At 49.6% G+C, this 115,225-nt stretch overlaps 1 protein-coding gene across 16 annotated transcripts; it reads left to right on the forward strand.

The window, feature by feature from the left end:
• The first annotated feature begins 14,176 nt into the window (after positions 1-14,176).
• On the forward strand, positions 14,177-114,031 carry Sema4d (semaphorin 4D). 16 transcript variants are annotated; one of them, XM_034510213.2, is made up of 21 exons: positions 14,177-14,369; positions 44,016-44,084; positions 70,974-71,037; positions 79,254-79,572; positions 81,136-81,281; positions 82,591-82,653; positions 84,238-84,336; positions 89,312-89,405; positions 90,213-90,326; positions 91,215-91,366; positions 92,443-92,618; positions 92,704-92,860; positions 93,932-94,154; positions 95,269-95,384; positions 98,278-98,450; positions 98,531-98,574; positions 99,873-100,202; positions 102,296-102,499; positions 110,580-110,789; positions 112,563-112,660; positions 113,342-114,031. In XM_034510213.2, the coding sequence occupies exons 4-21, from the start codon at positions 79,467-79,469 to the stop codon at positions 113,366-113,368; spliced, it is 2,532 nt and encodes an 843-aa protein (XP_034366104.1). In that variant the 5' UTR covers positions 14,177-14,369; positions 44,016-44,084; positions 70,974-71,037; positions 79,254-79,466; the 3' UTR covers positions 113,369-114,031. The 16 variants fall into 16 exon arrangements, with proteins under 16 accessions (XP_034366104.1, XP_034366101.1, XP_076795151.1 ...); XM_034510210.2 differs by lacking the exon at positions 99,873-100,202 and having other exon boundaries at positions 14,178-14,369; XM_076939036.1 differs by lacking the exons at positions 112,563-112,660; positions 113,342-114,031 and adding an exon at positions 107,109-107,140 and having other exon boundaries at positions 14,178-14,369; positions 110,580-110,720.
• The last annotated feature ends 1,194 nt before the right edge of the window (positions 114,032-115,225 follow it).

Consider the following 115,225-nt stretch of genomic DNA (forward strand, 5'->3'; position numbering starts at 1 on the left):
ATCTATTGCCCTGCTCTGTATGTGTTAACCTCTTTGTGACCATTAGGTAAAACCTTTGGAGTGGACAAACGACCCTTAGTTCCCAAGGCTGAGAGTGTCTGAGAGTGTCTGAGAGTGTCTGAGATCTATCTATAGAAAACATCTCCTGAGTTGGCTTGAACCTCCTATCTAATGTGCCCACCAAGGTCTGTAAAAAGACTTAAGACTTTTATTGTTATTGTTGTTCTGCTACTATAAAAACTTCGCCAAACTGTTGCCATATTGGAATGTGAAATTTGGGGTAAGCCAAATACGTGCTCTTAGCCCATGTTTAGTCATAGTTGGCTCCATAAAACTCTCGCCTATCCCCCTTGTGGTGACCGTCATGTTTTTATTGACATTGACACGAGTCCAGCACCCCAGCACTGAGCTACACCTCCAGGCCTTCTTCCGTCTTCCTGAAATGCACCCAGAGCGCGTACATTTTCCTACCGCTGTGTAATGTCATCTAATACGGGTCTATTCTGTAATAAAGCACCGAGTAGCTCATGTAACATATGGAATATTGAATCAAAATTCAGAACGATCGCACGGGTACAATTAGTACCATGCAAAAATTAAAACCCCAGGCAGCTGGGTTGAGGATGTAGCTCAGTAGGTAGGGTACTCTTTAGTGTACATAGAGCCAGTGCTCTGTCCCCAGCACCACATAAACCGGCTAGAGTGGGACACACCTGTGATCTCAACAGTCAGGAGATGGAATCAGGAAAATGAGACGTTCAAGGTCAACCTTGGCTTCTAGCCTGGGATGCAGGAGATCTTGTCTCTAAAAAGAAAATCTTGAAGTTGCAGTGTGGCAAGTCAGGCTTGCCTGTGTTCTATGTATGCAGATACTGATGTGTGTATCCTACACATAAGATAGACACAGGGCCTTTCAAAAGATGGGGAGCTCAATGGGCTTTGTTAAGAGTTCTCTTAAACTTGCTGGTTGCAACCAAACCAGCCGGCAGAGTGACGAGGATGTCCTGTCAGTGATCTGGAGTGTCAGTACCTCCTTCCATTTTCTTGCTCTTGTTGCTGGAGGTGTGTCAGGAGTTAGGGAGAGGTCCCTGAGACATCTAGTTAACAGTGATGGCTTCTGCAGTTAAGAACTGCTGGCTTCTCCTCACCTGTGAAAAGGCCAGTATAGTCTTCATTCCACGTGCTCTCAGCAGGCGTCTTGGTAAACCATCTGCCTCAGCATGAGAGTGGGTGTAGTTAGCACTGATTTCCCATCATGGTGTGTAAGGAGACAAATGGGTGCAAAGTGGGTGCGCACAGTTGCTAGCATGTGGTGAGATTTTCGTATTTGTTTACACAAAAGAAATGGAAGTGCTGACATGTTTTAGCACTTCTGCTTCGGGGTTCAGGGGCCCAGCAGGTGCAAGGCCAGGCTACAGCTCATGTATAGTACCTGAGAGGGTTGGAGTGCCCTCCTCCTCAGATCCTGTGACAGATGACAGGCATTCACTGGTACTTCAGTCACTGATGTCAACACCAGTATCACACATTTTTTAAGAGGCAAGAGTTTATAAATTGCTAGGTGGTCTGTAGGGCTGGTTTCCCAGAGCATCTTCCTGCCTGGGTTCCTGCTGTTACAAAGCTAACCTGCTGAGATCTTCAACCAAGCTCCACCTCTTAAAGGTACCACTGCATCTCAAGATGTCCCGGAGAACCAAATTTCGAAACAGAGTGTTTTCTGATGACTGAGTGTAAGAGTCAAACTACTCCATTCATTGGTTCTCTGGGGGGGGGGGGGGGGGGTATTTGGCTGCATGCCAGTCTTTCCCTTGGCGACACGGAGGAAGTCCCTGCCCTCTCACCCTGGTCCTTTCTTTCCCAGGTTTCCCTCCCAGGAACCTTCCCATAGGCAGTAAGGCTGATGGTCTTTTGTAGGTCTCTGGTATCTTGAGGAGTGGCTGTTGCCATGGCGATAGGTCTGCATCAGGGATACACATATGCTCTTGTATGTGTAGGAAGAAAATACTGGATGGAAAGATTTGAAGATAAGCCCTCAAATAAAAAGCATGCATTCAAGCAGGGCCTCCAGCAAGGTGCAATTCCTCAGAAGGCCTCAGTGTTCTAGGTGTAGCTGTAGTAAATTAATCTAGTCTACTTGTCCTGTGGCAGCAGGGCGGGTTTCTCGTTACTGCACCAGTGTTGTGGATTCTCGAATGAAAGACACACACACACACACACACACACGCACACACACACACACACACAGAGAGAGAGAGAGAGAAAGAGAGAGAGAGAGAGAGAGAGAGAGAGAGACTTCTATTTTAATATGCCTTAAACAGCTCAATGGCTGGACCACTTCAATCCTCCATGTTGCTAGCACGAGCTTCCTCTGATGTTCCTGAATTTACTTAGTAAAACCTATATTCCATCCTGGCTGCCCCATACATAGGCCTGCAGCCCTCCTGGGCCACGATCCCCGATGCTTACATGTTGGCAGTCTCTCTGTCCTGCAGCTCTCAAGCCTGATCCTTCTGCTCCCCTACCTCCAAGCCGGCATGGCAGTACTCAGTCCTTGCCTTGCTCGGGGAAATGTAAAGTCCCGCCTCTGTCTTCTGTCTCCCTGCACAGCCATTGGCCGACAGCAACTTTATTTGCCAATCAGAACCAACTGGGGGCAGGGACCCTCAGTGTCCTGCACTCAGACATGTGGGTTCCTGGTAGATTTGGGCGCTTAGAACCAATTTACAACACCAGGTACTCAGGGATCTGAAAGGTCTTTGGGGACAAGATCCAAATCATAACAGAATCCTTCATTCACCCAGTCATTTTATGAACAGAACAGGCTAATGGATGACTAAAGGGTCGGAGACAGGAAGATGAAAAGGACACAGCTGACATAGGTGGCCACAGTCCCACCCCAGCACATGAAAGCACAAGCCCCACAGTAAAAATAGAACTGTAAAGCCCTGAAATAGGGCCAGTGAGGGGCTCAGCAAAAGGGAGCCTGCGGCTAAGGCTGATGATATGAGTTCAATCCCCGGGCCTCAGAGGATGGATGCCTCCTCCCTAAGTTCTAAGTTACACACGGCACGCCTCGTGAGGGGGACCTGTACCTCTTAATCCCATGCGCCAGCATCACAGAAATTCTCTGGATCTTGAGGATGGGAGCCAATGGAAAGGCAGGGTGTGTGGACGGGCCTCTCAGTGAGAGCCAAGAGCGACTGAGCCCATGATGAAGACCCGCTCTGACTTTCCTAGGAAATGCATTTAAGCAAGGGCCTCTCCGCTCCCTCACGACGCTTCATGCGACCCTTCATTCCGGTGAGGCCTTTTGCCGCCTTCTATAGCTGGTGGATGGAGTTACATCTATTAAAAACAAAACAAAAACAGTTTTCGGCCAGGTGTGGCGGCACACACCTGCCATCTCAGCACTCAGGAGGCTCAGCAGGAGAATTGTGAGTTCAAGGCCTGCTCAGACTACATAGTAAGACCCTGCCTCAAAAGCTCCCTGCATTCCCCCATACATATGTAACAAGGTGGAATGACTATCGGCAACAATGAATTTCATATTTCTAAACAGAAAAGAAGAATTTTTAATTCTTTTTTTTTTATTTCTTTATTCTGTGTGTGTCGGGGTGGGGAGGGGGGCGGGGTCTCACATAGGTGCTGCAGGTAACCTAGGAGGGCCGAGGTGTTAGATTTCTCCAGGGCCAGCGTTCCAACTGTGAGCCATAGGATGGGCGTGTTGGGAACTAAATTAAGAACCTCTGCAAAGGCAGTATACGCTCTTAACTACTGAGCCATTTTTTTCACCCGCCCCCCCCCCCAGCAGAAGTTATTTTAATGTTTCTATCACAAAGAAATAATAAATGTTTAGGGTAATGAATATGCTGTGTACCCTGGTTTGACTATTATGCAAATTTCATAAATCAATATGAAACCCTATAAACAGTACCCTATAAATATGTGCAGTTGTATATAAATCGTTCCTCCACTCAAAGCAAACAAAATCAAGATAGATAATATCATATCACATCATATACAGTACATTAACATCCTGGGGCTGGAGAGGTAGCTTAGTCGGTGAGGTGCTTACCTCACGAATATGAATACCTGAGTTGCGATCCCAGATACCTCGTAAAAAGCCAGTGTGTCATGACACACACTTGTGATATCAACATTGGGGATGAGGAGACAGGAGAATCCCTGGGCTTTGCTGGTCAGCAGCATAGCCAAACAACCAAGCAAAACCAATGTGTATAGCACCTGAAACATGGTACCCGAGGTTGATCTCTGGCCTCTACGTGGTCGCACACGCGTGCATACACACACACACACACACACACACACACACACACACACTCAAAGCTTTACCAGGGTCACTTACCCACTGACTTTGCTTCAGTCTCCTGGTTATGTGCCAAGCAGCTGCCTGATTGGCCGCCCCTCAACCCTAATGCTATTAGTACCTGGCTGTGGGCTCTTCAGACCTCTTTCCTTAATGAAGAACTGCAGCTCTCTGCACACAGGATGTGCTCCTAATGGGAGCCACTCTGCTTCCATGGAATGCCCTGAGAATAGAACCTTTTCCTTCCCCTACCGCTGAGTGGGGTTTTGTAGTCTTTCAAACGCAATACAAACACCACCCAGGTCTGATTTTCCTTCTGAACTAAGAGCATTTGCGGTTGAAAAGGAAGGCTGTGGCTAGAGGCCATTTATTAAAGATTGCTGTGCTATGGAGAAAGAACATTTTGAAAGTGTCAGAATTTACCCCGGTGCCCCATGTCTCACCGGTGTTTCTATGTTACCTAGCATGGGCACTGGAGAAAACCAGCATTTTTTCCCCTGGTTTCAGTATTATATAAGAAGATTCCCCTATACAGTTCTGCAGACCTAAACCCTGGCCACTGAGCATGGCTGAAGCCCTGTCCTCGTCTCTTTAGATGAGACAATTTCCTGTGAGCTCTTTCAAGTGATGGATTGGACAGATTGTGGCAACAGATGGGGAAAAAAATAACCATCTGATTGTGACATAAAGCCAAGAAATAGACCTGGTGAACAATAATTAGAAGCCATACTCAGCCAGTGCAGACAATACCAAAACAGCAAGCTCTGAGGCCAGGAAAGGGCTCAGTGAATGACAAAAGTAACTCCAGGCAATGTGCATCTGTAATACCTGCACTGTAAGTCTACAATACCCTGCACTGTCTGGGGAGGGAGTGGCAAGACAGGAGGATCCCTGGGGCTTGCTGGTCGGCCAGTTAGCTGAATCACTCATTCGGGTCCAGTGAGAGGCTCTATGTAAATGAAAAGATCTAGAAGTTTGGAAAGATGGGTGAAGTGCTTGCTGGAGAAACATGAGGACCTGATTTTGGATTCCCAGACCCCACCCCCACAGACACACACAGACATACATACACAGACCCACATACACACATAGACCCTTACACACACATATATACACACAGACCCTCCCATACACACAGACACACACACATATACACACACAGACACATACAGAAACACACACAGATGACACACACACACAGAGATGATGCACACACAGACACATACAGAAACACACACAGATCACACACACACACACACACACACACACACACACACACACACACACGGAATCACAGCAACAGAGCAGTAAGCAGATGATAAATGTCAGGTTATACTGCCATGACAGGGGCAGTCGGGGCAGGCAGAGGCAGGGGCAACAGAGGTGCCTCTCGTGCTGGAAACCTTTGTCCCTCAGAGGTCCTTTGCTCTAGTCACCATCCATTCAGCATGGTGACTTTTAAATAATGAAATATAGTATTTAGCTTGCAGCATGGCCCCTGGTAGGGGCTCACAGGAGATACAGTGAGGTAAGTGTCCAGGTGGCCTGCACATGACTTCTTTTTTTTTTTTTTTTTTTTTTTTTTTGAGACAGGGTTTCTCTGTGTAGTCCTGGCTGTCCTGGAACTCACTCTGTAGACCAGGCTGGCCTCGAACTCAGAAATCCACCTGCCTCTGCCTCCCAAGTGCTGGGATTAAAGGCGTGTGCCACCACCGCCCGGCTGCACATGACTTCTTACAGTTTGGATTCTGACTATTCCCTGAAAGTTCATATCTTAAAGACTTGGTCCCAGTCTACGACGCTACAGGTAGTGGTGGAACCCTTAGGAAGTGAGGTAGTGAGAGGAAGTGATGTCATTAGGTATGCTGATGTGAATGAGAATAGTTCCTATAGGCTCATATAGTTGAATACTTATTCCCCAATCAGTGAACCTGATTTGGAAGGATTAGAAGGTGTGGTCTTAGTGAGGAGGTGTGTCAGTGTATTGTTGGGAGTGGACTTTGAGCCACCGTGTGGTTGCTGGGAATTGAACTCGGGACCTCTGGAAGAGCAGACAGTGCTCTTAACTACTGAGCCATCTCTCCAACCTCAGACTTTGAGGTTTTTAAAAAGCCCACTCCATTCCTAGTCAGGATTTTCTGCTTCTCCCTCCCTCCTACCCCCCACCCCATGTGTGGATGAAGATGCAAGCTTTCAGCTACTGCTCCATGTCACATCTGCCTGCTCGCTGGCATGAACCCCACCATGTTGGCCACGATTCACTCTCTGAACCATAAGCCCCTAATAAACTCCTTCTTCTATAAGCCACCTTGGTCATGTTATCTTATCAGAGAAGCAATAGAAAGAAAGTAAGACACAGGGAATGTGCTCTGAAAACCTCTTTCTCTCTCTCTCTCTCTCTCTCTCTCTCTCTCTCTCTCTCTCTTGGCTTTTGGCTTCCAGTAAACAAACTTCCTGAACCTTCACTTTGACTGCCACTATGAGGTACCGTCCTGCCATAGGGCTGAGCAACCATTGACTAAAGTCTCTGAAACCATGAGCCAAAAATAAACAAAGAGCTAGATGATCAATCGATAATCTAACTATCGATTAGATAGGCTAGCAAACCTTCCATCCTTATAAGCTGACTATCTCAAGTGTTCTTATCACACTAACAGAATGCTCATGAACACCTCCCAAAGGTGAACACTCTCAATGATTCACAGGAAAGCCCTTGGATGAGGTGCTTGTGACCCTAAGAGAGCCAGGGAGAAGGGAGGAGCTGAGATCACCCACTCAGGGACAACCAGAGGCTGCCTCTCCTGGCTTGTCCCAGCTTGGAGCCTGAGCCACATCTTGTTAGAGTATGATTGAGGTTTACAGTCAAATAAACAGACCTCCAGTTTCACCTGGCAGGTACACACCTTTAGTCATTAAGTAGTATTAGGAATGGTTAATGAATATAATTAACACAACAGGAACGAGGTCATCTATGTTATGCCTAAAGAACACATAGAAACCAAGGGAAACAAGCTGAGAAATCCGTATTTTAAAATCTTGGAACTCTGAAGAGATACTTCCATTGATCATTGATAACATGTCATTCAAGTAGCAAGTAAAAGGATCTGACTTCAATCCCCAGAAACTTCCTTTAAAAAACAAAAGAAATCTGGGCACAGTAGTGTATTTCAGTTCCAAGTACTAAAACAGTGGAGACAGGCAGATCCCCAGGACTTGGGAGTCAGCCAGCCAAGCTTGCTTACCCAGTGAGCTCCCGGCCAGTGAGAGACCCTGGCTCAAAAAAAGCCAAGGTACCTGAGAATCAAACCCCTGGGTGACCTGTAGCCTCCAGACACATGCAGACACACACCCTATTCGTTGTTAGTTTTGAAGCTTCTTGGCGAGTCTAACTGTCCCAGTGGTTCCACCAGAACCCAGAAGCAGCCACCATCCTTTTGAGACAGGCTCTCTCACTGACTTGCAACTCAATAGTTAGGCTAGAGTAACTGGCTGTGTACCTCTCATATCTGCCTGTCTCTGACATCCCAGAACTGGGATTATAAACACGTGTCACCTGACTACATCTGGAATTAACTAAAACCTAAGAGGCTGGTTACACCTGTGAGGAGTTTTTCTTTTTCTTATTTTATTTTATTTTATTTTTGTGAGGAGTTTTTCTTAATGAACTCATTGAAGTGGGAAGACCCACCTTTTATCTGGATCTTTTGAGGTGGGAAGATCCACCTTTAATCTGGGTCACAGTTTCTTGTGGTAACCTCTGTAAAGAAAATGAAAGGAGGCAGCTTTTGCTCATTCTTTGTCTGCTTTCCTTTACTGGCAACTCCACTCCGTCACTGACATTAGAGACTACTTCTTTGGGATTCTGGTATATACTGAAAACCAGCTGAGACATCCTGCCTCATTCAGTGAACTACTACTGGACTCTTGGGCTTTCTGTCAGTAGACAGCCACTGTTGGACTACCTGGACCACATCCTGTGAGCCACTCTAATATATATATATATATGTGTGTGTGTGTGTGTGTGTGTGTATGTATACATATATATACACATACATATATATTAGCATATATATGATATACATCTATCTATCTTAGTTAGGGTTTTACTGCTGTGAACAGACACCATGACCAAGGCAACTCTTATAAGGACAACATTTAATTGGGGCTGGCTTACAAGTTCAGAGGTTCAGTCCATCATCATCAAGGTGGAACATGGCAGCATCCAGGCAGGCATGGTGCAGGAGGAGCTGAGAGTTCTACATCTTCATCTGAAGGCTGCTTGCAGAAAACTGGCTCCCAGACAGCTAGGACAAAGGTTTTAAAGCCCATGACCACAAGGCCACAGCTATTCCAACAGAGCCACACCTCCCAGTAGTGCCACTCCCAGGGCCAAGCATATACAAACCATCACAGTATACATAATTTATATATAAATACATATATAATAAATAATTCTTATATAAGTAAATACATATACACACATAAATGCACATATATAACAGATACATATATGATTTATATATACAGTTATACATATTCGTTCTTTCAGTTCTGTTCTGTTCCTCTAATAGGCATGCACCCCCGACTCTTAGCTTTTAACGTGGCTTCTGAAGCTAGGTCCGTATGCTTGCAGCACAAGTGCTTTACGGACCAAGCCATCCCCCACCCCAAGCCTGGCATGTGGTGTTTTCACTGAAAACATGTCGTTTCCTCTGCTGTATCTGATCACACATGTAAAAAGTCTTGATTGAAGAGCGGCTGGCTCTTGGGCACAGAGGGCTGGCAGAGTTTGCAGATTCTGCCAGAAAAGCTCACCCAGCCCCCACATGAGTCACAGATAGAAGAGAAACTACAGGCTGTGTGGAAGACACTGAAGCCTTCCACCTTTCTCTTCAAAGCAATGTCCTCTTCAAATGGCACTGTAAGCACACGAGGCAGCACGACCTTACACACGGTGTTTGTGCTGGACAACTGCAGCCTTTCTACTGCTGGGGCAGAGGTCAGCCTGGAGCAGCATCTTCCAACCAGAAATGTGTGTGTGTGTGTGTGTGTGTGTGTGTGTGTGTGTGTGTGTGTGAAGATGAGAGCTGTCTAGGAGAAACAGGAGGCAAGAGACAGTGGTAGGAGCGGCTGAGATTATATATGAAATTGTCAAAGAGTAAACAGATAGGCTTACAAATTGAATATACTTCCTCTAGCCTGTAACTGAGAGGAAGGCTTTCTTCCTAGAACCCATGCAGACATAAAGTCATAGACGGTCACATCTGTCATATGTTTAATGTTTAATGTTAACCAGTGGAAATCATAGCGGTTTTCATATGTCAGTTGCCACCGGGCTAGAGTAGTGGGTAGTTTATTGTGACCCCAGAACAGTGACTTTCTGGTCCTGTTGCTCTGAAGTAGTGAAGAGACCACTTAGCAACATTTGGGTAACTGGTTTCCCTTGAGCCTTGAGATGTCTGCAGGCTTTAGCGGAGGAGAGAAGCACCAAGCATAGCTCAGAGAAGAGAGGAAAACACCCAGAAGTGATTTTAGTGCAAGCTCCAACTAGTGGTGAGAGATATTGGGGGTGACATGCTAGCTGCTGAGTAGAGTTGGGGGACACTCAGCTCTGCTGGATATGTTGGGAGGAAGTGACAACAGGTATCAGACAATAGACAAAAGTGGGGACAGGGAGGTCCCATGGCTCTGGCAGCTGGTGGCAGCTTCACCTTGAAGGTCAAAAAAGGCGATACTAACTAAGCTGAGGCGGTCTGGGTGAGAGCCTCCTCTCTTGTCCCCGCCTTCACCACAGTCACTGAGTCAGTTCTCCCTTGATTGCACTGGAGCAAGGCATAGCCTCTTTGGAAGATGATGAAGAACAGCTCTGTGACCGTGTGCTTGGGGGGTGGGAAGTACTACAGTGAGATCGTGCTGAGGGCTAGATTACAGGCCTGAAGCCGATGTAGTTAGTACTCTGGCTTGACAGCTGAGATGCAGGGAGTGGGAAACAACGGTACCATCAACACGAGCAGCTCAGCAGGCCCTCCTTACACTCCGTTGCCGGGGCAGCTCTAAGATTCCCAGGGTACACTTTAGGGAAAGAGTCCTTCATGGCTTGGGGGAACGAAGAGGGACACAGAAAAAGCACCAGGGGCATCCAGAGGTCTCAGAGGGTGCCCAGGGATGATGGATACTTTGGGGAGGCTCTTCAGAGAAGGTGGATCCTGAGGTTGTGTGGGGGAAGAGACATGGACAAGAGAGGGGCGGCAGCTATCTTGGAGGTAAAATAATTTACGTACTGTCTCATGCTGAGTGTCACATGATGCTGGAACACATCTCCCGGGGACCAGGGAGACACAGTACTTATGTTACAAGCAGAGAAATAAATATGCACCCATATCCACATGACTCCTCCCAACATAGACATCTCATATTTCCTGAGGCAGACGTCAACCACTGCAGGGGGGTAGGCATGTCTCTGTTCAGTGAAACAACCCTGATAACCATGCTGACTTGCTCTCCTGGGATGGGAATGCTCCACTTGGATGACTGGATACAGCCTCCAGCCAGCCTTGGGCATCCCCTACTTCACACAGTGGTGCAGAATCCTGGAAGCCCATGGCTCTGCATATCTGCTCAGGGGATAGTCCAAAGGCAAGCCCCGTATGTGCCACTGACGTTATCACCCTTGAAAGTCTTTCTCATGTGAGATTCAAATCTTATCTCTGGATTTAGCTTGCTTAGCGGGACAGAGAGGATGCCAGTGTTCTCACAGAAAAATGTAGAAAAATATTATATACATCTCTAAGAACTCAGCATTTCTGGGCAAATAATATGCTTGAAGTTAGTTAGAGGGAAGGGTAAGCTGGTCAGAGTGGAGGCAACCTTGGGTTCATTTTGTGATCATAAACATATACTCAAGACAATGACACGACATCGGCTGGAGAGATGGCTCAGTGGATAACCACTTGCTGTTCTTGCAAAGGGTTTGGTTCCCAGTCTCCATGGAGAACATTCACAAGCACTTGTAAAACTCCAGCTCCAGGAAACCTAACAGTCTCTGTTAGTCTCTGCAGACACTACATGCATGTGGTGGACATATATACATGCAGGCAAAACATGCATGTGCATAAAATAAAATCTTAAAAACAAAACCAAACCCCAAAATGCTAACAGCAATAAAAAGACAGACTAGAATTGGGGTCCCAGGCTTATCAAAAGGGGCTATAGACCTTACTACCTACCGTAGGCTGGACTTGCTGAAGAAGAGAGTTCCTTTTTTTCTGGCCCATTCCCTTTCAGTTGAATCTAGAACTGTGGGCCCCCGGACAGCCATGCCATGGTCTCTGCTGAACTCTGGACTGCCCTCTCTCATGGGCCTAAAAAGCCAGGGGAGGTCTCTCCCTTATTGATGACCCTTCAGCTGCAGTTCCCTCCAGCGCATTCTCTCCTGCCCAGACAGTGTGTCTGAGGTTAAGCTCCCATGGGGGCAGTTAGCTCAGAGATCACTCAGAATCTCTCTCAGTGGGAACAGGCCACTTTCATGTTTCATTTGCACCTTTATGTCCGGTTCTGCTGTTCATGCTCTAAGCAATTTGCAGTTACGTGCATCCCACTGCTGTATTCAGGGATTTTTCTGACCTGGAGGCTTCTAGTGTCTCTACTGCCTCCACCCTTCCCCTCAGGATGCTGTGGGCTGCCCAATATTCTAGATGTGCACCTCTGTGAAGAGTAAATGAGAGTCTCTTTCATCTCTGTAACACTTGCATTATTGTGCCTATATCCTAGGTGTATCTTCCTTCCTGGGATACAGGGTGCTGTTAAATAAGCCCAGGACTGACCTGTTCCTGTGGCACTGTAGTCCCCACGGGACAAAGACAGCGATGGATCAACACTCAGAATTGGAAAAGAGGCTGGAGACTCATCCTCTCTTTTTCTTTATAATGGTTACCATCACTGAACTGGGGCGCAGAGCTCAACAAGATTTACCCACTGTTCTCTGCCCACGGAAGCTTCTGCAGGATAGATCTACCTGTCAGTGCTGGCTCAGGGAACAGAATCGGCCAAGGCTGCTCACCTGTTTCTCTCATGGAGCTCTCTCATCAGAGAGCTGAGGCCCAAGGTCAACTTGGAAGCAGCAAGCCTCAAGCGGAGTTTTGACGGGTTCTAGGTTCAATGCATTCAGGAGCCACCCCCCAGAGCAGCGGTTCTCAACCTTCCTAATGCTGTGACCCTGTGATACAGGTCCTCATGTTGTGGTGGCTCCCCAACCATCAAATTATTTTTGTTGCTACTTCGGAACTGTAATTTTGCTACTGTTATGAATTGTAATGTAAATATCTGTGTTCTCCAATTGTCTTAGCTGACCACTGTGAAAGAGTTTTTTTGAATTCCAACCCCCTGCCCACGAAGGGTTCTCGACCCACAGGTTGAAAAATACTGCCCTAGAGCTAAAACAACCGACCCTCCTCTGTTTGATTCGACTGTCTTGGCCTTTAGGCAGCCTATTCTGCTCTCTGAGCAGCATTGGCAGGCAGACCTAACCTGCAGAAGCTTTCTGACTTTCTAGGACCTTCTATCCGTTAGGAGAGGCTTGCTCAGTTTAACTGCTGTCAGCTGCCAGCCTTCCCAACAGCCTCAACCCTGCTGGAAGCCCTTAAGGGCCTTCTGTAATTCAGGAAGCCATGGCTCTGCCTGGAGACTGGTCTTGATCCATTTGTGGGTACCTCTGGCAGGTTTATTTAGGAACTGGGTTTCCTTTTAGGGGGCACTGTGTCTCTGGGCAGCACTTTCCACCTGGCCAGTTACTGTGTGAACAGAAGGTTACTTCTCCCTTCAAGGGCAGAACAGGATATGACCTGTGGCTTTAGTGTGTGCAGTGTGTCATGTGTCATGATGTCAACCCAGGTGTTGTCCACTTAGTTTTAGGAGATGGGGTCCTTTACTGAAATCCGAGACTGACTTTGGTTAATTGAGGCAGGCTGGCTGGCCAGTGAACCCCATCCAGGGATCCACAAATATTCTCTACCTCAATACTGGGGTTACAAGAACGCGCCACTCTTTGGGGCTTTTTATTGTAGGTTCTGGGGCACCAATCTCAGAAAACATGTTAAGGACCTGGCTATGTCCCTACCCTCTGTACCAACTTTGGAAGGCTCAGAATTAGTTAGAAATGTATCCCAGAGGGAGCTACATACAGGAACCTTCGGTCCATAGGAAGCTGAGAAACCTTTAGCAAAGTCAGTGTACCACAGGAGCACTCACCATGCATTGAAAACCCCGAAGGATCTATCATAGATCACAAAGCTAAGAGCCCAGCATCTCTGGTGTCAACACTGGTGGCCTCAGAGCCTGAGGTGCAGGGGACTCTGGGGACCTGGAGGGGCAGGTTGGATCATTAGGAGACTGAAAGGAAGGAAGGCTCCTTTTGCTGAGACTCTCCTCTTTTTTCAAGAGACCAGGCTTGGGTAGTAAAGAGCCCCTGGGTCAAGACCTCTGGGCCTGGGGTGGGGCAGTGTGAGGGGTGGAAGGAAGAGAGAGAGGGAGGGAGGGAGAGAGAGAGAGAGAGAAAGAGAGAGAGGAAAGAAGGACGAGGGAACTGGGGAAAAGAGGAAGAGGCAGTGGAAGGTGGATGGGGAAGGAGAGGAAGGGAGGGAGAGAGGGAACAGGAGGGGAACAGGAGAAAAAGACTGGGGTAGGTGAAGACAGGGGCGGGGCGCAGGAGGGCAAGGAAGAAGGGAGAGAGGTTGGGGGTGAGAGGAGGGAGGAGGAGGAAGGGGGAGGGGCGAAGGGAGGGAAGAGACGGGAGGGGGAGGGGAGGAGGCGGGAAGGGAGGGAGAAGGGGTGGGGCCTGCGCGCTCGCCCCGCGCCCTCCTTCCCCACGCCGGCCTCCGCGCCCTCTCGCGCCGCAGCATCTCCGCGTCTCCCGACCTCCCCGGCTCAAGCTCCTGGCGCCGTCCGCCTCTGTCGTCGCTGCCACCAACGCCGCCGCCATTCTTGGCGCGGAGCTGGCTGGGCCGGCCCCCGCCAAGAGCCGCCGCGGGTCAGACGCGCGTTCCAGGTAAGCGACTGGGCCGGCGCGGGAGGAGCGCGCGCGGGGCTGGGCAGGTGCGCGGAGCGCGGCGAGCCCCCGCGGCAAACCTAGGAACCCTTTTGGAGCTTCTCTAGCGACCTCCTCGGGGTTCCTCTCCGAGCTTCCTCCCCAGATCCTCCTACACCGCTAGGACCTGGTCTGCATTTCCACCTGGATGCCCCCGGGCTCCCTCTGCGTTAGCACCGGGATCCTTCGGGTCCCCTCTGAGTCCCATCCGGATGCCTCAGCTCCCCTCTCCGTTTCCACCGCGTTTTCCGGACCCTCTCTGCAGTTCCACCCCAGCCCAGATCCCTCCCCTGCATCCCCTCCCTAGCTCCCGCCGGGGCCTGGCAGGCAGGTGGCTGGAGCAGGGACTCGGGACGCGCTGCCGATCGCGACTTGCACGGCCAGGCCCTGTGCGCTGAGACCCCCGGGTGTTGGCTCCTTGGGCTGCGCCTGCCAGGTCAGACCCGGTGCCCTTAGCCGGGCTCCCAGCCTCGGCCTAACCGGCTTCTATTTCGGTCTCCCAGGCCTTGGCTCGGGTGCACCGGATGTGGCGCGGTGCACTCAGACAGGTGCGGCTTGAGGGGTGGCCGTGGTAAGGTCGCCACCGCCGGACAGTGGGCGCCGCAAGGCCAGGGCTTCCCGGAAGATTCGGGCTGCGTTATTCTAGAACCGCCCGGAACCACAAGCTTTAGCTCGAGCTGCACCTGTTGCTGGCGCCTGATGATTTGCAGGGGGCTGGTTCTGTTGGGGCTCAGCCAGTTATGGCTTGGGGAAAGAAAAAAAAAAAAAAAAAACCCAAAACAAAACAGAGCTGAGCACGTAGCTCTCCTCTTTATCTATTCGGTGTAGCCTCTAGTCTCTCTGTGGTGCTAGGGAGTCTTGCTTCGAATGAAGCATGTGGTGAAAGGCCTGCCCCTAACATTCTGGGGCATTTACCACATGAACTTGCCCTGCTTTTGTTTTGAAAACCCTCACTGTTGAGCACAGCCCAGGCCCGTGGGTGGCCAACCTCTCACTGGACTCAGGGCCTGTAGCCAGCCATCTGACCCTGCTGTAGGTCTACCAGGCACTACCAAACGGAAGTTTTCCTTCCCAGGAGGGTGAAGTGACACCAGTGGCCTGTCACTTCATATGTGCCCCTGGCGTCCGACTTGTCTCTAGACTGCCCAGGCAGGGTTATTTGGGAATGTTTACAGTGTCCCAGAAGCAGGCAGCCTTGGGCAGTGGTGGGGGTAGATGCCGGTAGCGACCATAATGGCCTGATTGTCATTTTGAGCGTTGTGGCTGTCAGTGTGCATCACGTCAGAGCGATCATCTGTTGAGAAGCAGCATGGATAGGATGGTGAGTGGGGATGTTGGTGTGCTCAAGGTTTGTCTTTCCTGACCTTAAGACTCAGGTGTCTGGATGGTCCGCTCAGCAAGTAAACCAAAGAAATAAAAACATGTCGCCTCTACCAATTGTGGCTCTGCCATTCTCGCATGCTGTGCAGCTTGGAGCCAGGGCAAGAGTCAGAGGCTGCCTTCCTGTGATGGGCTTGTTTAAGTCTGTCTGTACTCTGCAGTGGAGCCACGAAGTCCCTCTGTCTGCAGACTCCAATGACTTGTGTCTAATAGTCTGCCTTACAGAGACTCCTCTCCGGTGGCTGGAGTTTGGGCAGGTGGTTGCCTGCCCTGGATTGAGGGTTGAGGTGTATGGTATGGACCATGCTGCCCCAGGGATCCAGTGGGTCTGGGGCCAGGGCAGTGTGTCTGGTGACATCATCCACTTGTGGACAGTTGCTTCTCTAGGTTGTCCTTTATGGATAGCGTCCAAAGAAGCCTTCCCCACCCCGAGCATGGTGTGTGGTGGGCCAGTGCTAGGGGATACGTGTTAATGGACAGCACGATCAATAATGCATCTCAAAGATCAATGGTTTTCTTCAGCCATTTGAGGTGCTTCTGGAGGGAGCCTGCCCTGGGAGAGCTAGGAAGGCTGAGGAGGGGGACAGTTTCCTTTAGCTTGATTCAGTTATATTTGGGGTGAGCCTAGAGTCAGAGACCCTGGGCTTGAGCTGGGACCTTTGTTACCCCCTCCAGGACGCGCGCGTGCGCACACACACACACACACACACACACGTCTGCAATATCCTAGAAGAGAATCTACAGTTTCCTCATTGTTACTATTTAAAGCAAACTGTTTAGAATTTGCTGGGTTCAGAGGACTTGGAAAAGGTCCCCCTCTGATTCCCTCAGGCTCTCTGTTCCCTTAGCTTCCAAGGAGCCATAGCGTGAGCATGGTGGTCATGCCAATGTGGTCTTGGGAAAAAGCACTTGCTAGCAGTTGCCAGCAGGGGGCAGATCCCCCTCCCTTGCTTTCTTCTTTTCTACCTCCCTCCCTACTTAAGATAGGGTCTCCATATGTAGCCCAGGTTGCTCTCTGACCGCCTATATCAGCCTCCTGAATGCTGGGATTACAGGTGTGGGCCAGCATATCCAATTTACTTCTCTCCAATGGTGATGATCCCAGAAGGACCACTAGATGGTGAGAGGTATTGGCTAGAGGTACCCATGAGATTTACCCAGGCTGAGGGGGAGGGTCCTTTTTGTTCTCTTGGCTAAGAGCCATCCCAGGCTTGGCAGCTGTAATATGGGCAGCCCATCTCTGCAATCTCAGTTGAAGACGTGGCTGTCCCTGGGTGACTCAGGGTGCGGCCCAGAGCTAGGCTGGTCAGGCAAGGTCTCATGCACGTGGCAGGAGAGGTTTGCTGGACCTCAGTGCAGTTCTTTTGCCCGGAGGACATGCAGAACGAAGTGGCATGGGTTTAACCTGGTCTGTCAAGGGGTGAGTTGCTGGGTTTCCCCCAGAACAGACACCAAGGAAGGGGAGTTGGGGGAAGAGCTAGGTGTGGCTATTTTGTTCTTGGGCACCTGGGATGCCACATCGTGGCACATCTGTTGCTGACCCTGGCCTGAACAGCAGCCCCACTTTTCTTCTTGCTGGGGGCTTGTAATTTGGTTTAAACTCTCACATACTGCCCGGGTTGCATATTTTCTCTGAATGGCTTCTAGGAGGCATTTAGAGATTGCAAACATCCCAAAGCCTCTAACAGGAGTTCCTGTCAGAGCTAGGCCGTGAGACAGCCATTTGCTATTTCAACAGTGGTATGAGGGCCTTCTTTATGACCACAGTGTGGTCATAAAGTGTGGCTGTTGTTACCATGGGTGCCCAGGACACTAAAGGGTGCTTGGGATCTGCGTTGGATCAGGGAGGGGCCTGGGTGAGCGTCCCTGGGCTCATTACTCTTTCCTGGCTTCTGTTGTGTACCTCTGAAAGTACTCCATAATTAAAAGTTAATAGTCGAGGGCTGTGTCGATTGCTTACATGAAGCAGCTGTGTAAGGGTTTACTCGACACTTCAACCTTTGGTGCAGTGCGTTGAATCATCCGGTTTACATAAGTGGGCACTTATGCACGGAAGTGGTCTCCTATGTGTATACAGACTGCACCGTTGTGTCTTTGAGGAGGCCCCCCATATGTTGGTAATGGTGGTAGGGGGGCATCTCATGGACCAGGGTCAGGCACTACCCTCAACTAGGGGACAAGGCCTAAGAGTAAGCAGTACACTGAAGTTAGTGGGAATGTGGGCACGGGGCCTGACTATCTGCTTGTATGTACCAATGTGTGTGAGTAAGTAACGGAGTCAGTGTGGAAGTCTGTGATAGTTGTGTGAGGATATCAGATGGACAGGGTAAAAGTGGAAGCCTCTGAATGGTGTGTGTGTGTGTTAGTGGAAGTATGAGCATGTGTTTAAACTTGTAGTGCAACCCGTGGTATGGAAGCATCTTCCATGTTTTCTTTGGCCACTTTTGCGTTGCCAGCATCACTGCTGTGGTGTTTGGGCCATTTTTAACTAAAGTAGGGGGTAGCCAGCTGGACAGTCCTGTGCTGAGGAGTTGATCTGGTAACTGATGACTGTTAGGTAACCAGCAGGCAAGTGGGGTACGCTGTGTGGCTACTCTGGAGAAAAGGAAAGCTGACAGCGCCGGCGGGGTGGAGTTGTGTGTAATTTAAACGTTATGAATTATTTATTTCTGGAATTTTCTATTCAGTGTTTTTGGACTGTAATTGACTGGAGACCGAAGCTTCAGAAAGCAAATGGCGCAGGACGTGCCTCTCTGTTGATCTCTCGTACGTCTCCGCTTTACCTCTGCACTGTGGCTCCAGAGGCTTATGTGATTCTTGGGTGTCAATGCGTGGAGCTTTTTAACGCTGAAGGTGCTTTACGGGCTGGCCTGTATGGTTGGTTTGCTCATCTCTTAGTGGATGTTTGGATTGTTTCCTGTTAAAGGGTGAGGGGTGAAAACTTTACAACAGAAGGGCAGATAGCCTGCAAAGAGAAGCACATGGACAGACAGCCAGTGTCATTAGTCACTGGAAGATACAAGCCAAGACCACCGTGGGACCCACCTCCCACTGGATTAGACTGGCTTTGATAAAGAGGGGTTGGGAGATAGCACCTGTTGGTAAGAACTTGGAGAAAGTGGAATGCTGGGACATGGACGGGGCAGGTAAGATGGTCTTTGGGGAAAAGGTATGGAACTTTCTTGGAAAGTTAAACAGATCCAAATTCCTTGTGATCCAACAATTCCACTTTTATGCCCATACCTAAAAGTAGGGACTAAACAAAGGCTTCACACAGGTTATAGCACCATTCACAAGGCAGTGGAAACAGCCCAGCTGTCTGAAGTGGGTAAGCCAGATGTGGTAGGTGCACCCATGGAATATCTTGAAACACTGGGCTAAGTAAAAGTAGCCACAGCTAAGACAATGTGACTCAAGATTCTTGTTTACAAAATGTCAGTACAGGCCAAGCCATAGGGCCAGAAACATCATCAGTCACCTGGGGTCAGGAGAGGGATGAGACGTGACTGCTTGATTTCCCAGGGCTTCTAGTTTTCTTTTGTTTTTAGTGCTGTGGATTTATGCCCTCCCCCGCCCCCACCTCCACCCCCATTTTGTATGCTAGGTGATAAAACATAATAACTGATGATGGTTGTGTAATAGTATGATTGCATCACAAGATGCTTTTAAAGGATAACGTGTGTGTGGTGCATGGTGCACGCCCCTCTGCATGCTTCTGTGGAAGCCAGGATAGGATATTTTCCTTTGTCTCTCTTTGCATTCTTGTCTTGAGACTGACTCTGTCACTAAACCAGAAGCCCACCATTTTGATTAGCTGGCTGGCCAGCAAGTTCTCAGGATTCCCATTTCCCATTTCAAAGTCCAGTCCTAAGATTTGTAGAACAAGCACTCTTACCTGCTAAGCTACCTCTCCAGCTCCCTGTGTGTATTTGGTCACAGTAAATAATACACAGAAGTGTCCCGTGCATTCTTAGACAAATCCTACTGTGGTTGTATGTTGTCTCCTATAGTCTGGGTCACTTTCTAGGGGAGGAATCTCAGGGTTTTTGTGGCGTCTGTTTGTGTGTGCTTGAGTGTGGCCTTTTGAAGAATCCGGTAGCATTTTTAATGACAGTTGTGTGGTTTTTCATCCCTCCATGCAGGAGATTCAGCAATTCATATGTGCTCAGTTGGCTTGTTAACACTTACTGCTGTCAATCTAACTATAAGTTATTCTAGTGGGATGTTGCAGTGAGGGATGGGGGAGACTCTAGTTCTGAGTCTCCCCTTAGTACCGGTGTTTGCTTCCTTTGAAGCGTGTCTGCTCAGGCTCATCGCTCACTTTGTTTGTTTGTTTTGTTTTTTTGAGGCCCACTTTCTCTGTGTTGCCCTGGCTGTCCTGGAATTCGCTCTGTAAACCAGGCTGGCCTCGAACACACGGAGATCTGAGTACTAGGATTAGAGGTGTGCACCACTGCCTGGCTTTGTTGTTCACGTTTAAACTGGATCATTTGTCTCATTTGAGTCGTAAGAGTTCTAGTTCCAAATTAGAATCTGTCAAGTATTTGTATTGTAAATATGTTTCCGTCTTTGTGTTTTTATCTTATTAGTGATATCTTTCAGAGGGCAGACTGCCCAACTCACAATTCTTTTTTTCTTATTAAGGAAGGCTCTCATGAAGCCCAAGCTGGCTTTGAACTCACTTATTGCTGAGGTTGGCTGTGAGCTCCTGACCCTGCTGTCTTGATCTCCCGAAAGCCAGGATTATAGGCTTGCACCTCTATGCCTGGCTTCAATGTATTGTTTTTGGATGTGGTGTTAATATGTGTTTTTCCTTTGCTTGGTCCCTCAGGGGCCAAAGGAGAGCATTGGAACTCCTAGAACTGCAGTTACAGGTGGTTGTGAGCTGCCTGGGAATCCAGGCCCTCTGCAAGAGCAGCAAGTGTCCTTAACCACTGGCCATTCCCTCTCCACCCCTGCCCCTTGTACCTTCTATGTTGCTGCCTGGAACCTTCAGGGAAGGCTCAGGTGGACATTTAATTTGTTGTTAAATATGATGTTAGTGAGATATTTTAGGCTGAGCTGCTCTAGTTGTCTTATGTTGGTGTCACATGGCCAGCAGTGTCTTAGGGGAAGGCAGGGCTTCTTTGGTTTCTGTTTCCAGGTTACAGTCTTTTGGAGGAAAAGTCAGAGCAGGAACTGAAGCAGGTGCCACAGAGAAATTCTGCTTGCTGGCTGGTGTCCTCAGCTAATTTTCCTCAGCCCAGGACCACCTACACAGGGAATGGTGCTGCCCACAGTGGGCTAGAATGATCTAGCCAAATCCTTACAGCCATGCCCCTGGGCCCATCTGTCCTGGGCAATCCCACAAGTGAGACTTTCTTTCCAGGAGACCCCAGACTATGTCAGGTTAAAGCTAACTCAAAAAAGTGTCTTTGGTGACGTTGTGAAAGTTTCCTCCATTGCTGCAAGGTTTTACCATAAATAGACGATGGAATTTCATCTGTGCTTTCTCTGTGTCTATGGAGCTGGCTGCGGTTCTGCTTACTTTGTAAATTTTTATATTAAAAAGCTTAGAGTGTTGAGTCAGCCTTGTATTTTTGTTTTCAGACATGCACTCCGCTCACTCCTGATGTATTCTAGTTACTGTTTTTCCTTTCAGTGTTGGGTTTGAACCTAGGACCTTCTACCTGCTTGGCAGGTACTGTAACACCACACTAGTGTCTGGCATCCTTTCTAGTCATTTGGAGACAAGGTCTTCCTAAGTTACTTGAACTGTGTTGCTCTTGAGCCTTTGACCCTGCCAAGTAGCTGGAGTTACAGGCCTGGTATTTGTATTACCTATTCTTTTTATATATTGTAATATCTCTCATAAATAGTGATGAATTTTAGTATTTCATGAGTGTCTGGAATTACCATGATACATATCTCTAAGTCTACTTTTTATGTACATGCCTATGAAGAAGTTTTTCTACATTAGACACAGTTAGAGATTAACAAAATTAAAAATAAAATCTACCCATTTCAGCACCTCATTGTATTGGCAGTTATCAGAATGTGGTCCTTGTCTTTCTCAAGGTTGCTTATTGTACTTGCATGTAGAAGGAACGCTCTCAGCTGGATGCTGACCACACCTGTAACCTCAGCATCCAAGAAACTGAGGCAGGGAGATGGCTGTGAATTTTGGCACATCACTGCCAGTGAGGATCATTCCTGAGTAAAGACACAGGGGCAGCTGTAGTAGTTAGTCAATAGCTGAAGCAACTGCAAAGTGGCTAACGGGAGGATACTGTATACAGTGTGGATACACTGCACAAAGGAATTCGGCCCCTGCTCCAAGAGCAGCCTACAGTATAAAGTTAGTGAGCCATTTATTCTGTAATTTTCCATGTCGTATTTCTAGGCTCTGGTTGAAGGTGGGTAATGGAAACCGTGGGAACCAGAACCACAGTTAAGAGAGAGTTTAAGATTTGTAGCACTCTTTGTGGGGCAAATGTTCTTGTGGGCTCAATATCATTTTTTTTCTCTTCAAAGTATGGATGTATTAGTGAAGCCACCAGAGTCTGAGGTTTTTCTTCTTGGTGAGGCTTTTAATAATGAAATTGATTTCTTGTTCTTAAGATGGTCTGTTTCTGCAAGGTTGGGTTCTGATAATTTAGATGATTTATTGTGGTAAAACGTGAAGACAGTCCCTTGTACCCTGGGAAAGATCCACTCTGGGAGTTTCAGTAAATGCCTGTCAGTGTGGAGTCATCACCTGATTCCCAGAATTCCATGTTTTCTTGGGCATGTTTGAAGTCAGTGCTGGCAGCCAGAAGTGGTTTTCTGTTCTTACAGAGGTTTCCAGGGTGTCAGGTGAACACAGCTGACAGTTTGTGGCACGGAGTCTGGCGCCTGCCACACTTATACTTACCTTAGCTGTAACCGAGGTGAGCCGTGGGTAGAAAAGGCCAGCAGGATATCTCAGTGGTAAAAGCCCTTGCCATGCAGGCGTGATGACCCGAGTTCCTCCCTGGAACCCAAGGTGGATAGAGAGTTGACTCCTGACATCTCCTGACCTCCACATGGTCATTGTGGGACACAACACACACACACATACACATACATACACACACACACACACACAGAGAGAGAGAGAGAGAGAGAGAGAGAGAGAGAGAGAGAGAGAAATAATTTCTTTTTAAAAAGACTTCATTTCTGAGCACTGACTTGTAGGGTGGGGTCAGAAGTGGGCATCAGGAACAGGTAAGAACAATCCTGTGGTTCATGGTGGCTTTTGTTTGTGACATGCCCAGGGCTTTCCCACCGTACCCCTCAACCTGGCCCAGCTCTTCCCTTTACAGCTGAAGACCTTGACAACTGACAGCATAGGAAACTTATTCTTGGGGTCTCTCAGCCAGGAAGTAGAGAGACGGAGGTTTTCACCAGGCCACTAAGCATGCCAGCCACGTGTCGGTGTCATTCCTCAGTTGCCAAACCCCTTGTTTTTTGAGACAGGGTCTCTCCCTGGCCAGGGGGCTTGCCAGAGTAAACCAGATTGACTGGCCAGCAAGCCTGAGGGATCCATCTGGGTCCACCTCCCCAGTGCTAGGTTTACAAGCACAAGCCACTGTACCCCGGTTTTTGTGACACGGGGTTCTGGGGGTGGCACTTAGGTCCTTGTGTTTACAAAGCAAGCACTTTCCCAATCGTCTCCACAGGCCCCCCCATTGCATTTTACTTTTAAAAAAAAAAAAGTTTTTATCCTGTGTTGAAAAACACTGCCTCAGTGTGGCGGGTAGACAGGTTCTGCATAGAGTTAGCATGCTTTGTCTGGGTACAAGTTTCTGATTTCTATGGTATCTCACTATGACCAAGCTCCTTCACCCGGTTTCCTCCACATCTGGCTTATCCTTAGGCCATCAGGTACCTCAGACACCCAGAGCCTCCAGCAGAATTCAAGCTATTGCAGACTGGTGCTTGAATCATGCTCCAGAAAGTGGGTCACAGCAGAGCTCTGAGCAGGCAGAATTGGATCTCTGCTTGTGTTTGAAGGCAGAGGGCAGCCAGCGGCTTAGGTTTCAAGTGTGGAATCTGGAGAAATCACCAGCTCCCTCCTCCCGCTTCTGTGAGCTTTGTCTATCATGTCTGGCAAGGAAAAGATCATCCATCCCCAGGGCACTGTCAGGATGGCTTGCTCTCCCCACAGCTGGGCCCAACCAGGGAGGTGGTCAGAGCCAGTCTTTAAAGTAGATACCCATCTCTGAAGAGCCTGTCGGGGGTTACAGATTCCCATTTATATACAAAGTAACATCCTGTGACTCCGTGAGCCTGCGGACTGTGGATTTTATTTCAGCAGTAAAAAGCTGTTGTGTGAAATGAGCAGAGTCATTTCTGCAGAGCGCTTGGAAGGCACAGCCCAGACATCTCACTGTGGACATGGTGCGGGACTCAGGCTGGGGAGGTGCTCAGTGTGAGCTGGAAGACTTGAGTTTGCTCCCTAGAACCACATAAAAAAAGGTCCCCTGGAGGAGCGATGGATGCAGGTGGCCCCAGAGCTCACTGGCCAGCCAGCCTAGCCTAATAGATGACTCTCAGGTCCCAGTGAGATACTTTGTCTCAAAACACAGTTTGAACAATCTGGCCAGTTGCAATGGCTTAGCTAATAAAGGTACTTACTACCAGGCCCAATGACCTGAGTTCCTTCCCGGGACCCACATGGTGGAAGGAGAGAACTGACTTCGGAACCATATCCTCTGCCGTCTACACACTAATAGATAAACAAAATGTAGAATTAATTAATTAATTAATTAATTAAAAGATGGTAGAAACTTAGGAATGACACCTAAGTTGACTTTTTTTTTTTTTTGGTTTTTTGAGACAGGGTTTCTCTGTATAGCCCTGGCTGTCCTGGAACTCACTCTGTAGACCAGGCTGGCCTCGAACTCAGAAATCCGCCTGCCTCTGCCTCCCAAGTACTGGGATTAAAGGCGTGCGCCACCACCGCCCGGCCCTAAATTGACCTTTAAATCCCGTCTCTCTCCAGTACACATACATGTATGTGCACACACACATACATACACACATGCACAAATACATACATACTTGGGGGGGCTTGAAATAATGGGGCACAGAGGGCTTGGGTGTGTGCTGTCCTCTATTTCAGGGGACAACCTGCAGAGACCTTATCTCCAGAGTACATGCTAGTGTCACTAGGGTGTTTCTGCCTAGATTATTTGGGTCCGGACTATTCTGGAGCATTTTCTCACGCTTATGTTGTAGCTGCTAACGATGGAAAGAGTCTTTCCATTCTCCAGCCTGAGTGCTGTACTCACTGGTGTCAGCCTCCCCTTTGCAATGAGCTGAGGACCTCTTTGTTGCTTCAGGACACAGAGCTCAGCTCTGTGTCACACAAGTCATTTGTAGTGGCTTCTCCCCTGGGTACTAAGTGGAAGGGGTACATCCTCACAGGGGTGAGCTGCAGTGCTGGGGACCATGTCTTCCAGGTGCAGTGGGAGGTCACAGGCATTTGCAGCTGCATCTGGCTTTTCACACGGGTGCTGGGGCACCTGGACTAGGCTCTCATGCTCGAGCTTCAAGTAGTTTACCAACCGAGCCGTCTCTCCAGCCCACTGCTTGTTCAGAGCTGACATGAAGGGCAGATTTCATGGTCAAGACTTTGTCCTTATGGTTGTCCTCTACCTGAAGAGTGACTGGATGTAGCTGGTCCTCAGAGTCTCCTCTGTAAACCTGTCCCAGGGGAACAGTAAGTACCAGGCAGGCACACGTGACCTGCAAACTGCGGTGCTTGCTGATCACTGACTGTCGTAAGCTCATGAGAGGCATGGTCCCTGACCTGGAAGGGCCATGCTGTCCTCCTCAAGCATAACGAGCAGCCATTCAGCCCATAGCCTCCCATGGCTTTACGGTGAGTCCCCTGGCCCTTCCTCAAAGTCTCCGGACCCTTCATCAAAGTGCTGTTGTCCGGTATTGGACTCTACAGATAGCTCAGCAGGAAAGAGCACTTTCTGCTCTTGCCAAGGACCAGAGTTCTGTTCGTTGCACCACAGGTTTGGTGGCTCACAACCAACTATGTGATGGTTTATACATGCTGGGCCCAGGGAGTGGCACTATTAGGAGGTGTGGCCTTGCTGGAGTAGGTGTGGTCTTGTTGGAGTAGGTGTGTCACTGTGGGCGTGGGCTTAAAGACCCTCCCCCTAGCTGCCTAGAAGTCAGTCTTCCACTAGCCACCTTCAGATGAAGATGCAGAACTCTCAGCTCTGCCTGCATCATGCCTGCCTGGCTGCTGCTATGCTTCCATCTTGATGGTAACGGACTGAACCTCTGAACCTGTAAGCCAGCCCCAATCAAATGTTGTCCCTTGTAAGATTTGCCTTGGTCATTGTGTCTAGTCACAGCAGTAAAATCCTAAGACAACCTATAACTCCAGCTCCAGGATATATGACACTTCTTCTAACCTTGAAATGTACCCACACATATGTGTACACACCCATACATACACATAATTGATTTAAAACTAAACATAAAATCTAAATAAGGGGCGAGGGGCAGAACAGCAATAGGTTGTGGAAATCCTGCTGCTGACATCTGCTCATCCCTTGCCTTCATCTCCCCGTCTTCTCTCTCCGCCCAGATATTTGTAGACTTACCCTTAGAGTGCAGCTGGTGTCACAGCCAAATATTGCCATGCATAAACACAGCCCAGTGCGAGGTACCCTGATTCAAGGTGAGCATTGGGGGTCACATGGGCTGACCTCACTACCTACAGTCCTGGAGGTTGGGTCTTTCTGTGTAACCAAAACTAGCCCGGAGTGCACAATCTCCTGCCCTGCCTGCGCAGTGCTGGGATTGCATGTGTGTGTGCCCCGCTATATATTTCAAATCCTGTGGCATGACCCTGATGTGTCTATGGGGCATCTGCCTGCCTGTGTCACTTTGCTGAGTACACAGAGAGCTTTTGCTCACTTTGCTGTCTCTTGCAAGTTGGGATCCCTAACAAAAATCTCTGAAATACCCCAACTTCTGAAACTTCGAAGTGTCTGCATGACAGCACAAACAGAACCCACAGCAGAGAACCCAGATGTGTGTTTAAAGTTCATTTTATATTCAGGTGTGGTCCCATCCACAAGATAATCTCATGAAGGTTATGTGGTGGTCCACAGTAGAAAGACTATCTGAAACTGAAGCAAGCCCCAAGCATGTGAGTATGCACATGCATGTGTGTGCGTGTGGAAACAGGAGACAGCCTCATTTCTCGGGTGCCATCCACTGTGACTTTGAGCTTCTCGAGTCTTCTTAGCTTCCCCAGGGAGAGACTGTTTCAGTTTGGTGAGGATAACTTCCCATCATAGCTCCGGCCACTCTCATCCATCTCTCCTAGCCTTGCTTGGTGATGGTGTCTTAGTTTCTCTTTCTGTTGTGTTCAAATACTTCAACAAAAGCAACTCGAGGGAGCTGGAGAGATGGCTCAGCGGTTAAGAGCACTGACTGCTCTTCCAGAGGTCCTGAGTTCAATTCCCAGCAACCACATGGTGGCTCACAACCATCTGTAATGGGATCCAGTGCCCTCTTTTGCTGCATCTGAAGACAACTACAGTGTACTCATGTAAATAAAATAAATCTTAAAACAACAACAACTTGAAAGAGAATGGGTTTGTTTTACCTTAACTTTCAAGGTAATAGTTGATTATAGTGAAAAATTTGGGGTAAGAGGCACTTCAAACAACTGGTCACATCCTAGCCACAATCAGAACAGATTGTCTCAGATCACTGTCTCCATTTTATACAGTTCAGGGAATGCACGCCCTACCCCCATTAAGATGGTCATGCCAATTCAATTAATGTAATCAAGATAAGTCCCCCACAGTACATAGAGGTCTGTCTCCTCTGCTTGGTCAAGTGGACCACACTAACCATCTCACATGGGGACTCTTGGGTTCTGAAGCAGAAATGAGCAGTTTGTGAGTGTAGTGACATGTGGGATGTCACTTGCCTTCGTGACTGAGACCAGAGTAGAGGCAGCATCTCTATGTGGTGAAGGAGAGGGAGGTGCTGTGGTGCAGATACTGGGTAGGAGGTGTGAGGCGTGAGCTCACAGGAGACCCTCCGTAGGCTGCAGGGAAGAAGGCTCATTTTGCATCATGCTGCATGTGGACACTGACCTCAAAGACAGTGTCCCTTTCCTTTAAGAGTCTCCCGTGACCACTGTGACAGAGCACTCCAACTGAAGGGTCAGGTGATTTGTCATTGCTGTTGTAGTTCTGCAGGCAAGGGTAACGTGTGAGCAGGGCTGCGAACTGTCTCGTCTGCCATCATCACGTGACCTCAGGTATTGCTGGTTGACTAAACCACTGCCATCTCTGCCTTGTCACATGGCCACCTCATATGTCTCTTTTTTGTATATAATAATGATAGTTGTCTGGCCTTAAGACCCATCCAGATGTCCCACTTTGAGATCTTTCACCAAGTCACATCTGCAAAAACCCTTTCAGAAAGGTCTTTTGGTAAGGTCACACTCACTCATGATCATGGGCCTTTTGGGGCTGGGCTTCAGATGGGTGACCTGGGAAGTGGGAACAGGGCCTAGCTCAGGCCATGGTGGGTAGTCACCCACCCTGGGATTCTTTCCAGTGGAGTTTTATCTGCAGGAAAATGGAAACCTCAGCTCCTCTTGCCGGAGTGGGAAGCTGTGGAAACAAAAAAAAAAAATAAAAAAATAAAGAAATAAAAACCGAGGTCAGCGTTTCTCCCCGTTGATGGGGTCTCTTTTTGCAAAGTTCTCGTGGAATCTGGTGTGAACAGGAAGCAAGAGGCACTGAGTCACTTCTCCTTTATTTTTTTATGGTGTTTTTTTTTATTGTTTTAGGAAAAGGAGAAAGAAAGCAAAGAGCTTCCTCTCTGATCTGGGTCCTTGCCATTAACAGCTTGCTTTTCTGACATTTCCCCCCCTTTGCTACCGTTTTCAGACGTGTGTCTGCTCCTGATTGATGCACGTGCACACACACATGTCCCCAGATTCCTGCTCCCACTGTAGTGCTTTCTGCCACTCCTTCTCTTTGCTTACCGCTCTGCCATAGACACGTAGGTTCTGTGTCATGCTGGGCAGCAGTGCCTGGCCTTCAGGGGGCGTGTTGCACGCACCCCAACTCTGTTGGCTCATAGTGGGTGTCCTCCCAATCTGCTGCTTCCCTGGCTGTTTTTCTTGGGTGCATTTTGCTCTTCAGGCATTGCTAAGTGAGGTTGGCTGTCTCCGTGACATGGGGTGGCTTCCTGGGAATGGTAGAGCCTCCTAAAGTGGCTTCTGTGGTAGGGTGGCTAGTCCTGTGCCTGTGTGTTTGTGAGCATATATGTGTGTGTATATGCTGTGCATCGGTCAGCGTGTATGTGTGGGGACACATGTGTGCATGTTTGTGTAGCAGTGTGAGCGTGTACATGCAAACGTGCATGCCTGTGAGCACCTATTTGCACACATGCACATGTATATTTATTTACAGACTCTGTATATTTGGCAGACTCTGTTCATTAGGAGGCTCAGTCCACTCATTTTGTAGAAGTCTGTTCTTGACCCAGAGCCAAAAATCCACCCTTGCTGTTCTCTGGTGACGCTAGCCTATCTGAAGAGGATGCAGGGGCATTCAGCCTGATACCACAGATTGTGTCTGAGTTTCTCTGGGAGTCAGCTGTTCAGCTGTCTGGTCATGACCCAGCCAGATTCTGTATATGTTCCCAGATAGTTTCCACCCATTTCCTTTCCTGGGGGACTGTGTTCTCTGCTCATGGGAACTTCCTGCATAGTCATGTTCTGCTCCAAAGGGATCCAGAGTCGTGGTGGCCTGGGCAGACTTTAAGGTCCAGGTAGATGTCCTGCCTAGCTCATGTAGGAGGTTTGAGCAAAGAGGACAAGAACAGGGAGTTGGCCTGCTCTGGAAGCCTGTCCCAGGAGCAGGCAGAGCTCCATATTCATACCCATAAGTCACCGGGCCAGCAAGGCATGGATGCAGGTTGCTAGCTGACCGCTTGGCATGGTCACCCACTGGGGCTCTTGTAGGGTGAGCCTCACTCACACTTTGCCGGACTGTTCACGTCACTGGACAGTGCTTCGTGGCCGTCTCGCAGCTGGTGTTCCGTTCAGGGGCCAATAACTGCCTCTGGTCATGAGTAACTCCTTCGCTGTCGCTTCAAGTGAATCCTTTTATCCTTCTCCAGACATGGCTTCATTTTTCTGACCAGAGCGCCAGGGCTGTGCACACCAGGGGCATTCAGCAGAGAGCCACTCACTGAGCTTGGCTATTCTGTTTCCTTTTTCTGGGGTAAATGTTTATGTAAGTTGCAGTCTTTCCTCCTGTTGAGAGCTGCTGAAGCCAGCCTCCTGCTCCCTGGCGTGCTCTTATCTGACCTTTATACTGGATGGTTCATCCAACCATAAATAATCCCCTTGAAACACAGAGAGCCTGGTGTGCTGGCATCTGCAGAGGCTGGGAGAGGAGCTGCCAGGGGAACAGAGGGCTGAGTGGAGGGAGGTGGGGAGAGGGTGCCAGGACTGATGGAGGAGGGGCTTCTTCCGCCTCCTTTCCCATTGGGCCTGAGTTGGGGGAAGAGTAATTAGATGATAATGAATGAACCAGTGAGTGGGAGGAGCTGGTCGTGAGGACTGGCAGGGAGGACTCAGTGTTACCAGAGTGAAGAGGGGGAGGTTTGGGCCTCTGTACCAGGACTGTGAACAGGTGGCTCTCAACATCAGGCTTTTGCCTATAGACTGGAGTCAGCCTGTGTTCTGTGTCCTTCCCGAGTCAGGCTCACAGACAATGCCACAGAACTTTGGGGTCTGGAAGGCCTGTCCTAACCCATAGGCATCTTAGGGTGCAGGCCTCAGGGTTCCCTGTTTCCCTGTCTCTAGGGCTTCCTGCCAAGCCTTAACTTAGCTGTTTCTCAGGAAGCCAGGTCTTTCTGGGTAGTCTGGGGTTGGTTGAGGTTTGTGGCTAGCCCATCTTCTGCCTGAAGGTTCTGAGAAGCTGGCAGGGCCACTGGAGATTTAGAACCACTCACTGTCCATAGTGTCTCACCCTCAGGTCCTGAAGCAAGAGCCTCTGTTCTTGGAGTTACTTTCTGGTACTTTCAAAGGCAGGATACCCACCTCTGACTTAAAACCAGAATCGATGGCTTTAGCGATTGGCTTCTCACTGAAGGAAGGTTTACCTATAAGCATGTGGCAGTTAGGGGACAAGCTCATCTCACCAATTCCTGTTCTTCAAGGGTCAGGAGAGGCCTGAGGGCTATGGCTTTATCACACACATGCCTGAACCTTTGCCCTGGACTAGGATGCTCTGGGAATTGTCCAACTTTGAAGGTACAAAAGTGTAGCCACTTAAGAAGGCCATGCATGGTGTCTGAAGCTCCTTGGTTTCCATGGACAGCTTCAGTGTGTCTGATCTTGAAAAAAAGAACAGCAGCTTGAGACGAGATTTATGGAACTGACTTACCAGATTCTTGTATTGCTGTATACAGAGAAAGATGGCTGGCGACCAGGAGTGGGGAGGAGCAGATCTGTTTATGTTTATGTGTCCTGTGTAATCTTGCAGATGCTCTTATTTGTATTAAAATGCAAGTGATTTCTTAACCTACCCTCAGACACGCAGCGGAAGCGAAGGTTCCTCAGTGCTGACGTGCCGGAACACTGATGCTGCGGGCTGAGTTTATCCCCAGGGTTTATTGACACCAGGTGTCTAGAAGCTGTGGTTTCATCTGGACATCATTGGAGTGAGGTTTCTTGGAAACCAGCGAGGCACAGTGTGGCATGGAGGAGGGGACACTTGTGTACAGAACCTGGTACCCATGTGACACCAGTATGGCTGGAGGAGCCATTGGGACAGAGGCCATTTTCTCATCCCCGTGGAACCCTAAGTAATTCTATGGATGTGAGTATGAACCCCCATTATTTATTTACTTATTTACCTATCTATTTACTTACTTCTTTTCTGGGCGGTACCCAGGAAGTCCATGAGTAAGAGGATCTGACTCTGTATGTGTGTTGTATATGTGTGTTGTATGTGTGTACACATATGTATATGTGTTTTCATGTATGTGCATGTGTGGTATGTGGATGTAGAGGCCTGAGTTTGCTTCAGGAATCATTCTAGAATTATCTTTCACCTTCCTTGTTGAAGCAGGGTGTCTCAACCAAACTCAGAGTGTCTGGGGGTCTCATCTGTGCCTTCTGAAGCAAGAATTACAAGTGGGCTGCAGTGTCCTCAGCATTTACATGAACTCTGGGGATCCGATCTTCAGACCTCGTGCATATGAAACAAACTTTAAGGCCCCTCATTGGCCCTTAGGTCCATCATTTGTAACTGAAAGATGGGCCTTTAGACTCCACATTCATTTCTTTTTGAGGCCATGGTCAGCAGCACCTCAAGATACAGTGCTAGTATCTCCACTTACAGTGGGGGTATGGCTGAAGATTCACTGATGTACCGAGCTGTGTACCCAACAGCTGTTTGTTAGCAGTGCACATGTACCCACAACAGACTTTAAGTGTAACTCAGCCACAGTAAGAGTTTAATAACAAGCTCGTCTGTGCTGCACACTCGCAATTCCAATGACTAGGGTATGTGAGATGGGAGGATGGGTGGAGGATGGATGGATGATGAGATGGGAGGATGGATGGAGGATGAGATGGGAGGATGGATGAAAGGATGAGATGGGAGGATGGATAGAGGATGAGATGGGAGGATGGATGGAGGATGAGATGGGAGGATGGATGGAGGATGAGATGGGAGGATGGATGGAGGATGAGATGGGAGGATGGATGAAAGGATGAGATGGGAGGATGAGATGGGAGAATTACAATTTCAGGGCCTGCCTAGGCTACTTAGGATGATCTCTCTCTCTCTCTCTCTCTCTCTCTCTCTCTCTCTCTCTCTCTAACTGTACAGTAGATCTGAGAAATCTTAGCATATCTTATGTCTTCCTGTAGGTTGAAAGTACACACCCTTTCTCTTAAAAGAAGCATTTCCCGGGGCTTATCTTTGGAGATCCAAATTCCCACAACCCACTCTCCTATGCTGTAGAGTCATTACTAAATACAATAGGAGTTACTGGGACGCCTCTGAGGCTCAGGCAGTCAGGCTGACAAGTGAGACAGTGTCGAGTGGATAACACACATGGTGGATACAGTGGGCAAGAGGATGCAGAGCCAATCAGGATGGGGCAAGGCGATGAAGCGTTGTGTGTGCATGTGTGAGTGTGTTCTACAAAGAACATCGAACAGTGACAAACCTAGAACAAGTCCTGTGGGTATTTTTGGACTGTGATTGATGGTAGGTAAGTGAAACTGTAAGATTAGGTGTCGGGTGACAGGGCTATTGTGTGACCAAGAATGTGAGCTGCACACCCAGCGCCCGCCCGGGATGTGTTATATTACACTCCGGTTGCCTTTCTCTCTGGAGGGTGAAAGGCATGATTCCTTGAAATTCCAGAGGAGTAGATGGATGGTCTGAGGTCTCCGTTTTCCCAGTAATTGCAGGATTCAGGCGCTCTGCCTTGCCTTTGGACCTCAGTCATGTATGGAGCAAACATAGACTCTGAATGCTGTGTAAACACTCTGGTCTGCAGCCCGTGATATCTACAGGGCTGTCAGGAACCGCTTCAAAATTTTTGACTCTTTTGAACTCCTTTTACTGCTTCTTTATTAATTTTTTTTACTTGAGAAACTCTTTTAGTTGTTTTTACACTTTATTTTTTAATCTACATACAATTTTGTAAATTTTTTCCTTTTGGTATAGCATGCTTACACACACACCCATGTATGCATGCTTATATGTGTGCAGACTTGTGTGTGTTAGGGTACATGTGCAGATATGGAGGCCTGGGTATGTGGGTTTTTTTTTTTAATGTACATATTGAAGCCCAATCTCTCACAGGACCTAAAGCTTGCTGTTTTGGCTGCATGAGCATGTGGCCCTGAGTTTGGATCCTCGAATCCCAAGAGCCAGGTGTGCAGCATACACCCGTGACCCTAGCTCTGGTTGTGGAGATGAGAAGATTTGAGGGCTGCCTCACTGGCTAATTTGCCCAGGCAATTGGTGAGAGACCCCGTCTGAAAACAGACAGCAGCAAAACAAAAGCAAATGGGTAAATACATATGGATGCCAGCAAGATGGCTCGGTGGGTAAAAGCGTGGGCCATGCAAGTCTGATGAGCTGAGTTCATTCTGAGAACCCACACATCTGTAATCCCAGCACTCCTATGGCAGGACAGACAGTGGAGGCAGGAGGATTGCCCACACATCTGTAATCCCAGCTCTCCTATGGCAGGACAGACAGTGGAGGCAGGAGGATTGGTGGTTGGATGCTTGGAGTACATAGTGGGAGAGAAACAACCAGAGAGGCTCCTCCCCAAAAGGTAAAGAGATGAAAGGATGGGAGCCGTGATAGATGCTCCCCCCCCCCATAATAAATAACATTATGTAAAGCCATGATGCTGGCCTATGTTCTCACGCGTGTACCTGTGGGCATGAGTACATACCTATACAGGTGCGCGCGCACACACACACACATTTTTTTAATTAGAGAAGATCCATTTTCGATATAAGCTCTTATCACAGTTTATCTATACAAATTTATTTCCAAGGGTGCCATATTGTTTTGTTCTGGTGACATTCACAGCCCCCAGAATAAAATTTTAAGATATATTGGTCAAATTGGTGGAATCATTTCATTCTTTTTCATCATCTCCCTTTGTTTCTGAGATTAACACACTGGAGATGATTGCTGTGCTGTCTGGGTAACGTCATCCTCGTTGTTCCCCCCCCCCCCCCCATTGCTGAGTACAGACTATATACAGTCATCGTTAGTTACTTCTTCCTATAGTATGGGATAGGCTTTTCCAATCAAATTGCCGGTGACCTTAAGATGTCTTTTTCTGGGGGTTTTCATTACGTCTTCAATTTCCTTAGTGTTTACAGTATTGTTGAGGCTGCCTGTCATCTTGGGTGAGTTTGGGTTGTTTTCAGTTACTAAAGAATTGGGTGTTTTCTTCCAAACCAGGCATTGCATGTTTATGGTTGTTTACAGGCTTTTTCTGTTAGTGTCTGTGGGGTCTGTGATGGTGACTCCTCTTTTTTTGCCGATGGTAGGAGTTGGACATTTGTTCACATATTATGGATTTTGGGACTAGTGTAGTTATCTCTTGCCTCATGCCCAGGGGGGCATCTCCACTGTCTCCTCTTCGGGGAATAGCCAGTGGGGTGTGTTAGCGTGAACACCAAGGCTCTGCAGCCCAGGTGGCAGGTGGTGCCAGAACTAGCCAATTAACACACAAACACTCTAGTGACCTTCGAATCTATCTGCAATGTCTCCAGAAGGGCCAGCTTGCTACCTGGGAGCAGTCCCAGAGGATAACTGAGTTGGCTTAATTCCACAGGGAGAGGAAATTTGTAGACGAGAGACTGGATGAGCTTGTCACTCCTCTGCGAGGGCTCTCTGGGTGACTGTTCCGAGGAAGAAATTCACTGGTGTTCATAAAAGCTGCTTGTTGGCTTGAAAAGCCCAGACAAGCCTGCCAAATGGAGCGAGGCAGGAGAGGAAGACAAGAATCATAGGCCCTTGGAAGGAAGGCTTATTCTCCAGAATCTGGCTGGGAGTTAGAAGCTGGATCAAGACAGAAAAAAACAAAAAAAACAAAAACAGTGTTGCCTACAGAAATAGTGCTTGTCTTTTTGATGGCATCCCAAACAAGGATGTTAAAAAACAGCTAGCTAAGAGGGCTGAGAGGGTGGCTCAGTAGGTAGAGAGCTTGCCTAACAGGCACAGGCGCAGGGTTTAATCCTCCAGCGCCGTGTGAATCAAGTGTGGTGCCACACACCTGCAATCCCAGCACTCCGGAGGGGAAGACATGAGGACCAGGGAGTTCACAATTACCTTCAACATAGAGTGAGTGTGAGCACAGTCTGTCTTAGAAAACAAGCCAGCTGTGCCTACGCAGGCCAGAATGCTTGCATTTGCCCATGGCAGCATGCCTCTTCCATCCCTGCACGTGAGTGGTGCACCTGACAGTTCCATTCACAAAAGAGCATCCTTAAAGTTTTTTAAATAAGTAAACCAGCTCATTCATATATAGATACAGATATATATGTTTTTTGTTTTGTTTTGTTTTGTTTTGTTTTTTTGTTTTTTGAGACAGGGTTTCTCTGTGTAGCCCTGGCTGTCCTGGAACTCACTCTGTAGACCAGGCTGGCCTCGAACTCAGAAATCCGCCTGCCTCTGCCTACCCAGTGCTGGGATTAAAGGCGTGCGCCACCACCGCCCGGCACAGCTCATATATTTTAAGTTTAACACTTAGCTTAGGGGATGGGGAAGAGGCTCAGCAGTTAGGAGTACTGTGGCTGTTCTTTCAGGGGACCCAGATTCTATTCCCACCACCTACCTGTTGGCTCACAACCCTCTAATTCAGGTTCCAGGGGATCTAGTACCCTCCTCTGGCCTCCTTAGGTACCAGGCATGCACATGGCACACAGACACTGGCAGACACCCACACACAAAAAATAATAAAATAATTTTTTAAAAACTTAGCTTAAACTTTAAATCATTTTGTAAATTAGATTCTTAGCCACAAAGTTTGTACATATATATGTACATAGACCATATGTAAATATAAATATTGTGTGGGGGGGGGGTTGTCTGTAACCATTGCAAAGAAATCTAAGTGTGGCTTTCTAAGTAGCAGCCCTAAATGAACTGTGCCTCATCTCTGGTTAATGAACGTGTTGACTTTGTTAAGAGGCACGACTCACCCTGAAATTCTTTTCCTTCAGTGTTAGTCCAGGAGGTCCTGAGAGTGAGACTCCTCAGGCTGCGGTTGGCATCCCTGTCCTTTGCTTTTGCTAAGAGGGGTTGGAAATGATCGACTGTGTCCTTCTGTAGGGCACACTGTCATTGTCCCCATTTGCTCTGCTTGGAATGGAAGATGTAGATTTTGGTTCCTGCCCTGAAACATTGGAGCATCTTAGGTGAAGGAAAAACACCTCCCCCCTTTCTTTTTCGTAACTCCTCAGGCAAGTAATTTTGTTTCATTTGATTAAAAAAATCTGTGTCATGCTGGGCTTTCACACAGAATGACTTTTAAGGAAGAAAAAGAAGGTTGGGTCTGGAGAGATGGCTCCGTGCACTGAGTGCTCTTGTAGAGGACTGGACTTTGGTTCCCAACATCCAAATGATAGCCTGTGATTCCGGTTCCAGCAGATCTGATGCTTCTTCTAACCTCTCTGGGTTGTTCTTGCATGAGCATGGTGCATATACATAGATATAAAGTATCTTTGGAATGGTGGGGGCAGGGGAATTTTTGCAAATGCAGAGGATTTGGAAAGTCCCATCACGGAGGGAAGCAGGGACCGTGGAGAAGCCAGGCTGCAGTCGAGCACCAACTTGAAGTAACAATGAGTTGTGGAACCAGCAGGCAGAACACAGTGATTGTCCTGGCCTATGTTGTCCTAAGAATGGTCTCAGTGCCCGCTGTCCCTTACTGTCGAGCCTTGGGCTGCCTTCAGCCTTCTGCAGCTGTCTGCTGCCTCTTTGTATCAGTGTGGCTGTGGCTGTGGCAGTGTGTGACATGGTATCAGCAGTCTGCCTAGGCTGTGGACACGGCAGAGGACTTGAACTATGGCTCTGTCCCAGGTGCTTGACAGCTCTTGGTAGCTGGAAGGCCATGTTCTAGAGCCTAACCACTGTGGTCATGTGCAGACAAGGGTTTCTAAGAACCATGTCTTTCCTCCTCTCATAAAGTAATTCATTGCTTTTGTTTGTGGAGACAGAGTCTCAATAGTTCAGACTGATCTCAGAATATAGTTAAATATATTGTATCCAGACACTTTGTGTTAAAATAACAGTGCTGGAAACACTGAAGAGGTGGCTGAGTTGGTGGCCAAGGTTCTTGCTAGGCAAGTGTGAGGGTCTGGGTTTGGGACCCCAGGATGTAAATTCCCAATGAAATGGAGACTTGCCTGTAGTTTGCCTCATGGAAGGTGGAGACATGGGATCGCTAAAAGCAAGCTGGTTAGGGAGAGTGCTGCATTGATGCGTTCTGGGCTTGATTGAGAGACCTTGCCTCAGTGAGAGTGATTGAGGATGATTCTTGACATAATCTTGGGCCTCCACATGAGCAAACATCCACTTGCATTGTGTGTGTGTGTGTGTGTGTGTGTGTGTGTGTGTGTGTGCCTTGAGACAGAAACTGAAGGAGTAAAAATAGGACATAAAAATCAACTCCTCCATCAGGTGACTTGGTGTGAGTTTGTGCAGTTGTCCATCTGTGTCTAAGGGGATAGGATGGGTTCTAGAACCCTCCACAGATGCCAGAATTCACAGATACAAGGGTTTTTCATAAGGGTGTGGTGCTTGTACACAGCTGTGAGCATCCTTGTGTACATCAGCCATCTTTAGATGCCTCACAGTTCCAAGATGATACATGTGTCATGTCCGTGCATGTAAGGAATAGGGACAGTAACAAAGGACAAAGAGTGCATATGCACAGAGATATAGTCATCTTCTGAGTGTATGTGGAACCCATGTGTTCAGAGGTCCACATGAGTCTGAATTGTGGGCACAGAGGGACCAGGAGCTCCAGGGATGCTGAGCCATCTAGTAGCTTTCAGATACTGTGTTTTATCTTTCTGGACTCTGTGGGGGCATGTGCTCAGGTTCATACTTGGTACCAGGAAGAGTCAGAGATGGTGCTGTTCCAGGAGAGGGCTGCAGGGGCGGGGGTGGGGGTTCTGCTTATGGAAACTCCAGCCCCAGCAAACAGGAGAACTGCAGCTAACCTTGAGAGCTGGGGAGTTAATTCATTTTCCCTGGGGGGATGGGGGTTGGTGACATTTCAGTTTCTGCTCTGGTGGCTTGTGAAAGAGTAACAAAAGCCCTTCTAGGGTCTGCCCCCTGGAGCTTTGGACCTCTGGTTATATAGTAACAGGAATGCTAGGAAGGGAGCAGCATCCTCGGAGAAGGTTCTGCAACTGCTTCTGCTTCACATTTGGGCTCAGGAGGCACAGGTGGGTGCTCAGCCCTCATCCTCACCATATTTACAGGCATTGCATGCTGGGTACCGACTACAGAGGATGGCAGTGGGAAAGGGCTTGAGGAGGTGCCTGCTGACAAGACACACTCTCGAGCAGGGCCGGTGCTACCAGGTTGATTGACACCTTACTATCACACAGCACGTGTTCTGAGCAGTGGTGATCCTCACTGAGGTACTGAGTGGGCTCCTGGGTACTTGCACACCTGTATGAGCAACTGTGCACGAGCTCATGGGATCTTTGCGTTTTGGCGTGTCTGAGCATGTGCACACAGCTAGCTGATGCTGTTGTGGGTGTAATGCCAGGCCAACACACTGGGTCTTCCTGCTGCCTTGTTGGTAGCTCAGGGAAAGAAAGGCCCTGGGGAGCTCCAGGCTATTTCCCTATCCTGGGCTTGTTGAAGTGTTTTATCAGCCCTGAAGAGAATTTAGATCGACAGAAATGAAAATGAACTCACATTGCAGTGAGGTGAATTCAGGTGATTTTCCTAAGCTTTTTTCTTTGTTTGTTTGAAGTAGAACGTGTGTGTGTGCGCGTGTGTGTGTGTGTGTTATGTGTATTTTCACTTGCATGTTTGTGTACAGGCACACGTGGGCGCATTTGTGTACATGAAGGCCACATCATAGCCTTGACTTATTCTTCAGCTGCCTCCTAGTTTATTTTTGTAAAGATCTCCACTGGCCTGAAATTTGCTGATTCAGCCGTGAGTCTCCTGACTCTCCAGACCTGGGATTAAAAGCACACATCACATTTCCAGCTTTTTACGTAGGTTCCGGGGGCTTAGGCTCAGGTCGTCACGTTTGCAAGGCAAGTGCCTTATCAACTGAGCCATCTCCTCAGCCCGAGTCAGGAAATGGTTTTGAACTTCCTGTTCTTTTTAGATAGATGCCTGGCCCATCTGTGCGTGTCCCTGACACTGTGACACAGGCTGATGAGCCTCAGGGCCATATGGTCCACTCTTAAGAGTCAGACTCGGACCGAGAGAGCCTTGACTCTGCTGAGATTCTTGGGTCTTGTCATGGGCCTGGTTAGTGCCTCACTCTTCTTTCTCCTGTCCTACCCCCACTCCAGAAATTCAGGGCTACTCCCAACTCTCCTTCCATTCATGGCTTCTCCCAAGTCATCCCCTGTGTCCTAACCTTAGTATTGTGTCCCCTCCTTTCTTCTAGTCTCAGACTTTGGAATAAGTAACCTTTAAGTTGGTGTGCAATTGAGGGGCTCCTGACTGTGCCAATCCATAAGTCACACACCACTGACATCAACACTGACTGTCTTCTGTGGATGTACAAATGGCTCCAGGGCGTAAAGGTAACCCATGGCCTCCCATGGGAAGAGCCAATCTGTGTCCGTTGGAAATCCATCCCAATGCCCCTTGACTTCCTATCGCTTTTTGTTACTGAGAAGAAGTTCACATAGCATAATGGGGATGATGAGGACATTCTGGCACTGTGTTCTGCAGCTTGGGAATTATTGAAGGCCCCCAGAACTTCCCTTCCTCACCAAATCAGTTTAATGAGTTGCTAGGAGCAGTTACTACATACAGCCTTCTGGAGTTTGTCCAGTTATTACCTTGTCATTCAGAAAATCCTTTGGCTGCAGGACTCTAGTGTCTTGCGTTACTTACGATGTCTAGGTCATCCCAGTTTCCACCAATGTGTCACTCTTCCAAGAGTGGATAAAACCTATTAGGGATTTATTCTTGCAGTCTGCTGTGGCGATGTGCTACCCTCAGAATGCTGGCTCATTCTTGCTTCTACTTAGTTGTATGTCGCTATATAACACCTTTGGGGGCTCAAGGTTTTTTTTTTTTTTATTTTTTTTTTTTATTTGTACAAGTTCAAATAAAAAGCAAAGTTCTGAGTGTTCAGCTTGGTTGCAGAGGGTTTGCTTAGCATGCTCAAGAGGCTGTACATCATCTTCCCCAACAAAAATATAAACCAAGTGGGGTGTTAGTAAGAATCTTTGGTCAGGGGATGTAAAGGCCAGTCCACCCTTTGGCCATGAGGACCTGGTCTCCCCAGGGTTACACCAGTGGGAGAGTGGGGGGTCCTGAATGGCATGGATTGCAGGGAAAGGCTGGGTGAGGTATAGGAATGAATGAAGCTACCAGGAGTAGCTTGGGAATTATGGGATCTAAGGATGGAGGGAAGCCCAAGGTTTGGTCCCCAGGGTCTGTTTGAGTGACAGCTTACCTGGGGGTACCAAGCCAGATCTGGAGGCCTCTGTGCTTGGCCTTTGTCTGGGTAGATTGGCATCATGCAGCTTGGTGTTGGGAAGGGGCTTCTTTGCAGTGGCCTTTCTGAAACCCAGTATGGGTCCCACCTGTCATTGTTCTCTCAGGGATTATGTGAAGCCAGTGCAGTCACCATTGTCATTTGCAGTCCTTCAGAGTGGGGTGCAGTGTTGAAAGCTTGCTGGCCTGGCCTGTCCATTCACCCAGATGGGCCTGACCACTTTGTCTTCCTACTGAGGGACACCATCCCTGCTTCCAGTGGTGTCTTCTGAGCTGGCCAGTAACCAAGAGAATCCTACCAGAGGGAGAGTACTTCAAGCCACAGGAGGCTTGAGATGGAGCACCCAAGGGTACCAGGGCCTCTTGGGGTTGTTAGTAACAGGACTCTTCCATTGATGTTCTTGAGTTTCTAACAGAGCATCCCTCCTGGAATTACACCTTCTTTTGTAAGAAACACAAAGTGCTCTTTAGCAGAGTCACTGAACTTTACACTGGATGCTTCTCCCTGGAAGCACAGCGCCTCAGGAATGACCCCAGAGGCCCCTGCAGCATTGACCTGGAATCCATTAGGAATGTACTTTTCTGGGCTCCCCTCAGCTCTGTAGGACCAGGGTTTCCACTGGGGCCCAAGGATCTGGTTTTTATTCACCCGTGGCAGTTTCTCTATATGGAAACCACTGGCTGAGGCTCTCGGAGTCTCCAGGAAGTAGCAGTGGCTACTCACTCATACCTCAGAATACATTATCTCAGAGCTGGTGGCTGAGTGGTAGGGCTTCTGGGAGAAGAGCTTCTTACAATGTCTATGGGTGTGTGCACATGTATCTATATCTAGGCATGAGTGTATGTGTTGTCTTCTGACTCCCAGTCCTAACCCGCGCTGTGAGAGCCTGTGGCTGCTTACCTGACTGTCTCCTGGCACTCATTCACACACTCCAGTCAGGCATTCCTGAAGCTGGAGCCATTGTCCCAGTGTATCCATCTGTGTCCATCCCTGTTCTGTCTTGGGCAGATCCACTTCCACACAGGATGAGGTGACTGCCTTCTTCCTTACAGCTGTTTTGAACACAGACATTTGGATAAACTATCGCTCACTCTGGCCACCTGTTGATGGTCCTGGAGGCTGTTTCCATGGCTTTGGTACAATGCAGAGAATGTCCTGTGACATCGCCGAGTGGGAAGCTATCTTGGTCCTTTTTATGTTGCGTTAACTGGGTAATTTATGAAGAAGGGTGCTTTATTCGGCTTACAGTTTGAAGTTAGGATGTCCAGGGGTGGGGTGCTAGCATCTGTTGGGCATCTTTTGATGTTTGGGTATCATGGCAAGGGCATCACACGGTGAGACAGACCGAGCATGTGGAGCATGGGTCTTATCCTCCTCTTTTAAGATACTAATGTCAACATGGAGGCCAAATCCTCATGACCTCATCTAATTACCTTGCAAAAGCCCCACCTCCAATACCAGGAACACGGGAATAATAGAGATTGAATGTCACCCTCTTAATACTGGAACAATGAGGCTGCCAGATTTCCACACAAGGATCTGGGAGGAACTCCTCCAACAGTAGCAGGATGTATGGCAGGAGCCTCCCAGTGTCAGGCCAGTCTGTCTCCCAACTGCGTTGGGAGGTCCTTGGGCCATCCCTGGCCCTGGTGATAGGTCACTTCAGATCCCAGCCCACCTAGAAGAGGCAATGACACCTTGTTTATTCTTTGTGTAGTTAATGACACGGAACTGTCACCATCTCTGGTTTGCCCTCTGCCGTTTTATGCTCTGGTTGGGGGCCTCTGGGAGGTTCCGGGAGACCTTAGGAGAAGTGGCCCTAGCATTTTCTGCCTACTGTTTTTATATCTCTTTTTGTGTGTAAAACCTTTTTCTCTTTGATTTTTTTTTTTTTAACCCACAAGTTCAAGTACTCTTGGTTCCATCCTTCCCTGTCTTCTGCTTAAAGTGGTTGACTGTGTGCTAGCACTGGCATTTCTTAGGATGTGGTTCTAGTTCAGGGGCTGCATTCTTTTTTAAAGCTTTTTAAATGTTTGCTTGTTTGCGTTTAAGTGTGCACTGCGGCACTCGTGGGAAGTCAGAGGGCAGCTTGTGAGAGTGAGTTTTCTCTTCCCGTCTGTGGGTCCCAGGAGCCAAACTCAAGAATGTCGTGTCTGAGGGGCAAACACTTTACTCACCCAGCCATCTCCTTGGCCCGAACATGACATTTTGTATTTATTTATTTATTCACTTATTTATTTAATGTATATGAGTACACTGTCACTGTCTTTAGACACGCCAGAAGAGGGCATCGGACCCCATTATAGATGGTTGTGAGCCACCATGTGGTTGCTGGGAATTGAACTCAGGACCTCTGGAAGAGCAATCAGTGCTTTTTTTTTTTTCCTTTTGGTTTTTCAAGACAGGGTTTCTCTGTGTAGCCCTGGCTGTCCTGGAACTCACTCTGTAGACCAGGCTGGCCTCTATCTCAGAAATCCGCCTGCCTCTGCCTCCCAAGTGCTGGGATTAAAGGTGTGCGCCACCACCGCCTGGCTGCAGTCAGTACTCTTATTTGCTGAACCATCTCTCTAGACTCAAAATGCCATCTTTTTTTTTTTTTTTTTTTTTTTGAGGACTGGATTATCTTTCACAGCCTATGATCTCCTGCCCCACTCCTCACACCTCACACCCGTTTCTCTTAGTCTGTGCTGGGGCCGCTCTGCTGCTCTGATTCCTGGCTAGCCCCGAGAAAATAAGTCAGGGTGGGGCAGACACCACCACCACCCTTCCTGTTGCTGGTGGGGGTTGTCCTGTATGGTTCACCTGGCAGATGTGCTGACGTGCCACACACTTCGTGGCCGACTGCTCTCTTGGGCAGTACTCACGGGGAGTCTTGTGTGCATGTTAGTGTGTGTGCGTGTCTCACTCACTTTGGTTCTGTTCATTCCCCCTTTGCAATTCTTGTTTCAGACCCTGGTAATATCACAGAAGCACAGCCAAGTTCTGAATACCGACATGTCTGACAATACTGATCCCTAGGTGAGTAACCAAATCCATCGCCAGGGAAGATTCCCGTGAGAGGAGGCCCCATGAGTCAGCAGTTTGTTCTGTTCTATACCTGGCCCCATGGTGCAATTAGACAACCAAGAAAAGTTTGTCCGTGCAAACCTAGGCATGCCTGTCACAGAGCTCTGTCTGGGCCAGGGATGGGGCATTGGAGGCTCCCTGTGGATGGGGGGAGAATGGCTGCCAGCAAGGGGCTTCTGGGTAAAGCCCATTCAGATGGTGAGTTCCTCACTTTTCTGTTGTGGTATAATTCCCAATAATAGCAACTTAAGAAAGGAAGGAAGGGTTCATTCTGGCTCAGTTTAAGGATAAAGCCTGTCATGGCAGGTGGGCAGCAGCGGATCTAGTCCCTTCTGTAGTCAGGAAGCTGAGGGAAACAATGTTGTTCTTCAGCTTGCCTTCTCTTTATTCAGCCTGGAACCCCACCCCATGCGATAGAACCAACCCATATTCCGGACTGGTCTTTCATCCTCAGTTGAATCTCTTTGGGAATACTCTCACAGACACACCCACCATGTATCCTTCCGTCTGACTCTAAATCCCGTCTGTTGACAATGAAGAAGATTTACCATCAAAACCCCTGAGTCAGCACCAACTTCTGACTTCCCGCAAGACAGGAGGGAGCTGGGGTTGAGTCCTAGTATGAGTTACCCTTACTGCTCCCACTAAAAAAATCCCCTGAGGGGGAGCGTGCACTGGGTCTTTGAAGGTATCCTGTCTTCCTCCCTAAAGAACTTCCTTGCTTCTCTCCTGTGCTCCCAGCTACTGCTTGACCCTGGAATAGGGAAGTCTGTGGAGGTGGCAGCTCAGGTAGGGGCTGGAGGGTGACATACAGCCCTTCATGGTCACTACACTCATGTGTTCAGGGTGGTGGACAGCACAGGCCCTCTGGGTTTGTCTAGGCCTCAGGAGGGCTGTTGTACATGGGCCCTGTTGGGAATGCATTAGCTATGCCACCCTGTCTCAGTAGCTCCAGGAGGGTATTGACACCATACGGTGAAGGCAATAGAAAAGAAAATGGCCCAGCCATTTTCTCAGGGCCATCTCCAGCTTTGTCTGTGACCTCTCCTCCCAACCACTGCGACATCCATCTCCCATCACTGCTTGTCCTTATGGGGCCAACCTCATCCCAGGCCCCCAAGTGTCCTTGCTGATCAAGTCATGGACACGGAACAGCCAGTCAAACCCCACACCTTCCACATCGAGGCCCAGAGCTCTGACTGAAGGTTTGTAGGGAACACACCTGCATTCAGTGGACTTTCTCAACGTGGCTTTTGTCTCCATGCCCGTCATAACTCAAGTGTCTGAGTCTTTTCTAGAAGCCCCCCATTCGTTGGGTTGGCTGGCTGTTAGCACAGCACTCTAGCTGGTGGCTCTGAGGTTGCCCAAGCCTCGGCTTTGACATCATGGATCCAGTCATACCCTTACCTGCTGTTCTACTCTGTGCATGATTGTTCCCTGAAATCTACAAGGAGAAAGAACACAGCACAGTGGAGCGTTTGCGAGCAGGAGGAGAGAGGGCTCTCACACTTGCACAGCTCTCTGCTCAGTCCCGTCGCTAACTGTTCTTGCAATCTCAGTGTGTCTAACTTAGAAAGGAATTTGCCCTAGGTTTCTGTGTGCTTGAAAAAACATGGTACACCCTCCACGCTGTCTGTCACCTCACAGAGGTCTTGGAGGGCAGCCCCCGAGGATAAGGGGGGGCTGCCGTGGTTTGCATATAAAAGGCTATCTAGAAAGGAAATACTTAGGAATGAATATTAAGCTGTATTTTGTTGGGTTTGCATCGAGGTAGAAACTAAAATAAAATTTCGGGCTCTTTCCCAGCGGGAAGTGGCCCATACGAGCAGCTTTGCCTTTAGTGGGTCCTCAGAGTGGGGACAAAGCAGGCATTGTCCTTACTGTTGCCCCTGGGGGCCCGTCTCTATGACGCCATGGTAGAAATCTAGCCAAGAATCCAAGAGTGGCCTCTGGGAGAAGCTGGTGTGTCCAGGCAGGGAAGGCAGCAGCCAGAAGGTTCTGGGAGGCCTGACTAAGAAGGATGGTTTGGGGGTGCTTGGGTGTTCTTTGGGTCTGTTGGGAATACTGAGCATATGACAGGGCAGATGTGAGGATTAGGGACAGGCCTTGCTTGGTGGCAAGTTACAAAGCTCTACCTCACCTGAGTTTCTGTTCTTAGAACCATGCTCTTGCTTGTGTACGTGCTAAGGGGTCACATTGAGTATGGGAGGTACAGTTTTAAAATTCTGTCTTTTCTGTGCGCTGGTTGGTTCCCCACAGTTCTGCAGCTCTCCTGTGTTTTGTTTGTTTTATTATGTTTTTAAGACAAGGTCTCACTATGTAGTTCTGGCTGTCCTGGAACTCACTATGTAGACCAGGCTGGCCTTAGAACTTACAGATCTGCCTGCCTCTCTGCCTCTCAAGTGCTGGGCTTAAAGATGTGTGTCACTATGCTTGGCTTCATCTTTTCTTGTTTTTTTAAGATGTGCTTGTTTATTCTCCGTGTCTCTGTTTGTATGTGTGTGTGCTACATGTGCGCAGGTGTCCAAGGAGGTCAGAAGAGGGTATTGGATCCCCCGGACCCGGATGTACAGGTGGCTGTGGACAGCCTGCTGTGGGTGCTGGGAACTGGATTCCAGTTCGACGCAAGAACAAGAAGAATTCATAACCTCTGAGCCAGCTGGAATCTCTGAGCCCCAGCCATGAGGCCTTACCAAGCCCAGTGTGTGGCTGCAGCAGCACTGCCCAAGGGTGCCCAGCCCTAGAGTAGGCTTAGCTGAGTATACCTATCTCCTAAGTGTGCCCACCTGGTACTCAACTGTGGTGCCCTCGAGTGTGCTCAACTGCCTTGGGACTGACAACTTTTATATAGGAGGGGGACCTTATTTTTAGTAAGTGTCTAAAATATAAGCTTTGAGCAGGGCCACTGTAGATTTAATTAGACAGCAGTAAAATGAGACATAAAGTACTTCCATGTGTTTCATAGAAGGGCCTCTCTGATCCTGTGGGTTCAGTCCTGTGAGGCTGTGACCTGGAATAATGCCAGGCTCTTCCCCCTTGGGCATCCAGGGACAGATGCAGAGCCAAAAGCTCTGTGACCCATTAGTATACAAAACTCTCACCTCTGTAACATCAGCCAGTTACTAGGACCACAGTGTAGATCACCAGCAGGTATCGCATGAGAAATGCCCAAGACGGAGGGTCCTCCAGTGTCTCTGAAGTGACAAGGAGATAAGCAATTTAGCACTGCCCAGCCTCTTCAAGTGCACAGGGGCCAGCCCTGACCTGGACTTGGCTTTGGCCACAGCAGATCCATTTATAGTGACTGGAAACATCCACACCCTCAGCACACTTGGAGCTAGACATTGATGTTAGCAGCCCCATATGGGACATATTGCTCTCCCGTGCTTTGTACCCATATCGTGCAGTTCCACAAACGAGTACTATGCCTAGCCCAGGTGCCGGAGTGTGGTTGTTCAAAGCCAAAGCCTGCTTTGAAGATTCAGCACCCAGAAGGCTTTGCACAGTAGCCCTTTCTGAAGCGTGTTGAGTACATGTTAGAAGGGTGTATTGTACATGTTTGTGTGTTGGATTGGATGATGAGAAAGGATTTACTCTGCTGTCCTGGCCATCCATGCAATCAATGGTGTGTACCGTCTACTGTGTGTGTCAAACAGTGTGGATCTGGAGCGCTGTGGCAGCCTTGGGTTTGGGTTTACTCCCATCCTGCTGGGGTTGGGCAAGAGGGTAAGTACTGTCCTTCCTGGGTTTCTAAGGACAGCTCCTAAGCAGCCTTCTGTGGGGTGCTCGAGAGGATTGCCACGCAGACCATTTTTTCTCTTGAGGCACCAGCCCTGCCCTGCCTGAGGTGAAACCTCACCCTGAAGGCCCAGCATTGTGCAGGCTTACTTTGTCTTTGTGTTCTGTTGGGGTAAAGAAACAGTGTTCTTAGGCTGGTGAGATGGCTCAACTGGTTAAGAACACTGGCTACACTTCCAGAGGTCTTCAGTTCAATTCCCAGCAACTGCATGGTGGCTCAATTCTGGCATGTAGGTGGCATGTAGGTGGCGTGCAGACATAAATATATTAAAAAATAAATAAATAGATTTTTAAAAAGATACAGTGCACTTGTTTGTAGCCAGTCTTCCACATCACAGTTGCGTCCTGAATGCGGTGGCTTGCTCAGCCTGTGTGTTGTGTTTGTGTGAGCCCATGCCTTTGTGGAAGAACTACCTCATGAATACATGCCCCCCCATACCATGTGACTTGTTTTGAATAGCCTGAGTGGAGGGGCTGATGCCCGTGCAGCTGTGGGGACCCCGCACAGCTCTAGGAAAAGACCTCAGGCACTCCCACATCTGGCCAGGCTATTAATATCCCACAGAGGGCTCCTTTTCCCCTGTGGACAGCCTGCATGCAGTGGTGCCGTCATGCACATGAGTGGAGCCCGTGAAACGAGCCTCGCGGTGAGTGGCTTTCTAGATGCACCATTGAGTTCCCAGCTGCAAGCCTGGGCCTCACAGATTTCTGCCTGCCATCCGGCAGCATGTGGATGCTGGTTCCCAGAGGGCAGGGGGAACTGTGGGTCCCCAGGTGGTCTGCTGCAGAGAGGCTGGCCTTTCTCAGCTGTTTGTATTCACACAACTGTAGAAGAGTTCTCTGGAGCCTGCTGCACCCTGGCAAGAGCGTGAACAGCAACTGTTACACTGCTGGGGAAGACAGAGCCCAGGTGGGATCGCTAAGGTCAAATGGGAGACGGTGTGGGTGTGCGGAGAGATCTGACGTCATATTTAAAAGGGAGGACTGTTAGGCATGTGTCTCATCTCTTGTGGTCTTCATATACAGAGCTGGTCCCACAGGGATACCCCCTAGCTGAGCCCTTCTAAGTGTCCTCTGAGCTGGACGTACGGGTTGGGACTTGGGTGAGGAGCCCACCCCAGAAAACCTGTATCTGCTGTCCTCCTGCTCCCACGGTTGCCTCATGTTTGGAAGTCATGGCCATCGTGATCCTAGACAGTGCATGCTTGACTGACCCAGGGGGACTGCTCGTTTGTGCAGACAACACAGACCCCTGAGAACACTGTAGACTAATATCCTCTCTTCCCTCTGAGAACCTGGGAGGTCTGAGTGTGTTAATCATGCAAGTGGGGTGATGCCGACAACGGTACATGTGGGAGGCACACTCGGTTCTGAAACCCACACTCAGCGGTTGTGTGTTTCTTTGCTCTTAGGGCTTTCTGCAGATTATGTAACTCCCCTAGGGATGTCAGGTGCTGACCCTTGTTAATGCGGTCTTGTGTGAAGAGCTCCCGTGAGTGTGCACAGATTAAAGGTATTTTAACGGAGAGCTCATTTGGGCTTATCTGGGAGTACCTAAATGTAGCAACAGATACCCTGCTAGGGGAGAGAGAGACAGATACACACAGAGAGACAAACAGAAACAGACAGACAGAGACAGACAGACAGACAGACAGACAGGAGTCAAGATGCTGAGAGAATGAGCTGGACTCTATAGCAGTGGACTGCCAGAATGGCTTTTATCCCAACATGCCTGGGCCCTGTGGTACAGATATTGCTCTGAATGTCTGGAAGGTATTCTGACTTTTACCCCCTTAATGTGTGTATGTGTGTGCGTGCTCATGCGAACACGCAAGGACATGATTGTACCATATGTTCTTGTGGAGGTCAGGGGACTCAGAGTAGCTCAGAGACTTTGGCTTCCACCTTAATGAAAACAGGTCTCATTAACGTATTTGTTTCCTTTGTGTGTGCCAGACTCATTAACCTATGATCTTCTGGGGCTTCTTTTGTATCCACCTCCCATCTCCCTGGAGGGGAATTGGGGTTACAGATAGATGCTACTGTATTTGGCTTTATTTAGGTTCTGGGGTCCCATGGTGGTGCAGTGAGCACTTTACCCACTGAGCCATCTCCCCAGCCCTCCATGGGGCTCTGATGAGATGTAAGGACAAGACAGAAGGCCTTTCCTTGGTGGTCCTTAGTAGGAAGAAAATGCCTACAGGTTAGTTGAGATCTAAGAGGTCTCCAGTTGCAGATTATAGATCGAAGCCATCTTAGTCTCAGGGGCCAGGTCAGTTCTGCTCTTGAAAGAACCTGGGGTACAAAGAGCCCCGCAAGCTAGGACCCTTTGTAGCCACTGCACCCAGGGAGAGCCTGGTTGTAGTTCTTGGGGGTCTGTGGAGGGAGTGGGGATCTAACAGTGTCCCTGACTTTGGCCCAGTGCTACTGACTACTAGACTTTTATCCTCTAGAGATACTGGAGAGTCAGTTCCTGTTGTTTCAAGCCTCTGGGCTTTAGTAATTGGTGTGAGCTGCCACAGGCAAACAGGAAGTCGGGATAAGCAGCACTTGTACAGATACCTTCTGCTGCATCAGAACTGTCATTCAGAGGCCTTGACCTCAGGGTGGGGCACACTGTTGGGTCACAGGGTGTGTGGCTCTTGGCTTTGGTAGAACTTGCTGGCCTAGTTTCAGAAAGGATCTCGGTAGTGAATCCCATTCCCAGTTCCCTCCCTCCGCAGTTGCAAGTGTCTGCTGGAGGTCGATGCTGTGGTCACACTGCCGGTCCCTGAGCCCTGGTGAGCGGTTCCTATGACTTGGGTCCTGTGATTCTTCTGCTGTGCTCTCTGCTGCCGTGTTGCCTGCCCCTTTTGCTCATCAGCAGGGGCTGAGCGTTCCACATCTTTCTGCTTTAAAACACTGGTTCCCAATTCTTTTTTTTTTTTTTTTTCATTTATTTATTCTGTGTGTAGAGGTGGGGAGCAAGGATACACACCCCAAGGCACATCTGTGGAGATCAGAGGACAGCTGGAGACAGTCTGTTCCCTCCAACATGTGGACTCGTTCTGGAGATGGAACTCCATTCTGACACCTTTCCTGGCTGAGCCTCTAGCTGCTCCCCAATTTTGTCTTTTGCTGGCTGCTTTTAATGGAGTCTCATTTGTCAGCCAGGTGAAACCTGTTCGTACGTGCTCAGGTCTTTTTCTTTGCTCTTAAGGTTTATGGTGTTGGTGTTAAGATATAATGGCTGTGAGGGAGTTTTAATCTGCGAGTTTGAGTTGCCTTGCATTAAGGGAAGGCTTCAAGAATGAGAGCTTTTTCTTTTTTATATTAGTGTGTGTGTGTGTGTGTGTGTGTGTGTATACACATGTGTACTGTGGCTTAAGTGGAAGTCAAAAGGACAACTTGCTGGGCTCAGTTCCCTGCGTCTGCCTTGTGGGATTGAACTCAGGTTTTCAGGTGTGCTGAAAACGGTGTGCTGGCACTAGGCGACAACCATTCATGTTTGGTTTTGATCCACGATTTGAATGTCAGCTCAGTGGTCCTGTGTGTTCTTCATCAGAGGACATTCAACTGCTCCCTGGTGGCCTGGTGGCTTTTTCGAATCCTGAGTCACTTGGGTGACAGTTCTATGGAGTGTGCTGACAGCAGTGAAGGAGTCCCTACTCTGTGCCCTGCACATGCTATCATAGCACAGTGAGGAGAGGAGATCCCTCTAATGTGTGTGGGATGCCACATGCTCCCTCTGTAGAGGGTCCACAGTAGCTATGCTGAAGGGCTCTGCAAGGAAGACCAGGGAGAAAGGGAAAGCACACATGTTTACTCTCTGTGTTACCGGTGAATTCTAGAAGCCTGTAAGACTAGAACTAAGGATGTAGCTCAGTTAGAGAATGCTTACCTAGAATGTGGGAAGCCCTGGGCTTGATCTCCATCCAGCACTGAATAAAACTAGGCATGATGGGACACAGCTGTAATCTCCGGAGGCTCGGTAGTTCAGAGTCAGTTTTGGCTACACATTGGTTTGAGGCCAGGCTGGGCTCAATGTGATCCTGTTTCAAAAACAAACAGGAACAACAAAAACCCAGCTATGAACTTAGTAAAGTCAGAGTGTAAGGCAATGGGCATAGAAGAGAGCATCTATGTTGGGGACTTGCTCTCCTCCTGGGTTTCCTTGTCAGTGGTCTGGAGGCACGTGACAGTTGTTCTGTGCCCAAATCCATGTGTTAGGATGCATATCACCATGTACCAGGTTTGTGTGCCTAACCTTGAACTTCCAGGCCTAGGTCTTTCTGAGTATTGTCCCTAGACACTGCCTGCCGCTCTGGTGGCTATGCCCCATGGCTTCTGAAAAAATTCTCTGTGTTGCTGAGCTTGCCAGGCCCCACCCCTGCTGGGAGCATGATGAGGTCAGGCCTGCATTTCCCTGTATGTGACCCAGCCGCACCCGAGCTGTGGGTGGAGGTATGGAGTGTTGCAGGTGACCCCACACAGGACTAACAGCCCGCCCCCTCACCCCCATCTCCAAGGTAGGTGTGGGATGAGGTTGGCCACAGTGTCACTGGGCTGGGTCTGTCTAACCATTTGCTGGTCCTGGGCAGGCGGGTTTTTCTCAGTCAGCAGCTGCTGGCCAGGCTGCTTCACAGTGGCAGTGATGTTGCTGGACCCTGGCTCCCCTATGCAGGGATGAACACCATCTTCCTGACACCCAGCATTCTGCAGGAACAGCAGCTGTGGCATTGCTTTAAGGTCAGCGAGAAAGGGGGACACACTTAGGTCTAAGGAGCTGGTAGACAGAGGGTCAGGGCTTGGGAACAGATGGATGAAGGAATGGGCCTTGAGGGGTGCAGATGGCCAGAGTGTCTGGATGTGCCAGCAAGTCTCCATGGGTCCAGTGGGTGTCAGGACATCCCTGCTCACTCGTTTCTTTCAGCTCCTCCACAGCCTGGAGCACAGACTCACATCTCTTTCCAGTGCTTCTCAATTTGTAGTCTTTGCCCTGGGGCAGGAGTGGGGTCATGCTCCAGCTGTTACCTGGCAGGTCTCACCAGGAAGTGGTGGGGAGCCTCCCAGGGGGCCCAGCGGGCTGTAGGTGGGCCTTCTAGACTGTGAGTCTTGGTCTGGGGAGAAGCACCTTCCTGGGGGTTGAGGAAGTGACTGGATGGTGATGTGTAGGGCTTCCTGCCTGCTCTTCCGCCTCTGTGTCTTGGGTTTTGTGGAGTTACACTGTCCCCTGCTTGGTGGCAGTCTGTTAGAAGACTGCCTTTTCAAGCTTCCACTGAACAGCAGATGAGTAAGTCTAGACTCTTTATTTCTTTAATGACTTTCTGATCCCCTCCTGCTCAGTATCTCAGCTCTGTGTCGCTTTGCTGTCCCATGGTTTCCTCATTCTTTTTGTGCCCTTGTGACATAAGGGACCGGCTCCACACCGTGCTTGCAGAGGTGCTTGAATTGAGTCAGGCAGGAAAGCCATCGAGGCTGGGCTCCGGTGCTGCAGCCCCTCCCTTGCTTGGCCTTCATGGTTGTCCAAGCCCCTCCTGTTGCTCTGCTCGCTGGCCTTGATGCTGGCAATTGGACAACAAAAGTTTCTTGGGTCTGAGAATGTGGCCTGACGCCTGGAAAGAGAGGGCACTGTGTGTCATGGTTGGGAGGGACACACTACAGCCTCCCTCGCTGACTTGCTGGGTGTTGATCCACAGACATGCTGTGTGGGATGCTGGTGTGGTCAGTACATAATGGCTCCTGGAGAGGCCTTTAGAGGTGGCTGGGGGCGGGGCTGAGAGGGGCCTTCGGTTCTGTTATAAGCATCCCCGTGCCTCTGCTGCTGCTGCGACTGGTCTCATCTGAGGTCGCTGTAGAGAAGAAGGGACACATATCCCTTCCTCCAGTAGCCTGCCTGTCCTCCACAGCGACTGCCAACTGACTGCTCCCGCTCCTTTTCATCTGAGGCTGACGTTTAATAGATCAGAAGTAGAGCGATTGAGCTGCTGTTGGGAGAAGAAATGAGAGGCGATCGGCTGAGCGGCCAGGCACCAGGCAGCCCCAGTCTTAAAAGGAGCCAGTGTTGTCCAGTGCTCTGCTGGGGCAGGGTAGGAGTGGGGGTTGGAGCCCTTGGAGAAGCTGCCAGGCAGGGGGATGGGTCCTCTGTCTTCTCTTTCCTGTTCTTGGGAACATCTGATATGTCACTTGGATATGACTTGTCATACACCTCAGCCTAGCGCCTGGCCTTTACAGTCATCTGTCATGCCTAGAGGCCAGGCCCTGCAGAGCCATCACCAATGTCGTCTGCTGTGCAGAATTGCAGCTTGCCCGCTAGCATGAAGGAGAATACTCCCTACTGAGTCCTGCATGTGTGGAGGGAGAGGGGCCTGTCCACTGATAGGCTCATTGGGTTTAAGGCATTTCTTCCAGCATGGTGGCATGTGGGGGTGGCATGTGGGGCGGTTAGCCCACAGGCACGAGGTAAGGGTTGCGGCTTACAGTCGGATGCTAAGGAAGCAGTCTGCCATGGGAGGCGGCTGTCGTTCTTAGAAGGCTGTACTGTTGTGAGTGGCCAGGAGAGCAAGTTGCTGATCAGGTGAGGCAACTTTTGGGAGCTTGCACACAGCAAGCAAGTCTCCACACCACTTTGTCATTGGGGGAAGCAGTACTAGAATAGAGTCACAGAATAACTGTGGGCTGGCTGACCCCTGCTGGCTCAGGTCTCAGCTCAGGGTCAACTCTAGGCCTCTGCCCAAGCCAGCTCACCTCCAGCATCCAAACAGGACTGACTACCTCCTGTTACATCCAGACACACATCTTAACACACGCCCCCAAGACATGTTTCCATGTCTCACCCCCTGCTCGATTCCATGCTCTGGTCTCCCTGCTGGCATTAGGTGTATTGCCCGACAGTAGCAGGTACCAGGGTATATGTGCAGGTGGGTGTGAGCAGGTTCTATAGGTGATACTGGGGAGCTGACATGGAAGACTCCTTTTATTTTTTCAGATCGTTTTTCCAGACGGCCTGGTGACTTTACAGGCAGAAGGCCAGACTGAGAGAGTTGAGGTGGAGAGAAACAAACAGGTGTGTGTATTTCTGCATACAAGTGGGTGTGCATGCGTGTCATATATGTAGAGGCCAGAGTACAGCCTTGTGTTGGGTCTCACCTTTCAGCGGAGACAGATCAGGCAGCCAGCTGTGCTGTTGTAAGGTACAGAGCTGAGGTTTTAATCTGAAGGTAGCTGTTGATGTTCTGTTCTTTATCTTTGTATTACATGTGTTTGTGTGTGTGCGCGCGCCTGTGCTCATATGGAAGCTAAAGGCTGGTTTGGGCTAGACTTGCTGGCTAGTGAATACCTGAGATCCACCTGTCTCTGTCCCCCAAGCTCTGGGGTTATATGCATATGTCACCTGCTTGACTCTTTTATGTTGGTGCTGGGGACCCCAACTTGGGTCTTCTGTTTGTGCAATAAAGTCTTCTACCAAATGAGCCATCTCCTGAGTTCCTGATGGTGTTGGTCAGAGCTGGATTTTAGAGACAGTTACACATATACTGAGGAAGAATGGAGAGAGAGCTATGGAGAGACTTGCACAGGGGGATAATAGAGGAGGCTTCCTGTCAGCTGTCTGAGCACCTCATGTTCTTCTCAGAAATTCTGAGCAGTTGATGGATCAACAGCCCCAGTACCTCAAGTGTTGGAGCCTATGTATGGGCAGACTCAGGTGCGGATTTCTGGGTCTGAGAACGAGAAGCTTTTTGCTCTTGCCTCTGGTGACCAGAGGTGTATGGTAGAAGGTGTTCAAGCTGTAAGCACATTCCTCTAGGCTTCAGCTGCCAGTGCTGGCACTGGGCAGATAGTGTAACTCTCGGCTCTTAGCAGCAGTGCATGGCAACAGCAGTCATTGCAAGCTAGTGTTACAGTCCCTGTGCCTTGGGTGTTGGGACCTGTGGCTCCTACCAGCAGCCGGTGTCATAACTCTGAATGAAGCCTAGGGTGTCTCTAGCTCTTGCAACTCTGTGACCAAGGCCTACTATCCTTCATCTTTGGCTCTCTGCATCTCTCTCCAGGCTGGGTCTGCTGGCACACACCTTTATCCTACCATACACTCAGGAGTTAACGGCAGGTGATCTCTGTGAGTTTGAGGCCAGCCTGGTCTACATAGAGTTCCGTGTTAGGCAGAAATAAGCAGTAAGACCCTGTCTCTCTGGCCACTAACCCTGCAGCCAGAAGAGAGAGAGGGGGGCGGGGAGAGTTTTTCAGATTCTCAGTCTGGTGTGTGTATTCATTTGTACAACTAGGCATGTGTGCATGCCATGTCATGTATGTAGAGGCCTGGGTATGGCCTTGTGTCGTGTCTCACCTTTCACCTTGTTTGAGACAGGGTCACTATTGTTTGCTTCTGTGTACCGGAGGCTAACTGGTCAGTGATTTCTAAGGGTTAACCCATCTCTGCCTCCCATCTCACCGTAGGAGTTCTGGGATTACAGACACACATTGCTGTACTGTGTTGTGTGTGGGTTCTGAGGATATGAATGCAAGCCCTCATATTATGTCACCGAGCCATCTCCTACCCCTTCGGCCACCATCTTGGTGCTATGGCATCATCGCCACCGCCACAGCTGCTGCGGCTCCCAGCTCAGCCCCCTTGGCCTATCATCAGAATCTGAACTAGGCAAAGACCACTGGAGGGAGGCTTTCCCTGGGGCTAAAGTTATGACACCAGAGAATGGCACAGCACAGGAAGGAGTCTCCTGACTAACTTGAGAAGTGAGCCAATCAGCCTGGTCACGTGGCAAGGAGGGGCCATGTAACCCTTACCCCCATGTGTGGTAAGGGTGTTTGTGCCAATTTTGACACAACCCCTCATACACATGAAAGATTGTATTGCTCCAACAGTAGGCCTTCTGGGCAGGTGTGCCCTCTCTGGTCCAAGGGAAAACATCTGCTTGAGAAGCTGGGCATTGCTCAGGCTTATGATGCTTTGGATGGAGCACTGTATTCCCAGGCTGGTTGGAGACTCTGTCTGGAATGGTGATGAGTAAAACATGCTATGTTTTCGGCCGTGGTTACGGTGGTCCTCTGCAGCTGCTGGAGTGTCTCCAGGGTGACTTAGAAGTGTCCAGAATAGCCTGACTGACATGAAGGCAACCTAGCTGTTTCTTGGGTCCATGGTTCCCTGCTCAATGCCTGTCAAGTGCCGACTCCTAGCAGTTTTAATCAATTCCAGAGCATCGGAAGGATGTTTACAGTCATGGCTTCGGGAGAGCCCAACACAGAACTCAAAGTTCTAGTAGTATTTCATGGTACTTCATAGTGTATCCAGTTATGGAGGATGGTGCTTCACTTGTCTCCCCCAGTTCATCGGGAAGAGAGATGAGTCCTCTGACCTGGGATGAGAAACCAGCATAACCATAGGCTTGTCCTTGGTGGGTGTGAATAGAGGTCCCACAGCCTGATAGCTCCCAGGGCATGGTGGGTTCTGAGGGAGGATGCTGAGCTGCTTGTTAATTATGTGTGGGTCGTTCTGGCTGAGCCACAGACTCTGCCTGGTCTCAAGTGTCTAGGCCTGCCAGCTAGCTAGTGGCAACATCTGTGTCTCTGATGAGGGTGACCTAGGGAGCCACACACTGATGTGTGGCACGCTTTTTGGACTAAAGAGGGTAAGTTCATGCTTATGAGTGGCGCCGAAATGTGGTGAGCTTGGTGGCGGGCCAGCCAGTTTTCATTTGGCTGCAGCTCCTACGGTAAATTCCTCGCTAGCCTTTTTTTCTTTTTTTTCTTTTTAGGTTTTGTTTTGTTCTAAGGAAAACACGCGTAGTTTTGAAAATAGACACTCACTCTTGCTTTTTACTGTAAACAGATTGATGCATGGCATTGTGGGGTCTGGGTTGGCTGCCAGCCCTTTGCCGTTTGCTGAGCTAGCACCTCCGAGACAGTCTGAGTTCTGCATCTTCGGGGATTAGGGTGGTACTTACAGGTATTGGGAACCATGGGCTTCTGTGCTGGTAAGGAAAAGCCTTCAAGGTTTGATTTTTTTTTAATTCATTTATTTAATATTAAGTCACTAATCTCAGAAGAAATATTTTGCTCTGTGGATGAGCTGAACGTCACTGAACGTCACTGCTGAGGTCTGGCCCAGGGTCTTACAGGGCCATGTAAAGAAAACATGTCTGTTTCTATGGAACAGCCCCACACTCCAATGGCTACGGGTCAGGAAAGCTTTGAGGCTTCAGGTGATTGATAAAACTATGTCCCCTGGGTCAAGAGGGTGGCCCTTAGCTGTGCCTGGTGGGCAGTGGCCTGCATAGTGGGCAGGGTGGTCTCCTCTCCTCAGGTTAACCCCCCAGCCTCTAAGGCAGCCTTTTTCTTTGCTTAGCTTGCCCCACGTTCCTGAATCAGCCCATATAGGAAAACAATCAGGCCCACATTGTAGAACAGCCCCGCTATTAACAGGGCAGAGAATGGGGACAGGCTTGTCCCACGACCTGCAGAGAAGGCTCACCACAGGGCCTTGTCTCCCTGTTGAAGGGTGCCTTGTTGTAGCAAGAGTGGACCCAGCCCCCTGCAGCACGTCCCCCTTCATCTCATCCCAGACTGTACCCTCAACTCACGACAAAGACCCAATGGTCAAGACAGACATCTCGGCTGTGCAGAGGCCCTACTTGAAGGTAGAGTGGACCAGAAAAGTCCTGAGGGCCGAGTGAGGTGCAAGCGAGCGAGCCAGGAACACGGTGGCCAGAGCAGGGCTGGGAGCCCAGCTGCAGGAAGGTATGCAGGGCTGGTAATGGGGCCAGGTGTTCTCTCTTGCCTTTGCAGTTGGCTCAGGGCTAAGTGGATGTTCTGAAAGTGCGGCTTCCAGGAGTGCAGATGGCTGGATCCCAGGAATGGAGGAAAAGGCACTTAGAGGTAGAGGGGGAGGGTTGGTTTGAACATGTGGCTGTCCTGTACCTTGAAGGCAGCGGGCATGGCCCAGCTACAGAGCCAGTCCCTTTCTCACTGGTTGGTCCATGCTACCTGGCCTAGGGTTACCCCGGGTCCTTCTTGTAGGTATCTGGCTGGCATCCACACGCTGATGCTGGCCAGGGTCACACTCTTCTTAGTTGTTTGGACTCATTTATCTCAGGTTTCTGTCTCACAGACACTCTGTGGGGAGGGAGTGGTGGCCTAGAGCGACTGGCTTGCTGCCTGTGGGTGTGGTCCTGGCAGGGACTTGCCTGGCCTCACAGCCCAGGGAAGGAAGGCCCTGGTTTTTGCTTCAGCAGAACCACAGATATGGCTGCTGTGGTGTAGGATAGTACAGCTGGGGTGGCCTCATGTTGCTGGAGTCTGTAAATCAGAGGGCTCTGATGGCCCATGTGTATGCGGAAGTCAAAGGCCTGGGGAGGATGCTGTCTAGGATGGTGACAGAGAGGGGCTTTAAATTACAAGCCAGGACCAAATTGGCCGTGTCTGTCCTGGAGCTCCCAGAGACTTCCGAAGAATGGAGGTTCCTGGTGTGTGTGTGTGGGGTGGGGGGGGGTGGGGTAGTGACACTTCCACAGTCAGAGACTTTTGGTCCAACTGTGTTTTCCTGTGACTTCTCAGGTTCTCTAGGGCCCTGAGGCTCTTACTCAGCCCACAGTTGCTCACACTCCTAGACCTGTCCCCTTTCTCTACTTGACTTTAGTGGGGTTCCTACCTCCCGCGTGCTATGGCAGGTGTGCTGAGAGGTGTCCTCCAGCGACCCTGTTGAACACAAGCTGGCTCAGGCAGAGGTACTGTAGACTTCCCCTTATTAAAATACCAACCACTCACTTCCCAACAGGAACAAGCTTCACCTGAAACAGCGCAAACAAACACCTTGCATGGGTATCTTCCCAAAGGCTGGCAGCTGCCCTCAAAACAGGACCTCAAGCTTACCTTAACTGCCCCTGTCCTATTCTCCCACCCTGGGCCACAGGGACTCTGTGGATATGTGGATGGACACTGGGAGCTGAAATCCATAGATAGCTTCATTAACCCCGAATTCCAAAGGAAATCAGAAGATAGACACTGACAGAGGAAAAAGGATTAATTTACGGTTTAATTAGTCTAATTGGAGAGAGCAAGAAGCTATGGCCAGATTATAATGTCTAGAAACCAGGAGACAAAACTCAGGAGACCTGCAGACTCAGCCATGAGAGAGCTTGAGGGGTTTTCCTACAGTGGGGTCAGGGGCAGCTCATGTGGCTCAGTTCCACAAGCAAACCACTGCCCCTGTCTCAGCCGGCGGGGCTGATCACAAGTTAGGCTGTTAAAAGACACCTTTATTTACTTATTTGTCTTCTTAATGAGTTTATAAAGTTACACATTCCCTTATGATATTGTAACCTTAGGTTTGGCTGATTCTCTGCATACCTTACTCCTTCTGCCTCCTCATGTACCCCAGCCTCCCAGTATTCCCCCTTCCGCTTCCAAATCACATGTGTTCTGTTCCCCTCCCCTCCCTTCTCCCTTGAAGTCTTTTTTTCCCCATCTCATGGGTCCTCTTCTTCCTGGCCTCTCCCCATTCTCACTCCCAGTTAAATGTATGTATTTAACAATTAGCCGCTAGGCTCTGCATGCAAGAGAAATACAGAGGTTTTTTGTTTTTGTTTTTGTTTTTTTTTTTTTAAAGTTTGGCCCAGGAAACAGGGTTGGCATTCTGTCTCAGTGATTCCCATTTATGAAGGAAAAGAGGTTCCATAAGTTTTATGGGATGGCAAGTGGAAAACCCCTACCCATCTGGGCCCCGCAGGCAGAGTTCCTTCCTGGGTCCATTCCTTTGATGGATGTTGGATGCAGGTTTTTCAGCTTCAAGCCAGCTCCTGCTGGACTGTCATACTAATTTTACAACTAGAGAAAAAGGTGGGGAATAAGCGGCCCCTCTGTCACTGGGACTCCAGCCCCTTCTCTCAGTTTTGGACTTTAATGACAGATGCGCTATTCTGGGGATCTGCAGGGAGCTGAATAAATGTCCCTGGAGACATCCATATCAGAGCATGTGACTGTTAAGTGTCGTGGTGAAGGGCCTAGCAGAAGCTATCATGATCTGGTGTCTGGCCTTGAGGTGGGGAGACTGTCCCTGATAATTCAGGTGACCCAGAATGTAATCATCAAGGTAATGGCAAGGCAGAGGGTCATTGCTGCTGGGGAGCGGGTAAGGGAGAGCCCTCCGATTTCCAGGCTTTGTTCCCTGAAGCCTGTGAAGTAAACTGATAAGAGACCATTCAAGAGGAGACAAGCTGGCCGACTTTAATATTTTCATGTGTATTTGGCACCCGACCGAAGAGAAGCCAGACCCGGAAGAAGCAAACACAGGCTTCAGATCCATTTACATAAGTGGTGATAAATCACTGAGAAGAGACAAAGAAGGGTGGGGTGGAGGGGTGACTAGTGTAACAGTGACCTAGAAATGTGGCAGAGGAGGGTTAGTCAGAGCAGCCTCGTCTCCTGTTCTTCTGGTGTGGGATAGACCGTACCTGGACAAATGAAAATTGATGTCAGAGCCTGCAGCCCCAACAAGCCGGACACAGCTGCCTGTCCTCAGTAAGCCAATTAAACAATGGTGAAAAGCAGAAAAGGGAGATTTATTCAATGGGACCACCCTGAGAACAACAAAAGGAGCATTGGGTCATCTCCACCCATACACACTAGGACCATACACACTAGGGCCATGCGCACCAGGGCCACCATTGGTTCACACCCCCCACATACACACCAGGGTCATCTTCACGGTCCCCAGGGTCCACATAACTAAGCAGTCCAGGTCACATGTGGTCCCAGCCATTGATGGCCAAGCATTATTTCAGCTTTAGTCTCTTCAGCAAGGTCTTCTGACAAGTTATGCAACTGTATGAGAACTGTGTAGGCTCTGGCATGTCTTTCTCTCAGCATGAGATTCCTGGGGTCCATTGTTTCAGTAGCCCGATAGCCTGAGGCACAGTTGTCTTTACAATATCTTCATTCCTGCCAGAACTAGGCAAAGTCCTCACCTGCCTTCAGATCTCAGCCATCCTAATGACAGAGCCCTTCTTGGCCTGGGACACGGGCATCCCACTTGCTGGCTGTGGCAGTGGAGGAAGCTCCATCATGAGGGAAGACTCCAGACCTGGGAGAAGGCTGATGGTACCTTCAAGAGCCTGGGCAGCCAGAGCTTTCAGGTAGCCCTCTGCGTGCCTGCCCTCTGCAACTGCTCTGTAATATATCCATGTTGTTTCAAACCAGTCAGTTTGGATCGGTTTCAGCAGCAGCCAGGGAGACGGCGGTGCTCCCTAAGATGATGCAGTCCTCAGGGGGAGCACCTGTGCCATTGAGAGACAGGCGAGGTCTGTGATGGCCCCGCTGGGCAGGGATGCAGGAACTCTGCCCCTGCCAGTGTTGGTGAAGGAGCAGCAAGGTGAAGGAGTATGATGGGCATTACCAAGCCTTGATATTCCCAAAGGGAAGTTCCTGTGAGGGATGGTCTACTGGCTGCTTTTGTGTGTCAACTTGACACAAGCTGGAGTTATCACAGAGAAAGGAGCCTCCCTTGAGGAAATGCCTCCATGAGATCCAGCTGTAAGGCATTTTCTCAGCTAGTGATTAAGGGGGAAGGACCCAGCCCATTGTGGGTGGGGCCATCCCTAGGCTGGTGGTCCTGAGTTCTATAAGGAAGCAAGCTGAGCAAGCCAGGGGAAGCAAGCCAGTAAGTGACATCCCTCTATGGCCTCTGCATCAGCTCCTGCTTCCTGGACCTGCTTGAATTCCAGTCCTGACTTCCTTTGGTGATGAACAGCAATGTGGAAGTGTAAGCTGAATAAACCCTTTCCTCCCTGACTTGCTTCTGGGTCATGATGTTTGTGCAGGAGTAAAAACCTTGACTAAGACAGATGGGCACTAACAGATGTGGCTAGGCTGGAAGGTGTGTCAGAATCTCAGATGCTCAAGGAGCCAAGGCAGGAGAATGGATCATTTGAGCCCAGTAGTTCAGGGCTGTCTTGAGCAACAGAGCAAGACTTCCCTCCACCACTCCCCAGACCCCCAACCCATCTCAAACAAGACAAGACAAAACAAACCAAAAAGATAGGCCATATTGGTTAGCCACACAATAGGCTCGTCATTGTTAAGCACTACCTCAAGCCCAGGGACCTGTCTGGGGTGTGTACTCTTTGTGTGAGTCTACTATGAGTTTAGAACTAGGCAAGCAGCCACAGGCTCTGGGCCGGCAGAACAGAGAGGTCAGCACGAATAGAGCTTAAAACTAAACATTTTTCTGTTGCTTCTATTGGGTGCGTCCAGGAAATGGAACCAGCCAGTAAGGAGAGGTTACAATAAAGCTTACTGGCCTGGCTGTGTTTTCTGGGTGGCAGCAGTTTCATTTACAGGGTGCTTAAGGTGCTATAGATGCCGGGGACAGGCAGGAATGTGATTCCCTGGTCCTCTTCTCAGAGTGTCTTCGCCGCACAGGCTCACACACTGGTCTGGCAAGCATGGATCCTGTGAATTAGTCCCAAGCCCAAAGTGATGCTGTTGCTGGCCGCTCTTTACCCAGGCCTCTCTGTGTCAGTTCTCTGTCTACCCACTGGCTCTGGAAATCTCTCTCCAGTGCTTGAAGAAGGCTTCTGCCTTAGTTACTGCTGTGCTGCTGTGAAGAGAGGGTTAGAGCTAGTGACTGTTATGGCAGAAAGCACAGCAGCAGGTAGCACTAGCTGACAGCTTACGTCTTGCCCAAAAGATCGAGTCGGAGAGAGCAAGATTGGGTGGAGTGGGATTTTGAAACCTCAAAGCCCACCCCGGTGACACACCCCCTCCAACAAGGCCATGCTTCATAATCCTTTCCAAAACAGTTTCACCAGTTAGGGACCAGACCAAGCATTCAAATATACGAGCCTGTGGGAGCCATTCTGATGTAAGCCATCACAGCTGGGCTGCCACCCTTGGAGGATCATGTCAGCTTAGATGTTTGCCAGAGTTTGAGCATCGAGGGCTCTGTGAACTTCAGTGTGTACCAGGCTCCAGAGTTTGAGGGCACAGATCTTGGATGGGCTGAATCTCTACGGGTGTCAGGAATGCCTTATGGGAATACCGAGGCGGGGCACATCAGAAGAGAGTGGGAAGCAGCTGTGGCTGGAAACGACGCTCTTGGTTCTAAGGTCAGCATTGACAGGAGACCCCAGCCACCTACGTAAAAGACCCAGAAGAGTGCAAAGAGGATGCTTAAAGTATCTTTAAAATCCCACCTTCCAGGGTTGAATGCAGGTCATTCCACTAACGTGCAAGTAACCACACCCAGATCAGCCTAGGGGCTCCCTGTGTGAGACCCACATGTGCCTGGAAAGCAGGAGCTGCTGCCTACCCCTCCAGGTGTGGGTCTGTGTGGAGCTGCCTGGCCCAGCCTCCTGGCATCACCCTCGGGACTGTGATTACAGCAGAGTAGCCCTGCATTTAAGGTCTATCCCATTGTTTTGCGTTTAATACTGTATTGTTTGTCTATACTTGCTGAGAGCTGCTGGCATGCCTGGCTTAATGCTGCTTGCGTTGCCAGCCCTGCTGCTGCTATTTGCTTAACCCTTCCTGATGGGTGAGCGTATGCTAGGAGATCATTTTTGCTTTGAAGCCGCCTTAGAGATAAATATCTCCAAGCTGACATCTCCTTGAACTTGAAAGATTGCATGGCATCGCTGTCATAGCCCCCAGATTCCTGTTCTCTTCTGGAGTCCTCTGCACAGGGGACTCTGTCCAGCTGGGTCCAGAGGGTACATGGGCTCCTTTGCTTGTTGGTGGAGGTAAGATGAGGCTGGCTACAGCTAATGGATGGGCTGGGCAGGGCTTGCCGGTTAGGGCAATATTGCTACAAAACTTCCTCTCCTTACGAAATTTTGTGATGCACTCAGCCCTGTGCTGAAATCCCCTTCCCATGACTGAACTATTCCCTGAACCTGTGTCACTTGAGTTTCCTGGGTCCTCTCACTCCCTGGCCCCTCCCCAAAGGCTGTCAACTTGAGGCTTTCCCACCTTTTATTTGTGGAGATCAGTTCTAGTTGCCCTTGAGACAGGGAAGCCCACCATGATCAAGCTACTTACGGAGAATACAGCATCTGTGAGGAACCCTCACACCCCCACCCAGGTGGGTTGTTGATGCAGCATACACCCCGTCCGTAGTGGAAGATGTGAGGATAAGTGTGTGCACGTTCAGCCCAGACCCAGCCGTTTTCTTCGTGTGTCTTTGTGCGAGTTCATGATCACACGTGTGTGGGCACACTTACGTGTGCAAGTACGGAATCCGAGAGCCCCTGTGAGGGTCTGCTGTTGCACCACCACATGTAGGCTTTCATGTGGCCTCTGTGGATTGAACGTAAGTCCTCAGGTTTGGAAGGCAAGTACTTAACCCACTGATCTACCTCCCCAAGCTCTGACTTTCTGTGCCTTTAAACACACAGATGTCTAACAGTCCTGACACCATGGGAGCCCCTGTTCCAAGAATGGAGTCTCTTCCTCTTGCATAGCTGCCCCTAGTCTGCGTTATTTGGGGACTTAAGTCTGTTGCTTACCCTTCTCTGCCTGTGGACACAGGGAGAAGATGGAATGGGTCTGGCGGATACATGTGAGGTGTCTTCTTTGACTAGGACACCTTATCACATTCATCAGCGTGGAAGGACCTGGAGTGTCCCAGGCCTCTGGAGTGAGCACTGAGCTCAGTTGAGGACAAACAGTTGTCTTGAGGCAGGGATGAGGCTGCAGGACCACCTGTTCGTTTGTATATGCAGCCTGGATTATCTTAGTGAAAGAATGTTCTCTTGGCTTTTCCAGGTGACTCAGATTCCTGGGAATTCTAAGGTTTGATGCTCTAGGCTTGGCGTGAGGCAGTTTTGAATGTCCGCCCAGCATTCTTTCCCTGTCCTTAGGGGTGAGTCCATCTCCTTCCCGTAGCCCCAAGAGATGCAGCAGTGGCCATGTCCCCCTGCAGGTGCATTACTGTCTTGTGACAATGATTCACAAGCTCTCTCGTGTCTGACCCACCATGCTTCACAATCTGAATCATCTAGGAATTGACACGGCACAGAACAGGAGACCTCTCACCCACTCTGGTATGCCTGGCTGCTGGCAGGACAGTTCTCTTGTAAGGCTCACCAGACTCAGAGGTACTCAGGGTCAGGGTCTTTAAGTCACCCCAGAGCTGTAGGCCCTGGTGCCCTATCCATGGAGATCTAGGATGCCAGGAGCAGAGTGGCTCTCATTAGCTGGCCAGTGCGGCTCCAGTGGCTCCTTCCCTTCTTGGAGTATGCAGAACAATCTGATTTCTTGGATCTCCTTAGACTAATGGTAGTGAGTTCTCCCTGGTTCCATTTCCTACTGGAAGATCAGTTCTTGGGTCCTGGACACAGTGGATGCAGTTCTGATGGGAGCCATCTTTCTGGCTCATCTCCTGCCTCGAGTGACTTCAGGTATGTACAACACATGCGAGGGCCACTCCAGGTCATGGACTCATCCAAAGTTGTTTCCGGATGCTAGGGTCACGCTAGAGCAGCGGTTTCTCAACCTGTGGGTCTCGACCCCTTTGGGGGTCAGATATACTGTGTCTCAGATAGTTGCAGTTACGAAATAGCAACAAAACAATTTTATGGTCAGGGGCCACCACAACATGAGGAACTGTATTAAAGGGTCACAGCATTAGGAAGGTTGAAAACCACTGCCCTAGAGGAAGTCAAGAAGAAATAGCTTCTGTGAGTGACTTGAGAGACTGGGTAAAGTAAGTTTGGGGATAGTTTATAATTTATGGATTACAGCAAACCAGCCTCTAGAGTGTTCTTCTGTGTGTATGCACTACTGTGTGCACACGTGTACAAGCCTATGCACCACGGCACTCATGTCAGAGGACTTGACAACAGGCACCCATTCTTGCTGAGTCATCTCAATAGCCTGTTACATCTTTCCCAAGGGCCATTTTGGTATTTGGAGACTAGAAGTTCATAGAGATTCTGGCTGTCAAACAAAACAAAACATGGCAACAGTTGCACCATAAGAGTCTTGGGGCAAACGAAACTCCAGCACCCTCACAGAGCCTGCCTCTTCCTCTCATAGCCATGTGTGAGGTAACCATCTCATCTCATGGTCTTCCGTCCACCCATCCACAGTGACTACATGCTGAGCACCAATTAAAAACATTGGCTGCTTCAGTTCCACTGTGGTTAAGAAGCCGAGACACTGAGCTGGCCATGGGTGGAGTGGGTCTTTAATTCCAGCAGTCAGGAAGCAGAGGCAGGTGGATCTCTGAGGCTAGCCTGGTCTACAAAGTGAGTTCTAGGCCAGCCAGGGCTCTACAGAGAAACCCTGTCTTGAAGAAAACAAATTCGAAACAAAACAAAAGAAGCAGAGATATGGTTTATCCTGAGGCTGAGGCAGGGATAGTTTATGTTTAGGAGTTAGAGGCCAGGCCTGGTGACACAGTAACATCTACCTTAAAAAAAAAAAAAAAAAAAAAAGTGAGCAAGAAGGGAAAAGAAGGTAATTGAGCCTTTAGATTCAGTGAAGTTGCTGAAGTATGGTTTGGGGATTTCTGGAGGAAGGCAGGGATCTGTTAGTAGGCAGGGTGACCCACGCAGTGTGATAATTGACAGTTGACAGTTGGCAGTTAGACAGACTGGAAACCCTGATGAGGCAAACTTGGGCAGCTTGGACTTGCCGGGCGGTATGGAGAGCAGGCAGCCCCTCCCCTGGGTGTACCACATCCTCGGAAGGGAATGAAGAGATAACCTCCCGCTGACCCGGGCCCTGTCTGGTGCATCTTGATTATGGCCCTTGTGCTGGCCCGGCCTTGTAATTTTGCTGTGCAATTCTGAGGAATTGCTAGAGATGAAAGGAATCTGCTAGGGTAGCATTTTGTGGTCTGGGGACTTAGAAAACAAATCCCAGTTGGCCATGGCCCTGCCCTCTCTGGCTGTGTGTGTTCATCCATCACCTATGGGTGAACTGGGTTTGAGAGCTGCAGGGCAGAAGGACCTCAGTCCACAGGCAGAGCTGTTGCTTTGCTCTTCTGGTCCCTTCCCTGAGGAGGCTGGGCAGGGAGGGTGGGCTTCTGCTACGTTCCACCATCCCATGACTTCCTGTGCTCTGTCCAACCCATGCTTGCCACTGAACGTGTTAGATGCGCTGGAGTTCAATACAGGCCTATGGTCATTGCAGGACTTCGTGGTTCAAAATCCTTGTTGCGTATAGCGACGAGCTGTTGAGCCAGGGTCTCATGTAGTCCAGGCTGCCCTTGATTGCTGTGTAGCTGAGGATAACCTTGAACTCTACCCTGCTTGCTGTAGCCTCCACAGCTAGGATTATGAGCCTGCAGCCATCACCAAAACGAGTTTTAAACAGTGTGGGTGTCTCATCTTAGACTTCACGCATGCTAGTCAGCCATTCCAGCCCCTGAGCTGCACACAGCCTGAGCCTCGGCCGGACCCTTGAAGTGCTTCAGGCTAGCTTAAAGCAAATACAGCTGTACTGTGCTCTTTTTGTGCTTTGTGCTTGGCTGAGCCATCTCAGGGAGGCTTTGTGACAGGCTACGATTCACCAGTAGCAAGATTGCCACCCAGTTGACACTCACTAGCTAGCTCTTCATCAGGCGCCACGCTCAGGAGTAGGCTCTTCACACAGATCGGCCTCAGATCTCAAACCTCGAGGTGAGGCCGTGAGATTTCTCGGCTTCCATTTTCTGAAGGAAGAAAATGGCCCAGAGAGGCCCAGCAACTTCCTTAAGACCACCCAGCTTGGAGGCGCCAGACTTTGAGCTGGTAGTTTTTGACCATGGGGCTCTTTGATCCAGTTATTGCTGTGGAAATGTGGGGCCACCAGAGCGGCTGTCCTAGAGGTGAGAGGACGGGAGGCTTCTGGCTTCTGAAAATGGAAAGCTAGCTTTCTTCTTATGAGTGTCTTCTTCCTTTTGTAAGCCATGGCAGGTACTTTGTTAAGCAGGAGGTTAAGGTGCCATCCTAAACCCACCCAGGGGGAGTCCATGGGTCGAGTGGCCAGGGTGAGAAACTAATTATAACTTGTGTGGTTTTGTGTTGAGGAAGCAGAAGAAAACGGTCTGAGTAAGCGGTGTACACAAGCTGAAGACTGAGGTTCTGGGTGGTGGCTGCAGCCACAAGCAGGTTGTGACTTGAATTTGGAGCTGATTGGGGTCAGAGACTGGACAAGGACATTGGAGCCTTGATGGGCAGGAAGTGGGTACAGACAGTGAGTCCAAGTGTCAGAGCCAGTCGGTATCACGGGGACACAGAAACCCAGACCACACTGTCAGCTCTGGCTGATCCTTCATTCATGAAGTGACAAGCATGTAGAATGGCTTCCCAAAGGGAGTCTCCATTTCATAGTTCTGGGCCTTCCTTCACGTTGCTGTCTAAACCTTTCTCCGCTGTGTCAGTCCTTTCCTTTATCCCGCTAAACTTTCTATTCTAGCCCCAGGAGAGATGCTACCCCTGTGACAGAAGAGACCCTTTTGAGTGAGTCACCTTATTTCATTTGCATATTCCCATTGGAGATGGCATTCGATTTAGCATGCTGGGGAGACATGGGGCAGACCTCAGTCTGGCCTGCTCCTGAAGCTTCTCCCTCCAACTCTTAGCCTCCAGCTAAGAGCAAAGGTTATCCCTCTGCCCCTGATGGCATGGGGTCACTGGTCTCAGGAAGTCTGTTTGGACCACTCTGCCCCAGATTCTGATGGATGGTTCTGTCCCAGATTCTCCACAGTGGGTACTTGTTTCTGTTTAGCTTTAAAACTACCATGGGAGATAAGAGAGGGGCTGAGGTATAGCTCAGAGGTGGACTGCTGACCCAGTGTGAACCAGCCTCTGCGTTTTGTCTCAGAACTATCTAAAATCAAGTAAGACACAGGGCGAGCCATGTAATCCTTGTGAATATGTTGTCTGTGGATTTTCCTTGGTTTCCTTGGGAAGATGAAAGGGACACAGTTCTGAAATTAGGACTGACGAACTGGCTCAGCCAGTAAAAGGGGCTTGCTGCCCATCTCAGTGCTGTGAGTTGGATCCCCAGGTCCCACAAGGTAGGAGAGGACAAAGTTATCCTTGGACTTCCACACAATGCTGTGGTGTGAATGCACCTACACACACACACACACACACAGGCACGCACGCACGCACGCACGCACGCAATAAATAACGTCTTAAAATTTGAGTTTTTAAAAATCTGAAAAGAGTAACACAGCTAGGTTATAGTTGGTTTTGTTTTTGAGGCTGGTTCTCTTGTAGTCCGGGCTGGCATTGAGTTCACTCTGCAGCCACAGATGATCTTGAATTCCCCATGGAGTGCTGGGATTCCAGGCTCACACCACCGCGCCTAGTTTTTGTAGTGCCGGGGATAGATCCCAGGGCCTTGGCATGCCTGGCAGGCAAGCTTTCTAACTGAGCCTGGTGATATTTTCTGTAATGTATGGGCGCTGTACTCTGCGATGGGACAGTATGCATGGGTGTGATCAAAAGTGGCTGTGGCGGCTGGATGTCGTGACCCACACCTGAAATCTCAGCACTGGGGAGGCTGGGACGGGAGGATATCGAGTTTGAAGCTAGTATGGGCTCCATAGCAACAGCCTGACCAAAATTGTTTGTTTGTTTGTTTGAATGTGAATTGGCGTTTTTTGCCTGTGTATGTGTCTATGTGTGGTTGTCAGATCTCCTAGAACTTGAGCCACAGACAATTGTGAGCCACCATGTGGGTGCTGGGAATTGAACTCAGGTCCTCTGGAGGAACAGCCAGTAGCCAGTGCTCTAAACCTCTCCGAGCTACCTCACGAGCCTGATTTGTTTTTTTATAAGGAGAAGGAAAAAGAAAGAAAAGAGAAGTGGTTGTTTGTGGTGTCTGTGTTGAAGTGAGCACAATCTGACCCAGGCTGGGCTTCCCCTTTGCTGCCTCCCCGGCACCTCACTTCCTTTGCAGTATACAAGCCCCGCAGGAACTGGATAAAAAGCTCATCTCCCTGGGGCCTTAAGTTTGAGAAGGTGGAAGGGATTTGTATTTAGTGTCTGTCTGAAAGCCAAGCTTGGTGTGAGGATGGAGGACCCAGGGGCTTGATTCTTGGTCTCTCATTACTTTCAGAGATGTCTTCCTGAAGCGTCCATTCTAGAGGTACCAGGAACAACTCCAGAGACTCACGGCACAGGTAAATCATTTCGCATAAAATTTGTATGTCCAGGTTGGCAAGTGATACCTTCCAGAAGCCTCCATTGAATCTGATGGACTGTGGGGTATCTTGTTCCTGTGTGTTCATTGGAGGCAGGACTGCTATCCCTCAGAGCAGCGTCAGGCTTTGATGCTCCACAGTGAGCTTCCCGGATGGCCTTCACTTCCCTGTCTCCATGTTCTCTTCCAACTCCCATCCCTCCTGAGTGATGACTGCTAGTGGCATGGTGGCCCCATGTGTGCTTGCTCTTCTCTTTAGGGTTGTAGGAAATCCATGTGTCCATGTCCCTGTGTGTGTGTATCCCTGGGTGCTCATGGTTCCACATCTGTGTGATGAGTTTGTCTAGGTGCCTGTGTCTCCTGCATGACCATGCTTGGCTGTGTGTGTGTGTGATTGTGTGTCCTGTGTCCCTTAGCACTTCCTCTCACGAACTTGTTTTGGGCCATAGCAGCCAGCCGTACTGCACCTTCCTGCCATGAGGCATGGCACTTGAGAGATGGCTCTCTACCCAGGACTTGGGATGCATTTTAATTGGACAGAGCTAAGAGAAATAACCAGAATATCGTATAAAACCCATCTTCCCTCATTCTCCTCTTCCTGGGTGCGCAGTGATACAAGTAGCAGCTCTGCTTCCTCTCACAGAGACAGCCTGGCAAGGCTGTGGTAAGGAGGAAGGGCCTACTGGGAGTGTGTGAGCTGGTTATACACATTCGGTTTTCGCAGCTGTCTGGGTGCAGTTTGGGCAGGGGGCTTATATGTTTGAGTCCAGGCATGTGCATGCCATGGCTTACCTGTGGTGATCAGAGGATAACTTTCAGAGTTGGTTCTCTCTCTCCACGGTGGGTACCAAGGATTGTGTCCCAAGTGCTCAGGCTTGCAAGGCAGAGTGGCCTGAGTCATCTCAGTGGCCTGAGGCCGAGACCTCATTCTTCCTGAGGAAGTCTGTAGTTGGTGCTGGGGCTCTGAACAGCAGCTTGTTTCTTCTTTTTTTTTTTCCTGATTCCCCTTTGAATTTTGTTGGTCTATCAGTTGTTTCTCAGGTTCCTTAGATTTGAGGAATTTGAAAGTACAGGCAGTTTCGAGTACCCAGAGCCACACTAAATAGTAAGATCCCTGCCCACCTGAATACCACCCCCACCCCCAGGAGAGTCTCTGTTTGTCTCTGTGTAGATCAACACTTGCTCTCCACAGTGTGGCCCATAGCTCTCATGCTCTGCTTCCTTCGAGTGCTGTGGAGGTATGTGACAGGCACAAGGTGGCCCAAGCACACCCACCCTGGTTGCTGACTGTGCCAGTGCACCTGCTGGCCAGCTCTAGCTCAGGAATCAGTGGTAAATACTGTGGGGAGTCCTTGTCCTCACAATTCACAGGGCTGTGGCCCAAAGCCACCAGGGAGCCATGGAAAAGCTCTGTGGCTTGATTTCTGTTGTCCCTTCCCCCCAAAATCCTTTGTCCTCCAACAGCACTGGTACTGACTGGTGCTGGTGGAGACTGAGGATTCTAAGCTGTGTTTGATTTTACATTTCTTTAGAGTAGTTAGGCACCACCCAGGGAGCCAATTTTGCAGCTAGGAAACATTTTATAATAAAAGAACCTTAAGAATTCAAATGAGGTGCACGGTTGCATTTGTAACGGAAATTTCCATACTCTCTCAGCTCTAAAGCTCCACCTCCTGGGACCTCCTGGGTAAGTACCGGCTCCTAGTGTATATGGTACTGGCTTCCTGGACTGGGTTTCAGTATTAATTGGCTCTCTGGTTATAAGCCGTACATCTGTCTCTGTTCTGCAGGTCGCAGCTTAGGACTGAGCCATGGCAGATTCAGTATCTGGGGAAGATTCACTCCTGGCTGTCCTTGGTGCTTTTATTGTGCCCTGTCTTGTGGGAAAGGAAAGGGAGAGAGTTCTATGGAGCAGCTTTAGGAGGGCTGCCCTCATAATCTCATAACCTTGAAAAGGCCCACCCACCTCCTATCACCGTCACTCTGGGGGTCAGGACTCCGCACAGAAATTTAGAATGTCCTAGTAATTCTCACGGTAGCAGCTGAAGGTTACCCAGGGTCAGAGGGCTATCATCATAACCCTGGCCAGCCACTCTCAGTACAGGTCTGCATGGTCCCTGGGATCCAGGACCAATACTCAAGAGTCCTGGAGGATAGTAAGAACTAGTTGGGGGGCCAGGGTTTTTGTGGGGCCGGAGGAGGAGAGAATGACACCCTCATACCACAAACCTATAGAAAGAGATGGTGTTGTCAGGCTTTAAGCTACATCATACCCCTGGCATGCCTTTGCCCAGGTCTCTGCAAGTGGCCGGCCACTAGTCCTCCTCGATTCATACCCGGCTCTCCCCACCTCCTTAGTACACGCCCTGTTTTCACTGCTGTTCAATTGGCACTGTGGCTGTCACTCCCCTGTGCCTTGCCACCCAGCCTGGTACCCACCCAGTGCTCAGGTTTAGGGCATGAGCTGAGATAAGCCCATCTGAGGCACCATCTGAGTGTCGCCTGCCTCTGTGAGGCAGCTAGAGATTTACTGTTGACCTAGGTGGTGATGCCCCGCTGCTCCTGCTAGCTGTGCTTTGCTGGTGTTAGCTACAGTAAAGCATGTCTCTGCCAACCAGAAACCTTGGCTCTGGGGTTGTGCTCTGAGGCCTGGGGACACCAAAGCTGGGACAACAGCTTTGTTAGGCAGCCACTCAGGAGCTCCTGGACCCCTCCTGGGACTCTGGGGGGCGCGGGGGGGGGGGGGGGAAGACAGGTCCTTTGTAATTCAGTGGTCAGGCTGGTGACAGCATTACCTAGGCCAGCATTGTAAAGGTGGGATACCCAGCTAGTGGCTGGCAGGGAGTGGTTAGAAAGCCACGCCCAGCCGGGAGGGAAGGTGTAGCTGGACTGTTTTCCATCCTGTAGCAGCCAGAGTTTCACCTCCTGTCTGAGCAAACGAGCAAGCTAGGAAGTAGATGCAGCAGGCTCCTGTGGCCTGTGTCTTCATCTGCCTTACCACAGTCCCTCAAGATCCCTGGTTATGTTTGCTGCGGTGCTCAGGAGGGTGCTGGAAAGTCTTTATAGCATCTTGTTCACACTGGAGCACCTAATGGTATTCCCTCTGCGATCTGTCCCCACTATCAGATCCCAGGGAGGAGGAGCCTTAAGTCTAAGACATAGCACACACACGGGGGTGGGGGGTGTGGGGTGGGGGGTGGGGGGGTGGAGAGAGAGAAAGAGAGAGAGAGAGAGAGAGAGAGAGAGAGAGAGAGAGAGAGATGCAAACACATAGACCTACATGTTTGGACACACCTGCACATATATAGGTATGTGTGCACATGTGTATACATGCACTATGCTGTTACATGTCATGTTACATACAGAGATAACATTTAACTCAGCACTTGCAGGTGTGCCTATGTACATAGACATACAGACATGCATGGCATCTGTGCACACACTTGTGCATGGGTGTGAGCATAGGTACACACATGTGTCCACACGGGCTCATGCTAACTGGCCTCAAGGCCATTAGCATTCTCAGGCCTGAGCTGGGTGCATACAGCTCTCTGACCATGCCCTGGCTGGGTCGTTCCTGTTCTCAGTTGCAGCCACTGCTGAGATTTCCAGGGTTTGCTGGAGGTAAAGAGAGCTGCCCTCTGAAAGCCTGGGCAGGCTGGAGGGAGGGGCTACAGCTCTTTCTCCAGGGTTTAGAGTAGGCTCTCTTCCCTCTTGGTGTGGTAATGGGGCCTTCATGACCCTGCCTCTAATTGGATGTCAGGCCCTCTTCTGGAGGGCCTCAGCTGGGGGGGTGGGGACACCTCGGCTTCCCCTGGGGGAAGGGTGATGCATCCCTTTGTTTAAATTTAAACACTGAGAGCAAGGTCCTGAACTTGGCCTTGGAGGATGGTGGAGCCATTCCTGGAAGGCGCTGTGGCAGCCTGTCTGTGTGGGTGTGGCAGGCTCATTGTTTAAAGTGAGTTTTAAATTACACCAGTGAGTGGTGTAGAGAAAAAAAGAAAAAGAAGAAAAGTCAAGCCCCACAGCCTTCACCCCCCTTTCCCTCTACTTCTCTGCTCCCTCCCCCTCCAGGCCTTTAGCTGTTCCCACGGGGTCTAGGCAAGGCTGGTGCCCTCTAGAGTCTGCTCATGAAATAACTATGCTCTGCATTATGGGGTTGGGTCTGCAGGGCAGGAGCCTGCAGCTGTAGTAAGCACAGCCTGGCTGAACTTGCTCTGTGCTTCTGTAGGTACCCAGGGCCCCCGTGAACCCCACAGTTCCTACTTTTAGTCAAGACTGGCAGAGGAGTTTGCTGGCTGCCACTGGAGGCCAGAAGGTGGCATTGGATCCCCCTGGAATTGGGGTTCCAGATGGTTGTGAGCTGCCGTGTGGGTGCTTTGAGTGGAAGCCAGGTTCTTGATCTGTAAGAGCAACAACTGCTCTTAACCTCTGAGCCATCTCTCCAGCCCCAACTGGTGCATTTTATACCGAGTACATCCAAAAGCGGCCCCAGCCAGACCACCCTAGGGCAGTAAAGAGTTTGTGTTATTTCAGCCACTTTAAAAAAAAAAAATGTTCCCCTTAAAATTCGTGTTAGCCTTGTGTCTTGCCTTTTCACTCCAGACAGGAGCTGAGGCTCTTGCTCTCTTGCACCTCCACCCCTCCCCCACCCTCCTAAGAAATGTACTCCGCATCCCCCATCCCCTTTGGTGACTGAGGCTGCACACTGGGCCATGGTGGCGCATTTCCACGATGGACCATTCTCTCTTCCCCCGGGGCTCTAATTGCCCCATTTTGAGTGTGTTTGGTAATTCATTCTTAGCCTGAGGAAGAAAGCAGGTGCAGTTGTCTTTGCCCTCATTGCCAGGGTCCAGGCTCTGAGACTTTCCACTTTGCAGTTGATAGAATGAAAGCCTTATTTCATGTTCACAGAATGGTTGTTAGACCTCCAGACATCTAGTCTGAGTTTCAGGTGGCAACATCAAGATGAGCTTAGGGTCAAAGTGCTAGTGTTTTTATTATTATTGTTAGCCCGTTTCGTGGAATTGTTTCTTGTACGTTCCACTTAGATTTCTTTGGCTAGAAGCAGGGTAACTTACAAATGTGTTGAGCTGGGCATTCTGCCCACTGCAGAAAGCTCAGGATCTTGTTACCTATCAGGAAGCCACCGGAAGCAGGAGGGGACCAGGCTGGGAGGGAAGGGAGGAGAGAGCTACCGAGTGTGGGTAGGGGTAGTTGGGTGAGGAAGGAGGTGCATCCAAGACAAGTTTGCAGATTGGGTGTCCTTACTTGCCATGGATCCAGCCAGGGGATGGGGCAGCAGATGGGTGAGCATGCTTCTAGTGGGGCAGCAGATGGGTGAGCATGCTTCTAGTGGCCATTGCCTTCCTTGGTTTCCCATCCACATGGTTGGCTAAGATGAGGGGAGCTGAGGGAGTATGTAGAGTTTCATCCTGGGTCTCGGGGATGCGTGTGTCTTGTGACACTCACAGCCCTGAAAAGGAAGAGGTTAAGTTTCTCAAGTCCTGTGATGATGATGATGAGGATACTGATACTGATGATGCTGAGGATGAGGGTGAGGATGCTGAGGATGAACTTTAGGGGCAGCCCTTCTGCACCCTGCTCGGCATGTACATTCATGTGTTTCTCAGCAAGATAGGTCTTCCTTCTCGAAGTGTCTGTGAACCACCTCCTGCCCTCTCATGTTGTCGTGGAACATTCTGTGAATCTGTCAGCTTACGGGTTCAGGGCACCGAGTTGGGTCTGGTGTTGGCCAAAGCCCTCCTGGTCTGTTAGCCCCTGGTTCTGGACTCTCTTGGTGTCCTGCTTGGCCACACCCCACTTCTTTTTCAGGACATAATTAATTAGCTTGTTAATTAATTTTAGTTAATTAACAAAATAATTAAATTTTGAGCCAGGACCTCACTGTGTAACTGCGGCAGGCCTGGGACTCACTGCGTAGACAGGGACCTGCCTGCCTCTTCCCCAAGAGTGCTGGGATTAAACTGTGCACCACCACATCCGTTACACTTACTTGTTTGTTTTTCTATTTGAGACTTGGTTTCACTTGTAGCCCTGGCTGGCCTGGACTCATATGGAGACTAAGCTAGCAGTGAACTCAGAGAGCCCCCTCTGCCTTCTCATTAAAGGCCTGTGCTGCCACCTGTTAATTTTGGAAGAATTGCCTTTCTTCTTTGTGTTTTATATCTTTAAATTTTATTTCAGTCAAAGTCTTCTGTAGCCCAGTCTGGCCTCAAACCACATAGCTAAGGATAGCCCAGAACTTCTCTTTATTCTGCTTCCACCTGGTGGTACATCACCATGCCTGAGTTTATGAAGTGCCTGGGATTGAACTCGGGGCTTTGTGCAAGGGAAGCAAACATTCTACCAATGGAGATAAACACCCAGCCCTGAAGGAATGTTTTCTTATAAAAATGTTCAAGTAGGCTGCACAGTGGAATGTGACCCCCCCCCCCAACACACACCTGTACGACCTTGGCTGGTGACCTTGGCTGGCATCCAGCCTTCTCTGTTCTCTCCATCATCTGCTTCCATCAAGGGGGATCTGAAGAGGGAAGAAGCATCTGTCCCGTGCTACCTGACCCTCACAGCTGGAACTGTGTGCCACAAATTGGAAAGCCCAGGGTCTTCTGGGCTTAGACCAGTGCCACCTGTGGCTCTGTACCCAGAGGGTGCTTGAGGTCAGGGTGGCATTGCTGCCCTGGTTTTTCTTAGCACTGTGGATGCTCGGTGTTGAAGGGAGCTGGTGACCATAGCTTTCAGAGGATTCCCATGGTTTGGACCCTAGCAACCCACTTTGGCAGGAGAGTGGGCTCTTCTGTGGCAGGACGCACTGTGAACTTGCTCTGTGAAACGAAAAGTTTATAATTATCTGGGTCGCCATTGTCTGTTTCCCAGTCACTGTCTCAGTTCTTGGCTTCCTGCTTTCTGGTTGGATCACGATAGGAGTCACCCCTTATGCTTGGTTGTGAATTTCTAGGGTAGGACAGGGGCTGGATTGACTACTGTTCTGTAGAACCACTGCCTGTTACTGGAGTCACCTCTTTTCATGTCACCTGTATCTGCTTTTGAGCTATAGCAATAGTTAAGGAAACCGGTCAGCTGCACTGGCCTAGAATATTCCACTCCTTGGAGGATGGAGGGCTTTGGAAGCTTCTAAATCCATCGGGATAGTGACCAGACAGCCAGTCAGGGCTGCACTAGATGACAGGAACAGGATAGAGGGCTGAATAGAGAGATGCAGGAACAGCTGGCCCCGCCCTCTGTGGGAGTAAGGGTGGGGCAGGGGAGGCCTGGCAGGTGGGTAGATGCTGTGCCAGCATTGGGTCTACATCTGGAGACTGCTGTGCTCTGTCAGCTCCTAGTAGCCACACCCAAAGGTGAGGCCTATTTGTGCATCAGAGCAGCTGGTGTGACTCAGCGCTGAGCTCTGCATCCTGGGATCTGGTGTGTGCTGAGCCTCAGGCTTGGCTGGGCCAGATGAGGACAGGGGACCGAGGCTCAAGAGACCCGTGGCCACAATTCCATCAAAGAGCAAAGCCTGGTCTTCTGTTTCTTGTTTGGACAGATCAGAGTTAATTGCTAGTGTTTCCATGGTAATTAACGGCTTCCTTGTGAGGCAGGAAGAGCTCGGGTTGCCTCTTAGGCTAGCTGTGTCCTTTGTTGTGGCCAGATGAGGCCCTGAGGGCGTGTTTTCATGGGTATGAAGGTTAGTGTGTGCTTTCATACTGTGTGTATGGATGTGAGCACATGTGTGCATTTTTTATGTACATTCGTGTACGGCTACATCTACTTTGTGTGTCTACCCATGCATGTGCACTTCTATGTATTCTCAGGCGTGTGCCCTGTCACTACAACCCTCTGATGTCTGGTAATATCCCTGGGTTAGCATGTCAGAAATTGGGAAGTGAGCCTCCAGGGAAACTGTTCCTTTCATTAGTGGCATGTCACCAAGCACCTGGCTGTCCCTCTAGCTAGTTATTTCCACCTTAGTGGGTCCGTCCATCTTGGTGTCTTTTAGCCTTGTTGTCTCTCTGCAGGATCTGTCTGTCTGGCAGCCCCCACAAACCCTGGATGCCTTCCATGTCCCTCAGCAGGCAGGTTCAGACAGAAGAGGCAGTCGGAAAGGATGGAGGGGACTGAACCATCTGGAGCTGCTGTGACCTATAGTCTCGTCCTTTCCTCCTTTTGCAGGTCAGAAGGAAGCACCAGTAGCCTTTGGCGTGAGGTTGTGAAAGTGGCCATTGCTAACCTGACATGTGGGGACTCAAGAACCCCACTACTTATGGGCTCCAGTCTGTGCCGCTGGTCCCAGCTCTGGGGCTCTGAGAGGTCCTTGCTGTTACGCCACAGCAGCCTGCTGCCATCCATGTGTGCCTGTTGCTGAAGGCCTCGGTGGCCCCACCCATGAGGATGTGTGCCCCCGGTAGGGGGCTGTTCCTGGCCCTGGTGGTAGTGTTGAGGACCGTGGTGGCATTTGCACCTGTGCCTCGGATCACCTGGGAACATGGAGGTGAGTGTGAAAGCCGTGACCGCCAGCAGCTCCAGAGAGTGTGGGGTCCCTGCTTTGGATGCTCTGTGGGGTTTGTCAGGGCAGGTTTAAGCTGCTGGAATGTCGGAAGGATGCTGTGTGAGCAGGAGGCCCTGGTGGGCTGCTCCAGGCCCACAGCAGGTACCAAGCTTTAGTTAGACTGTGTATGTGACCTCAGCGGCTCACCTCGTACTTAATGTTGACCACGTGCCAGACACTTGAGCTGCACTGCTGAGGTTAGCTCAGCCTCAGAGGGGTCTCCAGGTCAGACTTCCAGGATGGGGACACACTGGCTGTCCCACATTCCAGGGAGGGAACAGTGTGAAGACAGAGCCAGGAAGCAAAAGTGCAGTAAGAAGGCCCAGCCCTGAAGCCACCTGGACACTCGGGATGCTTACTTGTAGGCAAGTTCAGAACTCACTGATGCCAGCGGATGATGCTGAGCTCAGCATCACATCGGGGAACCTGCACACTCAGGAAGTGGAGTCAGGAGGCTCATGAGTTCCAGGACAGCCTGGGCCACATAGCGAGACCCTGTCTAAGACAACCAGTATTGTGTATGTCCTTCCTATGTTACCATGTGTTTTAACTGGTGCAGGTGCAGAAAAGTGTCACTTGTCTCTGGAAATCATTAGTAATGACTGGAAATTGTTTTGGAAAGAGGTGTGTCCCCACATCTTGACTATTTTCTAAAATGGCGCACGGGGGAAAGAACATAGACCCTGCACATGCTAGGCAAATGCTGTACCACTGAGCTACAGCCTCGGGCCCTAGTATTGGATTTTTGGTGTTGAGGGTTTCAAAGTAAGGCATTTATTTTGTGAGTGAGAAAGTTCTAACTCATTACATTTTTCTAAACCTAGAGTGGATGGTTAAAGACACATTAAAGAGGTAGAGTGTAGACCAGGTGTCTTAGATAGGGTTTCCATTGCTGTGAACAGACACCATGACCAAGGCAACTCTTATAAAGGACAATTTTTAATCAGGGCTGGCCTATAAGTTCAGAGATTCAGTCCATTATTATCAGGGCACGAAGCATGGCAGCATCCAGGCAGGCATGGTGCAGGAGGAGCTGAGAGTTCTACATCTTGATCTGAAGGCAAACCGGAGAAGACTGATTTCTAGGGAGCTAGGAAGAAGGTCTCAGAGCCTACCCACGCGGTGACACACTTCCTCCAACAAGGCCACACCTCCTAATAGTGCCACTGTCGTGGGCCAAGCATATTCAAACCACAGAGTGTCTGCGATGTGCTGGAAGCCCCCAGCATGAGGGGTTTGGAACTCACAGGACCTGGGAGACAGAAAAGGAGGTGAGGGGTATAGTGCAGGGATGCCAGCCTCGCGTGTCCAGCCATGGACCAGCTCCTCTCTTGACCTTGGTGGATGCATTGAGGTTACCTGGGGGTCCTGAGTTCTGCTCCACTCTGGAGCATCATGACACAGTTGGTCCCTATGACGAGTCTGGTTCTGACAGTGAGGTGGGACAGGGTGCAGGCAGGCTCAGCAGTGACTCCTGGGCTCTTCCTTCCCCCCTCTGTGACACAGAGGTAGGTCTGGTGCAGTTTCACGAGCCAGGCATCTTCAACTACTCGGCCTTGCTGATGAGTGAGGACAAAGACACTCTGTATGTGGGCGCCCGGGAAGCTGTCTTTGCAGTGAATGCGCTAGACATCTCTGAGAAGCAACATGAGGTAGGTCCCGTGGCTTCCCAGCCATGCCCCTGTAGACGGGGCTGCCTCCGCTGCCTCCCCATGCCCATTCTGCACAGGTCTGGCTCAGGACTCCACCAGGAAGCTCAGCTAAGCTGTTTGTATGTCTGATCTGTGTTGAGTAGTACTCATCTGGTCACCTTTAAAAGGAAGAGAGAGGAAGAACAGAGGCTGAAAGCGACTGAAATTCATTCTATGAATGTGTCAAACTGTCAAAGGAGAAAAATTAGGTAGAGAAGGGTCTGAAGAGATAGCTCAGCAGGTAAAGGCACACGTTGCCAAGCCTGATGATCTGAGTTCAATGCCCAGCCCGCCAACACACACACACACACACACACACACACACACACACACACACACACACACGGTATAGAAAGAGAACCAACTCCCACAAGTTGTCCTTGGACCTCCACTTACACACCATCACATTCACATCTAATAAAAATGTGCAATAGAAAGCTTGCAGGCTAATATGGAAGAACAGACAAAAAACCCCACTGTTGGATAGAATTTAATTGGTTATACTTTCAGTATGTGGGGCAGGGGTCATAGGACGGCAGCTTTGGGTATCTTTCCTTGAGTGCTGGCCATTTTTTTTTTTTTTTTTAAAGATTTACTTATTTTATGTAAGTACACTATTGATGTCTTCAGACACACCAGAAGAGGGCATCAGACCCCGTTACAGATGGTTGTGAGCCACCATGTGGTTGCTGGGAATTGAACTCAGGACCTCTGGAAGAGCAGTCAGTGAGTGTTCTTAACCACTGAGCCATCTCTCCAGCCCGGTGCTGGCCATTTTTAAAACTTTTTTTTTTTTTTTTTGTGAGACGTGGTCTCTTGACTGGCCTGGAGCTTGTCAAGTAGGCCAACAGCCAGCAAGCCACACGGACCCTCCTGTCTCTGCCTCCTCAGTGCACAGTGCCACGTGGCCTTTTCACATGAATTCTGGGGATCAAATTCAGGTCCTTGTGCTTACTGGCAAGCACCCACTGAGTCTCCCCAGCCCTCTGCTGCTTCGTTGCAAGCCCAAGGCTGTATTATCCCTGCTGGTTTGGGGATGCTGGTCACAGAACGTGAGGAAGCCCTAGGGATGACTCTGTGGTCTCAGCCCCCGCCTGCTCCCTGAACCTCTTCCTAGTCGAACTTTATTCAGGCAGCGACCCAGTGTGCTCTGACCTGTTGTGTGCCTCCTGCTGGTGTCTGTTTTATCCAGCAGTTCCTTTTGGTATGTGGCAGGAGGGGAGGGGCAGGGACTGCAGTAAACCGGCTCTGACACGTTCCTCCCTCACAGGTATATTGGAAGGTCTCTGAAGACAAAAAGTCCAAGTGCGCAGAGAAGGGGAAATCCAAGCAGGTAATTGACAGCAAGTACAAAGATCCTGAGCACACACTTCACGCTTACCTGCCTCCTTTCCAGTACCGGGACTTCTTGCTGCATGCCTGCCTGGCATCACGTGATTCTGGTGGGCTCAGTCCCGCTGTCCCAACACCTGTGGCCCCTCTCCCCGGTCCCTGGCGTCAGGATTGATGCTCTCAGGCAGGTGCCCTGCATCCTCAGCACTGGAGACACTTGATCAAATGGCCCGGCATTTTGTCTACAGGATGTAGTCTCTGCCGCCCTCTAGTACCTCCCTCTGTGTGTACACCAGCTGAGGCCTAAGAGGTTTCAGGGGTTTGATGGGATTTGTGTTTTGTTTTTAGGTATCAGTGTGGCCACTCAGGGAGACTGCACCTTGTATCCCTTTTCTCAGGAGCTCTGGGTATCCCCACATATGTGGGTATCTGGCCGGGAGCCTCACAAATGTCCCAGATGGTTTTAGACCACAGAAGCCAGGTTGTCCCTGATATTGGTCGTGATGGTTCAACAATGGCAGGGTTTATCAGTTGTTAGCAGATTTAAAAAACAAAGATTAAAACAATTACTCACAGGTTTTGTTTTTTTTTTTTTTTCTTTAAGGTTAAACTTTCTTGGCTAAATGCTAACTGAACACTTTACCAGTCCTACTGGTCTCTAACTATGGTGTTAACTGGGGAACCGAGGCAGGCAGGCGTTACAATGGGCTCACTGCTTCAGGCAGTCTGTAGCTGAGTGAGCTGACGCCTGTACCACCGCATGTGGGACCCACAGTGACCTTGGTAGGGAGTCCTCCTGTGAATGATATCCTGTCCATTTGAAAAGAGTAGTTGAAAAAAAAAAAAAGCAACAACAACAAAAAAAAACCCTTTCCCATTTTGATATAATTTCAGGCTATAAAAACCCTTTCCCATTTTGATATAATTTCAGGCTATAAAAACCCTTTCCCATTTTGATATAATTTCAGGCTATAGCCTATATACTCTAAGCACTGTTCTCTTGGAATAGCGCACAGGTTCCGAATTGCCATCTTTGTTTTCCCACTGGGCCCTCAGGGATGTTCACTTGGCTGCACCCTTGGGTTCAGCCTCTCTCTCTCAGACTCTGCGAGTCACTATTTCTAGTTCTGTGATGGCAGCAGGAGTATAGGGTGGGGTTCCCAGGAAGGCAGAAGGAGCCTGCACAATGTCTGTTTTGGCGATTATGGGCACCAAAAATGAACGGTGTGTGTTCAGCAAGGGTAAATACATTGCCATCTGTAGTGGGTTCCCCAGTACAATTTGAGGCTTCAGCTCTGGTTTGGTCTTGGCTTTGTTTGGTCACCAGATACAGGCTGACCATCTATTAGGGACAGAGCCAAAGTCATGCCTGGCACCTGCACTGCCTGTGGACCACAGAGATATAAAAGTTAACATTTGAGAGGCTGGGTCACGGTGCAGTGTGCCCCTCTATGGGCGTAGACAGACCAGCCTGAGCAGAGGAGAGAACAGGGCAGTGGATGACTGGCCTTTACCATGTGGACTTGAGGGTTCTTTGGTGGATGCCTGCTCATGGTGTGTGTGTGTGTGTGTGTTTCCCTTGCAGACGGAATGCCTTAACTACATACGAGTGCTGCAGCCGCTCACCAGCACCTCCCTCTATGTGTGTGGGACCAATGCATTCCAGCCCACCTGTGACCACCTGGTAAGGCTACAGCATATTCCTGTATAAAGTGTACCATTTACTCCTGGTACGTACCACCCTGGCTGGTGACTAACAAAGAGCCAGCCTCTCCCCTTCTTTCTGCAAACCGTAAGGACTAAGAACTATACAGTCGGACTTCTCTCACAGCAGCGATAGTCTGGTTCCTCCTGACCAGTATTCTGTGAGGTCCATAGGATGATCTGCCATAACCATACTTTTTTAAAAAAAGAATAAATACCAAGAGACAAACAGGTACCAAAACACCAAATTGAGTGCTCAAAACATCTGGCAGAAATCAAGGAAGCCTCATTAAGGAAGCTGGTTGGGGTTCCCAGCAGAGGCCTGGTCAGAGCAGAGCATCCACTCAGGTGAGGCTTTTAAATGAAAGAACAAACAACAGCAGAGAGAGATCATCACCTCAGGAGCATCAAGCCTCCATCAGGAATGAAGTGGGGAGGTTGAGGCAGTCGGTGGAGCCATCTCTCCGTAGCTGAGCTTCCATGGCTGACCTTTTGCTCCCCCCACCCCCACTATAGACACTTTTCTATCGTGAGATAAACAACAGTAAGCTCTTTTGCAGGTGATTCACCTCCTAGGCGATCTCAAGGGCACCGTGTTTTTACTCCTGGGTTGTTTGCTGTTCTCCCTGTCACAGAGTCAAGGGCTTTGGAAGACACTCTGAAAACATGCTTGGGTCTGGAATGGAGGAGGGGCAACCCTGCTTCCAGAGCCATTTTCTCAATAGGCTCAAACAGCACCAGAAAGTTTACCAATATGATGTATATTACAAGTCACTTACTTTGCCCTTGCTGTGGCCAAATACTTGATAAAAAGCAACTTAAGGGGAAAAGAGTATAGATGGCACCTCAGCAAAACAGAAGGCCGTGTGGGGAGACGTAGAGCTGGCCTATAAACACCCAGGCACACCCCCAGAAACCCACTTTCTCGGTAGGCCCCACTTCTACAACCACCACCAGGAGACAAACCCTTGAGCCCATGGATGACATTTTACAAATAAACCATAACAAATATGAAACATTATACGGGTTTCCTCTCTTCTCTACTGGGCATAAATCCAAATTTTCCACCAAATGCCAAAACCTTGGCTCTTAACAAGCCTTCTGTCGTACACCTGATGGCCATGAGGCTGAGCATTCAAGGAAAGGTAGCTTGCACTGTGTTGGTCTGCTGAGCCCGGGGTGAGTGATGCCAGAGCAAGGCAGGGAGGCAGGAGAGTAGTTCATTGCTCTGCTGCAGTTGCCTGTAGATGACTGGAATCCCCGGTGGAAGAGACTCCTGAAAAGAAGAGCCTCATTCACCTAAACCCTCAGCCAGCTGAAGTTTAAAGCTCGCTCCCAGTTATAGTTCAGTTAGAGCTGTCTTAGTTAGGGCTTTACTGCTGTGACCAGACACCATGACGAAGGCAAGTCTTAAAAAGGACAACATTTAATTGGGGCTGGCTTTACAGGTTCAGAGGTTCAGTCCATCATCATCAAGGCAGGAGCATGGCTGCATCCAGGCAGGCCTGATACAGGCAGAGCTGAGAGTTCTACATCTTCATCTGAAGGCTACTAGCAGAATACTGACTTCCATCCCAGCACTTGGGAGGCAGAGGCAGGTGGATTTCTGAGTTCGAGGCTAGCCTGGTCTACATAGTGAGTTCCAGTACAGTCAGGACTACACAGAGAAACCCTGTCTCGAAAAACCACCAAAAAAAAAAAAAAAAAAAAAAAAAAAAAAATACTGACTTCCAGGCAGCTAGGATGAGGGTCTTAAAGCCCACACCCACAGTAACACACCTACTCCAACAGGGCCACACCTTCTAATCATGCCACTCCCTGGGCTGAGCATATAGAAACCATCACAAGAGGCTTGCCTAGGTTGTAAGAGATGTAGGGTTTCGATCCCCAGTACCACACATACACTCACCACATGCCTATATACATACACACACACACACACACACACACACACACACACACACACACACACACACACACCCTCCCCTGAGTTGGGGATCTAACTAGACAAAACAGACTCATTAGAAGTTCACTTAGGCAGCTAGGTATCCAGGCCAGCAGGAACCCCCACTTTGGGAAGGCTCCTGAGTATGAGGTCAGCCTAGGTTGCAAAATACAGCTCTAAAGAAAAAAGAAGTCAAGAGAGAATTTAAAAACTGAGTATTCGTATAGACATCTGGGGAGGGAGGCCACTGCACAGGTTTTACCTGGCTAAACTAACTGTTCTGGGATGCAACCAAAACTGCTGGTGTGTGTGCGTGCATGCATGCATGCATGCATGCGTGTATTGAGAGAAGCATCGTGAGTGAAAAATGAAGAAAAATGAGCAGAGAAGGGAAGGAAGAGGGTGGTTATGGGAGAGACCTTTCTGCATCAACACCTCTTGCCTAAACCACAGTCTGTCTACTTGAGAGCTTCTGGACTGTTGTAGACATTTACACTACAGAGCAGAGCCTGCGTATGAGGGGAGGAGACAGAATGCTTGGTTTACACTAGGAAATTCTGACACTTTTAATTTAAAAAAAAAAAAAACAACAACAACAACAAAAAAAAACAAACCTCAAACCTACGAGAGAGTCCCTTTTTGTGTATGTTTGTGCACCTGGACTGCATGGTGGATTCTATGTATCATTTGTGCATGTGTACAGGTGTATGTATTTGTAATTTTGTGTGTCTGTGTGTCTGTGCAGCCTGTGGTTCCCATAGACCTTTACAAGCATCTCTCCTAAGAATGGGGACATTTTCTGGCACAGTTGATTTCATCATTGCAGCTAAGAAAACACAGTGATTACCAGTATCCCCCATCCCTTCTCCCCGTCCAGTAGCTTAGAGTGGAGCACAGCCCCAGGAGCCTCCAGGCATCCCTGGGAGGTGTGACGACAGATGGGTCTTATCAACTGGTCCACACTGTCACTGGGAGCTCACACTTCCTAACCTGACTGGTGACCTTTATTGTTTTAACTGGTCCGTTGGTCATTGCAGACATGTGAGGCCCTGTGTGCTTGCTGGCCTGTGGCTTCCAGCCAGCAGTCTCTGGCAGAGCCGAAAGCTCCTGACTGGTAGACAGCCCTGCTCCCCGGCCTCTCCAGTATGTGAAGTGTATAGTGACGGCTTACTTGGATTGGCTTGCAATCCTGGTGTTCTGATGGGCTGTCCCGTGGGTGGCTTCTGTCCCTTTAACATCTTGCATCTGCTGTATTCTTCTGTATGTGTCAGAACGCCTCGTGTAAATCCAGAAGTGGAAATTATTCACCATCGTTTTGTGGACACTTCCCCCCCCCCCCCCCCGCCACCCATACACACAGTTTGTCACTTGCTGTTGAGCTGTGTCTCATTTTTCCCCACATGAGAACGTTCTGATTCATTATGTATTAATGTTTGGGTGGATCTGTTTCTCCTTGTATGGTGTCGGTTTCTTGTTCTGTTTTATTTTTGTTAGCTTGACAGAAGCTGGACTTCTCTGAGAAGAGGGAACCAGAGTTGAGAGAATACCTCCATAAGATAGGTCTGTAGGCAAGTCTCTAGGGCATTTCGTATTAGTGGTTGATGTGGGAGGGGCCAGCCCACTGTGTGGTATATAAGAAAGTAGTAGGCTGACCAAGTCATGAGGATAGACCCAGTAAGCAGCACTCCTCCCCCACCTCTGCTTCCGTTCCTGACTCTAGACTCTTGCCTTGAGTTCCTGGCCTGGCTTCCCTGATTGGTGGACTGTAAACTGTGAGCTGAAGTTAACTGTTTCCAAAGCCAGGCACTTTTGGTCAAGGCGTTTATCACAGCGTAGAAAGCTGAGATGTGAAGTAGGTTTCCTAGGTGAAAAGAGGTTATCCCAAGATTGTGTTACCTGCTGACTGTCATGAGCACACTGCCAGAAACGCGGACACCAAACAGGTTTGTGTCTTCCCCAGTGCCAGAATTTATTCAATAACAATACATTCATAAGGCTTGGCGGTTTTAGTAACATCAGTTGATGATTTAATCCTGCCTACCTTGGTGATCTGGCCGAGGCTAATGCAGATTCTTTTATTCTAATCTTTTATTTGTTTGATACCGGATTTCTCTGTGTAGCCCTGGCTGTATTGATTTCAAACCAGACCAGTGCTGGGAAGGAGCTTCTGCAGTCAGGTGTTAGAGAGCTGGAAGCCTCCGAGAAGCTGGAAGGTAGAGCCTTCCAAGGCAGAAGGATGTCCCTGGTGTACAAACCAGGTATCAGCTGAGAGTTTCCCGTGGGGCTGTCCATCACAGTGTTGGGTGTCCATCACTTTAAAGAGACCAGGTGAAGAAGTTACACCCAGGTCTGTTCATTCTTGGGCCTGGTTTCCCAGGCATTTTTAATACAACCGTGTAGCCCAAAACTCTCAAATTGGATGAATTCATAGGATGGCTCCTCTTTCTGTTCCCAGGAATAAATCGTTTATCCATCTGTTTCGGGTGGGATGGTACATGGCAGATGGTGTGGTTTGCAGGTCCACCCAGGGCCTACTACTCATCCTTTTCCCCAGAGTGGAATCAAAAGTTGACTGAAAACGGAGTCTCCTAAGGCAAGGCACAGCCTGGAGACCACTGTGTTATACAGTATCGGGCAGCTTAGAGCTGGGCACGGCCTGATCCCAACACGGCCTATGTTGTAGTGAACTTGCTTTAGTAGTCAGAATGGATCCTCAGGAGCTGCTGCTGGTGGACAGATGGAGGTGAGGATTCTATGGGTTGTTTTTGTCTGGTTTATGTCGCCTCTTTTGTGAGTAGTGTGGTTGAGCAAGCTGACACTATGATCCTGTGTATCCCAGGCTCTGTCACACACATGAGTTGTACTTCAGGTGTCAATGATCCCAGGGTGGGACCCACATGGGTCAGGGCCCACTTGCTCCACACTCTGGTCTTTGGAAACAAAGGGATCTGTACCTTTAAATGGTCTTTAGCACGGAGAGGTCAGATGTTTTCTTTTTATTCTGTTGTAGAACTTGACATCCTTCAAGTTTCTGGGGAAGAGTGAAGATGGCAAAGGAAGATGCCCCTTCGACCCCGCCCATAGCTACACATCAGTCATGGTTGGTGAGTCCTGCGCCTGAGGCTCCTTCACTCTCTGAGTTTATGGTGGCATGTGACGTTGCCACCTGGAACACTCAGCTCTTCCCTCCTCAGTCCTGCCTTCCTCAGCTTCATTTTGACACTAGCTCCCTTCTGGATGCCCCCGTGGCTGCAAGCCTCCTGCTGTGTCCTGCATATCTGAGGCTAGGGGCACATGCTGTCATACAGATAGTTCACATTGGGATCTTTGAGCCAGTGTGAAGGTTCAAGCTTCACTGTCAATGTACAATATCCAGTGAACTTTGAGATACTCAATACTATATTAAAATTTAGGCATCATGTGTGACACTTATGCACAGTCAAAATCTGAAGTATAGGTTCTGAGTGTATTAAAGTAGGTGAGGCTGGGCCATGCTGCCCGGCAGTGTAGGTGCCTACACATCTATTTTGATTTACAGTGCTTTTTATTTAGGATGGCTTTCCAGGGTGTCAAACACTGAGGAGTGTCTGCCTTCACTATACTGGCTATGGGAAATTTCTCCTTTGTGATTAGCTATTACCCTTTAATCTGGAAAAACACAGTTAAATTGGGTGATTGTGATTATTCTGATGAAAGATGCTGGGGTAGGAAGCGGAAAAGCATGCCACAGAAGATGAGGACCCCCCCCCCTTCCTCAGGGAATTAATGAGGGTATAAATAATTATGGTAGCCTGGTATAGCTGTGATAGCCTGGCAGAGGTGGAAGCATGAGGCTTACTTATAGGCCAGCCTGGGCTAATGTCAGAAGCTCTGACTGGATCCCCTTTTCTCCTCCCTTTTCACCACCGCAGGGGGTGAGCTCTACTCCGGGACATCATATAATTTCTTGGGCAGTGAACCCATCATCTCACGAAATTCTTCCCACAGTCCCTTGAGGACGGAGTATGCCATCCCGTGGTTAAATGGTAAGAAGTGTGTGCTGCCAGCTTCATGGGTCTATCATTTTATCATTTTTATCATTCCTCTGGCTGTCCCCAAACCATGGGGGGTGGGGGCTTATGTTGGATCCCAGGCAGTGGGAACTCTTTGGAACTGCTCAAGGCCCACACCACCGTAGCTCTCTTGCTCACTGCTCACGGCATTGTTTAAATCTGCTTCCGTCATACCCCAGCCTACCCTATCCTCAACCCTCCCCCCCCCCCCCAAAAAAAAAGAACAGTTTGGGAAACCTTAATAAAACAAAGCTCTGACGGGAAGTTGAGAATGTAGATACTGAGTTTGGGGCATGGTCTCAAATGCGGAGCCCCTGGGGTCTGGCCAGGTGGTGTTGAAATGTTTCCTTGGGGCCAAACAAGCATATCTTCAGTCTGACTTGAGGGTGTGGATGATGGGGGCCTTTCATGGGTATCTTTTTGTGGAGATGCTGACTAGTGATGCTGGGTTTTTTCGAAACCCCTTGATCCGGAGTCAGACAGTGGGGACTAAGATATGAGACAGCAAATTTCTCCTTGGGCCTCTCAGAGTCTTGGAATTTTTCCAAGGCTGACACCGGCCGATTTGGCCCTTGTTTAAATCAGCAGATACTCTGCCTTTCCAGACCACCCACCAGCAGGGAGGCCTCACCTGGCTTCCTCTGTGGCCACCTTGGTGAAGCTAAGGAGGATGGCAGGCATCATCCGGGCCTGGAGTTCACAAGTGTGATATGCACACTACAGATGTCCTAGAAGGGAAGCCTCCAGGCTCTAAGGCTGCACTTGCCAGCCTGTGGCACCATGGGGAGCCAGGTAGAGAGGTGGCATGGTGGCTCCGTGTACAGAAACCCACAGAAATGATCCTGTGATGCTACTCCACAGAGCCTAGTTTTGTCTTTGCTGACGTGATCCAAAAACGCCCAGATGGTACAGAGAGTGAAGATGACAAGGTCTACTTCTTCTTTACGGAGGTGTCTGTGGAGTACGAGTTCGTTTTCAAGTTGATGATCCCACGAGTTGCCAGGGTGTGCAAGGTGGGTGCTGCCTCTCCCGTTCCCAGCCACAGTCCTGGTGCAGATGAGTAGAGACCCCCGTGTAAAGTTTAATGTGCAGTTGGAGCATGGTAAGAGACTAAACAATGACTAGTGATAAAAGTTACAGAGGTGAGACCCAAAATAGGACCGGGAAGATGTTAGTGGTTAAAATACCTGCTGAGGAAGCAAAAGGACCAGAGTTCACATCTCCTATAGATGATGAGAGGACCCGCTGTAGTTCTGATGTAGGAAAGTGGAGATCGGAGCTTGCTGGAGCAAGCCTGCTAGTGGGACTGTTCTCATCAGCAAGCTCTGAGTTTGATTATGAGACCTCACCTCAAAGAATAAGATGGATGGTACCTGACATCAACTCTGGCCTTCAAATGCACCCACACATGAACACACATATAGAAGTGCACCATGCACACACACATACACATATATACACATACATGAAAGAAAGGAAACTCAAAGAGAAAAAAAGAGTCCAAGTAGCACTTGTGATATTTTCAGTGTGTGACTTATCACGGGTAACTGAAACCGCAGAAAAGGAGACCACTCATACGGGAGCCGGCTTCTTTCTCTCCAGCCCAGAGTCGTGTGCAGTTCATAACTGTCCCGGTTGTCTCAGTTGTTGGCTCACTGAAAATGACTAGGGGGCCCTAGAGCTTTGTCTAGAATCGAGGAGCAGAGAGGACACAAAAGGAGCTCTTAGTGAACGCTCACATGTTTGCCCTGGGATGGTCTGCAGGGCTGGGGTCTGAGTTGGGAAGGAGGTCACCCATTGCTTGCTTAACTCCTGTGTGCTCCTTCCTGGGTCCCACCTGGGAAGGCTGTAGGAGCCAAGGCCAGTGGCACACTGGGGTGACACAGATGTGGTCGTTTTGGTTGTCATTGAGTGTGCTTGGCTCTTTTCATATTCTGTGATCCTGGCCCACATAGAGAGGTATTGCTTTGGTTATATAACCTGTCTGCAGCAGTCTTGGGCTAGGCCAGTGGCTGGGGACATATGGACCTCTGCTTCTGTGGTTGGCCATCTGTGCTGCCTTTACCATGTGCTGTCTCTGGAATTCCAGGGTGACCAGGGTGGCCTGCGGACTTTGCAAAAAAAGTGGACCTCCTTCCTAAAGGCCAGGCTGATCTGCTCCAGACCAGACAGTGGCCTAGTCTTCAATATACTCCAGGATGTGTTTGTGCTGAGGGCCCCGGACCTCAAGGAGCCTGTGTTCTATGCGGTCTTCACCCCACAGCTGTGAGTTAGCTTCCTTGGCAGTTGGGACCTGGTCACCCCGATGACCCCCTGCCCTCCTGACACTCTCACGGATTCCCCTTCACAGGAACAATGTGGGTCTGTCAGCTGTCTGTGCCTACACGCTGGCCACAGTGGAGGCCGTCTTCTCCCGTGGAAAATACATGCAGAGTGCCACAGTGGAGCAGTCTCACACTAAGTGGGTGCGCTACAACGGCCCAGTGCCCACTCCCCGGCCTGGAGCGGTAAGCAGGGTCTTGGGCTCTGGGGAGGGAAGGCTCATCTTCTCTTTGGATCTCAAGGCCCCAAGCATGAGACCACACAGATCCCAGAGCCTCCCTGCAGCAGGTTGCATGGCAACAGGAATCTGGGCACTAGGCTGAGTGATGTCTGGGCCTGGGGTGAATAGTGAAGCTGCTATTTTCTGACCTCTTCTGCGTTGGGTAACAGCTCTCACTCCATGCTGCCCGGACCAGAGAGTGTACCACCTGGCTCTTTTGAGAAATGGACATTGCACAATGTCAGACTTGCTCCACTTTCCGTTTCCTGCAAACAAAACTTGTTTGTCAGCATAGCCTAGACTGTCTCCTGAGGCAGCCTGTCCACTAGATAACAGGAATCATATTCTTTCCTCCTAGATACAGTAAACTAGTAAAGAAAATTCTAGGATTGCCTGCATATTGTTGCCAGGTGGTGAATGGGCGTGTGGGGGGAGTGGCTTTTGGATAGCGCCTTACCTGGCTCTTGAAGCTCTCCCAGGACAGACTTCTCTGTGGGTGTGTGACCTCGACACCTGGTTATTCTCATGTGTGTGCTGTGTTCAGTTTAACATGGCTAGGGAGGGAGCTGGGGCAAAAAAAAAAAAAAATCTTTCCAACTTTTTTTTTCTTTTGTGCTACCTATCTCTCTCTCTCTCTCTCTCTCTCTCTCTCTCTCTCTCTCTCTCTCTTTCTCTCTCTCTCTCTGTGTGTGTGTGTGTGTGTGTGTGTGTGTGTGTGTGTGTGTGTGTGTGATATTTAACAAGCTGCCTTTGGCATAGTTTCTTCTCATAGAAAAGCTTTGAAATAAGTGTTTTCTAATCTGAGAAGTTTGCTAAGTGTTTTCATTGACTACTAATTCCGTCTCTGGATCCTAAGACAATTACGCCCTATGACTATGCTTTCTATGCTTTCAAAGCACAGCTTTGTTTCTGGAGAGGCCACCTTAGCCCCTGTTACTCTCTGGAGAAGTGTGACTGTGGCCCTGTGCCCAGGGCCGCTCTTCTGTGCTCTGTTGAAGCCAAGTGGGCACGTGACCACGGTGCTTTTACCCTGCAGTGTATCGACAGTGAGGCCCGGGCAGCCAACTACACCAGCTCCTTGAATCTCCCAGACAAAACGTTGCAGTTTGTAAAAGACCACCCTTTGATGGATGACTCTGTGACCCCGATAGACAACAGGCCCAAGCTGGTCAAAAAAGATGTAAACTACACCCAGATAGTTGTAGACAGGACCCAAGCCCTGGATGGCACCTTCTATGATGTCATGTTCATCAGCACAGGTGGGTTCCTGGGTAAGATTGGGAAGTTTACTTTAGTCATTTGTGGATAGCTCTGGTATCTCCAGGTGCCAGGAAGGTTTGTGACAATAGAAGAGGATTTCTGAGGTATCAATCGCAGCACCTGAGATTCTGAGTCTCTGAGTATCAGGCACCTGGGACACTGGTTACTAATGCAAGTCCCAACCCGTACCTGGGCTAGAGTGGGGTTAAATAGTCCCTGTTGTCATGAGACCAGTTGGACTGGCCTGGTAGTTCCTAGTTGGTAGTGGGAGACTCCGCCCCCTTCTACAAGACAGGTTCAGTCCTGCCCTGAGCTGCCTTTGGAGGGACAACTCTCTCTCAGACAAGTCTTCTGGGACTGGGATGGACAGTTGGAGCTTGGCATCCGCTTGAGCCCCAGGGGCTCCCCTTAGAGCTTCCCAGATGACTTGAACATTTTGCCCTCACCTGCCTATCTGGGCCCCTGACCTCCCCTGGAGGACCAGTGGAGTACAACAACCACCTTACACCAAATGTGGCTCAGGTGTCAGGGTGTGACCTTGTTGGTGAAGGTCGTTGGAATCCACCATGGGACAGAGGTGCCCTCTTCTGAGCGCCCCATTGAGGGGATGACTTGATTGTCCACAAGTATGTGCGACTGCCGTCAAGGCTGGAATCTCTCCTAGTTTCATTTCTGTTGCTGTGCTAAAACACCCAGACAAAAGCAACCTAGGAGAAGAGGTTATCGTCCATCATTTCAGGGAAGTCAGGGCAGAAACTTAGGCAGCTAGTTAATTATATTTATAGTCAAGAGCAGAGAGAAATAAACACACCCATGTTGCCTGCTTACTGTGTCACTCGCTGGTTTGCCTATGCCTAGCTAGCTAGCTTTCTTCATTTATCATTGTCCAGGGGATGGTGCCTTCCACAGTGGGTTAGGGTTAGGTCTTCCTACATCAGTCAACCATCAGGACTACTCCACAGACATTTCAGCAGGTCAAACACAGTTCCCTCAGTTGAGGCTCTTTCCAGGCGATTCCAGGTCACACTAAATTGACACTTAAAACTAACCAGGGTGGCACCGTCAGCATTTCCCTCTAGGGCCTCCTTGCTCACCTGTGTTTTGACCTTGCAGACCGGGGAGCTCTGCATAAAGCCGTCATCCTTGCAAAAGAGGTCCACGTTGTTGAGGAGACCCAGCTCTTCCAGGACTCTGAACCGGTCCTAACTCTGCTGCTATCGTCAAAGAAGGTAATGTGGTGTGGGATGGAGGGGGGCAGGACTATTTCCTTGTCTCCCTTGGTAGCTTCTCTGTGGCTAAGACTGGCTAGGATGGTCCTTTGGACTCTCACAGCATTCTTCTGTGGGATCTGAGGCTTAGGAGGAGGCATGGCAGAGCCAGAGAGGTTGAAGCCACTGGAGCTTTTGGGAGGTTACTAACCTGCGAAAATGTCTTTGTGCCTAGAAGCCCGAAAGAATGCAGACTCTGCTGGCAGGACACAACACTTTTGCTAATTTTAAGGAGAACTAACAGGTCACCCTCTAGAGCTCCCGCCACACTGTCCTGCACCTCAGGCAGGCTTTTACAGAGGTCTCAGTCACCGATGCTCAGCTCTGCACTGTGGCTCCCACAAGCCATGGAAACATAGATGACCAAACCTGCCTTTGATGCCACCCTGTGTGGTGCCTAAAGTTTTTATAGAAATCTCCAGCCAGGTGGTAGTAGTGCATGCCTTTGATCCTGGCACTCGGGAGGCAGAGGCAGGTAGATCTTTGTGAGTTCAAGGCCAGCCTGGTCTACATAGTGTGTTCCAGGCCAGACAGAACTATGTAGGGAGACCCTGTCTCAAAAATAAATAAACAAATTAATTAATTAAATATTTTTTAAGCACCTGAGTGGGGTGCAATGGTTCATACCTATAGTTCTACACCTTAGAACTCAGAGGCAGGAGGACCAGAAGTTCAAGGGTAGTCTTAGCCACATAGCAAAGTCAAGGCCAGCCTTGAACTACAAGTGAAACCTCATTGCAAAAAATAAAATGAGGCATTAGGTCCTTTAGGTGGTAGAGTGTACAGAAATGGCCTGGGTGCTTGGTCTACCGGCTGGAACTTGTTCTTTGTCCACTGGCCTTGGTAAGATGTGGACACCACATTTTATGTCTAGGATAGAACAGTGAGGTTCAGAATGTGGGCTGTTTCCAAATCCCGACTCTACTGCATGCTGCCATGTGACCCTGGGCATCATTGGATTATCCTCATAAGGTGGTCTCTCTGTGTGTAAGCTTTTCAATAATGTGACTGCTTTGAGCGCATGTGAGCCTCCTAAGTGCTGAGGACTGGTTTGGAACAGCACTGAACCCAGGGAAAGCTAGGAGCAGGATCAGCTGCTTCATGCCCGCTGGCCACAGGTGCTTCCCTCTCCTTGCTAGGACTCTGCTATAACCCACTGAGCAGATGAGTCCAGGGTCACGATTTTGGCTTCAAGTGCCAGTCCTAGCCGCTTGCCCTTGTCTATAAAGTCTGGCTCTGGGATCCTGCTGAACTCTGTGGCCTGGTGTTACCTTTCCCTGTGAACTGCACATCTGTGGGCCCCATGTTTGTGATTCAGTTCTCTTTAGGTACTGGCCACTACAGATGCCAAGGGTCCATCAGTCACACTTACCCATGTGCTGGGCTCCTGCCAGCACCAGGTGTGATGCTAGCCATGGCCTGCAGCCAGTAACGTGGCATGCTCCTGTCCTGGAAGTCAGGGCCTTGCAGGTGCTAAGCTCTGTGTGGTTACATGGGGGCACCGTGGCCGCTCTTCACTCACAAATGCAGGCAAGCAGAAAGCACATGGCAGCGTCTCTTGCTGGGTTAAGTTTGATGGCCTTCCGTTTGTTCTTTGCGAGATGTTGATGTGCGTGGTCACATTGGCATGCTGGATTCAGAGATGAATGATAAGGACATGTCCTTATCACAGGTACCTACTGTCTGGCACAAGACAAGCCTGGCATTTAAAGGCTGTGCCCTCTGGCTTCTAGCTGCAGTGAGTGCTGTGTCACCTACAGAGAGTCCAGGAGAGCAGTAGGGGTGTCAGATTAGGAGTGAGAAGCAGCTGGAGAGGGCTGTTAAGTGGGTTTTCTCAAGATACAAATGAAAAGTCTCTTCACCCCAGATTGGGCACCAAGGACAGACCAGTCAGTGAGCCAGTGAAGTTTGGGAGCCTTAGCTAGAGGGGACTATTTACAAGATAGAGGAGGGATGATTTACAAGCCTGTGGGTGACTCAGAGGCAGCTGCATAGATGGAGCTCCCTGCACAGCTAGGAGGCTGCTCAGTGGGGCAGAGTCTCCTCTCTGCAATTGTGTATATTTATATAACCTCGGGGGATAGGAGCTTGTGAATCTTAGAACTTGTCAGTCTCCCTCAGTTTCCTTTCTTTGAGTCTTGGGAGCTACTCTCCACCTTCCAGGAGGCTGCGTTTCAATTGGGCAGAAACAGGACAGAATTATCTTTTCTCAGACATAGATCCAGCCCCAAATACAGAAGGGTGGCATCAGATCCCAGGCCCTGTGTTTCCTTGGGTGGCGTTTGAATCCTCCTGGGACACGGGACACCTTGTATATTCATACAAGATTTCTGTCTTAGTGTGCTTTTCCGTCACTGTGATAAACCACTCTGACCAAAAGCAGCTTGGGGAGGAAAACGTTTATTTCGGTCGTAGTTGTTGAGGGAAACCAGGGCAGGAACTGAAGCAGGGACCATGAAGAAGTGGCTTATTGGCCTGCCCTCTGGCTTCTGCTTAGCTACTACCTTATAAAGTCCAGGACTATCGGGGGTGACATTACCCACAGTGGGCTGAACCCACTCTAATTAATTAGCAAATAAGAAAACACCCCCATGGACATGTTCAAGCCGATTTTGGTAATTCCTCAGCTGTAGTCCCCCCCCCCCCCCCATACCCTCCTGAAAGTGTGTCAAGGTGACAATGAAAATTCATCAGGACACTGTCATTTAGGTCTTGGCGGTCAGGCCTTGTGGCCTATTCTGAGTCAAGGAGCCTTTTCCTCCGTGCAGTTCTTTCCAGGAGCTGGTGGAGAAGCTAGCAGCCCCTCCCAGTGCCTGAGTCCACCTTACACCTGCCGTCTGTCTCTCATGCACAGGGGAGGAAGTTTGTCTATGCTGGCTCCAACTCAGGAGTGGTCCAAGCTCCGCTGGCCTTCTGCGGAAAGCACAGTAGCTGTGAAGACTGTGTGCTAGCACGGGACCCATACTGTGCCTGGAGCCCGGCCATCAAGGCCTGCGCTACCTTGCACCAGGCAGAGGGCTCCAGCAGGTATGAGTATAGATAGATGGGACTGTTAGCCTATGTCTGGTGTACAAGCCAGAGAGTAATGTACGCCTGCTGTCTTTTAGGGGCTGGATTCAGGACATGAGTGGCGACACATCCTCGTGCATGGGTGAGTGGATCTCCTTTGCTTCCGCCCTTGGGTCGGCAAGGTTCCTGGGGCGTCAGTTCCGTGGTGTTCCTGTGTGATCTGTCTTCCTTTCTCCTCTTCAAACAGAAGTCAAGTGTCATGCGGCAGACCTGTGATCTTTCTCTGTCCTTTTGGTTACAGAAAGAGGGCTCAAAGCCACACAGGGTGTATCAGTTCACTGGGAAGCATGCCCTGGTCCACACCAATCTCCTCTCTTCTGCTTAGCTGGGCCCTGTAGACAAAACCTGAGCATGCTGGGAATGAGAAGGAAGGAGCCCTTGGGTATGGCCAGATAGCCCTAATCTAAAAACAGTACTTAGGAACATTGTAGAACAGTGTCATGCTTCAAGGAGAAAAATCTTACCCTAGAAAGAAGTGTCTTAATGCTAGGGAGATGGCTCAGTTGGTAGGATCTGAGTTCGATCCCCAGAACCCATGTAACGGGCATGGAGGTTCGTGCTTGTGATCCCGGCCCTAAGGAGGGGGAGGCAGGTGGATCCCTGGAGCTTTCTGGCCTCATACAACCTAGCCAACTTGGCAAGTACCAGACACATGAAGAGACCCCGTCACAGAAAAAGACAAAGCGGAGTAACTGCTACCTGAGGATGACACTCGGTAGATTTCTGGCCTCTTTCTATATAAACACACACTCACACACAGAAAATGGCATCAGATTGCCTTCAGGCTATAAAGTGTCACAAATGACAAAGAATTTCATGTTTAGACTTCAGTCCCCTTCCAGAGATAGTTGTCTCATTTTATATATGCAAATATGCCATCTCCTGTATTTCAGACAAAAGACACAGTTGTGATTAGTTCTGGTGCCCTCTTGGGGACCCCCACTGCTAATGGCTAGCCACTGAGAAATGGCTGTGACCAGGATTCTAGTCTGCCTTCCCAGCACTTCCCAGCCCTGTGCCACATCAGAGTAAGAGACGTGTGAGAAGAGGGTCCCTGATTGCTAGCTGGCCTGCTTCAGCCCTTAGCAGAAGTGTTCGTCAGCTGACTGGATGCCACTGTAGGTGAGGGAGCTGAGCGCTACCCAGCCCCTCAGCCTGCTGAGTTTTCTCCAGGGCCAGGGTGAGAACAGAATTTCTCAGAGCTGCCACCAGTTCATTCACTGTAGGGTCACAGACATCTTTATCTTGGTCCTGAAGATTTCATCTGGCTCCAGTGGGTGGAAGCCTCATGCGGCCCTGTGGGTATTAACCTGTTTTTGAAAGCAGTCGAGCAATCAGCCTGAGTTGTTGACGGTGAGCACATTTATTTTGATGTTCCAGATAAGAGTAAAGAAAGTTTCCATCAGCATTTTTTCAAGCATGGCGGCACTGCAGAACTCAAATGTTTCCAAAAGTCCAACCTGGCCCGGGTGGTGTGGAAGTTCCAGAATGGCGAGTTGAAGGCTGTGAGTCCCAAGTATGGCTTCGTGGGTGGGAAGCACCTGCTCATCTTCAACCTGTCAGACGGAGACAGCGGTGTGTACCAGTGCCTGTCAGAGGAAAGGGTGAGGAATAAAACGGTCTCCCAGCTGCTCGCCAAGCACATCCTGGAAGTGAAGATGGTACCTCGGATCCCCCCGTCACCTACCTCACAGGCTGCTCAGACAGAAGGTAGTAGGATCACATCCAAAATGGCATCTACCCAGGGGTCCTCTCCCCCTACCCCGGCTCTGTGGGCAACCTCCCCCAGGGCCGCCACTCTACCTCCCAAGTCCTCCTCCATCGGCACACCCTGTGAACCAAAGATGGTCATCCCCCAGCTCCACTCCGAGAAGACGGTGTATCTCAAGTCCAGTGACAACCGCCTGCTCATGTCTCTCCTCCTCTTCATCTTTGTCCTCTTCCTCTGCCTCTTTTCCTACAACTGCTACAAGGGCTACCTGCCCGGACAGTGCTTAAAATTCCGTTCAGCCCTGCTGCTTGGAAAGAAAAAACCCAAGTCAGATTTCTCTGACCTGGAGCAGAGTGTGAAGGAGACGCTGGTCGAGCCTGGGAGCTTCTCACAGCAGAACGGCGACCAGCCCAAGCCAGCCCTGGATACTGGCTATGAAACGGAGCAGGACACCATCACCAGCAAAGTCCCCACGGATCGAGAGGACTCGCAACGGATCGACGAACTCTCTGCCCGGGACAAACCGTTTGATGTCAAGTGTGAACTGAAGTTTGCAGATTCGGATGCTGACGGGGACTGAGGCCAGCATGTCCCAACCCGTGCCCCTCCGTCGTCGTGGAGAGTGTTGTGTTGAACCTATTCAGTAGCCACGTCTTGTCACTGTGTGCCAGCCTCAGTTCTTTGTCCCTTTCTCTCTTGGGTTGAGCCTGTGACTCGTCCCCTTTGTCCTTTTGGGAAGCAAGTATCTATTCCAGTCTCAAGTCCTGCAGTTGTTGGAGCGCTTATGCACCTGAGCCCTTTGTGTCCTGGGGGAGAGACGGCCACCTCCATGGGCTGAGAAGAACCACCCCTTCCTCTTCGCTTTTCCCAGCAGCCACTGAAAGATAATTTAATTCCAGATTGGAAATGACCTTTTAGTTTATCAGATTGGTAACTTATCTCCTGCTGTCCAGACAGCACGGACATTTTTCTTTCACTTAATTGTTATTTTAGGATTTTCGTTCCTATTGTGTTGACGTCTTAGGTCATTTTTTTTTTTAAGTTACCGGAGGAGATGTTTTAATATTCATGAGAAGACGAACATTTTCTAGATTTTTTTTTTGTTATATATTGAGATAAAATATGGCTATGTTGCTTAAGATTCTCAGGGATAGACTTATTTTTGCTAAATTCATTCTTTCCTGCTGTTAGGAACGTAGGCCTAAAACGGTCCCTTGAGCTCGCTCACCCTTTCGTTTTGGTGGGGTTTTTGTTTTTAGTTTTTAATTTTACTCATTTTGAAGGATTTTCTTTCTGAACTTTTTTTTTATTTTTATTTTTCCTGCCATACATCTACAAGGTGGGTTTGGAGTGAGGGCAGGTGGCCCAGTGGCTGTGGGTGGCGATTAAGCTGTTCCCATGAGGGGAGGAGGGTTTATACCCCATGGCCCTGCTGCTGCTTGGCACCTCCTGCCCTGACGGATGGCGTCTTCATGAGGAACACATCCTGCCTCTCCTTGCTTCTGTCTCTCACCACTGCCCTTGGACTTGCGCCTTGACTGTCCACGAAAGACAGAAATGGGTTGGGTAGTTGGGCTCCCAGCCTCGGACGGTGACCTCAACGTCCCGTGTGGGCAGCCGCTGCTGCAGCCTGACTCCTGCCGGCGTCTTTCAGGATGTTAATGGGTGGTATGATTCTGACATTTGTTTCTCACTTACTGTGTGTGGAGCACACTCATTCCATGTAGAGGGTGACGGACTCTGGATTCCCCGTGCCGTGTAGACACTCATCTTCAGCATGACATGATCTACCATTCGGTGTAAACATTTGTGTTTATAAGATTTACTTTGTTTTTATTTTTCTACTTGGAACTGTACACATTGAAAAGTACCCAAATAAACCAGAAGCTTTATCATTGACTGGGCCAGCCTTTGCCTTAGTGGAGGCTGTGTGGGCCTCCTGTCCCTCTGTGATGGCCCTGGGTTGGGGTGGTCTCGGGTTCTTGTCTTTTCCCATCTCATGTGTCTGGTTTCTTGCTTTACCTTCTCCGTCATGGGAATGGTTCTGATGACTTCTTCCTCAGTGCCTTCTTTTCTGTCCTCTGTCTCACAGCCTCATCTCCTAAGTCCTTCCCTTCTCCTGGCTCTTCTCTGTCCTGTCTGGGCCCTGACTCATCTTCTCCCAGAAGCCCTTGGCCGGCCTTGGCCTCAGGGCCCAACAGCCGTAAGCAGGTCACCTTGCTGCCACCCTTCCTGAGTGACCAGGCACAGCAAGTGCAGGCGCTGGGGACCTTCTACCTCTTCTGCCAGGCCACAGGTGAGTTGAGAGCCCGAATGTCCATGGCTGTCCCTTGGCTCTGCCCTTGCAGCTCACTGCTTCCCTAAACTGTGCCTGGGGTTCAGTTGTCTGTGCCTTCAGCCCCATTGATCCCGGGATAAACCGTCAACAGTGTGAGGCTGTTGCTAGGGCTACCGCAGGGATCGTCCAGCATCTTACTGCAGAGGTACAGGTGTGAGATATTCTGAGCTTGTAGCCTGCTGTACCATAGAAGCAGCCACAGCCATAGGTGTAGCGCAGACACCGTTGTATGTCAGAAAACTGGTCCTACAGGATGACCGAGAGCCAGATGAGGCTATGACTTGCTAGCCTGGGTTATGGAGGGAATTCAAGGCCAGTCTGGGCAACTTAGCAAGACCCTGTCTCGGAATTTTAAAATAGGAATCAGGACACATCCAGTGGTAGAATGCGTGGCTAGCATGTATAAGGTCCCAGTCATGGCATGAATAAATACATAAGGCATAAAACCTGTAAGGTGGAGGCTTTCTCCCTATGCTGAAGAATGCTACATAAGGACATACCCTCGGGCTGGAGAGATGGTTCAGTGGTTAAGAGCACTGACTGCTCTTCCAAAGGTCCTGAGTTCAATTCCCAGTAACCATATGGTGACTCACAATCATCTGTCATGGGATCTAATGCTCTCTTCTGGTGTGTCTGAAGACAGCAACAGTGTACTCATAAATAAATTTAAAAAAAAAAAAAAGGACATACCCTCTTGAAAGACAGTAGTTTACCAAAGCCATTCTTTGGCTCAGAAATGCCTGGAGCCCCTCATCTCTATTTGAGGGCTTTGGCCTTTGCATGGAGGTGAGGAATAGAGTTAATTTTGAAGGAAAAGCAAATCTGGTTCATCTTAAAATTGCTTTTCTAATTATCAAAGCTATGGAAAACTTGAAAGTGCTATGTGTTTTGTTAAATTAGCTCTAGGATCCTGGGGGCCTGTGTTGTCTGCTGTGAATGCAACACGCCATCGGTAACTGGTGACCCCATGGAGGGTGGACAGGTTACTCTGGACCTGTGTACCGTGACATGGCATCAGTGGGTACGTGCTGCTGATTGCTTTTTTGAGTTGAGGTCTTACTCTGTGGCTGCCCAGGCTGCTGCCTCAGGACACCTGAACTTCAGCCTCTCTCCCCAAGTTTCTGTGTCTCCTGGTGTGTGTCACTGTGCCTAGTGGCCCCAATCTTATGCTTAGCACTGTGGACCAAGCCTTCATGTAGACACCTGCTTGTTCTTCATTTAGGTATTTTAAGATGGATCATTTATTTATGTGTGTATGCATGGATGTGAGTACATAAAAAGGCAGAAGAGATGCCCTGAAGCCAGAGTCACACATGGTTGTACATCACTGGTGTAGATGCGAGGACTGAACTTGGGTCCTCTGCAAGAGAAGCAGGTGCTCTCAACTGCTGAGCCATCTCTCCAGCCCTTTCTCAAGTCTCTTAGCCTCGGCAGCCGATGGGAAATCCCATCATCTCTGAGGGGCAAGCCATCACATTTGGGGGAGTGTTCTCGGGACCCCCGTACATTAGCAAGCCTTTCACAGGCTCAGGCCCTCCGGTGTGGGAGTTAGTGAATGACTGGGGCCTTCCTTAAGGAAGATAAGACTTCATTGTTAAATGCACAGAGACTATGACATCAGGCATTTCAACACGGGGGAGTTTGAAGCAGAGACTTGCCAAGGTGAATAGGGAGTCTAGGAGTGGCACAGGAAGGTGGGTTTCTCCAAAGACAACTACAGGAGAGCTGCCAACATGGGTGGTAGCGAACTAAAACCTAACTCGCTCTTGCCAGGCCTGTGAGGCTGGGCTTGCACGACCTGCGTCTACCCTTGCCGGCAACGCCCCTACTCCTCAGGGCTACCACAAGAGGCAGGAGATGTCTTCGAACTTCTTAGTGACCTAAGGGAACACTAGAAGCCAGGGACTGGGGAACCATGGCTGGGGACTGTGGGGGATCAGAAGTGTGCAGAGCACGAGTGGGAACCGGAATGGAAGAGGAAGTCCCTTTCCCAGCCCCTCAGAGTGGATCGAGCACAGGCTGGGGAGACAGCTCAGTGATTACAGTACTTGCTGTGGGAGCGTAAGGACTGGGGTTCTCATCCTCACCTAAGTGCTTGGTAGGCTTGGTGACCCACCTGTAATTCCAACCTCAGAAAGTAGAGATGGGATCCCCAGAGCATGCTGGCTAGCAAGACCAGCCATTCAGTAGTGCTCTGAGTTTGATTGACAAACTATCTCTATGATTCCTGATAGCCTCAGGCCTTTGCATCTATCTACACACAAGTGCACTCATTCATACATGCACACACACACACACATACACACACACACACACGTGTACATGCAACGTGTCTGTGTCTTGAGCAGACGTGGGACCAAATCCCCTTTCTTACCCTCTTTCTCCTGTCATTTTTCCCACAAACATTTGACCACATCTGGGGCCTTTCTTTTCTGCCCTGTTCTCCAGGGAGGCAAGGCAGCTTAGGGAAAGCCACAGGCTTGGTGACGTGCATTGCTGGTTATGGCTGGGAGGGTTTGGTGGGGCCTCTGCTATCTCGGAGCAGGTGGCAGGTTGGGTCTGAGTCTGCAGGCAGTCTTATCTGAAGCAGAGGCCTTGTGGCTTTGAACTAAACTTGTAACTTTTCTACAAAAAGCAGTGTATGTTCTGCCTCTGAGGTCTGCTGAGGAGGCAAAGGCAGCTGTCCCAGGTGAGACCACAGTTGGCTCTCCTAGACCAACCACAACTTATCCTTCATGCCCAGGGCGGGGCGGGGCGGGGCCGGGCAAGTTGGGAGTCTTGACCTGGGTTTTCCTCTTTCCTAAAACAGCTGTTTGTATGATGGCTGTAAATGGCGTGGGGCTGATTAGAGGTCTAGCAAGCCGTTTTTAGAACATGAGATTTAAAGAGAGGGTGAACGGGGGCTCTTCAGTTCCTTGGTGTGTGTCCTGGTGCCCACTCTGGCTCTGCTGGTGACTCTGAGCTATCTTGGGGAGCCTCACCCCTCCAGAGGGTTAGGTCAGAGGTCAGAGAGACAGCTAGGCTTCTACTCAGGACTAGTCTGCCCACTCCTGCTCCCACCCAGGACCTCCATGTCATCTGGGTTGGATGAGTGTTTTCCCAGGGTATGAGGCAGTTCAGACACCCTGTTCTGCATACCCAAGTGAGACGACCAGGGCAGGTAGCATCAGGAGACACGAGAGCGGGTCCCAAGCATGGCTGTGGGGTAGGTCAGGCTGCCTACAGCCTAGAGCTTGCAGGAACTCTCTTTTAGTTCCAGGAAAGGCAGCAGGATCGGGCACTGCCTCCCTTGAGTCTTTGTGCCCGAGTCTGCAGCCCAGCATTAAGGTCCTGGCATACCCAGCCAGGTGTGTGGGGGACTGGAGCTGCTGTTGACATATGTACAGCACATACCACAGCACATACAACACCATAGCACACACACCACATATAACAGGCACCACACATAAACCCCACCACATACTCTCCACTGCACGTACACACCACATACACATCACACATATATACAACTACCCACTGCACACAACATGGATACCACACACCACACATAACCCCCAGCACCACGTGCCACACACATCACATCCTACATGCATACATCTTACATGCCACACCCCACATACACCACGCCACACCATACACCACATCTACCGCATCATACTGTACATGCTTCCTGTGTATACCACATGTCCCATATCACACATATACACACACTCCACACAACATACTATGCTATACATACATGTACACCCTACGTACTCAGTCCGTAAACACTACGTACACACATAAACCACATAGCACACAGCCATACTACCACCACATCTCACCTATGCCAGATACCTACACAAGTCACCCGCGCTACAAACCTAAGACACTCCAGGTGCTTTACTGACAGCATAAGCAAATTGCTTTTACCAAGCGGTGTTCCAAGTCAAGCACCTGTATGTCGTTAGTGACCAAATACCTGACAAAGGCAATTTAAGGGGAGGTTTTAATTATGGTTCACAGTCTGAGCCCATGAGGAACGCAGCAGGAGCATACACCTATAGTCAGGAAGCGGTAATGTTGGTACTCAGCTTGTGCTTTGACGCCACCCCTGGGCCGGGGACGGGGGGTGGGGGGGGACTGGGAGGACATCACTGTGTAGCCTTGGCTGGCCTGGAACTATGTAGACCACAATGTCTTCCAATTCCCAGAAATCCTCCTGAGTCTGCTTCCTGAATGCTGGGATTAAAGTTGTGTGTCACCATGGCCAGCTTCACAGGCATGCCTAGAGGCATATCTCCTAGGTGATTTTAGATCCTGTCAAGCTGACAATATTTACCGTCACATGAAGGTATTTGAGTCAGATGGTACAAGACAGAAACAGCTGTTAGCTTCAGTGATCCCCTAACTGGGACATGAGTGAAAGAATTCTGAGAACCATGTAGGTGGGACATGCCTGGGCAACCGTGACACATAGGTCCAGTTCTGGGTCCACTACCCAGTGCCAGATGGCACAGGACTGAGAGGGTGGCACTGCCCACTGCTTTTAACGCTCCTTCTCCCTCTCTTTGATTTCTGCACTCAGAAGGAACTGGATAGTTAAAGACCCAGCAGCGAGTAAGTACCTCTTCATCTTTCTCATGTCTGACAGTTACGCCACATTTAAGTTTATAGGTGCCGTGGTGTGAGGTTTGTGGCCAGTGTGGCCTACATGGTTCTACCTCCCACCACAAACTTGATCTTTCAGGAACTTTGCAGTTGCAGATTCCTTGTTCATGGGATTTGGAGATTCGCTCTAGCTTAAACTATCTGGATTCTCTGCCAGAGGGTTTGGTGTTCACGGAGTCTTCTGTGTTCACGATTGGAGTTAGCATCTCACATTCATTCCTTGGTTGTAATATCCCAAGAATTAGTTCTTCCACTTGGATTGTAGACTGATGTAGACTGCAGAGGAATGGCTAAGACAATATGGTCATGAAAGGCATTGAGTTTTATGCAAAGGAAGTGCTTGGCCCAGTGCAGGTAACACCCAGGATCCTACCAGATATGAGCAGATATGAGTCCAAATCCAGAGCCGCACCTGTCCTGGATCTACACAGGCTCCGTTGTGCTGCAGTTTCACAACTGTTTAGGGAACAAGTGTCTGCATAGTATTAGGTGTTCTAAGAAATATAGAAAGGATTCAAAGTCTCTAGGGGGAGGTACATGGAGGTCTTCTGCAAACATGTCTTTTGATGTCCTCAGGGCTCTAGAACTGACTGATGCCCTGCAGTTATTAAAGGATGACTCCAGTTGTTCTTCCCAATCGATGGACATCTGTGTACAGATGTGTATGCATATGCATGTAGATGCATTCATAAATCCATGGAGTTGTCAGTGGCTAGACTTGAAAACACTTGAGTAGAAAGCAAATTATAGAATGTTTTATGTCTGCAGGGCTTGTCCACTAGTCTGCAGCCGGATGGGTAGCCACAGATGCTTCTGAAACACCGTTGGAATGTCCCTCAGAGACTAGCACATTCCTGGTCTTATGTATGCATTCGCTCTTTAATTTTTCAGTTAATTTATTTAAGAGACAGCACCTTAGCATGGATTCCTGGCTAGCCTGGAATTATGGAACTTGCTATATCGCTCAGGTTGGCCTTGAACTTATGGTTACCCCTCTGTCTCTGCCTCCTGTGTACTGGGATTACAGGTGCTCAGCATCACACCCAGCTCAATTCTGTCTCGGTGGCTTTTTACATTATAAAATAACATATTTGTTATTCATAAGCTTTTGGAAATATATTTTAAAAATTCAAGGGCTGAAGAGATGCATCAGTGACTAGGAGCACTTGTTCTTAGAATGGACATGGGTTTGAATCCCAGCATCTGCGTGGTCGCTCACGCTACCTGCAGCTCTGGTTCCAGTGCATGCAATGTTGCCTCCTCAGGCACTGCATGTTTGTGGTACATCGATAACATGCCAGCAAAACACACGTACACATAAAACCGATCCCCAGGCTGGGGAGGTATTTCAGTGGTCAAACCACTTGATGTGTGGCATGGGGACCAGACATTTGGTCCCCAGCATGTACCTAATGTCTGGCAGGCTGTTCCAATAGCCCACCTATAATCCCAGTGCTCCAGAGATGGGAAAGCCAGTCTAGCTGATTCAACAAGTTTATGATTTAGTTGAGACTCTGCTTCAGTCTATACAGTGACAAGCAACAGTGGAAGACACTTGATTGACATCAACCTCCAACCCCCACATGTCTGAGCACACACATGTATACACCCTAACACACTATGTTCTATTAACCCTCTGGAGCCCCGCCAAACACCATGTGTACTACATGGTTTTCATTTTGCTTTTTTTTTGGAAATCAGTTTTTCTGAGAGTGTCCTCCTGACTGTCACTGTAGTGGCTTCCTACCACTTGTGTGTCCCACCCCCAGGACATTTCCTAATTGGTACTAACAGAAACATCCTGTGGGCACCCAGGAGTTGAGTAATAAATAGGCACAATGCCAGGTGATTCTTAAGAGTTCCCAGGTTCTACCTTGGTTGTTGGGTTTGTTTGTTTTTTTCTTGCTCAGTGTTTTGAGCCCCAGGTGGAAATAGCTATTTCCTTTCTCCTCTGGTTGCGTGTCCCCCATCAAGCCAGTCTTCCATTCCTGGCTGGACTAGCTAGCATCAAGGGAACCTGAAGGCCCATCCTCATGAGATGTTCTGGTTAAGCAGGGGCTGCCCTTGGGGGTGTGATACGCTTTGCCACATTAGTTCAAGTGACCCCAGCCCATCAGGAGCAGGGAAGCTGAAGGAAATGTAGGCACTGGCAAGAACCAGGACCCCCAGCAAGAGGGTACCCTTGTTCATGCTGGTGGGGTGCTTAGCTGGACCCAGGCAGACAGACCTACCTGTGGGGTGTGTGTGTTGACAAGAACATGGCAAGACCTGGCTGGAAGGTTCTGGCCTGTCCAGCTCAGCTTGGTACATCACATACGGCAATGGTAGCAGACACCACTGGGCTGGTTTAAACCATTGGGCCATCTTCAGCCAAGTTCAGGGTAGGACCAGGGAGTGAACCATGTACGAGTGTAGCTGGTTTGTTTTGCCTTCTCCTTGGGTGGAGTGCAGCCTGTCCTAGCATGGCCTGAAGCTCTGGGGCTCTAGGATGAAGTCTGAGACCCAGACTATTCATACCCATAAGTCAGGGCTAACTGGGAGGTGACCTGTTGCCATCACAACTGGTTTTGACACTGTCACCAGAACTCAGCCTTTCTTTAGGTTCCCTAGAAATGACAACCCGCAGACAGCCTATAAGGAATTGAGGGAATTCAGCCTCTGCCTGCTTGTGAGGAGGGTCTTTTGTTTTGGGTCACAGAACCTCTTTCTTCTACTGGGTGTCCCTGCCTTACCCACTTGCCAGGACCCTGTCTGTCAGACAAATTGAAGTTATCCACAGTGCCCCCTTGAATGGGTGTGTGGTGAAAACAGGTGGCCTTAGTCTTGATTTTTTTTTTTTTTTAAAGACAGAGTCTACGTAGAGAGACCTTTCTCTTGAACTCACAGAAATCCACCTGCCTCTGCCTCCTGAGTGTTGTGGGATTAAAGGTGTGTGCCATCATACTTGACTATAGTCTCTATCTTTTCAATAATTACTGTTAAAAAAAAAAAAAAAACCCTAAGAACCAGGTATGGTGTGGTGATATACACATGTAATCCTGGCATTTGGAAGGTGGAACCAGACATATCAGGAGTTCCAAGTAATGTGAAACCAGGGCTCAGAAATACCCACAGAAAGGGTACCACACCTCCTGATACTAACAGGGTACTTCACTGGGGAAGGGGTGCATAGTACAACACTGAGCCAGAGGTTGAGGCCATGCAAGTGTGCTAGAGGTCTAATGGGGAGGTGAGGTCTAAAAGGGGGTGACTTTGTGGCTTAGCTCTTCCAGGAGAGACCTGGTACGCTATCCCAAGTCACTGTCTATTTGGGACCAAGATGGCCCTACATCTGCGCAGCTCCCTTGAGTCTTAAGTGGAGATGTGGAGACAGTCCTTGTCTCCTCAGGTCCAGCAGATGTCCGCTTCATCTGGGAGAAGAATGGGCATGTCCTGGAGACGTGTGTACCTATGCAGACCCATGCACTGCCCGATGGCAGGGCCCATGCCCTCAGCTGGCTTCGGGACACCATTCAAGAAACCACCGAGTACAGCTGCTCTGTCCTCTCCTCGGCAGGGAACCAGACCTCAAAGGTTCACATCACTGTGATGAGACGAGGTAGGTGTGGCCCACTGCGGCAGCAACACTTCCAGGGGCCAGTTATCACTATGTAGCCTGTCTGAAGACACTGACGTGGGGCTTCAGTTTAAGGACTAACCTATTCGCCTTGTGCTGGGGAAGATAATTAAACTTTTCACTGTTATAAGGTGAACTGATGTATACGTGCACACAAGCACTACAAATAGCCACACACAGGTGTACATATGCTGCCGTGTACACATATGCCTGCATATACACACACATGCCATACATGCCATGTGGTTACATGTATAGACTACTTACACAGCACACATGATAGATAGATGATAGATAGATAGATAGAGAGCGAGCTTGTCTCCCACTTTTCAATATGGGGATCTGACCTTACGTTACTAGAAAGACAGCTGAGGCTGGGGAGATGAGGCTGTTGATTAATGTTTGTTGGACTGGATGCGTTTGATCCCCAGAGTCCAAGGAAAAAATTGAGTGAGCGTGGGGTTGGTGAAGCTCAGGTGAGTGAGAGAGCTTGCTGGGTGAGCGACCTAGTTTGATCCCCGAGACTCACATAGTAGGAACAGAGAACTGACACCAAGTTCTTTGATTTCCACACACAGGTAAACATGGGTGTGTGCTCTCAATAGAAGAATGTAATAGTAAAATATCTGGGTGTGATGCTGTGCGTTTGTGATCCCAGTGCTAAGGAGGCAGAAGCAGGCAGCTCCCCGGGGCTCACTGGCCTAACAGCCTAGCCAAGTCAGCAGGCCCCAGGACACAGGGAGACCAAGAGATGACATCTGGGATTGATCTCTGACTTCCACTGTGCATGTGTGTCCCTTTCCTGGTCCACTTCCCATGTGGTATACCTCTGCCGATCTCCAGCTGCAGGACACTGAGTTACCGTAACTCAACAACAGCTACTCACTTGAGCATTAAATGCTTGTCATCTCTCAGCTGCCTCTCACAAGTGCCAACGTGTTACTCTTGGGTAGCTTTTTGAGGCAGTTGTTCATGCTGCAGCCTAACTGGCTTTCTTGTGATCCTCCCACCTCAGAATCCTGAGTGCTGGGACAAGAGGTATGCAGTACACATGCTTTCGGATCACTTGTCACTTTAAGGGCAGAGTTCTGTCTTCATGTTGGGTCAAGGGTCTGATTTCCTGGGTGTTCTTTTATTGGGTGGCTGGTTTTTATGCAGTGTCTTGTGGCATGCCTTATAGAATGGGTATGGAAGCAAACACTTTGAAAGCTTGTATCCCTCCAGTGTTAGTTTGGTTGAGTACACAGACTTCCTCACACACCATTTTGGCATCTCAGGGCACTGTTTGCTGGTGCTGGGCTCTTTACCAGATCCACTGGAGCCTTCAAAAGCAGTTACCAACAGAGTTGTGGCCGGGAGATGGGGTGTGTGGAGACGGGGGCTGTGTGGTGGCCCGTACTTGGAATCCCAGAAACGAAGAAGCTGAAGCAGGAGGATTTCAAATTGAAGTCCATCCTGGGCTACAGAATGACCAACTCGATCAACTGTCTCAAAACCAACCAACTAGTAATGAAATGTAAAATTCACTGCTCCCCAGAGCTCTGCTGTGGCCTATTCAGGCCACCAGGGATTCCCCAAGTGGGACAGGCCACTAGAGCATATGAGAACTGGGATTCACCTTCCCACTCAAGCAGCATGGGCTCACAGAACACCTGTTTTAAGCTAGAATACACAGTACTGCTTCTGCCTATGATGTGCATCAATAGCAACCCCGGGGGCTGCAAAGCTGTGACCTCAACTCTGCTTGTCTTCCAGAGGCACTACAGCAGGAAAAGTGGAGCCAGGAGCTTGCTGCGTGGCGCGCTGTAGCTGGGGAGCATGACCGGCTGATGCAGGGCTGGAGGAAGGCATGGGTATGTACCTGGCCACCAGGGAGCTTTCTTGGGTAACCGCTATTTTACCACTGGGCCTCTCTGACTCCTCTCAGCCTAGACAAGTTCTGCTTCTGTTGCCCTGTGGGAATTCTGGGCTGTTACTGAGGCTAGTGGGATCAAGGATACAACAATGGTGTAAGAGGAGACCAAAACACATTTTAGGTCACACACATAGGCCAGTAGCTTTTTTTTTTCTAGATCCCAAGGCTGCCCCAGCCCCTGAAACTCTCACCACTTTGATGAGAGCAGGAGACTAGCTGCTACTGAACATGGAGAGGTGGGGTTGTCACTACCTATAAGCTTATGGAAGCGAAGGCTTCCTCAGGAAGGGGGCCCTCACATAGGCTCAAGTCACTGTGCTGCTCTTTGGCCAGATTTACCCTGGGATGGGCTGCCACACACAAGTGGGGAGCTTGAACCTTGTGGAGGCCTAAGTATGTGGCCAAGCAGCAGGGCTCACAGAACACCCGTTTGAAGCCAGAGCACACAGCACTGCTTCTGCCTCAAGAGTCCTTGGAGAAACCACTTGCATACTCTTAACTTTAAGCCCTGAGGGTTGGGGGGGGGGGGGTTCCACCATTCCACTCCAGAGCAGGGAAAGCCTAGTCTACTAGGCTAATCACTCAAAAACTACTTTGTGTTTTTGTTTTTGTTCTGTAGGAAAGCTGCAGCAAGGATACCTTCTAGCCACCTGAGACAGTTCTCAACAGAGACACCAGCTGCATACATACCCGGTGAAGGCACGGCACCCATAGCACCAAGCTGCTGTGTCTTGGCTGGCTCTGCACAGCCATTTGCCACAGCCTGAGTGTCCCTTCCTAGAGGCTGGGAATCTCTAGGCCTGAACCCCAGTAGGCCTGAGACAGACCTTTTACATTAGCTGCTAATGTGGCAGAAAGATCAGTCTGCCTGGCAGAAACAGGTAGCTGAGCGGTTTAGGAGGTTCCCCACCCAAGCAGATGACCGAGCAGCAAGTGAAGGCTAACCGGATGGCAGCCACCCTGCATTCTCCCCAGGACTTCACTGCACTCCTGCCCCTCCCCCAGGGTCAGCACAGCTAGTCTCCACTCTGGTTCTGTAGATCTAAGTCAAGTCTGCTGATGTGGTCACCTAGTAAACAAGTTGTTCCAGGGTCTACGCTGGAATAGGAGAGGTGAGAGTCCATGTGAGAATATTTTGCCTTAAACCTTGAGTGACGATGATGAGTATCTCAGAACCCAAGGCTATTTTCCAAAGCACAGTGCTTCCCACCTATTTACCCTGTCAGCGCTCCGCTTCTGAGGTAGAAAAGCCAAACAGGTCAATTATGCAAACCTTCTGGTGCCGTATTAAACTGTTTTCCAGTGCTGAGTTAGCATGTCTTTAGGTCTTTATATTATGGTTAATCTTTGAAGCTTGTGGGTGGGTGTGACCTGGGGAGGTGTGGCCCAGACCTGCTCAGCCTTTAATCTTGGCAGACAAGTCTCTTCTTGTCAATCATAAAACCTAAAACTCTGTTCATAACAAAGCCACCCCCTTCTACGATACCTGGAGACACTGCCTTGCTCAGCCTGCTCCATGTCCCTTCTTTCTGGGACAAATGAGTCATGTAAGCATCCAGGTGTGGGGTTAGCTGGTCCCTCCTGGGCTAGTTGTGGGCAGAGCCACACTGATGGTCATGTGTACACTGATGGTCATGTGTACTGTCCTCTTGTGTAAGCACTGCCTGGCACCTGCTCACTCACCTGGCTAATACGCACTAACCATGCTTGCAGCACCCTCATACCCTTGGAACAGAATGTTCTTGTCAACTACTTTCACTGGTTACATTTGAGGTGTGGCTTGTCAATGCTTCCTGTATCTTCCATGAAGACTGGATTTGTCAGGACCTGTCTATGGCACGAGGTAATCAGACACTGAGTGGCAGACGACGCTCAGGCAGGAAGTGTATTTAGTAAGAGTCTCTGGTCAGCTGCAACAAGAATGGGCATCTGTATCTGTGCTCAGTCTGGTGCTCATTCTTATGACCCTGTCCTGGGCACCCCTGGCACAGTGGGGGCCAAGGGAGACTAACTGACTTCTAAAGCACTGGCTTCCACAGGAGTGCCAACAGAATGATGGCACAACCAGGACACCCCAGGAGGGACACCCCATGAGGTCAAATGGGAAGGACTTCTGGAGGCAGAATGAGAATTCAGAAGCCCACCCAAGGGCTCCTGCATGGTCCAGGAGCCTGGATTAGCAGATGTGTGCCACAGACGAGGCATCTTGGTGCAGGAAGGCCTCAAATCATGAGACATTTCAGACCAGATTTGTTCTATCAAATTTCAAAATTCTAGCTGCTGGATGTAGCTTACAGGGTTCTTTAAATAATCCCTATAAATTAATTTCAGAGCCTTTTTTTTTCCTCAAATGATCTATTTCTAAACTTATAACCCACTTGTGGCCCACTGACATGAATGGGAGAGAAGAGGAGGCTGTGCTGCTGACCTAATTCCACCAAACCCATTCCCAGGCTGACACAGTCAACAACAGGGGTGAGAATGGCTACAAGCTCTGCGTGGC

This window comes from Arvicanthis niloticus, chromosome 8 (genome assembly GCF_011762505.2).
Source record: "Arvicanthis niloticus isolate mArvNil1 chromosome 8, mArvNil1.pat.X, whole genome shotgun sequence".
Taxonomy (NCBI): Eukaryota; Metazoa; Chordata; class Mammalia; order Rodentia; family Muridae; genus Arvicanthis; species Arvicanthis niloticus.

What these genes read in the sequence shown, in the direction of transcription:
- Sema4d (XM_034510206.2), top strand. Translation starts at nt 79,467, where the DNA reads ATGAGGATGTGTGCCCCCGGTAGGGGGCTGTTCCTGGCCCTGGTGGTA. An exon ending in AGCCCACCTGTGACCACCTG is followed by an intron (nt 84,337 to 89,311) that starts GTAAGGCTACAG and finishes ATTCTGTTGTAG; the next exon opens with AACTTGACATCCTTCAAGTT. An exon ending in CCACTCCCCGGCCTGGAGCG is followed by an intron (nt 92,861 to 93,931) that starts GTAAGCAGGGTC and finishes TTTACCCTGCAG; the next exon opens with TGTATCGACAGTGAGGCCCG.